This window comes from Homo sapiens, chromosome 5 (assembly GCF_000001405.40).
Source record: "Homo sapiens chromosome 5, GRCh38.p14 Primary Assembly".
Lineage (NCBI taxonomy): Eukaryota > Metazoa > Chordata > Mammalia > Primates > Hominidae > Homo > Homo sapiens.
Window position 1 is genome coordinate 116724518 of NC_000005.10, and position 144179 is coordinate 116868696.

Genomic DNA, 144179 nt, shown 5'->3' on the forward strand with positions numbered 1-144179 from the left:
GAAAGCATGGGCGGAGGCGCTTCCCCTTCTTGCTGCCCCATTTGCTGTGAGCGTCTTAACAGAATGAAGCCTGGGGACCTCTGGGTCACTGCTTAGCCTCCTGACCTGGTTCTTTGAAGCCCTGGTTCTCCTCTCCCCCGTTCCACTTACATCATCTTTTCCCACTGCCACTTACAATCAGAAATAATATAAATATTAACCTGCTCATTGGTGAAAAGGAATAAGATATCAAATATGTTTCGATTTTTATTTTTAAAAATCAGAGGATGGAAGCCATTTTGAGTATTATAAAAAAAAATAAAATTTCTGCATGGGGTTTGAAATATTCCCTCTGCATATATCATTGTCTTTGAGGCATGAGGATTTAAGACCTCAGATACCAACCTAATAAAAACAGCTGGGTTAGAAAGTGAAGGTGAATCAACATCGGTTAACATATTCTGTAATTAAGTAATATTTTTTCTTTTAAAGGATCCCTCTTCCTCATCTGCCTGCAAAAGGGACTGTGGTGGGATGTCACTGGTTCCTGGGGAGGGGCAAGGTCCTTGGTGAGTTCAGGCTCTCCCCTCCTGTCCTGTGCCTAACCTCCGCAGAACCCTCCACCAGCTCATGGTTTTTTCTTCCTCAGGTCTTGGCAGGTAGTTTGTCAAGCTGATCTTAATGAGATCACTATGTAATTACAGAGGGACTGTCAGGATATTTTTGGTTGTCATCTTCTAACAAAATGCAGATTGTGTGGCATGTATACATAGAATTACTCTGTAATTCAAAGTAAATTGACATTTAATTTCAATTTAATTACACAGGAATTACGGGCATGACAAGACACAGTCTAATTAGGAAGCAAAGTATAAGAATCTGTTTATGGAATGAAAATCCATATTATGTCACATTTTAACAGAATCAAAATAATTTCTTTGAATTTTTGTAAAGCATATATAATGACAACAGTAATAATTGAAACTGCTTCTGGGCCATTCATCAGGTGCATACATACTATCTTATTTAATTCTAGCGGTAACTCAGCAAAGCTGGTGTGATCATTCCCATGGTACAGAAGGGAAAACTGACATTTGGAGAAGTTAGTAATGTGCCCTGTGTTACACAGCTCAGGAGTTGTCAAGGGGAAATTTAAGTCCCATGATCAAGAGGCCCATGCTTAGGAATACCGTGCTGCTGCCTCGGGTGCTCCCTAGAACTTGCACTTCTAGGGAGAGGAGGAGGCACAGGATACAGTTCTGGAGGTTGGCCTCAGCAGCCAGCTCTCTCTGGAGCTGTGGCCCAGAGCATCGAGCTTGTTTTCCCCCTTTCCCTTTCCCTATGCTCTCTCCCTTCATCTCTACCTTTCTTCTTTTCACTCACTTAACAAATGTTTACCCAAATGGCATCCACTCTGTCAGTCATTGTACTGGGTGCTGGGTGTTAAGTGCCAAGGGTGGCTGACAGTGCTATGGCCTCATGGGATTTCCTCTGCCCACCCGTCCTTATAGGACATCTCAAGCACCCTGTTCAACAGCTAGGGTGAATAATGAACCCTGGCTAGTCAGCTGCACATGCAAGTATCAGGAGCTATCAGGATCCAACCACAAGGAGACAGATAAAAGCAAGTGGGAAGGGGACCCCCAGAGTCCATTTGGTGGAAGCTTTACCCTCAGGATAGTTTTCCCCACACTCAGGGTTTATGGAGCTTTCACCTCTCTTCTAGTGGAGCTTTCAATCAAAGCAGAATTTTGGAGTGTGTGTGTGTGTGTGTCTGTCTGACCCCTACCCTTGTACAAAACAAATCACAACCTGGGCTGCTTCCTACCTTTCCAAGAACCAGACCTATCTAGTTTCAGTGACTGCAGAATTTTATTTTATTTTATTTACTATTTTATTTTATTTTATTTTATTTTATTTTATTATTTTATTTTATTTTATTTTATTTTATTTTATTTTATTTTATTTTATTTTATTTTATTTTATTTTATTTTATTTTATTTTATTTTTTGAGACCGAGTTTTGCTCTGTTGCCCAGGCTGGAGTGCAGTGGCATGATCTCGGCTCACTGCAACCTCCACCCCCATGTTCAAGCGATTCTCCTGCCTCAACCTCCTGAGTAGCTGGGATTACAGGCATGCGCCACCATGCCTGGCTAATTTTTTTGTATTTTTATTAGAGATGGGGTTTCACCATGTTGGCCAGGCTGGTGTCGAACTCCTGGCCTCAAGTTAGCTGCCTGCTTTGGCCTCCCAAAGTGTTAGGATTACAGGCATGAGCCACCGCACCCAGCCACAGGATTATCTTTCTCACTGATTTTACCAATTTCCTTCAACCTAAATGACTTCTTTAGCTTCCGCTCTCTTATCCCTCCTCTATCCCTCACTTAGTTATAATCTCTTCCATGGGTGTCATACTTTATGCTTGGTAAAAGGCTTTCCCTTAAAATAGCTCATTTGATTCTTAAGCACAAATCTGTGAAGAAGTCAATATTTTAATCATATCCAGCTTATAGATGGGGAAGCCAATAACCAGAGATGTTCAAGACATTCATCACCTTCCACAGCTTGTCAGTGTAGTACTGGTTTCAGACTCAGCTCTTCTGGGGTTAATGCCAGCTTCTGTCTGGGACATCAGCTGCTGGTCTTTCACTGAAGCCCTCTTTCCTCTTTCTTCTTGTTACCTGAAATTTCAGCATTCACATATCGCCTATGTAAATGTTTATTTAATTTTTTCTTTAAACTGATTTAAAAATATTTGAATATATTTATTTTAGAAGATAATTTCATATGACTCCTTCCAATGGACAACTAGCACCATTTAATAGAAAGAGAAGGTAAATATAAATCTAAATATGAAATGAAATGAAAGGTTATCATTAGATCACAGCTAGTCACTGTTGCTTGCTGAAGGTTCTTATCCTGATGCCAGCGCTTTGTTGACAATTGAACTTTGCCAGAGTGAGAGGGCTGTTAAATGTCTACTAACACCAAGCAGACAGTTGCTCCTTAATGTGACAGGCAGCACTGAAAGAGAATCAAAAGAAAAAGACAATTTTTTTACTATGCAGTCAATGTTTTTGGATGCTCTCTCTGTATCCTACTCAAAGCATCTCAAATCACGTACTGTGGTAAATACTGTTCTGGCCTAACCACTCTACATCACACAAACTTAACTCCACTTATCCCTACCAAGAATGCCTAGCAGGTCAAATCTTGACTTCAAGGTTCAGTAGAAAGATATTAACCTGGTGCAGAGTAACCCAGTGCCTGGGCCTGAGTCTTTCCGGGCCTTTCATCAGCCCGTTGGGGTAGGTGACCTTGATTTATTATAGACATTTTGTAGATTCATGTGTCTTACAGAGAAATATACCTTATAGAAGAAGTGGGCTTCTCCTGGGTTTGGGAAACCTTGGTGAGATTACCTAACCTCTCCAGGCTTAGATTTTAGCTTCTCATCAATCAGACTTTCAAGGTTTACATTTTGTTTGCTTATGGAAAATAAAAGTTCTCCATGGTGAAAAATGGAGCATTTTGAGAAGGACATCAAGTGTCTCCTTGAAAACATGTCTTGATGAAATGTAAATGATGATGTAAATGAATCAAACCCAATGGATTAATCAAATCATTAACATATCAATCATTAATAAGTGGATTTTATTTTTTAAAAAATCCAATGAAAGTGCTCCTACAAATAGATCAGACATTCATATATTATGCTGCCTTAAATCTTTTCTGGAACAAAGAAGGATATAAATAAATAAACATAAATTAATAATATAATAATAGCAATCTTGTCCCTCATTGTAATTTTAGATTTTAAAGTGAAGAAAAGACTTAGGAATAGAAAAAGATATTTCTGTCTGGTTGATGTACTCAATCTGAATACAGCCAGGGAGTTCCATATATCTAAAACATGGCCACAATTGTAGCTCTGAAAATCCTCACTCCCTGTTCAATTGCTTTCTTAGCCTCATGAAAATGAAATCTAGGAGGAAGCAACTCACTTCTAAGGATACACTTAGAATTCATCTCTAACGTGCGGGAGATAAAAATCAGAGAACTCATTGCTCTACCTTTGCCATTTCATCAGTTTTAAAAGATTGTATATAAACAACAAATCTGAACATACAAAGGGATTAGTTAATCCAAAAAAGATCAAAAGCAATGAGAATCTCTCCACATGGAACAGGGTGGCATAGGGACAGGAGCTCTATAGAGAAATAATTTGTCATGAACAGGTGAGGACAGAGAAAGCAAGCAAAGGAGAGAGCAATTCTAAAGAGTAGAAAGCTATTCACCAGGTCACACATCCCCTGCCCTTGGAATTAGGAAAGAAACCCACCATTCTGCCCTGTGTCAGAATGAGGGAAAAAGCATCTGCTGCCAACTCTGCCTGCCTTTGTGCAGGGCATGGGAGTAGGAGTGGAGAAAGGGTGATGTCCTCCTCTTTCTGGTAATGCTGAAAGCTCAGTCAGTCTGCAAAGTGGCAGTTGCGGGAACTCAAGAAGCTCAATGTGCTATTCAATTAGAAGCAAAAATGTCAAGTTTATTTTGATCATATCTCAGTAACCCCTGTCACTTGGCAGCCTCCCCTCTTTAATTTCACTCTCTTGCCTGGTTACCTCAATAAGAAGATGCCCCATTCTCTCTGGATCTGAGACTCTTGCCTCCCTCTGTCTCAGCTCTCAACAGAAAATATCCATGCCATGTCCTAGACCTATGAGATCACAAAGGTACGCTGTGTGATACCTGCACAGACAGGCTAGTAAGTGGTGCTTGTTTTGTGGTGAGAGCACTGGGACTTAGAGTGAACAGGGTGGCTCATGCTCTGTGGAGAGCAGGCAAGTTGAAGAAATTGCTAACCTCAGAGTTTGCCCAATAAAACACTTATGTGGGGAGGCTTCCATCAGCTGGAACAGCTCCCATTTCAAAACCTTTGCCTGGTCTGTTAAAGAACCTGATAAAGGCAGTGGAGTTCAGGTCTTAATGAGTATGATTTACACGGTGTGCTACCTCTCCCCTTGAACCTACCCCTCAAAAGGAAAGTAAAAAGGATTTGCATTCTGAAGGGGATCCTAATTACCTGAGATAAAAAGGATGTTCAGAAAAAGTATTTAGGACAGGAAAGCAGGTATGTAAGAAAATGCGCACCCTCAGGTCACATACTAGCCATCTACAGCAAAGCCATAGAATTGACACTCAAGTCACACTTCCATTTCCTGTCCTTGTACCCTGGCCAATACTCATGGCACCTTTGCTCATGGCTTCCAGAATAATCCACTGAACACTCCTCTTCAGCCTGGAACTCCTGGCAGTCCCTGCCCATCATTTGGAATTGGCACGGGAGATAGAAGCTAGAGGCAATTCTTTTATACTCAGAGCAGATGCTATTTGAGGCTGGGTGAGGCAGGAGTGCACTCCAGAAGTCTTCAGAAGGCCTTGTTGACTCTCCACCACCACCATGGAAGTCCCTTGTTAAGCAATCTCTTTACTTACCCAGGAGACCATGTTGCTATTGATCACCAGACCCCAAGGGAAAATTGATTCCGATGGTAAGTATGGTCAAAATTGACTGATCTGAGAGTCTGCGGGTCTGGATTCTAGTCTTAGTTCCTCCATTTCTTTGTTATGGAACCTTGGCCAAGTTATTTAATTTCTCTAGACCTTAGTTCTCTTACTGCTAAATAATCTTTCCAACTCTATCTTTGTGGTGGGGTCAGAAAAGATAGTAATTAGGCCCATATATCAGAGTTGTGTGAGGTTCAAAATGAGATGCAATATGTATGTCTTGGGCAAACTTAACATCACTTCACACATGTACAATCATTCTTCTCTGGGTTTTTCCAGAGTTAATGTCCAATGCTATGGAAAATTGAGGAAGCCTGTTTTTGTGAATTTCTAGTATCCTCCTGAATCCAATGGAAAAAATCAGTCCACTTGTAAATCTGTACATTTCACATAATGGAGGGTTATTTTTGTGCCAAAATAAAAGTTTTCTTATTTGAGAACTTGATGGAAATAAAATGAAGACTGCAAGAACATTAAACGTTTAACCTATGATTTTCTTGCTTTGGGAAAGATTTAAAAAAACAATGCATTGTGTTCTGTTGTCCTTTGTCGATGCATAATTAAAGATTTTTTTTTACCATCCAAGATAATTTCAAGTCCAGTAGGAATAAATATTACCAGTCTGTTACAAATGTGCTAAATTCATGTTTTAATAAACTGAATTTACTCTGCCTGGTTCTTGCAAAATTAGAAATTATAAACATATGCTTTCCAAGAAAAGTAGTCATTTGCCTTGCTTTCATCTGGACTAAAATGTGATCGTTTCCCCAGCAAAGAGGAAAAAAAGCTGGGCTATATTTAGGACTGCTTGATGATCCTGGGGCCAGCTGGCAGCAAAGAACGTAAAAAAGATTTGGATGCCGGGTGTGGAGGTAGCCTCAAGACCGGACTCTTAGGGAAGGCCTCCAGGGCTCCCCACCTTTGGAGATCCGCAAACCACATGTATTTTTCATCCTTGACTTTGCCTTTAGGATTTCTGAATGTCTTTGGAAGTAACTTTTCTTTTTCTTTTATTAAGCAGTTAATTCCACTAAACACATTTTAACTTTTGATTTCAAATCAAGAGTTTCTCTCCTTATATATTTTGTTTATTCAGAACTATTAAGTTTTAATATCTGTGAGTCCAGTAGTGATTGTCTTCCAGAACTTTATGTGAAAATAGTGATCCTGGGAAGCCCAGCAGATAGTTAAATCTTATCGGCGAAGTCATGTTTTGAATGTGTTAAAAGACTTCTTTCAAAACATGGTGAATCCTTTATAAAGGAAATTGTCACTTCCAAGTAATAATTATTCTTCATTTTCATAATTATATATCTAGATTAAAGCTAGTAACATATCTGAAAAAGGTTGCCAATGGATAGAAAAATGTTGCTCAACAAATAAGAATTCTGTTTATGATGTAGAGTCACATCACTGTCATTAATGGAAAGTGACTACAGTCTTTGTTTTAATAAAAAGCACCACGTAAGTCCCTGGGACTGGCTTCCAGCAAAGAGGGGCATATCTGATGGAAGAGGGCAAAGGCAGTTTCCTAGAACAGAAAACCGTCTACCTGGACCATCTGCATTCCAAGAATTTTTCCACCCAGTCAATGAGCCCTAGGGAGTGAGCAAGTTTGTATGTTCATATTTGTATATATGGGCCTGTGTGAATGCATGGGTGAGCATGCCCAGATGTGTGCATGTGTGTGTGTTGATTTGTGTGCAAATGTATATAATTTGTGGGCTTGCCTGTGTGGTTCTGTGCATGTGTATAAGAGTGTGTGTGTGTGTGTGTACCCACGTGTAGATGCCTACATCTGTCTGAAGGTGGTGAGTGGACAGAGGGAAGGAAGGAAGCTCTCTTTTTTCCTTTCTTTCAGTACAGATCAGCTTCTACAGCTGCAAAGTTAATGAGTCTGGCATGGTGCTTTTTCTAAAGTATAACTCAGTTCCCAGACTCACAGAATTAGAGGGAAAGCAAAGGAAGAAAAAAGAAGATTAGTAGGTTTAGTAAAAGGTAAGTTGCTATTACTATATTCCATAAACATAAAATTGTCCCATTAAAATGATTCTGAATTAGTGTGATAGAGTCCTAAGAACAAAGGTTTATGAAGAACCTCCTCAGAGATGACGAGAAAACCTCAAAGAACAGCTAGCATTGATTAGAAAGCCATGGCCTGGAGGGTTGAGGGCAACATTGGCCTTGGAAACACAGTTTATGCTGAGTAATAAGATAGTGAACAGTTCCATATAAGCCAGCTGGCTGGTGCTGGGCTTCACAACATAGCATTTGAAGAGGTTGTATATCTCATACTTTAGACACTGAGTTTTATTTTAGCATCCCAGGATTTGAATTCCTAGCTCCATTATTTACTTGCAGAGAGACTTTGAGCAAGTTACCAAATTTTCTCTGAACCTCAGCTTCTTCATCTATAGAATGGAGATAGTGATACCTTCCTCTCAGGCGTGTTGTGATAAATTAAATGAGATAAATGAAGCCTCATGAAGTGTCTTCCCTCTTCCCTTATGAATTCTATCCTTTGGTGAGTAGTTTTATGAGAAATAGCTGTCAAGAAAGAGGTTCCCTTATATTACCTAGTTATCACTCCCTGCAGGAACCATAAGGAAATTCAGAAGCAACAGTGTCATTTGAGTTATGGCCGTCTTTAATCTAATCAGGATCAATAAAGAATCATTTAGCCCCTGGTGCTGTCTGTGTTGTGTCCCCAGGGGTCTCATCCCCAGTAAACACACATTTAGTCAGTGGTATGTAGATAAGGGGATGTCAAGCAAGAAAGGGCACTGTGGTTCCAGGGTCAGGAGACACCATTGGCCCTTCCACTCCTGATTATTAATCTCTCTAGATTTCTGTGAGCAGAACCGTGCCTTTTACAGAAGACACCAGCTTTCATGTCATGTAGGGGAGAAGAGCATGGCTTTTTGCCTTAGCCTGCCTTGATTCAAATCTTGGCTCTGAAGATTACCAGCTAAATGATCTTACCAAATTATTTAGTCTCTCTGGCTTCAGTTTCCTCATCTGTAAAATTATAATAATAATGCTTAAATTATAAGATTGGATTAAATACATTTATATGTGTAAACTGGCTGGCTCACAGTAATTAACAAACATTTGCTTTGACTATTAGATGATGATGGTTATTGTAAAAAAAAAAAAAAAAATCTCTGCTGCTGGTCTGTGGGCATATCTTTGGTCTGCTGAATGCATTTGAGGAGATATGAAACTATGGAGCCTGAAACATTTTTGGGTAATGTATCCCACAGTCCTAGAGCCAAAAGTGCTTACAGCTACCCAAGCCAACAACCTTAAAAATAATGCCTAGACCAAACTGAAAAGGAAAAAATTACAGGAGATTGTTTCTTTATGGCAGCCTGGCAATATTGGTTTATATTCTCCTATATACTCAGTGGGGGAAAATAAGGAATGTTTTTCTATTACTTTTTTACTTCCCACCAGTCTTAGTCTCCAAACTCACAATCAATCAACACATCCATCAAGAATCTTACTGGCAATGAAATGAAGAACATATTTTCCTTTTATAATCAAGCTGTATGGTCTAGTGGTTAAAACTACATGCTTTGGAGTTAACTACATCTGAGTTTGATTTGAGACAAATTACATGAACTCTCTGAAAGTCCATTTCCTCATCTTTAAAATGGGGTAATGATGATGCCTGCTTTGCAATACTGTTGTGAGAATTACCTGATAAAATGTACATAAAGCTCTCAGAAGAGGGTCTGGAATTTTCTAATCATTCAGTAACTCTTCATTTCTACAATGTTTTGAAAATAGTGCCAAGCGGGGCTTGGGCTTGGGAGCTGGAAGTCCACAAATATGAAAGGCATCAAGTGAAGTTGTGAAGAACCTGGCCAGCCTCCCGACAGGAAAACTTACCACCCTCATCTCAGAAAACAAAGCCCACGCAGAGGTTGTCCTTCCCAGCATGTCTTCCTCTAGGGCAGGATCTGTAAAACGAGGAGCAGGACTGGCTACATAATTTGCAGGGCCCAGTGCAAAATGAAAATGCGGGACTTGTTGTTCAGAAAGTACTAAGGATTTCAAGAAGGCAGCAACAAAGCATTAAACCGAGTGTGGAGCCCTGCTGAGCCCAGGATCCTATGCAACTTCTCAGTTTGCATGCCCCTGGAGCCGGCTCCTAGGAGTGAGAGAGAGTTGGGGGGAAGGAGGATGGGAGAGAAAATCAGTTCCACCTTAGGAAAAAAGTCGAGTTGGTTTTAGAGCACAAGAGCCACGTTCAAGTACACCCACACTGGAGCCCACCTGGGGACACACATTTCATAAACCTGCTTCTTGAGAGGTGTGTCCCTCACTGTGTGGAGGACAGGCAAGCCAGGGGCTGCTCATTTGTTTAGCTTTGCAGTTGCCAAAAGCAAGACCAGCATTTTAGGGCCACAGTGCAAGATAAAATTTATAGGCTCTTTCCAGCAGCCTGTGCTTTACTCAGGGTTAATCCGGCTTATTAGAGGAGTAGCAAGGACGTGTGAAAGACGCCTTGGAAGGGCTCCATGTCACAGCCTTGACTCCTCATAAAACGGGCTGTCCCCACCAGTCCCTGGCACAACTTCTACAATACATCAGCCCAAGGAGGCAGAGGCAGGCTCCCTGCCAGTCTCCCAGCACTCACTTCATTTGCTGTGGTTGAAGGACCAGTGCTGACTCCCCTTAAGACTTTCAGGTTTTCCAGCAAATTCCTGGCCTGGCTTTGTGGGAAAATGTACTGGGAGCAGGGGGAGAGAAGGCCTCTGGGGTTGAGGAGCTGCAGGGTAGGCGCTGCAGGGAAGAGATGTTGAGAGAATGAGACTGGGCAGAGCAAGTTCTTAATCAACACACTGCTAAGTTTCCTTGCCAAGAATACTCACTCCTAAGCTGCCAAAAGACCTGATGGAGGAGTTGCTATCTGAACTCCAAGCAAGTATTCACTTATGTGGTTAGTTAGAGCAATTAAAAACAATATGCAGGTTATGGTTGAGAATAATGCATCCCATGGTCCAAAGTCCTTTCAAATACCAATGATTGATGATGCATCAGTTCATTTGTGTAATATGAGGAATGGTATTTCAGTTCTTCAAAAGAGCGAACAGAGTTCCCTCCCGCATGTTATCTCAAGAGCTGCACCAGTAAAGAAATATCCCTGTGCCTTTTTATGTCATCTTGACACTTGGAATGAATTGACAAGGCCCAGCACAATTCATCTCTTCTTCAAACCTTTGTTGCAATATCCATGGGATTCAACTGTGCAGCTGAGTCAGTGAATGGTGTATGCTAATCCAGGTTTACTGAGATCTGAAATCCAGGTGTGTGCTTCTGAGCTTATATGCGTTGGAAATTTTTCTGCAGAGTTCGTTGCAGTCTGTGTAAGGCAGAATTGGAAAAACTTGGCTATAAATGACACCTGCTATGATAGATAACGTAGGCTTCTTTGTGGAAAGGGCAGCCCATTTTTAAACAAGCACTGGATAGAGGTTTGCTGGAACCGTGCTTACCTCTTCTTTTGGCCATTGTAATTTTGTTTCTGAAGAATATTTAGGACGTTTTTAAGAATATTTTACCCTTGCCAAGAAGAAGCAGGTTTCTGAGCCTTTTGGCTTTGCAAATTATGGTTTCTCTGTTAATTTTTCAGAAATCAGTATCTCGAAAAAAAAATTTTTTTTTTGAGGTGGCGTCTTGCTCTGCTACCCAGGTTAGAGTGCAGTGGCATGATCTCAGCTCACTGCAAGCTCCGCTTCCCAGGTTCATGCCATTCTCCTGCCTCAGCCTCCTGAGTAGCTGGGACTACAGGCGCCCACCACCACACCCGGCTAATTTTTTGTATTTTTAGTAGAGACGGGGTTTCACCGTGTTAGCCAGGATGGTCTTGATCTCCTGACCACGTGATCCGCCCGCCTCGGTCTCCCAAAGTGCTGGGATTACAGGCGTGAGCCACCGCGCCTGGCCTCAAAAAAATATTTAAAGAAGGTTTTGCTTCAAAGATTCTTTCTCCCTTAACACAGTAATTTATGGCTGACATAGATTATAGAAGACCCTTAAAACTCCTCTGAATAAAGATACTAGAGACCATAACAAATAGAATGAACCTATGCAAGATGTGCTTTTTAATCATTCTGTGAATCAAAGCTATTTAATGAACTCTCTACCAAGATTATTCAGAAAAACTTCCTTGCATTGGATGGAACATCCCAAAATTAAATATAATTTATAGTTACATTACAAACAATTGTTTGTTCAAGTGAGAGGCTAATATAAGTCAGAATAATGAACTGCATAACCTGTTAGACTATAAAAGGTGATAAAGTATGTTTTTACATCAACTGTTTATCATAAGAAGCGCAATGAATTGCAAAGATTATTAAATCCAGGCTGCTGCCCAGAGTGATAGTAAGGTTGAGGAAACCTGGGAAAGAAGTTGAGTCCACACGGAAATGCTAGGCCAGGCTCTACCTGTTTTATAGCTTTGACAGCCAGCTCTCCTCTCCTCAGGGTCGTTTTGGCCCTGGAACTTGTCCTTTCCAGGGTGAGCAGAGGAGAGTTAGGCTGAAGAATATTTTATTGATGGATTTACAATAAATGTACTCAATCTGGTAATGATGAACATTTTGATGTTTGTTAATCATTCTAACATTTTGAACATCCTGGTCTTTTGTTACTATAAACAATGCAAAAAGGAACAACCCCATATGTATGCCCTGTACACTTTTTGGATTTATATGTCCTTAGAAGAGCCAAATTCTTGTTGTGTCAATGTGTATGTGCATTTCCTACTGCCAATTTGCCTTCCAAAGAGGTTGTACCAGTTTATACACCTGCCAGAATTTTATGAGAGTATCTATTACTTCACACACATGCCAACACAGCATGCTATTCAACTTTTGGATCTTCATTCATCTGTTAGGTGAAAATGGCATCTCAGGATAGTATTCATTTGCATTTATTTTCTTATGAGTAAGCCAAATATCTTTTTATAGGTGAGAAGGCCATTTTGTAATTTGTTTTTCTGCAAACTCCGTTCATGTTCTTCATTTCACTTTTTGGTTGCTGGTCTTATTAATTTTCAAAAGCTCTTTATATATTAATAAAGTTATCCCTTTGTCTATCATGTATGTTTCAACTACTTTCCTTAATTTTTCACTTGGTACCTTTGTTAAGGTATTAGTGCTTTATTTTGCAATGCAGACATTTTATGCAGTAACATTTTCAATCATGTTAAATGTGCTAATTTTTTAGAATGCAGTAAGGACACTGTGGAATAATAGTGAGAAATGCCACCCATTCAGTATGTGGGGTGCTTTTCCTCAACACGGTGACTTCCAGAAACATCTGGACAGGTGTCACCATGTCTGCCATTTCACACACCATCCATGGCTGTCATAGGTTGCCTCTCCCAAAAAACAGACTCTGAGGCAGCACTGTATGTGTAGGAAGTTTATTGTGAATTGCTTCTGGGAACAGCATTAGTCTGAGGAAAGCAGGGAAGGGGGCCCTCAACTGATCCTATAGGGATCCCTGGAGCTGGGATGGCCCTTCAGAGGTGTCTCAACTAAAGCCAAGGTGGAAGGGGCTTGTACTCCACATAAATCTGTTCTTAAAGGAGGGATGCCCCAGGGAGGGAAGGCACCCTTGGGTGTGGCAGCTCCTTTCAGCTGAGGACAATTCCCCAAGAGGGACTAGGCTGTGAGATGCCAGCTGCAATGCTTCCAGCAACTTTAAACAACCCTTGGTCCTGAAGGGGAGGGCCTGGGTGGCATGCCCAGTACTCACTCTACCGCCTTTTCCGGCTGCCCCCTCTCAATTTAGACTGAGTTCTAGAATCTTTAGGCTTCAGAGCTTTGCCAACTTATGCTCTCTTCAGGTTTACACTGTTTAAATACCTTTTTAGTGCATAGAGAAAGGGCCAGTCACATAGCCGTTGGCCTGACTGAGAGTTTTTTCCTCTCTTCTCTCCCGGGGTCTTTATGGTTCTTTGACACCTTGCACAGAAATGTGAAAATGCTGTAAAAAGCTCCCATGCTTGCAAATAAAGTGAACCAGACACAGTAATTAAAGAGATGAAGATGGCTGCAAATTTAGGGCTTTTAGGAGATTTTGGCTGATGTGTTTCAGCAGTGATGGAAGGAGAAACAGGATTGCACTTAATTAGCCCCAAGTCCCAGGCGGCCTTAGCTTTTCCATGCCTGTTACCCACTGAGCGCCATCACACCGCTGAGCTGGAAGCTCCTTTCTGGATGGTTTGATAGGCATTGCAAATCCTCTCAGAGGGCCCCTTTCAGAACCCACAATAGTGCGCCTAGCAAAACATCACCACATGTGCATAGTACCACTTCCTTTTTAGGGCTGCTGGCTCTTACTGGAATCAGGTTTTCCTGGTGCTTGCTTTGGCTCCTGGCCACCAGCTGCTCCTGTGCCTGGAACAGGGCAGACAATGAAGAGTGGAGACTATAGCTGATGCTGCTGGTGCCCTGCCCACATCCCCTAGGCAGGCCCTGCTCTGTAGGCTCCCACGGCTTTGCTCGGTTCTCAGAGTTAATGACCCTGGAGGCAGCCTCATTCAGTAACTTGGATAAATACCCCAGCTTCCTTGCCTCTAGAGTGGGGCCAGTCTGAGGCTTGCTGTATGGAGTTCCCCAGGCGCTCAGGCAGGATTGCATCCCGCTTGCTCACAGAAAAACCTGCTTATTAGCACACTGTATTTTGGCCTCCTTCCTTTCCCCTACTTCTCTCCCCTACTCCCCTACTGCTATTTCCTGGGATCACTTCCCAACTCAACTACCGGCTCTCAAATCCTTATCTGCCAGAGCCAGACAAGTGTCAAGGTGTAAACCTTGCCAGGCAAAGGGTTCCATCTGGGAAATCATGTTGAAAAGTATATGTCCTGCCTTCTCCCCCATCTTGTCCATCCAAAGCAAAAACATCCAACCAATCCAAAACAAGCAGACAAGAACAACAGCAATAAAAAATCAGCAACATCTGTTACTTTGTCCACAGAGGACATGTCCTAATTGTCTGAACTGGTCTCTGCAAATGTGTTAGTTCTTACATTGCTGGCTTCAAAACTGCTTTCCAGGCAGAATTCCAGCCACCCTTTCTACTGATTCTTAACTTGCGGTTTCCATAATCTTCCTGATTCTTGACATCACTCCCAGCGCATCGTCAGCTTATACCCACCAGGACAGAAGGGAAAGGGGGTATTTGGTGATGAGTCCAGTATTACTTCCAGCCACTCAGAGCCTGGTTTTGATGAAATGCATCTATGAATGTGCACTTATTTTCTCTATGTCCATATCAATACTCTGAGCTGATAGAGATTAAAAGGGGAAAACAGAGCTCGAGAGTTTTACAACTCCTGCTGGAGTTGCAATGTGTGTTCCTATCTGTCTGTTTGATTGGAAATTCAAATCATCTCACATTTTAGGCAATTAGTAGCCTCATAAGATAACAAATCTGACAGTTTATGGCTCAATCTGTGTCTTGCTGTCTTTAAAGGAAAGGTAGTAAAAACTGAAATTATGGAAAACAGATAAATGCCTAAGTCCTGGGACAGTGCATTTTATAACGATCACATCTGCTGCAAAGTGCCTGAAAAATGGCTCTGGAAGGCTGTCGGTGCCGCAGAGCAGCTCACACAGGGAAGCAGAGCTGGACAGGAGAGGACATGAGATGTGAGCATTTCCCACCGCATATTCACCTTGTGTTGATGAGTGTGACTGTTCCTTTCTCCCGTTTGTTTTTTGTTGCAGCTGTTCGGCGTCTTTCAAAGCACATGAGATTCCTGTCTATCTCCGCCCAGCTTAGGAAGGAAAAAGGAAATGGACAGGCTCAACAGTCAGTGGGGCTGGTGTGTGTGCCAGGGGAAGAGGGAGGTGGAGAGAAGATGTGCAAATCGCAGCAGCTGCTCTGATTTTTGTGGTTATCATTTGCTTTGATATTGGATCCTTGTGGCAACTTTGTCTGCCTGGTAGGTCAGGGGGGCAAATTAGAAATTCAAGCCTAATTGTATGATTTGAAAAGGTAATGATAATCATGAGAAAGAATTAATAATAATCGTTAAATTAAGTATGAACCAGGGACTGTGCTTAGTCCACTATGCAGAATATTTTACTTAATTCTAACAACCCTCAGGGGGAGGTATTAATATAGTAGTATTCCCATTTTCAAGATGAGGAAATCAAGGTTCAGACAGAGCACAGGACACAGTCAAATGAAATCGAGGTGATCGGACTTCATGTGCAGTGGGGCTGATTTGAGTTAGAGCTGTGTTCAATCTAGAGCAACTTTTTCCCAGCCAAGAGAGGGAATGGAGTGATGAGCCTCGCCTCTCTCCTTCCTAGGTGTGCTTTTTTCCACCACCCAGACTCCTGGTCTCTTCTTTTTCACTCCTACCTGCCTAGGTGGCTGTCAAGTCCCTTCTGCTCATTAAACTATGAATAGCTCACAATGCTTGACAGGAGGCTTCTTTCAGGGGTTTTGCATTTTCACCTGGAACCCCACTCTCAAACCAATGAGCTCCAAGGACCACTTCATGGTGTTAAGGGATGGCTGGACAGCTGAGCCTTGTATTAATTTGGGTTCCTCCACAAGCCAACTCTGTATCAGGAATGTATTGGGAGGTGAGGGAGACCCTGGCAAGGGATTGAGGGAGTGGAACAGGAAAGGGAAGGCAGCCATCGAAACTTGCTGTAACCTTTGTGGGCTAATGGAGTTTAATCCCCACTGAGAAACCCTGGTAGACATCTGTTCTTATGAGGAAGCATACACCTCAGAATTATCCTGTTCAAGGGGCCAGGAAACTTGCATATTTATATGCATTCCCCTGGTTGTGGTTGAGGGCTTCTGTGTTGGGGAGTGTTAATTCCCTGCAGCTTCTGGCCTGGCATACAGGCGGCAACATAAGCTTCCATGGCTGGAGAAAGCCTCAGGCAGAGAGAAGCAGGTGGTGGCACTGGGAAATCAGGTCAGAAGTTACTAGCACAGAAAGGGCCAGGGGATATGGGCAGGCATTGGGCTGCTGCTTGACCTGCTGCAAGCTTCCTTGGAGTTCTTAAAACCACAGGCCTTGAAGTTAGGAGTTTCAATCTGAATGGGCATCTCCCTTAGCTTCTAGGGGACACCAACATGTTTTTGCCTTCTAGGCAAAAAGATAGTTAAAAGAACAAAGGGTGATTATTGGACACAACTGGACATGGTGTTCAGTGTGTGTGTGATAGTGATGGTTATGTAACTGTCTTCTAAACTTGAAGGAAATAAAAATGGTACCAGTTGGGGCTGGGCGCGGTGGCTCACTCCTGTAATCCCAGCACTTTGGGAGGCAGAGGCGGGAGGATCACGAGGCCAGGCAATCGAGACCATCCTGGCTAACACGGTGAAACCCCGTCTCTACTAAAAATACAAAAAAAAAAAAAAAATTAGCTGGGCATGGTGGCACATGCCTATAGTCCCACCTATGTGGGAGGCTGAGGCAGGGGAATGTCTTCAACCCGGGAGGCGGAGGTTGCAGTGAGCTGTGATCATGCCACTGCACTTCAGCCTAGACAACAGAGTGAGACTCCGTCTTAAAAAAAAAAAAAAATGGTACCAGTTTTGGGTAATTCGAGTATTTTCTACAGCTTCCTTTTTCTTCTTAAGAAGCTTTGATTTAAAGGCCAGAAGATCCTATTATTGCCTCTAAGTCTTTTATAATACAGTTGAAATTGTCTAGACTGCTCTGCATGACAGTAACCAATTCTAGGTACTCTACTTTTTAAAGCATGCATTTATTTAAGTGACAGTAGTACGGGGTCTCTGTGTTTGATTCTATATGACTACTTTAAATGATAGTTACAGCTTTTTTTATCTAGTCATTTTAATGATTCTTTTGTGAAATAAATGGGTAGCAAGCATTCTCTACACAGAAAACTTTGCAGCCTCTATCTGAATCAAAATGATTTTTTAAAGAAGCAAAATAACTAATTCATTCACTAAACAGCTGTTTTTGGAAAGAGTGGTTATTTGGCTGAATTTAAATGCTACCCTCTTCTGCAAATTACTTGTGTGCGTAGGTGTGTGTATATTTGTATAGTCCAGATAGATATTAGCTATTGTTATCCATTAACAAAAAATAGTCCATTAAGAAAATTTCTAAATAGTGTATCTGTACTGGATATCTGTGAGGATTTGGGGGAGGTTGATCTCTCCAACATTCATTCCTGTTTTATTTTGTTGGAATATCCCCAATATGTGTAGATATTTGTAGCTTGGTCTTTCATCTCCACCTTCTAAGAGGCAGACCAAAGGCATTACCTAGGCTGGGGCAATTGAAAGTTCCAGGTAAGATTTCACAGCTTGAGCCAGCAATACAAAGAGAAAGCTTTGGTGCACATCCCCTATAGGAGCCTCAAGTGAGAGGTGATGGTGGATATACAGTGGTGACGATCACAGAAGTAGTGTTTAGCCATAATGGTGTTCTGGTGATTTTGTTTCCTGTTTCTTGTCCCTCTGGAGTTGCCTCTATATATTCACTGAAATAACAATTGAGGAATTGCTCTGAATCAGTTACTATTTAATATTTCAGATGCGTGGGATACAGAAGTAAACAAAACTGATCTAGTTCCTGGAATCATTCCTAAAAATAATAAAAAATCCCTCTCTTTGCACCTAGGACTTTGCAAAGTGATGTTACAGGGTCTCCCAACAAGAGGCAGAATCTAATTTTCTTTTAACCCTTTTGGAGTTGAATTTGGGTTGGCTAATGGAACTGTCACAAATGTGACACACTCAGAGGTACGAAGGGTAATTGCTTACTGCAACCCTGATGTGCCAGGAACGCTGAGCACCATACGAACAAGCCTAAGCAGGCTGGCTAGAGGATAAGGGGTCACATAGAAAAAAATTCAACAGCCCAGCCAAGGGTCAGTCTGCTCTCTGCTGACCCCATTGATAAATTCAGATGAATAAGCTTCAGTCAAGATCAACCAAGCCTGCCCCAGACCAGAGGGACCACCCAGCTATGGGCAGCTCTAATTGCCAAACTATAGAATTATGAACTATAAGGGCTGGGCATGGTGGCTCATGCCTGTAATCCCAGCACTTTGGGAGCCCGACGCAGGTGGATCACCTGAGGTCAGGAGTTCAAGACCAAGATGACCAACGTGGAGAAACCCTGTCTCTACTAAAAATAAAAAAAATTAGCCGGGTGTGGTGGTGCATGCCTGTAATCTCGGCTACTTGGGAGGCTGAGACAGGAGAATCACTTGAATCTGGGAAACGGAGGTTGTGGTGAGCCGAGATCACGCCATTGCACTCCAGCCTGGGCAACAAGAGCAAAAGTCCACCTCAAAAAAAAAAAAAAAAAAAAAGAATTATGAACTATATAAATTGTTGCTGTTTTTAGACACTAGGTTTTGAAATGATTTATTACTCAGCAAGGGTCTAGTGGGTGGGTAGACTAATATATATATATATATATATATATATATATATATCTATATATATATCTTACATATATATAAATCTAAGCTGATGAAAACTGCTATAAACATTTAAGACGAGAAAGGAAAAAGAGCAATCAGGAAAGCTTTTTCTTGAAAACATACTTGAGCCTGTGGATGCCTCCAGAACAGCTATTTCAGAGAGGGGAGGCAGTAAATACAAATATTTTGAGGCAGGAGCATGCTTGGTATATTCAGGGGAAGATGAGCAGGCCAGATGTGAACTAAGAGAAAGCCAGAGAGTGGGGAGGGAAATGCAGTGAGACAGTGATACGGTTTGGCTCAGTGTCCCCACTATAGTCTCATCTTGAATCATAATCTCCATGTGTCAAGGGAGGGACCTGTGATCTCCACGTGTTGAAGGAGGGAGGTGATTGGATCATGGGGCCATTTCCTCTGTGCTGTTCTCATGACAGTGAGTGAGTTCTCAGGAGATCTGATGGTTTCATAAAGGCCTCTTTCCTCTTCACTTTCTCTTCTCTCTCCTGCTGGCTTGTGAAGAAGGTGCCTGTTTCTTCTTCCGCCATGATCGTAAGTTTCCTGAGGCCTCCCCAGACATGTGGAACTGTGAGTCAATTAAACTTCTTTCCTTTATAAATTACCCAGTATTGGGCAGTTCTTTAAAGCAGTGTGAAAGTGGAAAAATACAGAGAAGTAGACAGGGACCAGTAATTACTGCAGAAGATGGAACATCGAATGCATGTTTTCAGAATAAAAGTGTGTGCTGAGACACATCGAGTGCCTGAGCACCACCTGTGCTTGGCCAGACCAATGGGAGAAAATGATCCAGGAAGTCAAAATGAGCAGGTTCAGCCATCTGGAAGGGTGTGAACGTGGTATGGGGGTGATGAGGGGAGGCAATGAAGCAACTGAAAAAAGAACAATTAAAAAATATGATGGACAAATAAATTTATGTATATTCTACTAGCTCTTTGCTTCCCATGTACAAATCAACAACTTTGCAGATATTTTTCTTCCAGGAAACCTTAAAATCACATATTAGGTGTCCCTTGTTGACATGCTTTTACATGCCTTTCCTCACCTCTTATGTAGTGATTAGTGTGTAACTAGGGAAATTATTTTTGATTTTAGGCCAGGCATAAAGTAATTAGGAAGATAAATCTGTTACATGAAAGAATCAATCCTTTTACTCATTCCACAGTCAAATTGAATTTTTTTAATCCAAGTCATTGCACTCTATGAGAGATTATACTGAGTTTTCTGCATTATTTTCAAGTTACAAATTATAAACAGGAAAAATTAGTACAGTATACACAATAGTGAGTTTACATATGGCAGAAATTCAGTTCTGCATGGTTAGCCTCATTCATCAAAGAACACTTCAAGCATGAATCTAGACACCATATAGTTTTGTGACAGTAATTTACTAAGGAATATCCTGGTATTCTAAGAGGGTTGAACCACCTTGACCATTCCCCAGGAGTATAAGACGTTCAGAACCGTGTGGCAAGTGAGGGCCAGGGACTGTGTACAAAATGATTTCAAGAGTCAGATCTGGTAATGTGTTTCCAAGTACGGTGGCAAGGCAGAAAAGACCCAGAATAGTTACCTGAAATTAAATGTTAGAGCCACAAGATTGAGGCTCTCTGAAAAAACCAAAATGGGCAAACAAATAGTGGGTTGTAGGGTAGTCTGAGGATAATGGAGGTCATTAAATAGGTCCCTGTGTGTGTTTCACTTGATGCCTAGGGAAATAATATCTAAAGAAGGAGTTAGAGGGCATATAGGTGACCAGGGATGCTTTTTTAGGGAAGAAAATGTAAATGTGGGTACAGATGAGCTGGGGTCTTTCCTATTGCCTGAGGATGATTCAATGAGAAGACCTAGTATAGAGAGTGAGTGGAGAACATCCAGCCTCGTTGTCCTCAGTGGAGAGAAGGATTGAGACAGCTTCTGGCAGATGGGATAGCTGTGGACACATTGTAATTGTGCCCCAGATGCTGTAGGTCTGCGGTCGTGCACTTGGTTTCAGCTTGCATGGGCTCTAGAGACAGTGCTGTCCAACAGAGCTTTCAGAGATGATGGAAATGTTCCATATCTGCATTGTCCATTAGAGTAGCCACATGTGACTCCTGAGTATTTGAAATGTGGTGTATGTGACTGAAGAGTTGAATTTTGAATTTTATTTTAATTAATTTGAATTTAATTTATTTTAATTCATTAAAATAACAATTCAAATTTGAATAGCCACATGTATTTAATGGCTAACAGCCCTATTGGCCAGCACCACTCTAGAACATTTGCTTTTTAGGGCCTCTGCCCCTGATCTGGTGATGGGGATTTTATGGGAGTTCAGGGCCTCCATAAAAGCTGACTGTCTGCTTTGGTCTCTTTAAGACCTGGAATAAAGCCTAGTGCAGCGTAGATGCTCAGTAAACATTTTTTGAATACATTAATTAATTAATTGAGAGAAGGGCAATCAATCACATATAACACTCCAAGATCCATATTTATTTCCAAAGTTTTACCAAATTGTCATCATCTTGGTAATGGGTCCTTGGTCAGAGTGATCTATACCAAAGCTTGCCTTTGAAAGCTTCTTGCTAAGGACAGGACCATGACAGTGAATCTCCATCCTGGCTGGCTTCAAATGATTCTCCCAACTCAGGCTTAGTCGTTACATATTTTTAAAGGTGCATATTGTTTGCAACATTTGTGGAAAATTATATTGAAAGACTAAGTTAACACATTGTAAATTCTCTCACCCTACAGAGTACCAGGATCTAGTTTTTTACCATGTGAAAATGCCATAATAATTGCCATTGATTATGTGCCAAGCACAAAACTAGACACTTTGTAAGTAGCACTTCCAGTCATTATGACAATCCTGTAAATAAAAATTTCCATCTCCCTATTACTGATGAGGAAAATAAGGCTCAGAGATATTTAGTTTACTTGTCCAAGGTTACACACCTTCCAAGTAGTTGAGCTCTGTGTGCCTTCAAAATCCATGCACCTTTCAGTGTATCCCCTTGACTTAAAACACTGTTATTGCATCCTTCAAGGGACCCAAGAGCCTAGGAATGTAGAAAAGAACTAAAGTTCACTGCAAATTGCTTGTTTTAGGAATATGTAACTAAAGAAACAAACAACCTATTATCTTAACAGGCTTCTTTTTGCCTGGGCCCAAATATAATTATGCATACTATAGAAACGATAGCCACCTAAAGCATAGTACTGCCCAGTGGAAGAAGGTGGTATTTATCCTAGATGACGAATTACCCCCTTAGATAATAAATCTGAGAGAGCTTTGTGAAGGATGACTTAGAAGAAAGACAAGAGTTTCCATTGGGAAGCTAGAGAGCAGTGTAGAAAATTATTGTGGTAAGTTTATTTATGTTACCATTTTGGGCTTTTATGAGAAATCCTAAAAGCCACATCTCTGGAGCTGGAAACTTGGCAGAAAGACAAAATAAAGTGTCCCATTTCTATCCAAGGAGTTACTAACATGATGGCCACGGGAGTCATTCTCTTTCCAGAAATGATTGAGCCAAATGTATTGTGATTAGAAGAGAGAAACAAACCTAGAATCCAGTCAAGATGACTCTCTTGTCTCTCATTTGCTGCCAACTTGCAGCACCTGCTGGGAAGCCCAATGCTTTGCCTCATTTTCATCAGGGCTTGGCTAATAGACCAGCAAGCTATGCAAAGTCAAGCTCTGAATGGCCTTGTTTGAGAAGAATTGAAGACAGGAAAGAAGAAATCTTCAGGTCACGGATTCTATTCTTCCTTTTATATGATCTAGGAAGCAAGTCCAGAGGGGGTAGAATGACTTGTTAAAGGACCTCACGTCAATCTCCAGCATCCAAGTCCAATGCTCGAACAACACCACTCTTCACAGTGAATCTGACCATGACTCTTGCTCCCCATTGCCTTCGTCCTCTCACCCTGGCCATAATTTGTGTTATATTCTTTACTTTTCCCAATACCTTTCTACAGGCATAATTGTTCCTGAATTCCAGTGCTGAGAAAGTGCTTGCCTGCTATTTGGCATCGTCACTGTCATCTTCCTAATCACTACCAACAACTAGCACCTAGCAGATCGCAGTTATTTAGAGACTACAACTGTGTGATGTGCCTGCTGAGATATATTGATAACTCATTTGAAGTAAGCATATGCCGTAGATCTCTAAGAAGCTTCTAGTAGAGAGGGGTAGGAACTATACAATTACAGATGCCCTAACATAGTTATAATGGTTGTTGTAGCTAGTAGTTATTGAGCGTTTACTAGGTACTATATCTAATGTTAAACAATCTGCATGTATGGTCTCCCTTAATTCTCAAATTCTACCTACGAGGTGGCAACTGGTATTATCTGCTTTTTCTGAATAAGGAAACTGAAATGGAGAGAGCTTAATAATTTGTCCAAAGTCATGCTCTGCTGACTCTTAAAGATGAAGTTTTTCCATTACCGCATTCAGGGAGTTGTGTGCCAAGCACAGGAATTCTTTTGCACTTGAAGCTCCCCAGTAATATGAGACTCCCTGCCCTTTCCCCCACATCTCTCCAGAGATGGAACCTTGTGCTAGAGTAAGAAGTCCAAAGTCTATGTTCCTGCCTGGGCCTGAGGGAGTCACTCAGTGGGCCTCCCCTCCCTCCCAAGGCCTCTCCTGACTGTCCCCCAACCCCAAGGAAGCATGTTAATGCATGAATACAGGTCCAGAATGATACATGGGTGGATAGCCATCACCTACCTGGAATGCCAGGGGCTTCAGGGTAGTTATCATGGTCAAAACTATTAGCTCATCATGTCCATAACTGTGCCTTAAATTCTGTCATTAGCTTTACGTCACAAGTTAAGATCTGCTATTTGTAAATACCCTCTTAAAAATGCCAGGATAAGTTCTTAACTCAGAAACCAGCAGGGTCTTAAAAGATCACTTACTGTTTGACATTTGAAGTGCACTTTTCCACAGAAGCCATGTTAAAAACACTGGTTAGATTTCTACACTGGCCCACAAATCCTTTGCTTTTTAGCCCTAATGTACCTGTCATTTGCTACTAGTAGTACTGTGGTACTATTTCAACTCTATCTAACTATGTCTGAAAATTGTTTCAATGGGAAAATGCAACAAGTTTCAACTCAAGATACTAGACACACAACCTTTCCTTTTACTAGTGGGACTGAGAACTGATTGCCTGGTCTTCCCTAAGAGTGATAATAGGCATCCCTTGCCCTGGCCCAGATCATTGGCCCTGGAGTTTCCTGTCTTGGCACAGGTACCAAGCAGAACATGCTGGAGGCTGCTGTGCGTGGAGTTATGGGAATAATCAGAGAGGTGATGTTTTCGGGAAAACTGAACCTAAAGCCAGTCACATTACATAATTAGCAAACCTCATATTATATAATCTGGCAAAACTTAATAAAATTAAATAACAAATATACCTCCCACTTGACCCAGTAGTGCCTGCAGAAATCTAGCCTCAGAAACAAAATAATCTGTATATAAGGAGATACGCACACATGTGCGCACACACACATACACTGTGGTTCTATTTTTTAGTAGCAAAATCTGGAAAACAACATAAGTGTCTATCAACAGGCAAATAAATTATGGTACATATTTAACATGGAATATTATGTACCTATTTAAAATTCTAGTTAGAACTACATCTGTTAGCTTGGAGGATGTCCATGAGGTATTGTCAAAAAGGAAAATAAATCTATAGGATAATATGCATATTAAAAGTCAGATTTTGTAAAATGGGATCAAGAGCAGCTGAAAGCAAATAAACAAAAAAAAATCTGCCCTCTCTATGTGTCTGTGATGTATGGTTGCCATGAGAGTGGAGAACCATTTGGAATAACTTATACCAGGGGGTCAACTCTGGCAGCCTCAAGAAAGTAGGGGCAGGCGGTTTATATACTACACTCTGTGCCATTTTAGTTTGATTTATTTTGGAAGCACTATTGCTTTTGTAAGGCTTAACGTTTTTCTTTTTATTTTTTATTATTTTTTTTTGAGATGGAGTCTTGCTCTGTCACCCAGGCTGGAGTGCAGTGGTGCATCTTGGCTCACTGCAAGCTCCACCTCCCAGGTTCACGCCATTCTCCTGCCTCAGCCTCCCAAGTAGCTGGTAGCTGGGACTACAGGCGCCCGCCACCATGCCTGGCTAATTTTTTCTATTTTTTTTTTTTAGTAGAGACGGGGTTTCACCGTGTTAGCCAGGGTGGGCTCGATCTCCTGACCTCGTGATCCGCCCGCCTCGGCCTCCCAAAGTGCTGGGATTACAGGTGTAAGCCACTGCGCCCGGTCATAACTTTTTTTCTTAAAAAGTTGAAATTAATGCCGGGCATGGTGGCTTATGCCTATAATCCCAGCACTTTGAGAGGCTGAGGCAGGCAGATCACCTGAGGTCAGGAGTTCGAGACCAGCCTGGCCAACATGGTAAAACCCTGTTTCTACAAAAAATACAAAAATTAGCTGGGCGTGTTAGTGGGTGCCTGTAATCCCAGTTACTTGGGAGGCTGAGGCAGGAGAATCGCTTGAACCCAGGAGGTGGAGGTTGCAGTGAGCCGAGATCACGCCATTGCACTCCAGCCTGGGCAACAAGAGCGGAACTCCAAAAAAAAAAAAAAAGAAGAAGTTGAAATAAAAAAAAAAGAGGTTGAAATTTGAAAACACAAAATGAAAGGTGAAAGAAAGTACTGAAAACATTCCAAGCAAGGCTGTTGCAATGTTTCATAGGCTGTGCCTTGGGCATGATTCGGAGGAAACAGTTGGGGTTCCATACCTGGCCTAGGTAGTAGCAGTGGTGGTCCTGGGGTGGATGTGATGGAGATAATAGTAATTCTTAGAGAAGCAGGAGCTCCAAACATACTTCTAAAAGCAGAGGAGTGGGAATGAAATGGGGGAAAGTAAAACATTCCTGAAGAACGATAGTTCTCCACCATATATATTCCTACAGGCAGAAAAATAATCTTATTTTGTGTCCATAGCTCCTGGCATCATACCTAAATCAGATATTGTCAGGATGCTCTGATCTGGGAGAAAAAAAACAACTTCACCCTCCCCCCACCCCAAAACACACACACACACACACACACACACACACACACACACACACACACACAAAATGGTGAGATAGGCAGGTGTCTGGGAGTGCTAGAAGATTTTATTTTTATATGTAAAGCATTGATAAGATAGACAGAGGATCTTAGCTAGGGATGACTCCTTGGAAGAGAGAGTTCAGTAAGTCATTTATACCTTAAATAAGAATGAGCTCATCAGGATATTCTTCTATATTCCTTGCCCAGGATTTGGCAGAGTGACAAAGAAACATGCCAAATAGAGACTGAATAATAGTTCTGCTAGATGACTTATGTCTTGCAGAACAAACATTTCCCAGATCTGTTAGAGTATCAAAGCATCATCTTCCCTTTTCAATATTTTGACAACATAAAAATCATCATCATCATCATCATCATCAATATCATCATCATCATTTTCATCATGACCACTAAGGTGAATTGAGTGCTTGTGTTCCAGGCACTCTGCTAAAAGCTTTATATCCACTATCTCATTTTATGTGTATAACATCCCTATGAGGTAAGGCTCTATTATTATCTTTAATTTACACATAGGGAAATTGAGCCAGGATTCAGACGCACTTTATTTGATTCAATACCCATACTCTTAATAAACTTGGGAGGCAGTTGCTACAACATACTTGTTAGGGCTCAAACCAGCTCCCTGAAATCAAACTTCCATGAGTGTAAAGTGACATATGTGGGTTCCCCAGAAATCAATTTCATTAGTCTGTGATGACATATCCCCAGATTGGAAACAGCCCTCATGAAAAGCTGCTGAGGATTTAGCCGATCATGAGCCTGACCTGAGCCAAGAGTGTGATGTAGCTATTAAAACAACAATCTGACACTGATTCAATAGAAGTACAGGGTTGTAATGTTATTAAGTAACAGGTCTGTCATACTCTATTGTTCAAAAACAAAATATCAGGAATATTTTTTCTTGTGGACAATACATTTTAAAAATAAGCATGTATGAACAACAGTGTGTCGGGAGAAGCATGACAAAGAATTTTCAAGGTACTCAGTGGTACTTACTCTAGGCCAGGCACCTGCTGAGTGCTTTACATGCATTGTCTAATTTAATTTTCACAATGCCTCTAGAAGGTGTGTACTCTGTTTTTCACAAAAGAGAAAATGAGGATTAGGGTACTTAAGAAATGTGTCCTAGGTTGAACAATTGATAAATGCAGAGCTGGGATTTCATACCAGGCTTGCCTGAAACCAGAGCCTAGGGCACTGTCTCTAGCCAGGACCCAAAAAATTGTGACCTGCATGCAACTATGCAGCAAGTTTAGGATGAGCTCAGAGAAAATAAGACTTTGGGGAAAAACCCACTGGTTGTCTTTGGTATCTGGGTAAATGTATAACATAGATATGTTTTATTTAGTCCACATTGTAGTTACTGTTTTTTCTTTTTAAAGAGAACTTTACACAATGATTCTTATTCCTACTTTGCTTAAAAAATTTTGTAGGCAATACCAGACCCTCATTTTTAGCCTTGAGAGCTGCAGAGCATCTTCCCCAATCAAAGGGCATAGATTTGCCAGTTTATTATAGTGCCCACAATGCCTTACAAAATCTTTCACCTAATTCTTTTAAGCCACCCATCTGGCTCCAGGGGGAAAGAGGGAAAACTGTGTTCTGTTGAGCTCCAGCGAGTAGAAGGGAGGCCAATTCCTTTCAGCAGAGAAGCCCTTTCTATAAGGTAGTTCAAGTTAATGGTTTAGACCAAAAACTTCATGAGATTGTGAGGTTCCCATCTGTGGAAATAATCACATGGGGTTTCGACATGTCAGAGATTCTGTGTCAGGTTAAGATACTGGAATAGATGAACTCCATGATCTCACCATTCTGGCTCTCATATAATAGGTCCTTAATATCTGTTTTTAGGTTTCAAAGTCCCCGCTGGAACATTTTCTTGCAGGGATATTTTCTTTCAAGAAAATAATACCTGCAGAATGGGAAAGAAAATTGGTGCTGTTTGCATGTTCTTTACCATGCAGGTATTATCGTCTTAATAAGAAAAGATAAGCTAGAAAGAGCAGATGATTATAGTCAGGTATTTCACTCAGTCAGGATTTTTTCTGCCTATGAGTAGTTGAATGTTGTTTTCTGCCAGTTAATTTTCCTATAAGCTATTGCAAGATTCTTGCTAGTGGACAAATAACATTTGAATTCCTAGGGAAAAGGGGCTTCTTTAACAGATCTAATACTGGCAATTTTGAAGGATGAAGAGAGATACTTTTTAAGTGAGCTCATCAAATAAAAAAGACTGTTGTTGGGACAATAGATAACTTTTTTGCTTATAAAATTTCGATAAATACATGTGATAATGGTTTGAAATAGTGACATGTAATATATTTTTAGTTATGTAACTAAATGTAAACTTTAAATTTGTAATTTTAGTTACTTGTGTGGACAGACAAAATGGAACATGTGTATGATAAAAATAACACTTCACATTTTTATTGTACTTTCCAAAGCCCTATCCTACCATTGAATTTAATTTATGCAACAATTTTGTGTGATGTTTTCTCAGTTAACACATATGATATTTCAGTGTAATTGTGTCATAGCCCTTAAGTTTTGGTAGGAGTGGCAAACCCCAATGCCTGTAGGGGTAAGGCAGGTAATGTAATGAGCAAAACAGAGGCACATGTAAGAAACAACAACGCAAGGACATTGATAAAACACATTTGGCCTCAGTGTTGGGGAGAACAGTGTGATGGATCAGTCTGTGCTTAACACAGTCACTCAGCATATATTTCCATATTCTTCTACGTACGTTTCTGGACTACAGCTAGTGTCCTACAGGTGAATTAGGCTCTGTGAATTAGATGCCTTTGTGTGTGATTTGGACGGCTAGATTGGGGGCTTCTTTCTCCCGCTGTTTTACTTGGCAAATAAGGTTGCAGGTTGTAGAGAGGCAGCTGTAGCCAGAGTACTGGCCTTCTGATCTCAGGATCGCTGACACAATCAGCATTCAGAATCGCTGATATAATCAGCATTCAGAATCGCTGCGTTCTTGAAGAGCTAGAAATCAAGATGTGAAATAAATTGTGAATAAATGTGAAATAAATTGATTTTTAAAATATACTTAATACTTGATTTTTTAAATATACTTACTGTGAACTACATTGGTTTCTTAAAATATACTTTTCAGGAATACTTTTAGATTTACTTGAAGGTTATGAAGATAGTACAGAGAGTTCCCATCTTTTCCACACCAATTTCCTCTATTATTAGTACCTTAAACTCGTATGGTACAAGCTGAGTATCCCTTGCGGAATCGGAAGTGTTTTGGATTTTGAATTGTTTTGGATTTTTGCATTATACTTAGTGGTTGAGCGTCGCTAATTGAAAAATCCAGAATACCAAATGCTTCTCTGAACATTTTCTTTGAGAATCATATCAGTGCTCAAAACATTTCAAATTTTGGAGCACTTCAGATTTTGGGTTTTCTAATTGGGGATGATCAACCTGCATATTTGTTAAAATTATTGCACTAATATTGATACACCATTATTAATGAATATCCATACTTCGTATGGATTTCTTCGGTTTTTACTTTACATCCTTTTTTGACCCAAGATCCCACTGAAGATATAACATTAGATTTAGTTGCCATGTCTCTTTAGGTTCCTCTTGGCTGTGAAAGTTTCTGAGACTCCTTGTTTTTGGTGACCTTGATAGTTTTACAAAATACTGAGAAGGTATTTTGTAGAGGTCCCCTCAATAGGGGTTTGTCTGATGTTTTTCTCATAATTAGACTGGGATTATAGGTTTTTGGAAAGAAGAATTGTCATGCCAGACCCCTAATGATGCCAGTAGGGATGGCACTGTGTCTGCAGGTCTAAGAGGAGACCCAGAGCCAGCAAAGGAGACATAGGGTTTATGGAGGACTTACATACAGCGACTGTGGGCTGGACAGGAGAAGCACTATCATTTGTAAAAAGCATGCAGTTTAAATAGCATTTTTTACTTAGCACTGTCCCTCTAGAAACCTCCATTTAACTCAAAACAGGGTTCTCAATTCCCTGAATAGCTGCATAACAAGGAATGGGTCAGGTGTTCTGATGTCCTTCTTAAATAAGGAGTAAACCTCTGGGTTGGCCACTCCTGGATTCCTTAGTTTGGAATTCTGAGCCAACATTCTTCTTAGACCACAGTGTCATGCTTGGGGTATGCTTAAGTTATTGCTGACAGGTGAGGATACATCTGTCATATAAGAGCACAGAGGCAAAGTGCCATTCTCATCACATCATATCAAGGGTACATATTATAAATATGACTGATTATACTAACCTTGATGACCTGGCTGAGGTAGTGTCTGTCTGCTGTCTCCACTGTAAAGTTACTCTTTCACCCCCTCTCCATACTGTACTCTTTAGAATAAAGTCACTATGCACAGCCTCCTTGGGAGTTGATATGGTTTGGCTGTGTCCCCACCTAAAATCTCATCTTGAATTGTAATCCCCATAATCCCTATAATCCCTACGTGTCAAGGGCGGGACCAGGTGGAGGTAATTGAATCATGGGGGTGGTTTCCCCCATACTGTTCTCATGATGGTGAGTGAGTTTCATGAGATCTGTTGGTTTTATGAGTGTCTGTCATTTCCCCTGCTTGCACTCATTCTCCCTCCTGCTGCCCTGTGAGGAGATGCCATTCACCATGATTGTAAGCTTCCTGAGGCCTTCCAAGCCATGAGGAACAATAAGTCAATTAAACCTTTTCTTTATAAATTACCCAGTCTTTGGTATTTCCTTATAACAATGTGAGAACGAACTAATACAGTAAATTGGTACCAAGGTAGTGGGGTATTGCTATAAGATACCTGAGAATGTGGAAGCAACTTTGGAACCAGGTAATGGGCAGAGGTTGGAACAGTTTGGTAGGGCTTAGAAGAACACAAGAAAATGTGGGAAAGTTTGGAATTATCTAGGGACTTATTGAATGGCTTGGACCAAAATGTTGATCATGATATAGATAATAAAGTTCAGGCTGAGGTGGTCTCAGATGGAGATGAGGAACTTTTTGGGAACTGGAGTAAAGGTGACTCTTGCTATGCTTTAGCAAAGATACTGGAAGCATTTTGCCCCTGCCCTAGAGATCTGCGGAACTTTGAACATAAGAGAGATAATTTGGGGTATCTGGCAGAAGAAATTTCTAAGCATCAAAGTATTCAAGAGGAAGCTTGTTAGGAAGCTTCAAATGTTTGGAAAATCTGCTGCTTGACAATAGAATAAAAAAGAAAAACCCATTTTCTGGGGAGAAATTCAAGTTGCTGCAGAAATTTGCATAAGTAACAAGGAGCCAAATGTTAATCACCAAGACAATGGGGAAAATGTCTCCAGGGCATGTCAGAAGTCTTCACAGCAGCCCCTTTCATCATGGGTCTGGAAGCCTAAGAGGGAAAAATGGTTTGTGGGCTGGGCCTGGGGCTACCTCTCCCCCTGCCAACCCCCCCACCCCCCAACTTCTCTGTGCAGTCTTGGGACGTGGTACCCTGCATCCCAGCTGCTTGTTTCAGCCTTGGCTAAAAAGGGTCAAGGAGGGGCCGGGCACGGTGGCTCACGCCTGTGATCCCAGCACTTTGGGAGGCTGAGGCGGGTGATCACGAGGTCAAGAGATCGAGACCATCCTGGCCAACACGGTGAAACCCCGTCTCTACTAAAAATACAAGAATTAGCTGGGCGTGGTGGCGCATGCCTGTAGTCCTAGCTCCTCGGGAGACTGAGGCAGGAGAATCGCTTGAACCTGGGAGGCGGAGGTTGCAATGAGCTGAAATCACACCCCTGCACTCCAGCCTGGGTGACAGAGGGAGACTCCATCTCAAAAAAAATAATAAATAAAATAAAAAATAAAAAGGCCCAAGGTTCAGCTTGGGCCATTACTTCAGAGGGTACAAGCCCCAAGCCTTGGTGGCTTCCACATGGTGTTGAGCCTGTGAATGCACAGAAATCAAGAATCAGGGTTTGGAAACCTCTGACTAGATTTCAGATGATGTATGGAAATACCTGGATGTCCAGGCAGAAGTTTGCTGCAGGGGCAAAGTCCTCACAGACAACCTCTGCTGGGAAAGTGCAGAAGGGAAATGTGGAGTCAGACACAGTGGGGACAGAGTCCCCACTGGGGCACCACCTAGTGGAGCTATGAGAAGAGGGCCACCACCCTCCAGACCCCATAATGGTAGATCTACTGACAGCTTGCACTGTGAGCCTGGAAAAGCCACAGACACTCAATGAAGAGCAGCCAGGAGGGGAGTTTTACCCGTCAAAGCCACAAAGGCAGAGCTGCCCAAGGCTATGGGAGCCCACTTCTTGCATCAGTGTGACCTGAATGTGAGCCATTGAGTCAAAGGAGATTATTTTGGAACTTTAAGGTTTAATCACTGCCTTGTTGGATTTGAGACTTGCATGGGGCCTGTAGCCCCTTTGTTTTGGCCAATTTCTCCCATTTCGAATGGACCTATTTACCCAATGCCTGTACCCTCATTGTATCTAGGAAGTAACTAATTTGCTTGTGATTTTACAGGCTTTTAAGCAGAAGGGACTTGCCTTGTCTCAGACGAGACTTTGAACTTGGACTTTTGGGTTAATGCTGGAATGCTTTAAGATTTTGGGGCTGGTGGCATAATTGTGTTTTGAAATGTAAGGACATGAGATTTGCAGGGGAACCAGGGGTGGAATGATATGGTTTGGCTGTGCCCCACCCAAAATCTCATCTTGAATTATAATCCCCATAATCCCCACGTGTCAAGGGTGGGACCAGGTGGAGGTAATGGAATCACAGGGGTGGTTTCCTCCATGCTTTTCTTGTGATAGTGAGTGAGTCTCACAAGATCTGATGATGGTTTTATAACCATCTGGCATTTCCCTTGCTTGCAGTCATTCTCTCTCCTGTTACCCTGTGAAGAGATGCCTTCTGCTATGATTGTAAATTTCCTGAGGCCTCCCAGCCATGCAGAACAGTGAGTCAATTAAACCTCTTTCCTTTATAAATTACCCAGTCTCCAGTATTTTCTTTTTTCTTTTACTTTTAGATGGAGTCTTGCTTTGTCACCCAGTCTGGAGTGCAGTGGTGTGATCTTGGCTCATGCAACCTCTGCTTCCCAGGTTTAATCAATTATCCTGCCTCAACTTCCCAAGTAGCTGGGATTACAGGCATGCGCCACCATCCCTGGCTAATTTTTGTATGTTTAGTAGAGATGGGGTTTCACCATGTTGGCCAAGCTGGTCTCAAACTCCAGACCTCAAACAATCCACCCGCCTCAGCCTTACAGACATAAGCCACTGTGCCTGACCTGTCTCAGGTATTTTCTTATAGCAATGTGAGAATGAACTGATACAGGAGTGAAGTAGCTACATAATTTATGTGGAATTCTTCTTTTTGAGATACTTTTCTCCCATTTATTAGTTTATTCAATAATTTCTTTACGTAAGTATGAATGCATGGATATTTATATTTTGAGTTACAATTCAATATTATGTTATTTCCTTTGTTGCTCAAATTGTTGACAATATTGGCCATTGGGAGCTCTTTCAGTTGGCTCCCATGTTCCTCTGTCATCCCCCCACCATTCTGCAAGTTTTTTTGGCTTTGGGGTTTTTTTTGGAGTACTTCCTTACTTTCTAGTACTATAAGATGCTTCAGACTTATCTTGTATATTCCCTGCCTCAAGTCTAGAATCAGCCATTTATCAGTTGATTCTTAAATCTTGCCTTAAAAGAAAAATGTTTTTTTTTCTCTTTTTTTTTTTGAAACAAAGGGCAGAACAAACAAAGCACATCTGTGAGCTAGATCAAGGCTGTGAACCACCAGTTGGTGACTATGGCTAGTGGATTCCATTCCAAACACTGTAGTATCACTCTTTTGTGTCTATTGTTAGCTTATGAGTGCTCTCACCTCACAGCTCATATCAAATTTGCTCTCATTCTCTTCATTCACACAGGTAGAGATGACTGTTCATGGTTCTTTTATTTTAAAAGTGGTCAAGTATTAAGATAAATCAATCACTTAGAAGGCATGGTAGTGAATTCAGGTGAAATACAGTGATCCTGTACACTCTCTTTCCCAAAAAAGGACAGTCTATTTGAGACAGAAAGGATGGATAAAATAAGACTCTACTCACAAAAAAAGCCAAAATGTAGTAAGTGCCACAAGTTGGCAATGTACACATATGAAATCAGGACAGCATAGAATAAGAGAAAGCAGTGGAGACTCTGAGGACCCGAGACGGACCATGAATTAATAGATCATGATTGATTGCTCTCTCATGATTGGTGGCTTCTGTGGAGAGCAAGAGAGCGCCAGCATTGTGTAGGTGGGCTGACCACCACTCAGCTCTAGATGATTGTTATCACACAGAAAAGAGGGCCTTGTGTTGTCCAGTCTTCTGATTTTCAACAGAAAACTGAAGGTTTTCTAAAATCACTCCATTTTTAATTACTGACAGCATATTCCTTCCCTCTCCCTCTCAAAAAACACTAAAACGATTTGAAATTTAACCTCTTTGGGGCCACCAGTTTGAGACCACTGCAGGGAGGATATTGCTGATGTGCTTTCATAGAATTTCAGGCATCAGGCAGGTTCTGGAGGCCTTTTTTAGACTCAGCGTTCTCCGTTTTTAGACCCTAGGTCTAAAAAAGTTGCTCCTGTGTGAGCAACTGCTCCTTCCCTGAGTGGAATGCTGACTCCAGCCCATTCTCCTAGTACTTTGTCAATACCACTACTGGGAAAAGCTGAAACAACAGGACTTAAACAAGAACTTTGCCACAAGATGTGCTGCTTTCTTCTGTTTCTTGCATTTAGAAAAATTTGCTGAAAACATTCTCAACCGTCACAGGCTAGCTGAGGTGCTATGAGACTCAAGGTTTCAGTGACATAATCGTCATTACTAACACAGCAAAGTGAGCACTTAGAAAATGGTTGACTTTGGCTGGGTGCGGTGGCTCACGCCTATAATCCCAGCACTTTGGGAGGCCGAGGCATGTGGATCACCTGAGGTCAGGGGTTCAAGACCAGCCTGGCCAACATGGTGGAACCCTGTCTCTACTAAAAATACAAAAATTAGCCAGGTGGGGTGGCAGGCGCCTGGAATCCCAGCTACCTGGGAGGCTGAGGCAGGAGAATTGCTGAATCTGGGAGGTGGAGGTTGCGGTGAGCTGAGATCGTGCCACTGCAATCCAGCCTGGGTGACAGAATGAGACTCCGTTTCAAAAAAAAAAGAAATAAAAAAGAAAAGAAAATGATCGACTTTATAAGCTTAGTAAATAGAGGCTCAGGGCACAGAACAATTCTCCTTTGCTGATGGATCCAGTGCCTGGGAGCCAGTCCCCCACCAGGCTTGCGTTCCAGCGTCCTCAGCTATGCGTCCCTCCGGAGGCTGAGTCAGGACTGGGAAGTCTCTTATTGGCACAAAGGAAGCCATGCTGAGAAGCTCCGCTGGCTGAGTAATTGTGCTTCCCTCTGCCTCTCTCACCCATGCTGCAAGAGCCTAATGAGCAGCCTGGCTGGAGGACCCCCCTAGAAGCCACCTGCCCTGCTGTCTCAAGATTAATGGAATCAAGTGAGGCAGCAAAAATGCCATGACAGAACCTTATGCTGCCAATCCTCTCGGTGTTATTTAACTAAAGAAACCGTAAACAAAAACGAAGAAGAAGAAAACAGCTGGTGGTATAATCCTGCTCTATTCTTCATGAGAAAGAGAAAGGGGAAGAGAGTTCTGATTTTCATATCTGAGAGGTTTCTCTTGGCTGAAACTTCTAGGGAAGCTTCTACATATGCATAGTTGTAACTCCAACTTTATTGTGAAATGTTAGAGCTGGGATTCAGCTGTAGCCCCTCCCTCTCGAAGGTGGCCTTTTGTGACCTCCAGAGCTCTACTTCAAACAACTCAATTTCAGGGATTTCATAGCTCTTTATAAACCAAGCAGTGAGTAGTAGCACATTCTATTCCTCCTGATTCAAGAGAAGAGAAATCAAGGCACTGAATAAACACAGGCCGTTTGGTGTGGTCAGGGCCTAAAAGTACAGAAGCAGAGTCTGACATTTGAGTTATATCCATTGGCAAACAATACTCACTATTTCTTGACAAATTTCAGGTTTTGCTCTTGAGAGAGGAACTGTAGTTGGCGACTTTGTTTGTTCAAAGACATGGAATCAGGCACTCAAAAGTGCCCTCGATAATGCTGGAGTTTGCAAGAGAGGACACAAAATGGAAAAGTCAAGAATGTTAATGGCTAAGGCAGATGAACAGGTTATTCACTTTCTTTTTGAACTCTGTGCCTACCCACCTTCTGGGGATTATATTCTCCATCCTGAGAAAGCAAATTGGCCATGCTTTATAGCCCAAATACTGGCTGGCAGTCTCATTTGAGGAATTTGTTTGTCTTGCTGTCAAGCTTGCGTTCTGAGCTAAATAGGCCAGAAAGGGTGAAGAATACTGTAGAAACACAGGCTAAACCCAGGGTGAAATTATTACAATGTAAAATATCCCTTTTAAGAAAGGGGCAAATTCTAAAAATTCTGTTCTGGATTTCTGGAATTACAGATCAATGATAAAGGGTGACTGATTCATGATGTGACAAGTTAGCACCCAGCTTCTCCCAATAAATGCCATCCAGACCTTCTTTTTGTGGCGGGGGGTGGGGGGGGGGAAGGCTTTTTCCCCCTTCATACATAATACTTACAATAAAATTATTTAGACATTCAAATACCAGAACTTTTGTGGCTTAATACCAACTGCTTTTTTTAGTTAATAAAAACTATCATTTACAGAATATTTACTATGTGCCAGGAATTACACTGAATTAGGACTTTACATAAATGATCGAATTGAATCTTCATAATCCTATGAAAAAGTAATATCTGTCAGGCCTCTGAGCCCAAGCCAAGCCATCGCATCCCTTGTGACTTGCACGTATACATCCAGATGGCCTAAAGTAACTGAAGATCCACAAAAGAAGTAAAAACAGCCTTAACTGATGACATCCCACCATTGTGATTTGTTCCTGCCCTACCCTAACTGATCAATGTACTTTGTAATCTCCCCCACCCTTAAGAAGGTACTTTGTAATCTCCCCCACCCTTAAGAAGGTTCTTTGTAATTCTCCCCACCCTTGAGAATGTACTTTGTGAGATCCACCCCTGTCCACAAAACATTGCTCTTAACTTCACCGCCCATCCCAAAACCTGTAAGAACTAATGATAATCCATCTCCCTTCGCTGACTCTCTTTTCGGACTCAGCCCACCTGCACCCAGGTGAAATAAACAGCTTTATTGCTCACACAAAGCCTGTTTGGTGGTCTCCTCACATGGACGCGCATGAAACTATCCCTGTTTTACAGATGAGAAAACCGAAGCACGAAGAGGATTAGTAATGTGGCTAAAATGGTGCAGCCAAAGTGTGGCAGAGCTAGGACCCAAACCTAGGGATCTGAGCCAAAGGCTCAGGTTTTGACCTCTTAGCGCCTTAAGGCTCACTGATTGAAGTGTGAACTCTGCAGTGAGTTTCTGTTATTCCATACCTCACTCTGTCTCTGGGCTCCAACTCTACTTCTTTTATTCAGAATTTTAGGTTCTTTATTTAGGAGCCTGTAGAGTTCAGGCAACTTGAATCTGAGCATGTCTTCCTTGCAGTGAGAATTCCCCAGTTCCCACATACCAGGAGCACAAACCTGACTTTGTACTTCCTGTGCCTTCTACATGTCTTTGTTTCCGTTCAGGCCAGCACCAATTAACTGGATTAATTAAGCATAATACAAACTAGACGAGCTGAAGCTCAAAGTAAATTAATGAAGAGCCTATTCTATCAATCTAGGCAAATATTGGAAAAGTACTTATGGGCCTTGTTCTCTCAAATGAGGACTGAGGTCTGGGTGCTAAACAAAGCTCAGGTCCCATAAAATCCCTAGGTGTAACTTTTCCCATTAGTATTCTCACTGATTTAGAATGGTTGTTATTCCAGCCTCACCCCCACCTCTTCTCTCCAGCCCTTAGCAATTTATTTTCCTTTTTAAAGATTTTCTTTTTAACAATCTCCACACTGGCTTTTACCACCAAATGAAAGGAAACTTTTTTCTTGGAACTTTGTTGCTTTTTCAAAATATAGCCCTGAAAGTCTGATACTCGAATCTTATGTTTCTAGTATATTAACTAGATCCTTCCTATGCCATAATTGTGGCCAGGTGCCTGGATTGGGAAGAGGACTGAGAAAGGCACTTACCTATAAGGTTAAGATTACAGGCCCATCAACAGGGTAGTGGCTAAACAAACTGTAGTTTTATATGATAAATATAATAGCATAGTTAAAAATGAGACATAAAGTAAGTTCTAACATGGTGCAGCAAAAATACACAGTGTATTTTTTTACTTCATTTATGTAAGGGGCAATCACCAAGCAATACCATATATATATCTTTTCCCTGTGGGTACACACACATGGGTGTACGTGAATATAACAACATTTGAAAGATGCATTCAAATCCATACCGATACCCCCAGGAGGAAGAGAACATGAAGCTACTAAGAATGTGCAAGAATAAGCAAAACAGAATTTAAGCCTTATACATGTTGTTTTAATGTGAAAAGGAAAATGTATTCATGTATTTCTTATATCATTAAAAAAATAATTTTAAAAAAGGTAAAATAACTTCAGCTTTAGAGAAGGTCACTGCAGCCCCCAAATAGGATACTTCTACTTATTTCTTGGTACATCATAAAATCCCTTACAGCCTTTATATAATTAAAATCAGAATCCAAATGTAAGTGTCTCTAGACTACGTGACAAGGAGAGCTCACCTCCTGGTAGAATGTAAATGAGTGACAGTGTTTCCTTGAGATGAAGTTTTGTTTGGGAGATGTTAGGGCTGCAGGCTCAGAGCTGAGGAAGCCTCAGTTTTGCTGGGGATGTGATACTCTTAGCTAGTTTTGTAAGTTCACCTGGGGATTGCCCTAGTTAAGGGCTCAATCTCTGAGGGGAATTTTTTTTAGTTTTAGAATTTTTTTTTTTTTTTTAAACAGAGTCTTGCTCTGTTGCCCAGGCTGGAGTGCAATGGTGTGATCTCGGCTCACCGCAACCTCCGCCTCCCCGGTTCAAGTGATTCTCCTGCCTCAGTTTCCCGAGTAGCTGGGATTACAGGTGCCTTCACCACGCCTGGCTAATTTTTGTGTTTTTATTAGAGACAGGGTTTCACCATGCTGGCCAGGCTGGTCTCGAACTCCCGACCTCAGGTGATCTGCCCGCCTCGGCCTCCCTAAGTGCTGGGATTACAGGCGTGAGCCACCGCGCCCGGCCCAGTTTTAAATTTTTTTTTTGGCTGGCATCTACATCCAGCACCCTGTCCACACAGCTTACCTCTGTGGTAAGTTTTTAGAGTACAGACAGTTCAGACACTTCTTGGGAAGCCAAAGCAAAACAAAACATCAAGCCAAGAAACAACCCCACTGCAGCGGTGAGAATATGTCTCATTATTGACTTTAACAATTTGTGAATTCTTAGGACCAAGAACATAAGTCATTGCAGTTGAAAATCGAAACCTGCTGTGGCTTGCATTTAGCACCCAGGCTGCCAAAGGACCAGGCCTGTGGGGATTCCCTGTGAAAATGATGTGGCCTGAAGCACGTAGCTCCGCGTGCTCCCTGCTCCGTGTGCTTAAGTGCCTCTGGGCTGGGCTGGCCTGCCGTGGCCATACCACCTGTAGGGGATTTTCTTACGAAATCTAAGCTGTGGGAAATGGGAAATTGCGTAAAAATCTGGGTTGGGTGATTTAAAAAAAAAGCAGGGGCTGGGCATAGGCAGTAATATAAGGCAAGATGGCTAAGGAAGAAGGTGGGCAGCGGAGCCGGTGAAGGAAGCCGCAGGCGCGGATGGAGGCGAAGAGATCAGGAGCAGTAAAGGAACACTCTCTTCCCCAGTCAGCTGGGATACGGATTTTGTAAGGCCTAGGGACTTTGTCTTTGGAGGTCCTGTCTCCATAAGGTAACATTAAAAATGAAAGTTTACGAGTGTGCTGCTATAAAGACAAACTTATGATGTTCTATATTAAAATACACCTAAGAATTCTTTTTTATTTTCTGCTAATCTTAAAGAAATTAGAAGATTTTTGTGGAGCTCCCCTTTTCTGCAAAGGATCGTGGGTCCTAGGCACTATCGTACTGCATCTAATGGAGAAGTCACCCTTGTCCCCAAAAGAATGGCATCTTGTTTGTTTCCTCCTATAAATAAATTTATCCCTGATTTCCAAGAACTCATAACCTAGATCATCTCTGATTTCACATTTCCTGCTGCTCTTATAGCTGCCCCCTGCTCAGGAAGATAAATAAATAAATAAATAAGACATAGGACAATTTCTAAATCAGAGTTTAATGGTCTTTGAATCTTAAAGGATTTATCAAGATAAGGTAGGAAATCAACTACCTTTTATGAGTAACTGCTATGTGCTGGTGTCATTTAATTTACGTAAGTTCCTATGAGTTAGAAATTGTCTCTCTTTTAAAGGGCCTTTCACAAAGGACCTAGGTATGTTGGTAACATGCTTGAAGTCATTCAACCAGAGAGGGTTAGAGCTGAGTCTGGAGCTCAGCCTGTCTGTCACCTCTGCTACACTTGCTGCTCCCTTTGCTTAGAACATTCTCCCCTGTTCCCCCCCTCCCCACCCCGCACCCCTACTTCCTTGTTATGACTGTGGCTGACATAAATAAATAAGACACAGGTCCATTTTAAAATCAGTTTAATGGCGTTTGAATTTCGAAGTGTTTATAAAGATAAGATAGAAAATCAGGGCTTTCCTTCAAGGCTGTTTGTGGCAAGCACCCTCAGATGGCAACCACTAGGTCATTCTCCATCATATCACACCACAGTGGTGCCCAACATTGCCTTTACAGCCATCTGGCATTCCTTGTTTATTTCTCTCTTATCTATGTGTTTATACTGTGTTTCAGTTTGTCTGTTTCTCCCCATTTCTAACCCCAGACTCAAGTGTATGGACCCCATGACAGCAAGGGTCTTTCCTTCCTGCTTTACTGCATGCCTGGCACACAGCCCGTGTTCAATAAGCATTTGTTGACTGAATGACTCAGAATCCAAAGCCTGTATGCACTGTAGGGGAAGAAAAATATATTTTTCTCATCCATCACTAGGTTCATGGATGAGGCCCCTGTAACAAAAGATAAATTAATGAGTGGAAAACATATACACACTTAGTTATTGGAAGTTTAACATGACACAGGAGTCTTTAAAGGAAATGAAGGCCTGAAGAAATGAGAAAGCTGGTGTATTTTTATGGTAGATTTTTGATGAAGAAGTGGATAGTTATGAAGAAGTATGATTGGGTAAAAAAAAAGTATGATTTAATGGTAATAAACTGTGTGTGGGAGGGTACTTAGCATGGACTGTTTGTTCAGATTCTTCTCTGTGACCCTTTTTCTTCAGAAATAAGGATGTTCTTTCCTACCAGTATTGGGAGGGCACAGTTCACATGAGGGTCTTGTGATCTCCTTCAGAGGAGGGTCAGAAAATTCTTCCTAGGTTTTAGGACCTGCTTTAGGGGAGAAGAGCAGGAGAAGGCGAGGGTGACCTTCCTGCTTCTGCTGTTTTCTCAAATGCCAAGGTGCCGTACTTTGGGGCAGCTTGTCCTGAACTCCATCAGCACATTAGCACATTATTACCACTGTGCACTGCTTCTCTGGATGGCTTGCTTTCTTTCTTCTTCTTTTTTTTTAATTTAAATTTTCTTTACTTAAAACGCAGCCAATTTTAAATTGAGATAATGTGACTCAATGAACAGGAAGCACAGGCTCAAAGTTCACAAGCTACATGAATTTGAAGAAATTGCTTAACCTCCTTATGGTTCGATTTCTTAAAATAAAACAAGGATGACAGAACAATGCCTCCCAGTCTAAATATAAGAGATAATAGAAAAACAAAACGTACCCTTATGGTGTACAAATAATAACATTAATCGAGGTTAACACAGCACAGTCAGTGTTGCTGTCATGGAATACTACAGGAGATTGCTCACCACCAGCATTATTACATAAGAAGTATTACAGTAAGCAGTGAGCTCAGAGATTGTCTATTACGAGATACTTTTTGGAGAGAGCATTGAAAAGGCAGATAGAAACAATGACTCAGCCAGTATTACTCATCTCTGAAGCAAAGAGCTGTGGGCTCCCGGTGTTGGGTTTGCATCCAGTGTTGACATCACTAAATGCTGCAGGAGGACTCCTGTGGTCTGAGTCCTGTTCATTTAGGAGATAAGACTCTCCAAAGAACTGGGTAATTTGCTGCGAGGACAAAAAAACCAAACACCGCATGTTCTCACTCATAGGTGGGAGTTGAACAATGAGAACACTTGGACAGAGGAGGGGAACATCACACACCGGGGCCGTTGTGGGGTCGGGGGAGTGGGGAGGGATAGCATTAGGAGATATACCTAATGTAAATGAGAAGTTAATGGGTGCAGCACACCAACATGGCACATGTATACATATGTAACAAACCTGCACGTTGTGCACATGTACCCTAGAACTTGAAGTATATATAAAAAAAAAAGAATTGGGTAATATGGGGGGCTTCTCTAGTTCTGCTGTATAACTTAACCAAGTCTGATAGCCAGACACCAGAATTTGTACTACAAAATTTTTTTCGGTGCCAAAAGGATGATATGAGAACAAGAGTCTAGGCTGACACTTCTGTCCACAGGCTTTTTCTTTAAAGTTGGAACTCTTTTGGCCAGGGCCAGTGGCTCATGCCTGTAATCCCAGCAGTTTGGGAGGCTGAGGCGGGTGGATCACAAGGTCAGGAGTTTGAGACCAGCCTGGCCAATATGGTGAAACCCTGTCTCTACTAAAAATACAAAAAAAAAAAAAAAAAAAAAAAAAAAAAAATTAGCTGGGCGTGGCCGGGGGCAGTGGCTCACACCTGTAATTCCAGCACTTTGGGAGGCCAAGGTGGGCGGATCACCTGAGGTCGGGAGTTCGAAACCAGCCTGACCAACATGGAAAAACCCTGTCTCTACTAAAAATACAAAATTAGCCAGGCATGGTGGCACATGCCTGTAATCCCAGCTACTCGAGAGGCTGAGACAGGAGAATCACTTCAACCCAGGAGGCGGAGGTTGTGGTGAGCTAAGATCGTGCCATGGCACTCCAGCCTGGGCAACAAGAGCAAAACTCTGTCTCAAAAAAAAAAAAAAAAAAAAAAAAAATTAGCTGGCCGTGGTGGTAGGCGCCTGTAGTCCTAGCTACTCAGGAGGCTGAGGCAGGAGAATTGCTTGAACCTGGGAGGTGGAGGTTGCAGTGAGCTAAGATCACGCTACTGCACTCCAGCCTGGGCCACAGAGCAAGACTCCATCTCAAAAAAAAAAAAAAGTTGAAACACTTTTCTGCATGGCTGAGGAGTTCCATGGTGTCCTGACAATGATCCTCTCACAATAGTAACCAGGGTCCAAGGCTGGGCATGTTGACGCTGAGTGCCTAATGGATGCTAAATTCTTACTTGCATAATCAGTTCTCTCCCAAGGTCCAAATCATTATTTTGCAGAGCACTTTGGAACAAATAGGGGCTAATTCTGCTCCAGGGTAACAGTGGCTGATAAATATTTCAGACTGTCCTTTCATCTTGTTTCATAGGGACTTACATGTGTAACTCCTTTGCAATCTTACCAGAGTATACTCAGAGCAGGTATTTTCTAATGAAAAAAATATGCATCTATGTATATCTGGCTCTTCAAAAATAACAGTTCGTAATTGCTGTCTTCAAAGAAGTCAGTCAACATTAGCCAGACAGTAATGTTCATCTCTGAAAGACTACAGAACATGCTGGGGAGGATGAGTGGCTCCTCTTCATTGTTAGATTGGACAGCCCTCCTGACAATGGTCTGGTCCTCCTGTGCTTACCTTGGTCATGGCATAGCCCACACTTCTTATTTTATAAGAGAAGGCTTGTGAAATTGCCTGCATCCGTGGGAATCCCAGTGTTCGTGACTGTATTATCCTTAAGCTTCAGCTTTTTTATTCAGAGTAGTTAGGGCATCAACACACTTGGGAATCCCTGGTATATATTTTGCATAAGAAGTCTTGTATTTTATTAATTAATTCATCATAAGAAAATGTGCTTTGGTGACTGATTTTTTGGGAGGAAATTCAATGTCTCATTAGGGATCATCACTGCAGCTTAATGCAATTATGTATGTCAAACCTAATGACATTTGACATTGTGGCAAGAGAGACTCTCTAAATGGGATGCGACTTAAGAAGATGACAAACCTAGGATTGTTTGTTTCATTTTTTTCCCCTCAAACATAAATTCAGGTTGATTAGACTTTGGGGCTTGCTGTATCTCCTTAGTAGATGACCTAAAATCACAGTTCACTAAGTTCTTTTGTTTAAGGTTATGACTTAATGGTGAAAAAACAAACAAACAAACAAAAAAAACACCTTGGTCCTAAATCATGTCTTTCTCTATTTAGTTGCCTAACAGATGTAGAAAAGTAATATCTTAAGCAAAATCATGTGGCACATTAAGTTTGACCTAAAAATCAGTCCAGTTTCAGGGAACAAGCCGACTTTTATAAACATTTCAAGAAATAGCAAATGACTGGGTTCCACTAAAGGTATACCATTACTTAAAAGTTCCCCCTTCACTCAAAAGAGACCTTACGAATTATTTCATAATTTCACTGAATATTTGCTAGTCTATCCTTTACATCAATGCCTTTACTTACCTCTTAGCAGATATTTAGGCTTCACCTATTTCACTTTTCCTGTGGTTATCACTTAGGTCGAAAGGTTTGCTATGGCTAAAGGCTAACCAAGGACCAGGGTAAAGAAGAATGATGTCAAAATTCAAGAAGTGTTTGACTGGTGATATGGCAGAGTGACTTTGATTTAAAGCCAGACTGTAATTGATTTGCTTCATGATCTTGGGAAAAAATCATTTACTCGGAATCTTCAGTATTATCTTATGTCAAGCAACTGTGAATCACACTTTCTCTCTCTGTAGAGTACACAGTGCCCAGTACAAAGCCCTGCATAGAGCAGGGGTCCAAGTCCATATGACTATGATACTAAATCTATTTCTTTTTTTTTTTTGAGACAGAGTCTCTGTCATCCAGGCTGAAGTGCTGTGGTGCAATCTTGGCTCACCGCAACCTCCGCCTCTCAGGTTTAAGTGATTCTCCTGTCTCAGCCTCCTGAGTAGCTGGGACAGCAGGTGCGTGCGACCACGCCTGGCTAATTTTTTGTATTTTTAGTAGAGACGGGGTTTCAACGTGTAAGCCAGGATGGTCTCCATCTCCTGACCTCGTGATCTGCCCACCTCAGCCTCCCAAGGTGCTGGGATTACAGGCGTGAGGCACCGCACCTGGCCATTTGATACTAATTCTTAAAATTAAGTATTATTCTGTGCTTCAGGCAATCATTTAGCTTTATTTCTCAGCATTAATGAGAGTAGGCCAGGAGCGGTGGCTCACTCCTGTAATCCTAGCACTTTGGAAGGGCAAGGCAGGAGGATCACTTGGGCCCAAGAGTTCAAGACCAGCCTGGGCAACACAGTGAGACCCCATCTCTACAAAAAATTAGCTGGGCATGGTGGCATGTGCCTGTAGTCCCAGCTATAGGTGGCTGAAATGGTAGGATCACTTGAGCCCAGGAGGTCAAGGCTGCAGTAAGCCATAATTGCACCACTGCACTCCAGCCCAAGTGACAGAGTGAGACCTTGTCTCAAAAAAACAAAAAAAACAGAGTAAACATATTTTCTGAAGTAGATAGATCTAACTTAGGACACTAGGTTGGGAAAAATTTGGGCACTTTTGGTTAACCAAGTGAATTTTAAATATAATAAGAAAGACCACACCTTCAGCACTTTTAGAAATGTTGTCGTAAAGCAGTAAAGATTCCTTTGCAAATGAATTAACACGATTTTTCATGTCCACATGTATTTTCATTAATTATGCTTGCTTAAAATAGCGTACATGCATGTAAACTAACATCTTATATTCACCCATTTAAAATTCACTGGGAAGGCCGGGCACAGTGGCTCACGCTTGTAATCCCAGCACTTTAGGAGGCCGAGGCAGGTGGATCACGAGGTCAGGAGTTCGAGACCAGCCTGGCTAACGCGGTGAAACCCTGTCTCTAGTAAAAAATACAAAAATTAGCTGGGCGTGGTGGTGCACACCTCTAGTCCCAGCTACTTGGGAGGCTAAGGCAGGAGAATCGCTTGAACCCGGGAGGCAGAGGTTGCAGTGAGCCAAGATCGTGCCACTGCACTCCAGCCTGGGCAACAGAGCAAGACTCCATCTCAAAAAAAAAAAAATTCACCTAGAGATGTCTGCTGAACATGGAGAAACAAAATAAAACAAAACAGGATATGTCTGACTCAGAAGTTTACTTCCCTGAGATGCCAAGAAAGAAACCCACCTACTTGCCACCCTTTCTAATTTGCATCTCCTTTGTTTCATAGTAGATCAGATTTACCTTAGAAAAAGCCCTTGATGGTAACCAAGCAGAGGCCTTAATGTTCCTGACAAATGTGCTGTAGCATCAGGTACTCAGTGGCTGTGAATGTTTTTGTGAAACCTGCTGTGCACCAACGTTTTTAGCTCTCCAGGAACCAGTAGCTCCTATGCTGACTGTCTGCTCTAGCTTAAAGCCAGATTCCCTCTTCAGGTACAGAGGGGCTGCAGAACATGGCTTTGCTGAAGACACACCTTGGACCTGGAGGTTTATCTCTGAAGGGCTGGATTCTCTTATTGCGTTCTTCAAAAAAAGAGGAAAGCTCTTTTGCTTATAAGATACTATTATTTTAACAAAAACGTTAGGGTTTGCCTAGACTGAAGACCTCTGTGAAAACCTAGCTTTTAAGAAAATACCATAAAACATTTTTTAATGCCACTTTAGCGTGAGAGGGTCCTCTTCAATGTGTGTGGCCAAACTGAGCCCGAAGTACTTTTCCTCCTAGCTCTAAAATGGGGCATATGGAAGTGATTGTCAGGAGAAGGCAGCTGCTGCAGACACAGGGTGAAGATTTCGCAGCAACACCCAAAGCCGGTTCTGGAAGCCGTGGAACAATGTAAGTTCTGTTGTCCAGGAATGCGTTCTCAACACAGCGGTTTCCTGAATGCCCCAAGAGAGTGGGGCAGTGAGAGGCTGAAGGCCAGACAGCAGGGTTACCTTTCCTGTTCTGTGCAGACAAGATTCATTACTCCCTAGTGATGTTTTAAGTGAATGTATAGCATTCATTCATAGACAATGTCTAGTTAGGTAATGTTAGCATGAAGGGTAAATTCTAAATGTGAAGGAATATACACATGACTTTGACTAATCAACATACTATCCCTGGAAAACATGTTGGAACTGCAAAAACAAAACAAAACAGAAAAATAGAGTGAAGTGATTCAGAGGTTGTGAAACCCTAAATTTTTAATTAAAATTGCACAATGCAGTTCTATCGTGAGCACAAACTGGATTGAACGCCTCCTACATCAAAATCATTCTCAAATGTTTGAAGTCTGAATAACTAGTAACAAGATAAAGATGGACAACTAGACTCTTTGGATTAAATGACAAAGTTACCAACTCACCCTACTGTTCTTTTTATTTTTTTTACTTTTAGAATGTTTTGGGTACTGGGCAGACATGTCTGAACTCAGATCATCTACTTGGCTATGCTAATGTTTATTTTTCTCTTCCAAATTATCCCTCCAGCTAAAACTGTACTGGGTCCTAGACAGGGGAAAATGGCTGCTCCCGAGACCTCTCTGGAGAGCTGAATTTGCAGATGGAATCTATTAGTTGCATTTCTAAGCTTGAAAGATCATCTTCCTTTTACCTTGAAGGTAAAACTTTCCTCTCTAATAACCCAGAGTGATTTTCTTATCTGCAATTTAGATTACTGAGGCCATCTGGGGACATTTGCAAAGACTGCTGTGTTATTTTGGAAATAGGTGTCTGGCTGTACATCTGAGTACTCCTTCCCCAACTTTATGGACCATATTTTCCAAGTCCAATTTTAAAACATGGAGTGGGTTAACCCCAGCATAAAGCAGAGACAGACAATCGCTAAAAAGATGCTTTCATTTAGCCACTGATTTTAGTGTGCAATTTAAAATGGAAGGTCTTTAGAAGTATTTTAGGTTGAAGAATAAAAACAGACACACCAGAGGGAGATTTGCCAACCATATACATACACAGGCGTTAAGCCCCCTATACATAAACCAAATATAAATGGAAAGACAATGAGTGAACTGCACATATAAACAGACAAAGCCCCAGTGGATAAGTCATAAAGATCTGACAGCAAGGACCATACGTCTTTAAAACTCTCAGCTTTTCTACTCAAGTAATGTGTTATTTGTCCCAGGTTTGCAGTTCACTCATTCCACTCAACATCTTCCTTGGCACTGTTCAGTTGTCTGCTGTCTACACGTTTGGGCTCTTGGCAAATGTAGATGCTCTCAACGAGAACAGCTTCTGAGTGTTATTCAGACTCCTGATGGGCCTCAGATTGTATAAAACCAGGATTTGTAGCTCTTTAGGGATGTAACTCTGTTTGAAGCAAAATATCTTCTCACTTCTTTCCAGTACTTACATGTGGGGAGCTAATCCCAGAGCAGGAAGAGAAGGTAAGCAGTTTTTTTCTTATAACAACAGCTTACAAGTTTTTCCCAGAGGTTTGGGAAGTAGGTGAGCAAACATTAGAAAGCTGATGGATGGCCTCTGATCATCTACTTGAACAAATCCTGAGCTGTGTTTTTCCAGTATAAAACAGTGTCAAACAAATACAAGTTAGGGCTGTTACAAACCATTTTTTTAGTGTCAAATAAAATGACATATGTGAAACCATTGTAAAACCGTAAATCATTGTGCAAAATTATTATAGCTAGGGTGGAGGGAGAAACTATCCAAATTGACTTGAGAAGTCACTATTTCAGGGTGATTGAAAGTTAGAAACCACTTAGGTTCTTAGAAGATGTGTTTCCATAACACTGAGCAAATCTTCAGTCTTCACTTAACAATCTGGTCACATAATGCCTGGATTTATTCAATTTGGGTAAATATATGTTAAAATATCATTCCACCACTGTAATCTGTGGAATTGTTACCCTTCCCACCTGGTCTTGGAAGGCAGTACTACTTTGAATAGTGCTTATACCTTGAGCTCCTACTCCAGTTTTTCAGACTTTTTTGGTGTGCAAGGGTTACACTGTGACAAGTGTATTATTGGTTTGCATGGAAGGGCTGAGAGTTTAGCAAGGGTCTGTGAACAGTAAGGCCAGTGAATGTTAGGGCAACTCCCAGTACAGCTGGCCATTCGGTGGCCTTGCTGTGAGTGATCACCGCACAAGCCTTCTGAAGTGGTAGCTATTTACAAGAAGAAGGTGAAATATTCTGCCGTAACAAGGACAAGCAACAGCACAATACTTTACAAAAAGGTCGGAAGGCAGGGCACTTTACCTTGCATGGAATTATTCAGGAGGCTCAATAGCTTTGTATAGCAACGGAAGGCTTATTGACAGGAGTTAAAGGCTTCCGGAAGAGGGGACTAATTCTCTGGGACAGCCACACACACAAAGTCATTAACCCCCTGCAGGAAAGTGTGAAATTGTCCTGTATTGGAGGCTGGGTTAACTTGTGTGGCCCTATTGTGGCCATTTCCCCTCCTTGTACAGTAGAGAATCTATCTCCTTCTTCTTTCCATATAATTAGTGAGTTTGGTGCCCCAAATCACCAAAGCAGTTGAGGTCCCAGCATTTTCTTCATTACCATGTGGGCCTCTTACCCCCTCCCTGCATAGTTGCATAGTTAGTGGTTGTGAGAACCAGTCTCCATTCTCTGCTAGTGTGGAAGGAAATGTGGGCTCTTTTTATCCCCTCCACTCTTCCTCACCCAGGGTGGAGGAGAAGAAGTCACATTTCTCCATTGTTCCAAAAGAGAAACTCTCCTATTTAATTGGGTCAATTTTAATTTAATACAGAAAAATGACAGGAGTGTTTCCCAAATAACTTGTTTGTAACTGCTTAGGTCATTCTAACAGTATAACTTTGGACAAATTCCTATGAACACTACAGAGGAAAAAAAAAGAATTCCTAGCTGAGAGGTGTTGATGGAATGACCAAAAAACTCTACTGTCTGATTAGCAGATCAAGTGCTTTGGGTTGTCTGGGTAAATATTTAGAATAAAGGAAAAAATCAAGGACTTAAGACATACAGATGTGAATTTAGTTGGTAGCCCTGGTGCCTTCTTAGCAGAGAAATATCAAGCAATTAATTTGCTTATCCTTGTTGAGCTCTGGTTTCTCTACTTGTAAAATGAGATGAATAATGCTAACCTAATAGAAAAAAACAGAAACAGCCCTCATACTACGAATAGGGGAGTGGTTAAATAAATTAGAGTATATCTGCAGTATGGTGTATTACACAAACTTTTAAGATAGGTAGAGGCATATGTGCTGATGTGGAGAAACATATAAAAATATTAAGTGGATAAAAGCAAGATGTAGAACAATATGTATATCAGATTTCCTTTGGTGTAATAAGTAAAAGAATTTTACATCAGGAGATATGCATCCCCATATGTGCTTAATAATGAGGGGGATAGGAATTATAAAAAACAGTTAGAAGTTAACTTGAGGGAGAGGAATGGAAAGTTGGGCAGGAGGAGGGAAGTTAACATTTTTAATTTATATTTTTCTCTGTTATTTAGGTTTCCTAGCCAGGTCTGTATGTTACTTTTATTTTTAAAATGTCCACATAGTTTATTTGCCTAGTAAGATTATGAACCTTTTTTATATTTTTATAGATTAAAAAGTAAAAACCTTTGAAATTAGTATGGGAATTAAATTAAGGAATATGTGTGAAGTGCCTAGAATAGAATGGGCATAGTCAACATTAGTGCAAATAAAATGAAGAAAAATACCTAAATAGTTTTTAACCTCCAACTTCTTTTTTTGAAACTATATTTTATGCATGAACGATTATCTTTATTATCCCATTTATTATTTTTATTGCTAATTTTTAGAAACTGTTTACTACCTGTTTCTCTGTCATTTTTGGCTTATGGTTATGACTGTCCTGGATGTGGTGAAAGATCACTAGATTGGTAGTAGAACCGGATTTGCCAATAATTACTGTAATTTGTGGCAAGCAGGTCATTTGATCTTTCTGAGCTTTTGTTCCCTCAACTATTTAGCAAGTCATCTGGACGATCTCTAAGGTCTCTCTAAACTCTAAATTTTCATATCCATTTGCCACTGAATTTGGTGCAGCTGAAACCAAGAGTTTGAATTAGTAGGCCGTCAGAGAGTTTGTAGCAGGACAAGCAGGACAAGCTGCAGACAAAACTACTCAGACACCGAGTTAAAGAAGGAAGGGGTTTATTCGGCCGGGGGCATCGGCAAGACTCCTGTCTGAAGAGCCGAGCCCCCGAATGAGCAATTCCTGTCCCTTTTAAGGGCTCACAACTCTAAGGGGGTATGCGTGAGAGGGTCGTGATCGATTGAGCAAGCAGGGGTTACGTGACTAGGGGCTGCATGTACTGGTAATTAGATCGGAACAAAAAAGGATAGGGATTTTCACAGTGCTTTTCTATACAATGTCTGTAATCTATAGATAACATAACCGATTAGGTCAGGGGTGGATCTTTAACTACCAGGCCCAGGGTGTGGCGCCGGGCTGTCTGCTTGTGGATTTCATTTCTGCCTTTTAGTTTTTACTTTTTCTTTCTTTGGAGGCAGAAATTGGGCATAAGACAATGTGAGGTGTGGTCTCCTCCCTTAAGTTCAAAGATAAAAGAGAAAAGGAATATCATAAAGAAAAGTTTGAAGTTAGGAAATAGTTATCTAAAACCAACCCAATCTGTTACAATAGACACAGACACTAAATCACTCACTGCACTTCTCAATCAGTAATTTAAAGCTATTTCTGCCCATGGATACTCTACCATTACATAAAAGACTGCTAAGATAAGCTTTACATTTTTCTTCCAAGTTGAGTTTTGTTGATAAATTATTTTCTTTTTGATTATTTGTTTTCAATCTACAAGCAAGGTAAATGCTTTGGAGTCCACAGTTATTTACTTACACAGGGGTGGAAAGGTGTTACCTTGTCTTCATCCATCTTAAGGATCATAGCCTACACTCCAATAACAAAACAAAAGACAGGTCAACAAGAGAAAAGCTCAAACAATCTATTTAATCAAAGTTGTATGTGACAGGGGTGACTTCAGAAATGAAGAGCCAAAGACCCAGGGAAAACTGCCGATTTTTATGCTCAGGTTGAATGAGAAATGAACAGCTCTGTAGAAATGTGATTGGACAAATGGGTATGATCTAATTAATGGTAATAGACTGAGAGGGGAAACCCAACAATGGCCTATTTAGATTCTTCTTGGCATCTCTGTGTGGCATTCGTTTCCTTCTGGACATAAGACCGGACACCTGTCACATGAGGCTCTTCAAAGGAGAAGGGAGAAAGTCAAAGAATGTCCTTTCTAGGCTTTATGGCTTGCTTTGGGGAAGAGGAGTTCTAGTTTCTGTGACCTGCCTTGGCGAAGAGGAATTCTGGTTTCTACAAATTATTTCGAGGGGAGATAGAGGGGTGAAAGACAGGAGGATGAGAGAAGGTCCGAAAGACTTTGCTTCTGAGGCCCTTCCATTCTCCTCCAGTTCAAAATATTCAGCACACAGGGTACTGTATTTTGAAGTATTGTGTTCTGGAGCCTAACACTTTTTTTCCTGTTTGTTGGAGTTGCAGGGAAAAGATTTCTTTACTCACCTATTTTTAGGTTCATAGTTGAGGTGCCTATAACTAAAGGTAGATTAACAAGAGAAAAGCATAACAAATGTATGTAATGTAAGTTTTATGTGAGGCCAGGCACGATGGATCATGCTTGTAATCTGAGCTCTTTGGGAAGCCAAGGCAGGTGGATCACTTGAGGTCAGAAGTTCGAAACCAGCCTGGCCAACACGAAACCAGCCTGGCCAACATGGTGAAACCCCATCTCTACTGAAAATCCAAAAAGTTAGCTGGGAATGGTGGAGGCACCTGTAATCTCAGCTACTCTGGAGGCTGAGGCAGGAGAATTGCTTGAACCTGGGAGGGGGGCATTGTGACAGAGTGAGAATCCATTTGAAAAAAAAAAAAAAGGAAGTCACGTCCAATCAGGCTCATGATCAGGGGGCTTCAGGTAGAACTTCTCCTTAGCCTTCCAAACTCTTCCCCCAAAGTTATTCTAGGGGCTCTATTTGAGAGAATATGATGATGATTTATTTTAAATCAAGAGTTCTGAGAAGTACACAGAAACCAGAAAATGCACCCAGAAATTAGAGATTATCAAATTATCCTGAATGTAGGGAATTCCAATGACACTGATTCTCATTCTTCATTCCATTTTGAATGGTTCAAGATGAAGGGGAGCTACTGACTGCTGAATAGAGACGAGGAAATCTCCATTTCCATGCTTGCTTCCGGGCTCTGTGACTCGCTGTTGCAGCTGACTGGCTGTAACAGTGTGAGGTCTCAGGCGCTTGGAGGGAGACGTGCATCTGGGTAGAAGCTGTGCCATAAGGACAGAACTCCCACAGCCAGCCGGGTCACTCCTTCCTACCCTCTGGGAGCGTTCCCACCAACTCTTGTGATCTCAGAGGCACTGCCTGCCAGAGTAAGGACCCTCCTCAGAGACCCACAGGCATCGCAGTGCAGTCTGTGAGGCACTTGTTAGCTATGCACAGTGGGCTGTCTGTCACTGCTTGGAGCCTACCTGCTGCTGGGAGAGACGGCTCTCTAAGCACAAAGTAGCCTGTGTGAAACCTCGGGCATGGTTGATAGAATCTATTGCCAATGGTGGGTCTATACATCACAAGGGGTGAAGACAGCCTTAGAATCCTAGGCACAGAGCAAAGAAAACCCCTTTGAGACCAACCCCACCTAATAAAACGGGGCACACCATGTGGCTGGTAAACATGCCTTCATCAGATAGCAAAGGGAAGCAAAGATTGTTGAAAACGTTGACAAAATGTTCAAGTTCAATGGCCCTGGGTCACGTCCAAGTAGAGCAAATGGTAATAGTAAGGGATTCTAATTAAGAATTCCTGTTTTTATTTGAGTCAGCTTGGTGAAAAGCGGGAGAGGTTTCTTGACATTTCTTGATTTGATTGTTCTCAGCTTATAAAACAAATTCTATTTTCCCCTACAATTGTGTTAAATTACTGTCTCCAAAGAAACATTTTGCATATGGATGCCCTCTGGTCTCCCTTCCCCTGATGTGTCTTTTATGCAGCCTGGGAGGGTCATTTGCAGTACAGCAAGGGTTGTTTGGCCCAGGCACACAGACAACTGGAGAGTTTTAAAGAGTATAATCTGACTGTATCCTGTAAGTAGCTACTTTGATCTCTTATACCAATAATTATGCTTCTCAGAAAATAGAGGGTGGGGGGAGGAATCACTGCAAGCCAAAACTTTTGCTGAAAGATAAGATGTTATGATTTTCTGCTAATTATCTTACTGCAATTAAGAAGTTGAGACTGATGGCTTAAAGCTTCCAATACATAAAAATCAGCAGCCATTTTAGTTGAAATGCAACATCCTGCAACCTGTTTTTAATTGACTTCCCTCCTCATCACTCTTCAAAGTATGGCTTTGCCAAAGCCACCAGATTCTGACTTTGAAGCGCTGTTGGAAAAGAGTAAAAACAAAGGCCAGAAGTCAAGGGCTTTCAACTACATATGTTTTAGGCCAAATTTACAAATGTCTTTTTTTTTTTTTTTTTTTTTTTTTTTTAGTTTCTCAAAAGGTTACTTTTAGTGAGCTTTTTGATCTGAAAAAACAAAAACAGAAACCAAGACACCCCATATTGATCATGTTTAAAAAGAAAATGTTATTTAACAATTGGTCTAGTCACAAATGTCTGCTTTCCTAATTTTTTTCTGAAGATTGAAGTTTCACATTTCTGATAGGTACAAAATTGCAGATCAAGTTTTTCCCTTTGAAATGTGTCATATAATGCAACTGTCACATAAGGGCCAATGGCTGGTTTAGGCTACAGAAGACATCATGGAACAAGAACTTGGTGAATCCTATGGACAAGATCTGTGGCTCAGTTATAGGGTCCATGGTCTGTGCTCAGGGAACGCATCCTTATTTATAACCATCTTAAATTATAACATTTGCATTATGAAAATAGAAGTTCAATAATTTGGTATTTAAATGAATTATTTGCCAAGTTCAGACACACATCAAGAATGTTTGCAAATTTATGAAGGAAAACAAAGTATCCCAGCCAATTTCACAAAGAATAGTTTTATAACAGATTCAGATAAATGCGAAAACCTTAAAGAAAAAGTGCTCCTTGAAAGTGCCAACAAGACATGCAAAGTGTTAGTTTTTACAGGGCTAGAATACAATACAGCCCATTTAGTGTGGTGCCCATTCATGACTCTTCAAGTCAAGGCTGATGTGTGTTTCTATCTTGGCATGACCTTCTCATTCCGACAATGTAGAGTGTCTAAGGATCTGTATAGAACAACGGCTCACATTTGGATTGTAAACGAGGAAAAATTTTCTTTTTCTTTTTTTTGAGATGGAATCTCGCTCTGACGCCCAGGCTGGAGTGCAGTGGCACCATCTTGGCTCACTGCCACCTCTGCCTCCCAGGTTCAAGAAATTCTCCTGCCTCAGGCTCCTGAGTAGCTAGGATTACAAGCGTGCACCACCACACCCAGCCAAATTTTTTTTGTATTTTTAGTAGAGATGGGGTTTCACTATGTTGGCCAGGCTGGTCTCGAACTCCTGACCTCAAGTGATCCACCCATCTCAGCCTCACAAAATGTTGGGATTACAGGCATGAGCCACCACGCCCAGCTTCTTCTTCTTTTTTTTTAATTTGAGATAGAGTCTCACGCTGTTGCCCTGGCTGGAGGGCAGTGGTATGATCTTTGCTCACTGCAACCTCCGCCTCCTGGATTCAAGCCATTCTCATGCTTCAGCCACCTGAGTAGCTGAGATTACAAGTGTGTGCCATCATGCCCAGCTAGTTTTTGTATTTTTAGTAGAGACAGGGTTTCACCATGTTGCCCAGGCTGGTCTCAAACTCATGGTCTCAACTGATCTGCCCACCTCAACCTCCCAAAGTGCTGGGATTATGAGCATGAGCCACTGTGCCTGGCACATATATATATATAACTCATCATAGGCTGGGATTCTGTAAACTAGACTGATAAAAGAAAATTAACAGGAGAAACTGCCTGGGCATGGTGGCTCACTCTTATAATCCCAGCACTTTGGGAGGCCGAGGCAGGCAGATCACGAGGTCAGGAGTTCGAGATCAGCCTGACCAACATGGTGAAACCATGTCTTTACTAAAAATACAAAAATTAGCTGGGCATGGTGGCGCACCCCTGTAATCCCAGCTACTCAGGAGGCTGAGGCGGGAGAATTGCTTGAACCTGCCAGTTGGAGGTGAACCTGGGAGCTGGAGGTTGCAGTGAGCCGAGATCACACCATTGCACTCCAGCCTGGGTGACAGAGCTAGACTCCGTCTCAAAAAAAAATTAACAAGAGAACCTGAAGTTTATTAACAAACACATGCATCACATTTGTATATGGGAGAACTCAGTGATGATTAAGTAAAAATGTGACTAGAGGCCAGGCACAGTAGTTCATGCCTGTAATCCCAGCAATTTGGGAAGCCACGGTGGGAGAACTGCTTGAAGCTAGGAGCTCAAAACCAGGTTAGACAACAAAGAGAGACCCTGTCTCTACCAAAAAAAAAAGTGGTTAGAATTTGCACTTATATAGCATCTTTACAAAAGAAAATTATATTTGACAGCAGTAACAAGACAAAGGAAAAAGATTTTGAGCTTCTAGGGAGGCAAATTGTGGGAAGGCAGCCAGGTGCGGTGGCTCATGCCTGTAATCCCAGCACTTTGGGAGGCCGAGGTGGGAGGATCACCTGAGGTCAGGGGTTCGAGCCCAGCCTGGCCAACATAGTGAAACCCCATCTCTACTAAAAATATAAGAATTACCGGGGCATGGTGTTGGGCATCTGTAACCCCAGCTGCTCGGGAGGCTGAGGCAGGAGAATCACTTGAACCTGGGAGGCAGAGGTTGCAGTGAGCTGAGATTGCACCACTGCACTCCAGCCTAGGCAACAGAGCAAGACTCCATCTCAAAAAAAAAAAAAAAAAATTGTGGGAAGGCAAATATGTGGGAAAACTAGTAGTAGATAAGAGCTTTTTAGTAAGGTTTGTCATGTAGATTTCATTGGTTCCATCTGTTTATTTATTTTTTATTTTTTTTGAGACGGAGTCTCGCTCTGTCACCCAGGCTGGAGTGCAGTGACGCAGTCTTGGCTCACTGCAAGCTCCATCTCCGGGTTCACGCCATTCTCCTGCCTCAGCCTCCCGAGTAGCTGAGACTACAGGCGCCCGCCACCTCGCCCAGCTAATTTTTTGTATTTTTAGTAGAGACCGGGCTTCACCATATTAGCCAGGATGGTCTTGATCTCCTGACCTCATGATCCGCCTGCCTCGGCCTCCCTAAAATCTGGGATTACAGGCGTGAGCCACCATGCCCGGCCGGTTCCATCTGTTTAGAGTTGTCACCAGTGATTAACTGATTAACTTCTATCCCTCTTAGTAGAGAGGGGAGGAAGGACACCTTTACAAATTTATAACCTACTTTTAGGCACACCAGGGTACACAGAGAGCTTTTCTTGTATCTCCTTCTTCTCAATTGCCTATGATTCAAAATAATCCTTATGCAAAAGTGGCATATTTTGAAGCAGCATATTCTGCTGTATTAGTCTGTTCTCATGCTGCTAATAAAGACCTACCCAAGACTGGGTCATTTATAAAGGAAAGAGGTTTAATTGGCTCACAGTTCCACATGGTTGGGGAGCCCTCACAATCATGGTGGAAGGTGAATGAGGAACAGAGTTACATCTTACATGGTGGCAGTCAAGAAAAGCTTGTGCAGGGGAACTCCCTTTTATAAAACCATCAGATCCCATGAGACTTATTCACTATCATGAGAACAGCATGGGAAAGACCTGCCCCCATGATTCAATTACTTCCCATCGGGTACCTCCCATGACACGTGGGAATTATGGAAGCTACAATTCAAGATGAGATTTGGGTGGGGACAAATCTATATATAGCCAAACCATATAGAGCTTCTAGGTCGGCAAATTGTGGGAAGGCAGCTGGGTGTGGTGGCTCATGCCTGTAATACCAGCACTTTGGGAGGCCAAGATGGGAGGATCACCTGAGGTCATATATTTATGGTTACATATTTAACCAAATATATAGCCAAACCATATAATCTGCTATCCTTGATGCCCTTGCATTAAGAAACCTCCTTACCCCACTTTTTCTTTTTTGAGGCAGAGTTTTGCTCTTGTTGTCCAGGCTGGAGTGCACTGGCATGATTTCAGCTCACTGCAACCTCCGCCTCCTGGGTTTAAGTGATTCTCCCGCCTCATCCTCCCAAGTAGCTGGGATTACAGGCACCTACCTCCATGCCCAGCTAATTTTTGTGTTTTTAGTAGGTACAAGGTTTCACCCTGTTGACCAGGCTTGTCTCGAACTCCTGACCTCAGGTGACCCACCCACCTTGGCCTCCAAAAGAGCTGGGATTACAAGCGTGAGCCACCGTGCCTGGCCCTCCTCACCCCACTTTTAAGCTATTCCATTCCTGTGAGGTAAGCACTATTGCTTTCTTTTTTTCATATATATATATATATATATATATATATATATATATATATATATATGAAAAATGTTGGCTTGCTGCACCCATTAACTCGTAATTTACATTAGGTGTATCTCCTAATGCTATCCCTCTCCCCTCCGCTGACCCCACAATAGGCCCCGGTGTGTGATGTTCCCCTTCCTGTGGCCAAGTGTTCTCATTATTCAATTCCCACCTATGAGTGAGAACATGCGGTGTTTGGTTTTTTGTCCTTGTGATAGTTTGCTGAGAATGATGGCTTCCAGTTTCATCCATGTCCCTACAAAGGATATGAACTCATCAATTTTTATGGCTGCATAGTATTCCATCGTGTATATGTGCCACATTTTCTTAATCCAGTCTATCATTGTTGGACATTTGGGTTGGTTCCAAGTCTTTGCTATTGTGAATAGTGCCGCAATAAACATAGTGTGCATGTGTCTTTATAGAAGCATGATTCATAATCCTTTGGGTATATACCCAGTAATGGGATGGGGTAAGCACTATTGCTTTCTCTATTTTATGGATGTGCATGCTGAGGTTCACAGGGATTTTGTTACGTTTAGTTAGTAGGTGAGCCAAGATGAGACTTGCACTCTTTATTCCAGGAATAACTATCATTTCTGATAGTTATAAGGGTTCTATAGAAAGTGGAGCAAGGGATTTTGTGGGGAGTGGTGGTGTGGTGGTTGGAAGGAGGATGGCTAGAAGGTGGAGATTTAGGTGGTGTGGGAGGTAGTATTTTTAGTAGAGGGCCACTGTTAACCTGTCTAAAAACATTCAAATTCATGTGTTTTCTTTCTTTCCTTCCTTCTTTCCCTCTCTTTCTTTCTTTCTTTCTTTCTTTCTTTCTTTCTTTCTTTCTTTCTTTCTTTTTCTTTCTTCCTTTCCTTTCCTTTCCTTTCCTTTCCTTTCCTTTCCTTCTTTCTTTCCTTTTTCTTTTTTTTGGAGTTGGAGTCTCACTCTGTTGCCCAGGCTAGAGTGCAATGGTGTGATCTCTGCTCACTGCAAGCTCCACCTCCCGGGTTCATGCCATTCTCCTGCCTCAGCCTCTGGAGTAGCTGGGACTACAGGCACACGCCACCACGCCCAGCTAATTTTTTTTGTATTTTTAGTAGAGATTGGATTTCACCGCGTTAGCCAGGATGGTCTCGATCTCCTGACCTCGTGATCCGCCTGCCTCGGCCTCCCAAAGTGCTGGGCTTACAGGCTTGAGCCACTGTGCCAAGCCTCATGTGTTATATTTCTGCTCTGGTCATCATATAGATTCAGCCTGTGCATTTCATGGGATCTTTTGTTGGAAATATTTTTTATTTTACAGATGGAAAACAAACAAAGACCCTAAAACAAAGAGAGGTCACAGGACTTGGTCAGTGTCACACAGCTCAGCTGATTTGTGCAAAGTTGGGGCCAGGATCTAGGTTTCCTGACTTCCAGAACTGAGCTCCTTCTACCACACTACACAGAGTCTCTACCCATGAGCCAGGCATCCTTGATGTGGCAGCAAGCCGGCCCTTCCTGCCTTATGCCGAAGGCCAGGGAACTCAAGCAGGGAGACAGACATCATGTTCTTGAGAGCTCTGAGCCATGTTCCCTGCCAGCACTCTTACCCTAACCATGCAAATAAGGATGAAGCTTATCACAAACTTACAGATTATTTAGGAGGAATCAAGCAGATTTTAGCCTTTGCTGTAAAAGCAGCACACGTGTGTGTGTGTGTGTGTGTGTGTGTTGCGTGTGTGGCAATTAGGCATGGATTTTCCAGGCCTCTAAGGACCTGTGTGTTGTGATGATTCTTTGTGGAGAATGATATACAAAAGGTTTGGCAAGGCCAGTGGTTCTCGGGCCGCATGTGCCATGCAATTCCAGACAGGTCACCTTAGACCAAAACAGTTCTTTTGTCCAGTTCCCAAAAGTTCATCTCTCGGTCTCTATGACAGAGACCTGGAAACACAAACTGGCTTCAAACAAAGCCACTCTACCATGTGTGCTAAACCCTGGCCATTCACATAAGCTGTTGTTTCAGCTCATTTCATCATCTTTGGCTCAATCCTTGGAAAAGTACTTTCATATAATTGAAAAAGCAAAACATTGTATTTTTTCACTATATAAAGAATCACGTTCATTGCAGAAAGTTTACAAATTACTGATGTACACAAAGGAGAAATTTAAATTGCTCTAATCTGACAATAATTATTGGTAAGTTGTAAGTGTAGCCTGGTCTATTTTTTATGCCTGAAGATACTTTTTTAAAATAAAAAAAATTGGATCATACTATAAATAGCTTTGTGACTGGCTAATTTTTATTTTTTTTCCTCCTAATACAATAATAATATCGGAATTTTTGTTGAGTGCTTCTACATCTCAGCTACAAAAATTTTGTAAAACAGCTACTACAATTGCTAGTTTACAGCTGAAGAGACAGAGGCTCTGAGATTAGTTATTCTTCCTCTTCATTCTCTCATTAGATAATCTCATTCTAGGCCATGCCTCACAGTTAATTTATAAATTCTAGCTCAAAAGTTTACTGTCAGCCCTGACTTCCCTTCTCAGCTTTAGACTTATATATCCAACTGCCTCCCTACTTAGTATCTTAATTTGGATCTCAAAAGTGCCTAGGACTCAACTCATCCAAAATTGTGCGTGAGTATTTTGCAGTGGGCAACACAGGAACCTGCCCTAAGCTCCGATCTTAGTCTCTTGGAATCCACGCTTGACTTTCTTGAATTTATTCTTTTTTTTTTTTTTGAGATGGAATTCTGCTCTTGTTGCCCAGGCTGGAGTGCAATGGTATGATCTCGGCTCACTGCAACCTCCGCCTCCTGGGTTCAAGCGATTCTCCTGCCTCAGCCTCCCGAGTAGCTGGGATTAAATGTGCCCACCACCACGCCAGGCTAATTTTTGTATTTTTAGTAGAGATGGGGTTTCACCATGTTCACCAGTCTAGTCTTGAACTCCTGACCTAGTGATCTGCCCGACTCAGCCTCCCAAAGTGCTGAGATTACAGGCGTGAGCCACCACACCCGGCCTTGAATTTCTTCTTTACACAGCAGCCAAAGGATCTGGTCAAAATACGAATTTGGTTACGCTACCATCAATTTATAACACTTAAGTGACTTTCCTCTGCTTTTCAGGGAAAGACCAGAATCTTTAACATGGTCCACAAAGCCAGTTGTAATTGGTCTGCCTCTCTCGCCTCAGTTCACATGGTCTTCTCATGCTCTTCACCCCAACATCCCTGACATGCTTAGTTTATTTAACTAAACTGCAATAAAATTTTGCACTTGCTGTTCCTTCTAACTGGAACGCCCTTCCTGCCACCCTGTTTGTTCTTTGCCTGGATGACTCCTACTTTCTTTTCAGATGTCAGTTCAGCCACCACGTCTGTAGATAAGGTTTCCCTGTGCCTCTTGACCAGGGCAGTTCCCCTGTATTAGTCACTGTTTTAGCACTGTGGGGGCCAAGGCCCATGGACACCTAAAGTTTTGCTAAAAAAATCACTTACATCAGGCAGATCGATTAATGATTCTGTTACATGGAACACATTTTAGATTTCTGGCTGGCTTTGGGAAAGGATGTTCTGGTTTGCATGACACACCTTGGGGAAGAGGGATTCTAGTTTCTGTGGCCAGCCTTGGGGGAGAATGGGACTGAGAGACAGGAGAACAGGGGAAGGTAGGATGAAAACTTTTGCTTCTGAGGCTGCTGCTGAGGCCTTCATTTGGTGGTATTGTTTTCTGAGCCCTGACAGCACCCTGCTATTCTTTTTTGTAGCACTTATCACAGATGTAAACTTATACCTACTTGTGTGATTCTTTAATTGAAGACTATAATTTCATTTAGACTGCAAGCTCCACAAGGGCGCGAACCACACCTGTTTTTATCTACCATTATATCTTTACTGACTAGAGCATTGGTCAGCACATATTTTTTAATAAATAATATATGTTAGATGAACTAGTTGAATGACTTTCCCCAGATAAAATGGCTGAGCCAAAATGGAAGCTAATGTTCTTTCTATTATATATGATAAAATCAGGCAGGTGTAAAGCAATAAATACATGTATATGAGGTATTTACCTAAGAGTTGACCAGGCGCAGTGGCTCAAGCCTGTAATCACAACACTTTGAAAGCCTGAGATAGAGCTCAGGAGTTTGAGACCAGACTTTGTCTCTAAAATAATAATAATAATAATAAAATTAAGAATATACTTTAGCATTCCTATTTCCCAGATTTTCCCAGATTTCTGTCTGAACCCACCTCTGTGAACTCCAACCCTTTCTACACACATAAAAGCAAGGATTTTCATTGCCTGCTGGGGAGAATTTGCTAATGTATCATGGTTTTGATTCATACTTCTTGCAGTAAATATATCCTTTGACTAACACCTAAGCCTTGGGTCAGACACAAGAGAAAAAATGAAAAAGAAAGCATGGTTCTAGACCGCAACGTGGAGAGGTATGAGATCAGAAGCAAAGTGACAGTGAGAGCAAGGGCAAGTTGGAGGTGGTGTGGACAAACAGTGGATAGAAACCAGAGAATATTTAAACTGTAAGGGACTCTAGAAATTATCTAATTTAAAATTCTTATTTTACAGAGAAATAAAATTCTCATTTTATAAAATTCTCATTTATATCACAGCCGAAGTCACACATTTAGTTATTGAAAGCTCCAGGACTAAACCTTATATACCTCCCTTGCAGAGGGTGAAATTCCCAAATACTTATGTTAGCCCATTGACAAGTTCTAATTGAAATGTGTACTATATAGTCCACAAATATTTAGTATGGAAAGTGTAGGAAAAGTAATTTGAAAGCTAGTAAACTCGTAACAACAACAATAATAACAGCAGCAGTAGTAGCAGCAGCATTTTGTGTTTACACAATGTTTTCTTGTTTGAAAAATATTTTTCGGTACTTCCTGTCATGCAATCCTTACAAAACCATTGAGGTAGACAGGGCAGGATTCTTCCTCATATGCTACATATATAGGAGGAAATATACACCCAAGAAGATAACTTGTCCAAAGCCAGCGGCTACTGAATGGTAGATCTCAGCCTCAGATTCAGATTCCTGGACTCCAAGTTTATTGCTGTCATCATTGCCTCTTGCTGCCTGAAGAGGCTTTGTTAAATGTAAAACCTTACACAGCAATTCTCCAAAATCTCCGTGAACTTTCCCACATAGGTGGAGGCTCACCTTCCAAGTTTAAGAGTATATTATGTGGAACCCATATGTAGTGACCCTGATCTTTCCTAGGCTCAGCCCTTCCCTTTCTCAGTATCAGGAAGCCAAATCTCATGGAGCTGTGATTTTGTGCCAAGTTCATCAGGGAGCACTGGATTAAGATTCTCATGTTGACAGCAACTTTGTCTTGTGAAGGTGCACAAAGCCTGCCTTATGCATTCCCTTCACACCTGGGAAGACTGGAGTATATTTCTATTTGTAAACATATATGCCTCAATACATGTAACAAACAAACAGAAATGTAGTTTCTTTGAAAATAATCTACTGTTACCCTTCCATTTCAATCATATGGTGAGTTTTGAATATATTTTTCTTTCCAGAGCCCATGAAAAGGTGTTTATTCTCCCCTTCTCTTTTAACCAGCTGGGTGCCAACATTTTCTTTCCTTCTCTTGATCTGACGTAAGTTCAGTTTTGGCTTCTGTCTGCTATTCCAGCTGGTAACCTGCAGGTAGTTGGATGAAAGAAGCTTTTTCTCAACTCAGGCAATGCACCAAGTCCCAGACACATACACACATATATACACACACACACACACAAACACTGTGGAGTACAATAGTTTGACGTACAGGATGCTCTGCAGAAAGAGGTCAGTTCGCTTCTACCCACAGTCCTCTGTTGGCCAGCTCAAGGCATTAAAACTGGCTGCTATCAGTGCAAATCAGCATCCTGGAAAAGGAAGGTCTAGGTCAAGAGGAAGGAATATCCCATCCTGAGGAAGATAGATTAGATTTGTTTGGTATGATTGCTTGGGGACAGCTTCAAAATTTACAATGCTCTGCAACTCTTAATTTAGCCTGCTATCGGTTTAAGATTACTAACCTGTATTTAGAAGAAAGACACATTCATTATTGTTATTAAGCAATCTAATTTTAGAATTATTACTAGACTAAAACTCAGGAATATAATAATTTTGAGCTAGAAATGTGACTAATAAAGCTGCCCATGTTTCTACATTTGCATATTAAAGTCTGTAATTAAAAGTAAATAGTGAAACAGGAAAACTTCTTTTGGGTAATATGGTAAAGGATGAATTGCTTTTAGCAAATATTGTTTTGATGAATGAGCTACTCAAATGGCAGATTGCCTTTTCAGATGTAATTATATTTCATTTAGATTAGAGACTGACTGTACAGCATGTTCTTTTTATTTAGGCTGGCTAGAGACCAGGGATCACCCCTAGTTATCACAAAGCATGTGCATGGCTGCTTTGGTACAGGTCAACTAGGGATCACCTCAGACTCTGCAAATGTAGAGTCGGAGACAAATGAGATGTTGAAATTAGGTAGCCTCAGGTGACTTCAGTCTACACAAATCTGGTATATAATCATACAGTTTCTTAACATGGCAAATTCTATACCTCCCTGCTTCTTATATGCATACCTCTTTTTTTTTTTTTATTCGCTGTTGTTTTGTTTTCTTGCCTACTTGCTTTGGCTAATACTTCCAAAACAGTGTTAATTAAGGATCATGATTGTAGTAATTTGTGTCTTATTCTTGACTTTGATGAGGAAACTCCTGATTTGCTTTTACTCATTCTGATGGCTGAATGTTTTAAGTTTGTATACACTATTTCTGAAAGTAGCAGCACTTATTGGTAGTCCCTGAAGTGACTTTTTCAGCATTTTATGCCCTACATGGCTTAAGACCTCTGTGGTTCTCAGTCATTGTGGTCTTACCTTCACCAATGTCTAATTAGCTTCGTCTAAGACTCTAGGGCTAGTTTCTAACTTACGTCTGGAGGAACATTTGGGAGTCTGATGTGTGGATTTCTGCCTTATTTCCAAGCCTTACGTTGTACCAAGTTCTGGTAAGTTAATCTCTGTGCTATGGTGACTGTGAACAAGAGGAATTAGGTTCAAATCCTGTTTATTCTACTCACCAGCTATTTGACCTTGGCAAGTTATTTAATTTCTATGTGCTTCCACAAATTAGGATCATAGCAGTACTTGTCTCATAAGGTTATTATGAGCTTTAAATTAAATTATGCATGTAAAAACCTTAGGAGAAAGCTTACCTGCTATCAGTTTAAGATTAGTAAGATACTCCCTAAAGGTTTGTGGTTATTACTACTATTGGAAAATATAGTAGTAATATTTTTATCATCGTTACTAGGGCGCTGCCACCAGTTATTGGGCTCATTTTAGTGGGACACGCCATTACAACATATTGACCTTTGGGATGAAGAATGTTGTTCTTTTTTTTTTTTTTTTTTGAGATGGTGTCTCGCTCTGTTGCCCAGGCTGGAGTGCAGTGGTGCAATCTCAGCTCACTGCAAGCTCCACCTCCTGGGTTCACACCATTCTCCCACCTCAGCCTCCCGAGTAGCTGGGACTACAGGCACCCGCCACCACACCCGGCTAATTTTTTTTTTTTTTAGTAGAGACAGGGTTTCACTGTGTTAGCCAGGATGGTCTTGATCTCCTGACCTTGTGATCCGCCCACCTCGGCCTCCCAAAGTGCTGGGATTACAGGCGTGAGTGCCCGGCGAAGAGTGTTCTTAAATTATCTATTGCCTGACCTCAGGTATCAGTATTCTATCTGCTGGCTAAAACTTTCTTTAAAGACTCAGTTCAGGGTTAAATTCTACTGACCAACTTCTACTTCACTTCTTGTGAGCCTATTCCCATCTAAAACATTTAACTAGAATATTCATAGCTTTTTTTTGTACTTCTTTTTTTCTTTTACAGCACTAATGCACTTATATATTAGTGCTTTTCCAAAAGTGACACTGATTAGTGATAAGGGATATTATCCCAGCTCTGCAAAATCACTGAAACAGAGTTCAAAAACATAAAATTATGTTAATCAATTTGTTCACTTAGCAAATATTCATTTAACTTAGATTCTAGGATTAACACTGTGCCAAGGCATAAAATAAATATATAATAATGTAAGATTTGATCACTACCCTTGAAGAACTTATAGTTTAGTTGAATAAGACAATGACCGTGGTTGTCCAAGGCAAAGCTGTGGAAGTGAAGGTGTGGATGAACAGCTTAGTAGGGAAGTGAGATTTGAGTTGAATCATGCAACTTTTAAAGAGAGTACAATGAGTTTTGAATGAATTTTTCGAGTCCATGAAAAAGCATTAGCTCCTTTCAATTAGTGAATGTCAACATTTTCTTCATCTTTCTCTTGAACTGAAGAAAGAGAAGGGCATTCCTGTTGGGGTACCAAGACTGGCAGTAGATTCCAATTTGGTGATATTAATTATAATTAATGCAATTAACTCAATTGATTTATTCAGCTACCCTTGCTCTACTTTCATGATTTTCCCGTTTCTGCATATTACCTGCATTATTACTTACTTAATAATTTTCTTTAAATCCCTGTTTTGTGTTTAAGTAAACTTATTTTTTGTTATTATTATCTTAAGTAGAAACATAGTATATCTTGCTAGTAAAAAGAGATAACAACAAAGTATATACATGACTGTTTAATTTAAATTCTAAAACGTTTATCTATAAACCATTTAGAATTGTCTCACATACCACTGGTGGGGAACCCTGACCTTGCCATTCTACTGTCCCTATGGGAAGGAGCACTGAATGGTTGATGGAAGTTTATTTTTTACTTTTTATTTTTATTTTTTTGAGACGGAGTCTTGCTCTGTCGCCCAGGCTGGAGTGCAGTGGCGCGATCTCGGCTCACTGCAAGCTCCGCCTCCCGGGTTCATGCCATTCTCCTGCTTCAGCCTCCCCAGCAGCTGGGACTACAGGTGCCCACCACCACGCCTGGCTAATTTTTTTTTTTGTATTTTTAGTAGAGACGGGGTTTCACTGTGTTAGCCAGGATGATCTTGATCTCCTGACCTCATGATCTGCCTGCCTCAGCCTCCCAAAGTGCTGGGATTACAGGCATGAGCCACCGCACCCGGCCAGAAGTTTGTTTTTTAATACTGCTTGACATTTCCACACTCCTCTAATTCTACTTACCTACCATCACTCTATCTTTTACTTTGTCTTATTTTCTTCATAGCATGTTTCATTTCCTAAAATCATATTATTTATTTATTTCCTTTGCTTATCTGTTTTTTATGACTAGAATATAGATTCCATGTGGGCAAGGATTTTGTCTTGATTACCTCCATTCCCCAGGGCCTGACATATATTAGGCACTCAATTTCAGGAGTTCCATGGCAATATGGTGAGAAACTGCTGTGATGCAAAAATCTGGGTTGGACCAAATAACTCTGTTTGCTAACTTAATACTTTATTACCGGATTTTTTTTTTCTTTCATGTCTTTTATTGTTTACTATGACTTTGGGCTTTGTTTATCCAACTGGGTTCCTGGACCTTTTTACTTCTCTGAGCCTATCGATTTTCAGAACTTTGGGCTCTACTTTCTTGCATTCATTTACTTCTCTATTTATTTATTTATTTTTTGAGATGGAGTCTCGCTCTGCTGCCAGGCTGGAATGCAGTAGCGCAATCTTGGCTCGCTGCAACCCCTGCCTCCCAGGTTCAAGCGATTCTCCTGCCTCAGCCTCCCAAGAAGCTGGGACTACAGGTGTGCACCACCACGCCCAGCTAATTTTTGTATTTTTAGTAGAGAGGGGGTTTCACCATGTTGGCCAGGATGGTCTCAATCTCTTGACCTCATGATCCGCCCACCTCGGCCTCAGAAAGTGCTGGGATTACAGGCATGAGCCACTGCCCATGGCCTACTTCTTCTTTTAGAAGCCAACGACTCTCCCCAAATTTTTTCTATTTAGACTTACTTCATAAGGTACTCACTGGATTCTTCTGTTCAGTAGCCATAGCATTTGTCCAAGAAGGGTGGCTATAACAATTAAATCATCCTGGATGCTGTGCTCTAATATTTAAAAGATAAACAATGGGACAATGGCACATACATTTGTCCGTCTGTACCAAGAGTAGGCTGAGGTAAAAGCTAAGATATAACTCTCAATATTAGTTCTTAAATACTGTTTGTAGTTTTCATTGTTAAGGCAATGGATGTATAATCATTAGGAATGTCCTCTCAATTTTTGCACTTTCCTTAGGCAAATAGGTTAAGAATTTGAATAAATTTATTTTTATCATTGGTTTTCAAATGTTTTATATGATACTCATATATTGTAGACTATATCAGTCTGAATCTTTTCTTTTTCTTTTTTTTGAGACAGAATCTCACTCTGTCACCCAGGCTGGAGTGCAGTGGCATGATCTTGGCTCACTGTCACCTCTGCCTCCCAGGTTCAAGTGATTCTCCTGCCTCTGCCTTCTGAGTAGCTGGGATTACAGGTGCCCACCACCACGCCCAGCTAATTTTTGTATTTTTAGTAGAGACGGGGTTTCTCCATGTTGGCCAGGCTGGTCTCAAACTCCTAATATCAGGCAATCTGCCCACCTTAGCCTCCAAAAGTGCTGGGATTACTAGTGTGAGCCACCGCATCCATCCTCAATCAGAATCATTTAAAGAGACAATATGACCTAAATCTTATATAAAGAAATGTTGCCTAGGCGCGGTGGCTCAAACCTGTAATCCCAGCACTTTGGGAGGCCGAGGCAGGTGGATCACGAGGTCAGGAGATCGAGACCATCCTGGCTAATGCAGTGAAACCCCATGTCTACTAAAAATACAAAAAATTAGCCGGGTGTGGTGGCGGGCGCCTGTAGTCCCAGCTACTTGGGAGGCTGAGGCAGGAGAATGGCGTGAACCCAGGAGGCGGAGCTTGCAGTGAGCCGAAATTGCACTACTGCACTCCAGCCTGGGCGACAGAGCGAGACTGTCTCAAAAAAAAAAAAAAGTTATTTGGAATATTTCTGTCTAGCTTTTTACTTTTTGAAGAATTTGTCTTTTTCCTACCTCATTAGATAATGGTAAGTCAAAGGGAAGAAAGTCCGTACCTACTTCCTGTGATGAATCCAATGCTTATTCAGGCTGGTTGATCACATAAGCCATACTTCTTGGTGATAAATGACTCAGAGTCCACGATAAGGCTTACACATTTCCAATGAAATCTTTCATGTCATGGAAGAGGAAATAAGATTGCAAGTTTGAAAGTAGATGATAATGATTAGTTTGGGATGCTATTTATAATCAGTGACATAGGAAGTTAATTAGTTGTTTTCGATGGAGTGACTAAGCTGATCCCAATAGAAAACTACTGCATACGATTTTCTAAATAAAAAATATTTTTTAAAGGGCTGAGAATTTTCATGATTATGGTAAGGTTGGGAGAAAGGATGCTTAGTGTTTAAAAATGGCACAGATGTAATTACAGACCAGTCCTCTCATTTTTGTTTAGAGCAAACTTTGTATTTATCGAATGTTTTAATTAATTTGATTTGTGTTGCTTAGTTATCGATCTCAAAAGATTCAGCCACATTAATACAAAAAATCTTTTCCGTAAAGTTTGTTTGGCTCAGAAGTTCTCTCTAAACCACCATTATAAATATGTAGTTCTAAGGCGATAGGACACAGTCATTAAACCTACATATTATGGTCTATTGCTAGATTTAAAACCGTTTTTTTATTAGCCAGGCATGATGGTGCCTGTAATCTCAGCTATTTATGAGGCTGAGGCAGGAGGATCCCTTGAGCCAGGAGTTGGAGGCTGGAGTGAGCTATGATTGCACCACTGCGCTCCAGCCTACCCAGGGAGACCCTGTCTCAAAAAAACAAAACAAAACCAAAAAAACCTAAAAACCTAAACAAATCCTGTTTTATAGATTTCTCGTTTCTATCTTCCTTAAAGTGTCCTCCTTTCTGAACCTTATGGGCCTTCCTGCCCTTTGTTCCCCTCCTACTTCAATGAATGTATTCTTCCTATTTCACTAGAGGCAGGAAATCAGTCACATGGATTGTGCAATTAATGGCAATTGTGTGCTTAAGGCTAGGTGTTTCTGAAATCAGGTTTTATTTTTTATTTGAATTTTTCTTTCAGAAATAACAAGTTGTTGATAACTGACAAATTTGATCACAGACAAGGATGATTATTCTGAATTTAATTTATTTTTTATTTTTATTTATTTATTTTTTTGAGACGGAGTCTTGCTCTGTCACCCAGGCTAGAGTGCAGTGGTGCGATCTCAGCTCACTGCAACCTCTGCCTCCTGGGTTCAAGTGATTCCCCTGCCTCAGCCTCCCAAGCAGCTGGGATTACAGGCATGTGCCACCATGCCTGGCTAATTTTTGTATTTTAGTAGAGACGGGGCTTCACGATGTTGGCCAAGATGGTCTCAATCTTCTGAACTTGTGATCCACCCGCCTTGGCCTCCCAAAGTGCTGGGATTACAGGCATGAACCACTGTGCCTGGCCCTGAATTTAAGTTATTTTAATAAAATAAGTAACATACTGTAATGGAAGAAAGCTGGGCATGCATTTGTAGAAAAGGGAACTTTTCTAACTCGGTACTGATTATCAATGGTATAAAATAATGCTGTATTTTCCAAATATACAAATTATTTACTCTGTAGGAATAAGTATGAAATGTGATGGTAACTGACCCAAGCTACAAAGACACTCTTTAGTTCACTGTGGAAATATTTTATTAGTGAATACCAGTGTGGTCTGGAAGAGTTGATGTAGTTTGCAAAAGGACCTAACTTGTTCCCAGCGAGTCATTTACAAACTGGCAGGACTTGGCTGATTATGGAAAGGAATAGTCCTCTTGACAAAAGTGCAAATTGTAAGTGCTGCTGATAAAGAGGCCCAAGGTCAAGAGAATCATCTGATTCTAACAGACAAACTGTCAGGGCAGTAATCAGAAGCATCACCTAGACGGTACCCTGGAGTCAAGATAAAGCAATTTACATAGTACTTTGTGTACTTATTTTCTTTTATTCTTACCTATTAACAGGTTTAAAATGTTTAAGTGATTTGACCAGATAACTAATAATAGTATTTAAATATCGACATCCTATAATGTGCCAGACACTATGCTGCCTGCTTTACATGCATTATCCGACTTGATTCTTACAGAAGCCCTTGAAAAGTGCTTTTATTATTGCCATTTTTAAAAGGAGGAAACTAAATCTGGGAGAGAGGTTCCAAAACATGTCCATGGTAGCACAGCAGGGATGTGATAGAGTCAAGACTAAAGCTTGGGTGTGCCCACTTCAGAGGCTAAGATATTGGTCCCCCAGTACTGCTAAGGCACGTCTTCAAGTTTAGTTCAAGTACACAGTTCTTTCTCTCCACTTGCCCTCCGCTCCTACATTTCCTCCAATAGACAAGTAGGTCTTCAGCATTTTGGGGTTCTGCCTTTTTTTTGAGACCGAGTCTCGCTCTGTCGCCCAGGCTGGAGTGCTGTGGCGCGATCTCAGCTCAAGGCAACCTCCGCCTCCTGGGTTCAAGCAATTCTCCTGCCTCAGCCTCCCAAGTATTACAGGTGTGTGCCACTATGCCCAGTTAATTTTTGTATTTTTAATAGAGATGGGGTTTCCCCACGTTGGCCAGGCTTGTCTCGAACTCCTGACCTCAAGTGATCCACCCACCTCGCCCTCCCAAAGTGCAGGGATTACAGGCGTAAGCCACTGCACCCGGCCTGGGGTTCTGCCATTTTTAAAAATTGTGTGTTTGTGTGTGTTCTGTAATAGACTGCATTATTTAGCACCATTTTATTTGTACAGAAAATTGAGCAGAAGGTGCAATTTTCGTATACATTTCCCCTTTCTCCCCACCCTCAGTTTCCCCTATTATTAACATCTTGCATTAGTGTGGTACACCTGTTACAATGGATGAGCCAGTACTATACATTATTATTAGCTGAAGTCCATAGTTTGCATTAGGGCTCACTAATGTTCTAAACACACAGGAGTTTTGTCAAGTATTTAATGTCGCAGATCCACTATTACAAAATTATACAAAACAGTTTTACTGTCCTAAAAATCCCTTTTACTCCACCTATTATCTCTCCCTCTCTCCTCCCAAGGCCCTGGCAACCACTGATCTTTTTACCATCTCTATAGTTTTGCCTTCTCCAGAATGTTATATTATTAGAATCATACAGGATGTAGCCTTTTCAGACTGGCTTCTTTCACTTAGCAACATGCATCACTTCATGTCTTTTTTGGCTTGCTAGCTCATTAAAAAAAAATAGATGAATGATATTCCTTTGTATGGATGTACTACAGCTTTTTAAAAAAGTCTCTTCATCTACTGAAGGACACTTTGGTTGCCTTAAAAATTGGCAATTATGAATAAAACTAGTATAAACCTTTGTATGTGGGTTTTTGTATGGACATAAGTTTTCAACTACTTTGATTAAATACCCAGGAGCATAATATCTGTATCGTATAGTAAGAATATGTTTAGGTTTGTGAGAAATTGTACCATTTGCATTCCCACCAGCAATGAATGAGAATTCATATTACTCCACATCCTCACCAGATCTTGGTGTCGGTGTATAGTGGTATCTCATTGTTGTTTTAATTTGCAGTTTCTTAATGATACATGAAGTTGAGCATGTTTTCATATGTGTGTCATTTGTATATCACCATTGGTGAGGTGTCTATTTAGATCTTTTGCCCATTTGTGTTGTTCATTTTCTTATTGTTTAGGTTTTTTTTGTTGTTTTTTTTTTTGGTTTTTTTTTTGAGACGGAGTCTTGCTCTTGTCGCCCAGGCTGGAGTGCAATGGCACAATCTTGGTTCACTGCAACCTTTGCCTCCCGGGTTCAAGTGATTCTCCTGCCTCAGCCTCCCGAGTAGCTGGGATTACAGGCACCCGCCACCACACCCAGCAAATTTTTGTATTTTTAGTAGAGACGAGGTTTCACCATGTTGGTCAGGTTGGTCTCGAACTCCTGACCTCGTGATCCACACCCCTTGGCCTCCCAAAGTGCTGGGATTACAGGCGTGAGCCACCACAACTGGCCTCCTATTGTATAGTTTTAAGGGTTTTTTGCATATTTTAAGTAACAGTGCTTATATGTCTTTTGCGAATATTTTCTCCTAGATTTCTGTGTTTTTTAGTAGTCAGTGATTCAACTTACCTGTGTTCTAAATTCTGAGAAAGTAAAAGGACTAATTCATGAGGTCATAACAAATGGAAGCATCAGTTATTAATTCATCATTTTAAGAGAAATGAACAGCCAATATAGATAGCAAAATAATGTTATTTCTAGCACGATGTTTTTCAAAGTAAATTTCACAAAACATTAGTTCTGTGAAGATTTGAAAGTTACCTGGTGTAAAATAAGTTTGTGAAGAGTCAGATTAAAAATAACTGAACCGGCTTCTTTGCTGTGGGTCTTCTTAGAGCCTTCATGCTGATGTTCATTATGATGGGGGAGGGTGAGAGTACACCTCTTTTTCCAAAGTTGTTTAACTACAGAACTCTTATTTAAGGTGTGTCAAAGAGCAATGAACATCTGTTTGGACAAGGCACCTTGAATCTTGTGAGTCCTATCAATAGGCTCCTGAAAAGTAAGATGGCAAAGGTAAAGTGAGTTTATAGGGTCTTGCTCTGAACCCCTCTTTTCCTCCACCCTTCTTGCCCTATACTATTTTTATTCAGCAACTTTTTTTTGAAAGTTTATTATGGAGAAGGCTTGGCATTAAGTCCTTTAAGTGATATAACAATGAAAAATGCTCAGTTTTGCTGTTTCTAGAGATAACCAGATCCAAACTTTTCTTGTACTAGGATTATACCAATTACAATAACATACAAGCAGGATTTGACAAATAGGATTAATCATTCATTTAGTCACCCGTTATTTATTGATTAGCTCCCACATGCCAGACTCTGTATGGGCATTGGAGATAGAACGGTGACCAAGATGTCCATTTTAACATCATAGAGTTTACAGTCTAGGGAAGGCTAAGAGACAATAAACAAGAAAACAAATAAATAAGCAAGATAATCTCATACAGTGTTAGCAGTGAAGAAGGAGGAAGAGGAGAAGACAGATAAACAGGGTGACAGAGATGGCAGTGCTTGGCAATGTTTTTCTATTAAAGCCACATAGTAAATATTTTAGGCTTTACAAGCCATAGAGTCTCTGTCACAACTATTCAACCCATAGTTGCAACATGAATGCAGCCACAGACAGTGTGTAAACAAAAGGGTATGGCTGTGCTCCAATAAAACTTTATTTACACAAAGAGTCCAGGGACAGATTTCACTTGCTGGCTCTAGTTTGCTGACTATGGGGATAGATAATGATTTGATGGGAGTTGGGATTACTTTAGATTGAGTTTCAAGAAAAACTCTTTAAGAGCAGGTACAGGCCGGGTGCGGCGGCTCATGCCTGTAATCCCAGCACTTTGGGAGGCCGAGGCGGGCAGATCACCTGAGATCGGGAGTTCGAGACCAGCCTGACCAACATGGAGAAACCCCGTCTCTACTAAAAATACAAAATTAGCTGGGTGTGGTGGCATATGCTTGTAATCCCAGCTACTAGGGAGGCTGAGGCAGGAGAATCGCTTGAATCTGGGAGGCGGAGGTTGCAGTGAGCGGAGATCACGCCATTGCACTCTAGCCTGGGCAACAAAAGCGAAGCTCCGTCTCAAAAAAAAAAAAAAAAAAAAAAAAAAAAAAAAGCAGGTACCATTTGAGCTGAGATCATAATTATAAGAAGGAAGCAGCCATAGAAATGTTCTGGAGGATGAATTCTATTAGAGAAACTATTAGGTTGGTGCAAACATGATTGTAGTTTTTGAGCGTCTTTTCATATGCTTGTCATTTTGTATATCACCTTTGGTGAGGTGTCTGTTCAGATCTTTTGCCCATTTGTGTTGTTCATTTTCTTATTGTTAATTTTAAGGGGTTTTTTTCGCATATTTTGAGAAACTTTACAGTGCTTTACAGATAAGTCTTTTGCAAATATTTTCTCCTAGAGTTCTGTGTTTTTTAATAGTCAGTGATTCAACTTACCTGTGTTCTAAATTCTGTGAAAATAAAAGGACTAATTCAGGAGGTCATAACAAATGGAAGCACCAGTTATTGAGTCATCATTTCGAGAGTAATGAACGCCAATATAGATAGCAAAATGTTATTTCTTTTTTTTTTTTTTTTTTTTTGAGACGGAGTCTTGCTCCGCCAGGCTGGAGTGCAGTGGCGCGATCTTGACTCACTGCGAGCTCCGCCTCCCAGGTTCACATCATTTTCCTTCCTCAGCCTCCCAAGCAGCTGGGACTACAGGCGCCTGCCACCATGCCTGGCTAATTTTTTGTATTTTTAGTGGAGATGGGGTTTCACCGTGTTAGCCAGAATGGTCTCGATCTCCTGACCTCGTGATCCACCTACCTCGGCCTCCCAAAGTGCTGGGATTACAGGCGTGAGCCACCGCGCCCGGCCCCAGTAATGTTATTTCTACATTACTTTTAAAACCAATGGCATTACTTTTAAATGGCAAACAGCCCAATTACGTTTGCCCCAACCTGATAGCAACTGCAAAAATCTTGTGAGAAGAACAAGCTTGACCTGGTCAAATATCAGCAAGAAAGCCTTGAACCTAGATCACAGTGAGCAAGGTGGCATCTGCAAAATGAGAATGTGAAGAAATAGGCAGGGCCCAACACATGCTAATTTGGATTTTAGTCTAACTTCAATATGAAGCCGTTGCAGGTTTTTATGAAAGGGGCTAAGAAACCTGAATGCCATTTTAAAAAGATGACTGCCTGTTAGGTAAAGAAGGGAAGGAAGAATGGAAGCAGTTAGGACACTGTCGTAATGAACCAGAATAGAGGAACTATGAGCATGGGCTAGGGTTGTTGTTGTGAACATGGGAAGTTGTGAATAGATTCGGAATAGGAAGTGGAAGCAAAACCAGTGGGAGAATGAAAATTAGATGTGAGCAGTGAAGGAAACGTTGAATCAAAGATGACTCTGAGGGACTTGAACAACTGGGTAGATGGAGATGTTATTTAGAGAGATGGCAAATCTTAGGGTGGAGCTTATCTTGGGAGTGAAAAATCAAGAGCTCTATTTTGGAGGGATGTTGAGTTTGAGAGATCTTTTAGACATCTGAGTGGAGATACTATGCAATCAGTCATTTGGTTATATAAGTTTGGAGTTCATTAGAAGGTAAAGTTCAAGAATCAGCTGTAAGGGCCAGGCGCCGTGGCTCACATCTGTAATCCTAGCACTTTGGGAGGCCGAGGTGGGCAGATCACCTGAGGCCAGGAGTTCAAGACCAGCCTGGTCAACAAGGTGAAAGCCATCTCTATTAAAAATACAAAAATTAGCGAGGCATGGTGATGCATGCCTCTAATCCCAGCTACTCGGAAGGCTGAGGCAGCAGAATCTCTTGAGCCCAGGAGGCGGACGTTGCAGTGAGCCGAAATCGTGCCATTGCACTCCAGCCTGGGTAAAAAGAGTGAAACTGCTTCTCACAAAAAAAAAAAAAAAAAAGAAGGAAAGAAAGGAAAGAATCATCTATTTGGAAAGACGCAAGACTGAAAGAGACCAGTTGAGGAGGGAATTTCTTTATTATAACACTTACCATATTCTGGTATAGTTATCTCTTTCTTTACTGATTTACATTGTAGCTTGTGAGTACCTGAGGGGCAGAATAAGGATCTTACTCAGTTTGTTCTTCCTATACCTAGTACAGTGTCTACCAGTTAGGAAGTTTTAAATAAATATCTGTTGAATTTTTTAAGACTACTGACTCCATATTCTTAGCTCTCTTTTACTCCTGTGGCCTCATTATTTATTTCCATTTGACAAATAAAATGGATAAAAACTACAAGGTGAGAAAAAGGACCCCTAGTTAAAGGCACTTGAACATTTTACCTTTTCGCCTTGGCTGAACACAGAGGCTGGAATGGAACATGCACAGTTAGCCAGAGTGTCATAGTCACCTTAATGATCCACACAGCTAGTGGTATAATTTATTAGCCTGCTGGGAACATTATTGATCATGGAGATGACCAAAATAATTGAAGCAGCCAAATTGTGGTTCTGTGCCCATTTGAAAAGTGATCTTGTAATTTGGTGATTTTTCTTTGTTTCCAAATTGCAGTGTTGGAAAAGGTCTTAGAGATTATCTGGCACAATATTATTATTTTATAGTTCAGAGAAGTTAAGTGCCTTGATCCAGGACACATGGCTACTGGTGGAAACACTGGTCCCAAGGCTCCTAATCCCTTATCCTTTCAACAACACTCTAGTGTGGGAGAGTAATGTGAGCAGGAAATAGCTTCTGTTTTTATATATCATTATATGTCACTGAATTTTTTTTTTTTTCTGTAGCAGCAAAGTAACCTAGCTCAGGCTGCTTGATCCTGTGTATGAATAGCTTTATAAATAAAGTTCTGTACACATGTAGATCCCTTTGTAGGAAAGAGGTGACAGTAGCACTCAAACTTCTTTCCATATGATCAGTTGTTGGCTGTCCACTATTTCAGAGATTCCTAGGGTAAGAGTGTGTGTGTGAGTGTGGGTGTATATGTATGTATTATTGTTGTCATTGTGTTATATTTATTTATTTATTTATTTTGAGATGGAGTTTCACTCTCCTTGCCCAGGCTGCAGTGCAATGGCACAATCTCGGCTCACTGCAAACTCCACCTCCCGGGTCCAAGAGATTCCCCTGCCTCAGCCTCCCAAGTAGCTGGGATTACAGGCATGCGCCACCATGCCTGGTTAATTTTGTATTTTAGTAGAGACAGGGTTTCTCTATGTTGGTCAGGCTGGTCTCGAACTCCTGACCTCAGGTGATCCGCCCACCTCGACCTCCCAAAGTGCTGGGATTACAGGCGTGAGCCACCGCACCTGGCCATTGTGTTATATTTAAATTTTATGAATATTATATATCTTTCCTGAGAGTTAGGGCTCTTGTCTGGGGAATTTGTGGTCTGAAAATCTATTTTCTTGGAGAGTAGTTGATATAATCAAGGAAAATAGAGCTAGAAATCTCAATTACAAATTATTTTTTTGTGTGACAGAGTTTTACCCAGGCTGGAGTGGAATGGCATGATCTCTGCTCAACTCTGCCTCCCAGGTTCAAGTGATTCTTGTGCTTCATTCTCCTAGTAGCTGGGACTACTGGCGTGCGCCACCACACCCAGCTAATTTTTGTATTTCTGGTAGAGACAGGGTTTTACCATGTTGGCCAGGCTGGTTTCGAACTCCTGGCCTCAAGTGATCCACCCACCTCGGCCTCCCAAAATGCTGGGATTACAGGCGTGAGCCACCACGCCCGGCTTCAGCTACCAATTCTAAATTATGAACCATATGTTGGGTTAGCAAAAACAGAGTAGATGGAATTATTCAACAACCTTTTATTTCTTCACCTTTTTTTTTTTTTAAGAGTTGGGGTCTTGCTGTATTGGGCAGGCTGGAGCGCAGTGGCTATTCACCAATGTGATTATATGCACAGCCTTAAAATTCTGGGATCAAGAGATCTTTTTGTTTCAGCCTTCCCTGTAACTGGGACTACTGGTGTGCCCACTGTACTCAGATCTCATTTTCCTTTTTGATGATTAAAGGTAATATATATGAATCTTAACCCACTGAAAAAATTTAATTTAAAAACTTAAAGGTGGCTTTCGCAAAATAGAAGGAAAACTGACAGTATTTGAATGGAACTTTCAGCTAGTAAGCTGATCCATCTTATCTACATCCCTTACCTCAAAGCTCTTAGGTGTAGACCTAAGTGTGCAAAGGGCGGCCAGAGAGCTGGCTTATACCATCAAAGTGGTTGAACCTGGATCCAACCAGGGAAAGACCTGTTCTAATTCAGATCCTGTTCTCAAGATGCAATAGAAATGGTGTCTGATGACAGTGGTTGGACCAACATCCAGTGTCCAGCTGGACACCTTTTCTACCAAATCAGGTCTGCAGGAAACAGACACTTGGACAAAAGGTAGGATTTTATTGTTGTATGTTCTTAGGCTTCCCAGAAACAATGGCATTTTCTGAAAAGCTTAGTAACACTTTTGGAAGTTCCAGTAATTATTTCAGACTCTGTAGACTCTGCTAACAATATTGCAGACTTTGGAAATGTCCCAGAAGCTATATGTTAAGCAGAAACCCTCTTTGCACCTTATGATTCATATTAACTATTCCCCTTTCTGAATTCTACAGGCACTTCTCTATCCCCTTCTACTCATCCTCCTCCCATGGGCTGCATGTCCATTATTTTCTTCTCTGTTTCATCCTGCAAATTTGAATTTCAAAATTCTCCTACTTTCATGATTAATTCCCCCTAAAAAAGTTAAATCCATGTTTACCTTATAACACAGCAATTCCACTTTTCGGTATTTACTCAATGGAAATGAACACATATATCTACAAAAAGACTTGTACAAGAATGTTCACAGTAGCTTTGCTCATAATAGCAAGTTTGAAAACTGCAAATAACCGAGATGTCCATCAACATAATCTGGATAAACAGGCTATGGTATATTCATACAATGGAATACTACTCAACAAAAAAAGGGAACCAACAACTGGTCTTCAGAAGACATGGATATATTGTGTTGCATGAAAGATGTCAGAAGCAAGATGCCTATGAAATATATGTATTTATATAAAATTGAAGGACATAGGCAATGCTAATCTGTGGTGACAAATATCAGTAGTACAGTGATGGCCTTTGGCCAGGAGGGGCCATGGAGATTGACTGGAAAGGGCTGGAGGAAGCTCTATGGGATGATGGAAATGTTTTGTGACTTGACAGCAGTGTGTGCTATATGAGTGTTTGCACTCGGGAAAACATCAAACTGTAACATTTAAGATCTGTGCATTTCACTGCATGTAAATTAAAACTCAATTTAAAATAAAAACATGAAAGGAAGCACATTCTTTTTCTAGCCCTCAGTTTTGCTTATTTCCTATCACTTAGGCATTATGCTTTTATAATACAATCACCTCCCCTCAAACTTACTGTCAGAAAGACAATGTAGTATCTGTCCATTACACATCTTTGTGTTTATTTAGATCAATGGTTTACATCTCCCAGTTTTCAAGTCTAGCAGTAGGCTTAAAGTACTGTGTTTGTTTTCAGTTTAAAGTATTCTAGACATTAGACAGAAGACAAGAAGTCTATTTCAAGGAATTGCCGAGCTCCTTCTAGTGCTTCTAATATCACGGCCAGTGCTTTAGTCACCTATGAAAGTTATTCCTGATACGTATGTATTTACTTACTTATTTATTTGAGAGAGTGTCTTGCTCTGTTGCCCAGGCTGGAGTGCAATGGTGTGATCATAGCTCACTACAGCCTCAAACTCCTGGGCTCAAGAGATCCTCCCACCTCAACATCCTGAGTAACTGGGACTAGAGGCGTGCACCACCACACTCGGCTAATTTTTAAATTTTTAATAGAGACGACGTCTCACTATGTTGCTGAGGCTAGTCTCAAGCTCTTAGGCTCAAGCCGTCCTCCTGTCTCAGCCTTCCAAAGTTCTGGGATTACAAGTATGAGCCATTGCGCCCAGCTTGTAGTTATTTTTTTTTTGAGACGGCTTTCTGCCTTTCTTTTCCATCTTCTCTCACTCACTTCTACATGCAGGATTGTGTGGGTGTGTATGTAAACACATATAATCTTTTTTAAAAATTCATCTCAGAAATATCTGAGTCTCTTTCTCTCATGGAATTTTCTTTTTCTTTCTTTTTTTTTTTTTTTTTGAGATGGAGTCTTGCTCTGTCACCCAGGCTGGAGTGCAGTGTGGTGATCTTGGCTCACTGCAAGCTCCGCCTCCCAGGTTCACGTCATTCTCCTGCCTCAGCCTCCCGAGTAGCTGGGACTACAGGTGCCCACCACCACGCCCGGCTAATTTTTTCTTGTATTTTTAGTAGATACGGGGTTTCACTGTTTTAGGCAGGATGGTCTCTAACTCCTGACCTTGTGATCCGCCCACCTATGCCTCCCAAAGTGCTGGGATCACAGGCATGAGCCACCGCACCCAGTGGAATTTTCAAGCTAATTTAATATTTCCCTTGACATGTCTCTCTCCCCCACTAAACTTGGGGCTCTCTTACAGGTGGTAAGTATCTAATTCATTTTGCTTTCCTAGTGCCCAGCACAGAATGTGCACAAATACAGACATGCAATAATGATCATTGAATAAATTAACAAATGACCCTTTTTTTTCTTATGTGTCTGATGAAGTGAAAAAGAACTATACTGAGAGGCAAGAACTTTTGACTAAGTGTTGTTTGCAGTTATAACTGTCCCCTCAAATCCACCACTCTTCTCTGTACTCCTATCTTTACTTCCTTCTATCACTATTTTATAGCAACACCAGGGTAGTATAAGTGTTCCTACAACTTCATACTATAGAAGTCTTTGGGAAAAAAAATGACATTATAATGACATTACAAAATGAAAGCAATTTGTGCCAAAAAAGGGATTACAGAGTTTTGCACCTTGAACTTTTACTTTATTGAAGTCAATGTTTTTTTCAACAGGCTTCCCAAAACAAAGAATGTTCAGATTGGACTGGCCTTAAAATGCAGTATTTAAAACAGCAACATGTCTGACAGATCCGAGAAATGAAATACGTCCATTTCTTTTGGCAAGGAGCAGAAGGCAACATAAAGCAGCTGCAAGAATTAATTCATGGAGATAGTTGACATTTTCGAGCTGACTGCCTCTTAGAGAAAATGATGTCATTCTCCAGCAGCCTAATGACAGTCATCAGCCTGAGAGGACACATGCTAATAAGGTTCATTGCTCACCTAGTTTTCTTCCTTTTTGTCTAGCCAGAGTGTCCTTGGATGCCCATAATTTGGCATTGTGCTCCTAGAATCATTTTTAAGAGAGACTAGAGTATGAAACTTAGGAAATAGTGCTTTTTTTTTTCCTAATCAGAAAATTGGATTAATGTTTCTAACTTCTTCCAGTAACTCAAAGTCATGCTCCCAGTTTATTCATAAGTATCCAAATTATTTATTTTATTTTTTTTTGAGACGGAATTTCACTCTTTTTGCCCAGGCTGGAGTGCAATGACGCGATATCGGCTCACCACAACCTCCGCCTCCCAGGTTCAAGCAATTCTCCTGCCTCAGCCTCCTGAGTAGCTGGGATTACAGGCATATACCACCACCCCGGCTAATTTTGTATTTTTAGTAGAGACGGGGTTTCTCTATGTTGGCTGTCTTGAACTCCCGACCTCAGGTGATCCACCCGCCTCGGCCTCCCAAAGTGCTGGGATTACAGGCATGAGCCACCGTGCCCAGCATAGGTATCCAAATTCTAATTGAACTTTCTAAGGTGTTGGATCCATTGTTTAAATTGTGAAAGACCATTGATTCAAGATGCTGAGACAGCTCCGATGATGAAAAACTATGATGCAGTAAAAATCTAAAATTGCGTTCTCAACCACAAAGAACATTGAGTCTGAAATGTCTAGAATACTCAGTATAGGTATCCTGGAGTTGACTTTACTCCTGGACAAAATTATGACTTTCAAAGGAGTTTTAAGATAAATTTTCATCTTTATCCAAATATGCAAAAGGGAACAAGCAATATCAGCTTAAAGGAAAGAAAGAGCAATATCAGCTCACCCACACCTTTAGACCATGGCTTTTGATGCTACTGTCAGAACTCATCTCAAGAAGCAAAACACCTGTTACATTTCCCAAGCCTTTCTGTTTTTGTCTCTCCCCTAATAGACTATCACCAGCAAAGAATTTTCTGAGCAAATGTGTACTGGAGACCTTCTGAGGAACCCACTAGAGCCTGCACATCCCCTTTTCCTAGCAAGGTCAACTGGAAAACAGGTAAAATGTGTGGGCTAGCAAACAAATAAAGGAGGCGAGCCGTGGATTTTGGAAGAAATTGATATGTTGCAAGCATAGAAGACCTGTAATTCAGAATGGTATTTATGGCTAAGGAGTTTCACCTTGTCCTAGCTTTGGCCACCTACTCTTGATGGAAATGAACTTCTGGAAAAAGAAACTCATACTACTGGATTTGGAGGAAGAGAACTAGAGTTTCAGCTCTGATTTTGATCATCTAATGCTTGATTATTAGATGGTTAGACCCAACTGATAGTAGAAAAACAATTTTCTTTCTTTCTTTCTTTCTTTTTTTTTTGAGATGGAGTCTAGCTCTGTTGCCCAGGCTAGAGTACAGTGGCATGATCTTGGCTGACTGCAACCTCTGCCTCATGGGTTCAAGCTGTTCTCCTGTCTCAGCCTCCCATGTAGCTAGGATTACAGGCACCCAACACCATGCCAATTTTTTCCGTTTAGTAAAGACAGGGTTTCATGGTGTTGGCCAGGCTGCTCTTGAACTTCTGACCTGGTGATCCGCCTGCCTTGGCCTCCCAAAATGCTGGGATTACAAGTATGAGCCACCGCGCTCAGCAGAAAAACAATTTTCTTAGCAGCTCAAGTGCTCTAATTGGTCCAAGGGTTTTCTACACCAGAGGGCAGAGCAGTCAGGTTACCAAATCAAGAATCAATGGTGTTTTGTTGATATTATAATGAAAAAGTAGATACAAGTTGAATCTGCAGAAGGACTGATTTTAAAAAATTAATAAATTAGATCATCTATAACCTTGGGATAAAATGTCTGATGTCCTGATGTATGTGGAATTAATTCAGTTAATGCTTATTTAGCACTGACTCTGTAAAAGTTCTCTTCAAGGCTCTGGGCAAAGGACAAAATAAGAGATACTGCTCTTACCTTCAAGGTCATTCAATCCAAATGGTATATTAGCCTGTGTACACAAATTACTTTCATTTTGTAAGGCACAAGTCACGTACACTTAACCCTCACAATAGTCCTGCTAGTTGGGTATTATTATTATTTATATAATTTTGCCTTTGTGTAAGCCTTTTCTTTTGTCCATGGCTGTTTGTTGTTTATAAAATGAGTATGTTAGATTAATACAAATAATAGTTAACATTTATTAATTACTTACTGTTTGCCAACTGTTTTGAAAGTATTAGCTAATTTAAGCCTTATAACAACCCTGTTATATCTATCTTTCAGAAATTCAGCAAGGTTAAGTGACTTGCCCAAAATCAGAGCTGAAACTCTATTTCTCTTCCTCCAAATCCAGTGTTCTTTCCAAGATAACGTGCAACTTTCCTTTGGAATGATCAGCAGAATGTCAAATAAGGAAAGGACATGTAGAGTTCATGGGAGGAGACATTACTTCTGGCTGCAGAATTATGGAGGCTTTATGGGAGACGCCGTATATTTTATCTGTGCGCCTTGATCACGTGTCTGACCATGGACAGAGAAACCAGCCTAATGAGCCTTCTTTACAGGTGACCCTCTAGCCCTTGGTGAACATCTTGTTTTTATTCTTTCTTAATTCCAACACTTATTCTTGACAACTTTACAAATGAACAAATCTTATTTACTAAATTGTTGATGTAGTTTTTGTCTAACACAGGGCTGATTTTACCCTTGAGAGACGGACACAAGGCTTCATTTAGGGGAGGATTAGGTTTGATGTTTATTCACTGCACGAGGCAGATTGGTTTTAGAGACATGGGTTACAGTCTTGGCTTTTCCTGTTACTGCTTTTGGGTCTTTAGATGAACATTTTGCTTTCTCTAGACTCCTTCTTTATATATAAAACAACTACATCTTTGGACCTATAATAACTGTTGGTGGTCTCCAATGAGACAAGGATATGAGGGTGCTTTGTGAATGGCTACCCAAATGTAAAATATTATTATTATTATTATCATTCAGTATTATAAAATATTGATAAAAATATTGTCTAGATTTTTCAGACATCTTAGAAGTCTTCTTTTTCTTCAGGGAAAAAGAGAACCCTAAATATCAATTATAATCAGAATTTCACAGCAAGTAAAAATACCTGTGTGTTAATGAAATTAATCCTTAATGAACCAGATGACAATGACTATTTGATATCTGACCTTAATTTTTTAAACCAGGCATCAAAACACTTAGAAGTGGGTAGGCAGGGTGAGTACAGAAGAGGAGTGGTGGAATTCCCTTTACTGTAGGTTAGTTGGAAAGAGAGAATCAAGATTCATATGACTCTCAGGCAAAAAGAGTGGGAAGAGATAGACTGAAATCTCCATATTCACAGGTAAGAACAGACATTTCTTGGCCCAAATGATAAAGCAATGTTCAGCTCTTCTAGTCAAGTCGCCCATACTGTGGAATTCCAAGGAAACAGTCTTCACTCCTGTTAAGTGATATTCCTGGCCATTGTCAATGCGCAAGTCCCACAACAAGGCAGAGACATTCATGCTCTTCATTAACATTCCCCTAAGGTCTCAGTTTGCATCTCTCTATCCATCTCCTAGCTCTGAAAGGAAGTTTCCTGGGAAACCTTTTCTATGAATGGAATGGATGAGGTTTGTCCCATGAGGGAAGAATTAAAAAAAAAAAAAACAAAAAACACACAGACACACACAACAACAACACAGTACAACAAAAAAACTTCTTTCCCACTGCAGCCAGGAGCAGATTACGCCTATCTTTTTTCAAGGACAGGTGGAAATTCTGACCATGTGGTATTCAGTCATACTAGGAATGTTGCTCTCTCAATTTAACAGGAGAGCTTCCTTTCTTACTGATTAAAAAAGTCAAAAGGGGTTTAAAATTGCTTAGGTAAAAAGAACTATGGTTGAGTTTTCTCAGCCACAGATAAACATTGGCTCTTTCTGATCTGCTCTGTTGTCAGCTATGTAATGACTCAGTTTGTGCATTGTTCTCCTTGTTCAGAACAGAAGGGAGAGTAAACCTTATCCACAGGCTCCTGTTACAAGTAGACCTTCCCCTTCCATCAGAGGTGGGCTTTGTGCGACACAGTCAGGACATTCACAAATTAAAAGATGAAGAACAGCCCACATTTTCACCAGCTATTGATATTCCCTATCCCAGTAAACCATGGGTTTTCGTCTGAGTATTTTTTTCCAACTTAAAGAGAGAGAGAGAAAGAGAGAATATGTAGGCTAACCAGCTCTATTGCTAACAAAAGAAATAGTTAAGAGAGGAAAACAACCAGGGATGAAAATCAGGCTTTTATTTGAATCTTCTTGCTTCTTTTCAGCACCAGCTTCCTGGCTAACTTGAGCATCCTATTCCTGAGCTGGTTGAAATATGCCTTTTTTAAAAAAACAACTTTAATGAGATATAATTTACATACCATAAAATTCATCTGTTTAAAGTATGGGACTCAATGGACCCAGTGGTTTTTAGTATATTTATAGATTTGTTCAACCATTACCATAATCAATTTTATAACATTTTCATCAATCCAAAAGGAAGCCCAGTACCCATTTGCTGACACTCCCCATTCTCCCCACTCCACCACCAGCCCTAAGCAGCCACGAATCTACCTTCTGTCTCTAGAGATTTGTCTATTGGATCTTTCATACAGAAGCATGCAATAATGTGATTTGTTTGTTTGTTTTGTTTTTCTCATGTTTTTTATTTCTTTATTTTTTTTATTATACTTTAAGTTTTAAGGTACATGTGCACACGTGCAGGTTAGTTACATATGTATACATGTGCCATGTTGGTGTGCTGCACCCATTAACTCGTCATTTAACATTAGGTATATCTCCTAATGCTATCCCTCCCCCCTCCCCCCACCGCACAACAGGCCCCGGTGTGTGATGTTCCCCTTCCTGTGTCCATGTGTTCTCATTGTTCAGTTCCCACCTATGAGTGAGAACATGCGGTGTTTGGTTTTTTGTCCTTTAGATAGTTTGCTAAGAATGATGGTTTCCAGCTTAAATGTGATCTTTTATGACTGGTTTCTTTCACACAGAATAATGTTTTCAAGGTTCATCCAGGCTGTAGCAGCACTTCATTTCTTTGTATTGCCAAATACTATTCCATTGTGTGACTATAACACATTTTATGTACCCTTTCATCTTTTGATTGACATTTGGGTTGTTCCCACTTTTTGACACTTATGAATAATGATGTTGTGAATATTCGTGTATAAACTTTTGTGTGGACATATATTTTCATTTCTCTTTGGTATTGACCTAATAGTGGGATTGCAAGGTTGTGTGTTTAACACTATGTTAAATATTTTTAGGAAGCCCCAAGCTGTTTTCCAAAGTGGTTGTACCATTTTACATTCTCACCAGCAATGTACCAGGGTAAGACTTATTTGCAATTTTCTCCTGCTTATAGAATTCTAAAGCTATGTAAAAGGTTAGAAATGTAACAGGTGGGTCATTTTGATACTTATTTAGAAAGCCTACTTTTTCTTTCCAAACTACAAACATTTCTGTTGTCTAATGAGCAGATGCTACCAGCTAATGAAGCAGGAATACTAATTTCTTATTTGATTCATAATAATATTCAGTAATTACAGAGGAATCTTTACTTATCTAGCTTTCTGTGTATATGTGTTCTACAGTACTAATTTTTCTTTCTTTTCTTTTAAAAATTCACCTTCCTTACTGCTTTGTTATTTAATGATTTGTTCTGATTATAGACCATTAATGCCTGTTTAAAAAAAAAGTCCACATGTGCATTTCAATACCTCTTTTATTTTATACTGATTCAAAGCAATTCAATTCTTCATTCCTAAAAACATTTAGGCTGAGGCATAAAATAGCCAATTTAAACGAAGTAACATTTAGTCTTTGAAATTGCCGTATATGTATTCTTCATTTATGCCTACCTGAAAATGTCAGGTATGAAATGAATTTTAGTGACTCAATTGTTATTCTATAGGCAAATCCTTATCTTATAAACATACTAGATAACTTTATAAGATAAATCTGTTTCTAAGACAAAATTTGTCCATAATTCTGAATTTCTTTCTTTCTTTATTTACTTAATGAAAAGGATGTTTCATGAACCTTCTAATTCTTTCCTACTGTGGATGTTAGTTGGCATTTTGTATTGAATTTCAACATTTGAGAATAAGTCATGGGTCCAGCTAATCTGCATAGACCAATTTGGAGCAGCATCCTTAATGAGTGGTGAACTTTCTCTGTTCTCCAGACAATATCAACTCTGCCACTTGAAACCAAGGCTTCTAATGACATGAACTGAAGGAAAAGTCTTGATTTCAGATTTTTGTTTGGCCTGTTTCATCTCCATTTGCCGACCCTGGATTACGCAGATAGTGCACTGCTTTTAGTAATCTAGGCCCTTGTGCCAGACCTTGACTGTCATACTGCATTATAACTGATGGTTCAAATGCTTCTTTTACATAAGGAGTATTTTCTTCCCAGAGATACCTCTAAGATATTCATGGCTAACTAAAAATACTCCTGAATGCTGTTCTCAAGTAGAGTTTCAAGGTCAACATGAAAATTGTTATCACTCTCTTATGTGACATAAAAAAATCTGTTTTATCTTTGTAACAATGCTTTCATTAAAAAAAAAAAAAAGCTTTGCAATTCCTCTGCTACACTAGTGTTTTCTCAGATACCAAACAGGCTATGCCTTGATGGCAAGAAGAACAAGTTATGATTATTTATATGCCAGTGTGCACTTGTTTCCATCTAGAGTTATAAACAATTAGTTTATGATAATCAATTGTGACAGCAAAAAGGATTTCTACTCCACTAGCTTATATTTCTAATAACAGAGAAACAGAAGTAATTTTGATAATGTCTTACGTGTCCAGTGAAGTAATTTCCCTGTTACTGGCTTTTAGCAAGAATTTATAATTAAATCAGAGAGAAAAAAACACTGGCAGCCAACATTGTGTCACATTTATTTCAAGTGTAATGTCAAAAATTTCATGGATGGTCACTTGGACATTGAAAGAGCAAAAAGATTAGAGAGCAGAATGGGATGATGAGAGGTTCTGTTCATTTTCCTGCCTTCCCAAAGTAAGAAGGGCAAATCAAGTATAAATAAAACTATTGCCTTAATGAGGCTCTTGAGTTTCTGCCTAAACCAACAACGGGAATAATGGAAATCCGCCCCAAAAGTAATTCTTTTATATCTGTTATTTAAAAGAAGTTGTCTACACACACACACACACACACACACACACACACATTCACTCATTAAGAATTTGAAAAAAATATTTATCTACCTCCTTCTTTCCTATGTCTGCATATGCATTTTTCTTTTGAAAAAGGCTGTAGATGAAAAAGAAAAACATTTACAGCGTAACAAGATTAAAACTATGTTTTATGGCAAATGGTTTAAAACTTCAGGAAACCACCTTTAAAGGCCGCAAACGAATGCTTGCTTTTTACTTAGACCTGTGGTGATCTCCCCATCGCCTGGAAATATGGAGCGGTACTGTAGAGTGTGTATACACTAGTGTGTACTCCTGTACTCATTATAATGTGGCCTGGAGCTTGGAGCTAAACATTTCTCTAGAACATAATGAGCTGTGTACTGTAATGAAGGGGTTTGAAATTGATTTGACTGTTATTTAGTATAAAAACTCCCAGATCAAAGGCTCTGGCAAGGCTACAGACACTCAGGCACTCCCAGACAAAGGACACTGTATGATGGCGGGAGGCAAGTGGAGAGGTGTGGTGGCTTATGCAGAGCCAAGGAATTTATCGAGCCATTATCTGTTTGTTTTTATTTCAAGTCACTATACATCACTCACAAACTGCCATCTGGCAGTAGATGATTTTGAGGATTATTTTGAAGAATATTACAAAACCCGATTTAATTTCCCTCTCGATTCCTAGTATTTCCGTATTGCTCCTTCATCACAGTCATGGACGCCCTCCCAAGCTAATTTGTAAAATGAATTTTACTGAATGCCATTTAATCTTATTGCCATAGTTACAAACCAAGAAATCGAAAATTGCTAGGCTGAGCTGAAAATAGCTGACTTGGTACAAGGAAGAGGACTAATTCTTATGCAAAGCTCTACGCTCACATACAATCTCTGATTCAAAGAACAATAGAAAGTTTGATCCTTGAAAACCTGACCTTCTGATGCCTTTTCACTCTCCAACCCAGAACCACCATAGGTTTGAATGAAATGTGTAAAAACTAAAGATAAGGTTTGCTTTGCAACCTGCTGTTTTAGCTTCTGTGTTACTGTTGCAATGAGGTCACAGCCTTGATATTTTCACAGGCAATACTGGGGATTTTATAACTGTGTGAAAATTATAAAAGCAAGAACCCATGTAACGGCTGAAATTTAAGAAAGGTTTAAATAATTCCTGAGCATTATTATTTATAATTGACAACTCTATCTATCTAATCATTCTATAATTCTATTATCATAAAGCATACCCATCATCTGGGTGAACATATGTATTCCATGAGAGACGAATAGGATAGGTTATATGAAAAGAAATTAAGGTGCTGAACATCCAAAGGCCTGTCTTTATAGGTATATATGTACCTAGATTTTACATACCTATATATGTATGTATCTCTCTTAGGGAGAGAGATAAAGAGAATGCAGTGATAAGATGTAATTAGAATAAATATATTTTAAGGAGAGTTGTTTAACCCATATAAGCAATCATTTTAAGATTTTTGCCAAAGTCAATGCCCCTTTAATCTAATATTTAATGTATTGAAAACTCTTTCTATGTGCTAATAATTTGTCGTCATCAAGTTTGCATTATTCTTGGTCCTTAAAAACAATGAAATCAATTTCTTTGGACAGTTATTTCATTTCTTTGGTCCTTCATTGTCTTACCTGTACAAAGAGAGGATTAGAACTTTGAGATCTTTAACAGGCAGAAAAGTATGATTTAATTATTTTTTAATTTTCACTTATTCAACTTGCAATTTATCTGATTTCATTTAGATTATTATGGCTTTGGCATATTTGAATATAATTTTAACATATTTGATTGACAATTCAAAAACAAACAGAGCCACTTAAATATTCAGAGTAAGTAAAATATATGCCATGTATGTAACAACTCAGCACAAAGAGCCCCTCTGTACTCACAGGGCAGGAAGTCAATCAGCTGAGGCTGTATGGCTGCTGCTGTGTAGTGCCCGCCAGCTGCTGCTCAGCTTCTAGACATTTGCTTTTGTATGCGAAAATCTCAGGAGGACTTTGGGAGTTCTAGGGAACTGCTTGTTGAATGTGGGAGGAAAAGAGCATACCGTGGTATTCTCATTCTAAAACAACCCCACAGAGGGGCTGTGTGTACAGACTGGCCTCAAATGAGTAGGATAGGAGATTCTAAGTGTTGTGCAAAGTACGTTTTAAGGATTTTCTTTTATTTTTTAAAATAAATGAGAAATGCTGGGTTAACTAAGGAAAACAAGCTTCCTTATTGCAGGACTTCTCTAGGCCTTTAAAATGCCAGCCTTGCAGGGCGCAGTGGCTCATGCCTGTAATCCCAGCACTTTGGGAGGCAGAGGTGGGCGGATCACCTGAGGTTGGGAGTTCAAGACCAGCCTGACCAACATGGAGAAACCCCGTCTCTACTAAAAATACAAAATTAGCCGGACATGGTGGCTCATGCCTGTAATCCCAGCTACTTGGGAGGCTGAGGCAAGAGAATCGCTTGAACTTGGGAGGCAGAGGTTGCGTTGAGCCGAGATCATGCCATTGCACTTCAGCCAGGGCAACAAGAGCAAAACTCCATCTCAAAATAAATAAATAAATAAAATGCTGGCCTCCAAAAATGTAAGTCCCCAAAAGTGGGATGGAAGACACAACATTGTTCACTTTTCTTTTTTTCTGTTTTTTTTTTTTTTTTCTTTTTTAGACAGGGTCTTGCTCTGGGCTGGAGGGCAGTGGTGCAATAGTAGCTCACTGCAGCCTCGAACTCCTGGGAGCAATCATTCCTGGCATCTCAGCCTCCTGAGTAGCTGGGACTACAGGTGTGCGCCACTACACCTCACCAACTTTTGTATATTTTGTAGACGGGGTTTTGCCATGTTGCCCAGGCTAGTCTCGAATTCCTGAGCTCAAGCCATCTGCCCACCTTGGCCTACTAAATTGTTGGAATTACAGGCATGAGCCACAGCACCTGGCCTGTTTATGTCTCTTGATAACACGACCTTTCCTCTTCTGATCCTCCAGTCTTTTGTGGAATAAGTATGTCATCAAATGCAATTAGGCAGGGTGGCAAATAGGTTTCATTTTGAGTGCCACATTTGGTCAGTTGGTAGAGACTACCTGCAGGCATTTTATAAAGGACTTTGAGTGGTGGTTCTGATTACAAGGAAAGAGAAGGTCTAATGATGATTGGTATACCATGGCTTTGCCATCCCCGCCCTTGTTTTCCACCCATCCTGAGTCTTTCAATCATTACTCGATTATCTTCCACGTACTACCTTATCAGGAAATCTCAGAGATAAAATTACAATTCGCCTGAATCTCAGTTTACTTTTGATTTCACATAAGTTGGAAGTTCAAACACTTGCAACCAAACATGCAAAAACTGGGAATACACCACAATGCACATTTTCTAGGTCTAACATTTTACTTACAGAAGTTCAGTTCGATAAACCATACACACACACAAGAGCATGTTCATCCTTTTATTATGAGAGAGGAATTATGTTTTGGGTTATCTTTTTCTAAAACACCTGTTAGATAAAACCTTATTAGCTATTTACTTGCAGCAAATAACATGTATTATGTACTATGTAAACTATAAAACATTTATTAAACTTCACTGAAAATGCAGTTACCACTACTTGCATTCTTATGAATATACAATATTACATTGTATTCAGACCAATTGAGCTGCAGGCAAATATAACCACCTGTGATCCAACAAAGTTCTGGTTATGGTCTACGGCCATACCACCCTGAACGCGCCCGATCTCGTCTGATTATGTTAAGATCAGACATACTGAGTTATTGTTTAAGCCATTTTCTACAATTCAGCATCAAAAATGTGGTAGTCAGGGCCTGTTAGAGGCAATGTAGACACATTTTAAATGTAAATGACCTACAGTCAGTGACAAATGATAAAAACTGAAGGTTACATTAATCCCAAAATATCTATGAAAAGAACAGAATAGTCCTATTGTAGTGGCTCATATCTGTAATCTCAGCACTTTGGGAGGCCAAAGTGGGAAGATTGCTTGAGCCCAGGAGTTTGAGACCAGCCTGGGCAACATGATGAGACCCCCATCTCTACAAAAAATACAAAAATTAGCCAGGCGTGGTGGCGCGTGCCTGTGGTCCCAATTACTTGGGAGACTGCACAGGAAGGATGGCTTGACCCCAAGAGGTTGAGGCTGCAGTGAGTAATCTTCGTGCCACTGAACTCTAACCTGGGCAACAGAGTAAAATGCTTTCCAATAAACAAACAAACAAATAAATAAATAAATGGCATTTACACATACACTAAAAAAAAAAAAAAAAAAAAAAAGCAGAATATGGTAAGAGCAGACGATTTGAACCAGACTTGGAAGAGCAGACTTGCATGGGACCCAGAGTCTTATAGTCTTCAGAGTAAATCCATACAGGATTTTTGCCTGTTAGTAAATCCATATTGGGCAAAGGCAGAGACATTGTCACTGTTCTAGGATGTTTAGCACAACTAAAAATATAAAGGAGATGCTTGCTTCTCCCTATGAGGTTTTTTTGTTGTTGTAGTTTTTGTTTGTTTTTTTTAAAACCCAGAAGTGTTTTTATGGTTTATGGAAATCAGTTACCAAAATATTGCTAATTTAATTTATTTGATTAACATATTATTATTGGAAGAGTTAAGTAATATGGAAACTTTAATACTTTCAGAAGACCAATTTATTTAGAACTAATGGGAGTCTATGTTACTTATGTTGGAATTCATGTGTTTCGATTTCATACATTATTAGACTGGAGCTTCTCATAAATAAAAACATGTTATATTTTTCTATCTCTATCTCTAATGATCAACTATCTAGCTATTTATCTATTTTCTACCATAGTGGAGCTGATCTACTTCTTCGGCAAAAGAAAAATTGCTTAAGATAAAAGCAAACACTATGCATGCAACACTCAAAATATAAACCAATATTTGAAGGAGAAAAATACATTATACTTAACAAGGTTACCAGCATTTAAGAATATGGAATATGGCCGGGCATGGTGGCTCATGCCTGTAATACCAGCACTTTGGGAGGCCGAGGCGGGCAGATCATGAGGTCAGGCGATCAAGACCATCGTGGCTAACATGGTGAAACACCGTCTCTGCTAAAAATACAAAAAGTTAGCGTGGTGGTGGGCGCCTGTAGTCCCAGCTACTTGGGAGGCTGAGGCAGGAGAATGGGGTGAACCCAGGAGGCAGAGCTTGCAGTGAGTCAATATCGCGCCACTGCACTCCAGCCTGGGCGACAGAGCGAGACTCCGTCTCAAAAAAAAAAAAAAAAAAGAATATGGAATATAAGAAGTCAATCAAAATCATGATTGTGAGCCGGGTGCAGTGGCTCACACCTGTAATCCCAGATCTTTGGAAGGCTGAGGCAGGAGGATCTCTTGAGGCCAGGAGTTTGAGACCAGCCTGGGCAACATAGTGAGACCCCCATCTCTACAAAAAATAAAATAAACTATTTGGACGTAGTGGCACTTGCCTGTAGTCTCAGGTACTAGGACTGGAGTGGGAGGATTGCTTGAACCCAGGAGTTCGGGGTTATAATGAGCTATATGTTTCTGTCACTGCACTCCAGTTTTGGTGACAGAGTGAGATCCTGTCTCAAAAAAAACCAAACCAAACAACAACAACAACATAGCTGTGAAAGAATGTGTGAATAAATATGGCTAAATCAGGCCTTCTCTTTTCAGCCTGCTTTTTGTTTGTTTGTTTGTTTTTGTTTTCTTGATAGAAATTAAGGCAGAGATAGAGCTCAGATATATGATTTTGAGAATCACCATCCAAATGTTTTTGGAAGATGTACTTATAACTCTTAGGCCTGGCTCATAGTAATTATTAATGAAATAGTTTTTGAGCAGTGAATGATTAGAAGAAGGTAGATGGAAGGGAGATACATATTAAGGATCTTTGCAGGCTTTTCTGAACCGTTAACTTCAGGGCCTTTAGCTCAGCTCTGAACATTTATTAGGTATATAATAGATCTCACCGTATTTTGGAAAAAGGCAAACTTCATAATGAGGTAAAAAGCTGATTTTAATGAATTCAGTTATTTAATCTTTATCAAAGCCTTTACTACTGCGTTTTTCTTCCTTTTAGAGCAAACCTTGAAATGGTGCAATTTTACAAACAATTTATATGATGCTATGGCATGGAATTTCCTAAAATATTCCCCATTAAGGAACGTTGAAAGAGTTATTTCTCATAAAAAAAATCAATATAACTATATGGAACATTTTTTAAAAGATGACTAATGAGCAAAACCAAATCTTTACCTCTTACTAAGTAATAAAAATGTTAAAAATATATGATGTGTTACCAAATGCTAGATCCAGACATGCCCTGTATTGATATTTTGGCATGTTTTGATATAAAATGGCTAAAAATTTTTAAAACATCTCTAAATGGCTCAATCTAATGAACAAGTGATTTAAAGTGAGGCCAGGAAAAATAATGCCCCAAGAGGAAGATGACAGTGGAAGAAAATAATATTTGATTTTTGTCCCTTAACATGACGCCACCTGAGAATGGCAAAACCCCTGGATCAGTCATTTGGGAAAAGCAAAGACCATTCCTATTAGCCTTCACTAAGGCTTCTCCTAGCACACTACCATCCCACCACCCTACCTACCCTTCCCCAGAAGCCAAGCAGATTCCAGCATCATGTTTTCTGTATTGTTTGCAGAGCCGTGAGCTAATTAAACCTCTTTTTTAAAAAAGTAAATTACTCAGTCTCTGGTATTTCTTTCTTCCTTTTCTTTTCTGTGGGGAAAAGCAAGAGAGATCAGATTGTTACTGTGTCTGTGTAGAAAGAAGTAGACATAGGAGACTCCATTTTGTTATGTACTAAGAAAAATTCTTCTGCCTTGAGATTCTGTGACCTTACCCCCAACCCCGTGCTCTCTGAAACATGTGCTGTGTCAACTCAGAGTTAAATGGATTAAGGGCGGTGCAAGATGTGCTTTGTTAAACAGATGCTTGAAGGCAGCATGCTCCTTAAGAGTCATCACCACTCCCTAATCTCAAGTACCCAGGGACACAAAAACTGCGGAAGGCCGCAGGGACCTCTGCCTAGGAAAGCCAGGTATTGTCCAAGGCTTCTCCCCATGTGATAGTCTGAAATATGGCCTCGTGGGAAGGGAAAGACCTGACCGTCCCCCAGCCCGACACCCGTAAAGGGTCTGTGCTGAGGAGGATTAGTAAAAGAGGAAGGAATGCCTCTTGCAGTTGAGACAAGAGGAAGGCATCTGTCTCCTGCCCGTCCCTGGGCAATGGAATGTCTCGGTATAAAACCCGATTGTATGCTCCATCTACTGAGATAGGGAAAAACCGCCTTAGGGCTGGAGGTGGGAACTGCGGGCAGCAATACTGCTTTGTAAAGCATTGAGATGTTTATGTGTATGCATATCTAAAAGCACAGCACTTAATCCTTTACATTGTCTATGATGCAAAGACCTTTGTTCACGTGTTTGTCTGCTGACCCTCTCCCCACAATTGTCTTGTGACCCTGACACATCCCCCTCTTTGAGAAACACCCACAAATGATGAATAAATACTAAGGGAACTCAGAGGCTGGCGGGATCCTCCATATGCTGAACGCTTGTTCCCCGGGTCCCCTTATTTCTTTCTCTATACTTTGTCTCTGTGCCTTTTTCTTTCCTAAGTCTCTCGTTCCACCTTACGAGAAACACCCACAGGTGTGGAGGGGCAACCCACCCCTACATTTTCTTTCTTTCTTTCTTTTTTTTTTTTTTTTTGAGATGGAGTCTCACTCTTTTGCCCAGGCTGAAGTGCAATGGCGCTATCTCAGCTCACCACAACCTCCACCTCCCGCGTTTAAGCGATTCTCCTGCCTCAGCCTCCCAAGTAGCTGGTGTCAGGCCTCTGAGCCCAACATAAGCCATCATATCCCCTGTGACCCACATGTATACATCCAGATGGCCTGTTCCTGCCTTAACTGATGACATTACACCACAAAAGAAGTGAAAATGGCCTGTTCCTGCCTTAACTGATGACATTACCTTGTGAAATTCCTTCTCCTTGCTCAGCCTGGCTCAAAAAGCTCCCCCCCTGAGCACCTTGTGACCCCCACGCCTGCCCGCCAGAGAACAACCCCCTTTGACTGTAATTTTCCTTTACCTACCCAAATCAGATAAAACAGCCCCACCCCTATCTCCCTTCACTGACTCCCTTTTCGGACTCAGCCCGCCTGCACCCAGGTGAAATAAAGAGCCTCATTGCTCACTCAAAGCCTGTTTGATGGTCTCTTCACACGGACGGACGCGAGTGAAAGCTGGGATTACAGGTGCCTGCCACTGCGCCTGGCTGATTTGCTATTTTTAGTAGACATGGAGGTTTTGCCGTGTTAGCCAGGCTCGTCTTGAACTCCTGACCTCAGATGATTCACCTGCCTCGGCCTCCCAAACAGTTGGGATTACAGGCGTGAGCGACCGCATCTGGCCTGGTATTTCTTTATAGCAATGCTAGAACAGACTAACATAAAAACCTTGACTTAGTGGCTGCAACTCTTTGATATTTCCAACTATACTATATTTTGCTAGGCTAACCTTGGTTTCAGAATACCTGTTCTGGCAATGGTCTTCATGGTATGTTTGAATTGATTATTTTCTCAATTGACCATTTTAGGCCATAATAATGACTAGTTACAAAGGCAATCAATGGAATGTGGATAGTGCGTTTGATTTAGTAGGATTAGAGTAATTGTATTTGTGACATTTCAAACACTCAGTTGAATTAAACATGTGGCAATTCCATCTGTTGGAAGTAGGATATGTGATATATAGGTGCTATGACCAAAATACCTAAATTGACAAACTAGAAATAGATTTCCTTATACAGGTCAGACATAGTCACTGATAAGCAGATCATGTTAGTAGAAAAAGTTTCACATCAATAACATTAAAATGTAAGGTATTTTGGAGATAGAATATGTTTGTTGAAGAGTGAAAGAAAGTAAAAAAAATGCAACATTTCTTTGGACTTTTGGTAATTTAGAACCTTAAACATGAAGCATTTCATCAATCATTAATCTTAAAGTTTTTTTTTTTTTTTGGTAGATGTTACTGGGAACTTTAAAAAGTAATAATGGAGTCTTCAATAAACAAGAAATTAGAAATTCAAACACTGAAAATATTCACACTTAGGGAAATAGGATGAAATACAGCTTTTATATCATATCAGTGGCAGGAAAAATAATCATTCATTACAATACCTGGTTATTTTATTATGTAAAAATAGTGATAACATCTTTCAAATAATTTGACTTCCCACTGGTCCTCTGAAGGAATCTCTGTCAGTAGGACAAAGATCAACACTTGGTCACAAGTTAAAACAAATGTCTGTGAACATCTTTATAGGTGTCACCTTATGAATTAAAATTTGACCGTATCATTATTGTTGGGGGCTTCAGTTAGTTCATTGTATCTTGGAACAATATAATATGGATCTGCCAGAAGTCAGAGAATTAACATTTTCTATTTGGTGTTGGTGGCACATCTTTATGTTGTAGACATAATTACTTCCACTTTTTACACAGATTCCTTATTGTTGCCAGTTGTAAAGTTTTTTGGTCCTATATTTTGATTGCATGTATAATTAGGAGCATGCCCATTTGGGAATAAGCTTCATTAAGACAGCATAACGCAAGACGCGGGCTGTTGAACCTAAGTTTGCCAGACTAGGAGTCAACATTATTAATAATTTTAAGGGAAGGTCCATTGTGTCCAGATATCTATAGTTAGCAACTCCAACGTGGGATCTTTTATTTGAAGGTATATAAAAATGTAAAAATAATTGGTTGAAAAATTATCAAACTTCTCTTTTGAAATAATAATTGATAACATTCATTGAGTGCTTAATGCATGGTAAGCTTTATAAACACTACTTCATCAAAACTTTAGTTTACCTGAGATAGGTAGTGTTTTTAATCTTGTTAAAAATAATTTTTGAAAAGATTAAATCATGACTATTTTACAGATATAAAAATAAACACATGCTTAAGACTTTATTTATTAATCAAAGAGGGAACCAGACAGAGGTTACAGCTGATTCAAAAACAGTCCAAAGGACAAACCCACTTGTAGATCAGAAATATTAAAATGAATGTACAAATGAAAGCAAAATATTTCTTTGAATAATGTGGTAAAGGAAGTCAATCAAACTTCTACTTAACTGGAAAAAAATGCGTATGTCTACCGACAAGAAATATTTTGTATTGCTTTCAATTATTTACAACTTACAGAGTTGTAAGATGGTTCCCATGGAATCAAAATTAGATAATCTGGGGTGATATCCTCTAGAAAATACATAGTTATTCACTTAAACATAATTTCCACAATTTCCCCCATACCCTCACTTTATAATGATGAAATCAAGGTTCAGAGAGGACAGATTTTTTGAATGGGGATATTAACTAGTAGAAAAGTTCACTGCCTTATGGAAAGGAATGGATACCAGAGTTAGATAATAGAAGTAGGATATGTGAAATGAGTGAATGAAGTCACCAAGGGTATACGTATCTCCAAGGCTTTGTGAAGAAACTCACAAAACAAAGGATGGAGAGGATTCCAACATGTTCACGTGTTTAAAACTTTACTCTGACAATGGGAACCCCTCTACAATGCATGCCATTCTAATGAGAAAAAATATGCACAATCTGTACAAACGGTATTAGAGCCACATTGTATTCCCCTTAGTGTCACCTCATAGGAAAGCCTGGGGAAGAATTTGAAAGGGGTTTGTGATGCAAAGAATGAACTATCAAAGGATTACCTTGAGCCTGTAGGCTAGAGAGATTATTGGTATGGTGCAGGTTTCTACTTGCTCATCTGACTTTAAGGTAAGTCCAGTTAGATAACAAGCTATATGGTAACACCTTGTTATGTCATCACTGCCTGGAAGGAAGCTGGATAGGAGTATGACAGAGGCTCATTTTTCTGGTGTCCTGGTAGGTTGTGTCAAGCATGAGTAGTTTCTTAGATGGCTTTCTCTCATCCCTGCCACTTAGCAGAATCTAGAGAGGTTGAGCCTACTCAGAGTGGGTAGTGAGAATAAAATAGAAAATTAGAATAAATAACATGCTGGTGGATATGTAGCTAAAAAGTGACAGAGCCCATATTCAAAATCAAATTCACCTGATTCCAGATCCAGATGCCTAACTTCTTCACTACATGGTTTATCATGTTTTGTTTGAAAAGCTGGATGCAAGAGGTACATGGGGACTTCCTCACTGTCTCCAGTGTCTCTTCATTGAGTCATTTGGTGGGATTGGCATTGACTCTGATTGGTGGCAGTGTCTGCTGTGTGCTATGACTCTAGGAGAGGAAGCTTCCACACACCTTTAGCAGCAGAGTGACTTGTAGAGTGTAAACTGAAAGCAGATTCCACTGTATGAGGCCTGGAAACATGCAGGATGGTATCATCAGACGCTGTCAGCAGTTTCTTGTTTCCTACTACTTACTCACTTCATCTTTAGCATCCTATGGGAAATGCACAGGATCGAATATAAGCAAGAGCTATGAGTCGAAAGTCTTGGATATTGTCCCAGACCTGAAACATCATTAGCTTTTCTATATGTCCATTTTTCTCATTAATAAAACAAGGATAACTGCATTTGATCTATATAGCATCTGTGCAATTATTTCCATGAGAGAATGTAAAATGGGAAAAATATTTTATATATAAAAACTGATGCAGATCAGGCCAGGCGCGGTGGCTCACGCCTGCAATCCCAGCACTTTGGGAGGCCGAGGCGGGTGGATCACTTGAGGTCAGGAGTTCGAGGCCAGCCTGGCCAACATAGAAAACCCCATCTCTACTAAAAATACAAAAATTAGCTTGGTATGGTGGTGGGTGCCTGTAATCCCAGCTACTCAGGAGGCTGAGGCAGGAGAATCACTTGAACCTGGAAGGCAGAGGTTACAGTGAGCTGATATTGCGCCACTGCACTCCAGCCTGGGAGACAGAGCAAGACTCCATCTCAAAAAAATAAAAATAAAAAGAAGTAATGCAGATCAACCTCATTTCTGCTCAATCCCAGAAATGTGGATTTAGACAATGTCTCTAACAAGCAGAGAAGTAGAATAATTTGGATATTAGATTATTTAGAATCACTCTTCAAAGAGCTCCTATGTCCACATGTGTTAACTGTACATTGTTTCTGATTATTTCTATTGCAAGTGACAAAAAACCAATTCAAATGGATTCAAGCAAAAAGGACCTTTTTTGTGTGTGTTGGAGGGGGTGGATATCTGAAAAATCTAACTGTAGATGTGGCTTCAGGTGTGACTGAATCTGGTGATTTAAATGTCACTATCAGGACCTGGTTCTCTCCTCCCCTGCCCCACTTTCTTTCTCTCTTCATTTCTAGACTTTGCTTTCCTTTTCATTTGTTTCATTCTCAAGCGGGTTTCTCAGACCACATAGCAAAATGGCTGCTACTCACTTTGGACTTATGTTGGAGAGATAATGCCTTTCTATTACTCCTCTGAAATCTCTGTGATTTATATAGTTGGCTCTACTTGGCTACTCAGGCCAGTTTTTGTTTCCTGACCCAACCTTGGGGCCATGGTTGAAGTCAGCCTCATGAATGCCATGTGAATTGAGACAGTGGAAGAGTAGACCCACAAAGTACAGGGTACTTTTACCAGAAGAAGAAGAAATGTTGGTAATGCAGAAGTGAAAACCTTTTGGAGGTATTTGTGATGGAAAAATGATTAAATTATTCTTATTAACTAGCTATGAGATCAAAACTGTAAAATATGAAAAGTGCATCAGTTAAAATGCCATTCTGGGCATGGTGGCTCATACCTGTAATACCAGTGCTTTGGGAGGCTGAGGCAGGAGGATTGCTTGAGGCCAGGAATTTGAGGCCAGCATGAGCACTTTAGTGAGATCCTATCTCTACAAAATGATAAAAATCTTAGCCCAGCATGGTGGCACATGCTTGTAGTTCCAGATACTCAGGAGGCTGAGGTGGGAGGATCACTTGAGCCTAGGAGTTGGAGGTTGAAGTGAGCCAAGATTGCACCACTGCTCTCCAGCCTGGGAAACACAATGAGACCCTGTCTCTAAGAAAACCTTACAAAATATCATTCTTATTTTGCTATGGAGACATTAGGGAGTTTGGGGTCTTAGAGAACAAATTACTTGAAATTAGAATAACAATTCTATCAGAAATATTTCGAGTGGTTATTAAATAAATATTTATTTGTTGAATTTTTTTTTTTTTTTTGAGACTAAGTCTTGCTCTGTTTCCCAGGCTGAAGTGCGGTAGCACGATCTCGGCTCACCGCAACCTCCACCCATTTGGTTCAAGTGATTATCCTTCCTCAGCCTCCTGAATAGCTGGGACTACAGGGGTGTGCCACCATGCCCAGCTAATTTTTGTGTTTTTAGTAGAGACACGGTTTCACCATGTTGACCAGGCTGGTCTCAAACTCCTGACCTTAAGTGATCCACCCGCCTCGGCCTCCCAAAGTGCCGGGATTACAGACGTGAGCCACCGTGCCTGGCCAACATTTATTTAGTTGAATTCTTAAAATTTATTTTTCTAATAGAATAAGGGAGAGCATTAGAAGTAGTTTTCATAAGACACAATAAATATAAACCTGTCATTTACCTGTCTAGCCCTGATATTCTGAAATCTGGAACTTGGGTTTAGAACAAAATGGATTCAGTTAATCCTTTTTTTTTTTTAGAGAGAGAGATTTGTATGATGCTGGCTGGTTTATTCATTCATTCAATAATTATTTATGGATATTAATGTACAAGGCACCCTAATCTTTAAAAAATTCAGTCCTGGTTTTGCTGTATTAGTGTGTGTTTTTCTGATCTTAAAAAATTATATGAATGATATAAATGGTCAATTCGCAAAAGATAAAATTCAGCAGATATATGAAAAGCTGCTTAACCTCAATAGTAATAGGGAGATATAAATTAAAATAAGATTCCTTTTTTGAATCATCAGATTGCCAAAAAAAAAAAAAAAAACTTTGATAATATCAGTGGGAGGCAATGGTGAATATGAATTTTATAGTCATCATAGAGGGAAATTTTACAATCTGTTAAAACTTAAAATATACACAATAACTTACGTAAAAGAATGTTTATTATGGTATTGTTTATAATAGAGGAAAAATTATAAATAACATAAGATTATAGCAAGGGAAGAATGGTCAAATGGGCTACCAAAAAATGCATACTTAGGAATGTCACACAGTTACGAAAAACAATGTGTGTGTGTGTTTGTGAATACAAGCGTATTAGGAACAATAAAATATCCTCTAATCCAAACATGGATACATAGATTATATTACATTTTTATGCAAATATATTTCTAAATACATAAAAAAACTTAACCTATAATAATGTTTTTCCTTCTTTAGGATGTGGGGAATGAGCCTGGCTAATGGGATGTTTATCTGCATTGTTTGAAAGGGTTTACAAGAACGTTCTCACTACTTGTTTAATTAAAAATTCAATTACTTTTTAAATTTGAAACATGCATATGAGTGTAATACATATTGAATTCCTACAACAACCAATATTTACTCTATCTATATAAAGAGCCTTACGTTTTGATATAATGTTATCCTTTTCATAAATGTATTTAATTAAATATAATTTTTATATTTTTGGAAGACTACTTGAAAAACAAAGACCTGTGTCAAATAGGTTTGAAAAAATTCATGCTCTCCAATGCAGTAACTATATGTAACTGTTTAATTTAATTTTACATTAATTAAAATTATATAAAATTAAACATTCTTTGGTTGCAGTAGCCACATTTTAAGTGCTTAATAGCCACATGTGACTAGGATCTTCCACATTGGACAACATAGATATAGAACATTTTTTATCATCACGAAAAGGTAGTTACTGTTAGACAGAGCTGATCAAAATCATTTTATCTTTCAGGTTCTCCTGCCTATCTTTTGAAAATATAAAATGTATTAATTATAACCAATGAAAGGCAAAAAAATCAAACACTTATATCTGTCATCATGTAGCATTTCTACAGTTAACTGGTGCCAAATAAATTTTTTCCTGAGCCCTTGAATAATTTACTGTTTGGAAACATTCAGATTTCCCGTGTTTCAGTAAAACTTTTCCTTGAAGTTTTCCAAGACTTGTACATGAGAGAACTCTGAAGTGTGGGATGTGAGGGATGAGGCATAATATTAGAGTCCACTTTGCACTAGGATAGAGTTAGCTAATTTTCTTAAACATTTATAAATCAGGGAAACAATCAGACCCCGGTGCAAGAGATTTGCCACCTTTGCTCTTATGGCTGAAACCAGGGAGCCTGTGAATTTTCAATGAGTTGATTCACTGCATGCTTTCCCACAGGAGCTGTGGGGTTTGTGGATTTTTATTAAGCATTTTCTAGGAGATTCTGTCTTTTCTGGGTTGTAATTCTCATGGGTTCAGAGTGCAAATGTCTAGGTTAATACCTCCAGCTCCAAGAGGGTCTGCAGGATAATGGTGTAACTGTGACAAATACGGTCATGCCAAAAAACAGAAGCCACTTCACATTCAGGGAGGAAGAGAATTAACACCGAGAAGAGGCTTACACAACCATTGCAAGGATACGAGAGGGAAAGGGGTATAGATTAGAAAGATTGCTTTTGGGAAATCTCAGGAAAGCTACCATCAGAAATCCTTGGTATCTTCAGACTCTGAAAATTGCTGAGAAACCCCCATGTCACCCCTCTGCGCATGTCACATACCTGCCAGAATCTGCTGCTGCTGGAGAAATATGGCTTCTTCTTTTTCTCATCCCTCCAAATTGTACATGACTGCTTGACACTGATGAAATCTAGCTAGAGCCCTGCTGTCATGGAAGCCTGGGAAATGTAGTTTCCAATTTTTCTGCTCTTGAGGGACAGGCAAGAGCTATGGATGCAAGAAAGACACACAGTGGCACAAACCTTAACCCTGTCCAGCAGGCACTGTCCTACCCTCTGTCCTAGAGCATTGCCGCCACATGTCCACGTGTGTGAAAGTGGGAGTGAGGCAGTTTCTTCCGACCTTTGCATTGGAACATGTGCATTTCTAAGATCTGTTCAGTAACTTGGAATAATTAAGATGAGCATTTAGATAACTGACCCTCAAACTTGTTGCCCGTAAGTGTCACTGAGAAGTGATCTAAAAACAGATTCTTGAGCCCCCTTCAGAACTACTGCACCAGAATAGTGGTTGGAGATTGGCCTGGGGAGCGGTAGTCCTGGGAATCACCAGCTGCCTGCAGTGCCGATGAGGCATCACCTCTCAGACCAGTGTTAGAAAGAAGAATGGATTTTCCCCCTGGGTTTCTGGAAGGTCAAGCCAATTTTGCCCTAAATTTATAAATTTAGGTTTTAGAATGAAAAAGCCATATCAGATGCTGGTAAATGGTCATATTTTTGGGGATTGCAATGACTGCGATTCATGATGTCAAATCATTAACCTGATCATAGTCCCTGAGACTATGAAGAAACTCCAGAAGTGAAATGTGGATAAAACCCCAAGTGTTGGCAGAGTTTCATTTTGTAAGGAGAAGAGAAATAAAATATGTTGAAACTGTATATATATTAATGAATATATTTTTTCTCCATTGTTAAAAGGTCCACTGTAGATATATATTTACTGTATTTACTGCTGCCTGTGCAAATAAAAGACACACAAAGCACATACTGGGCTGATTACACTATTTTTTATTATGAAAATATAATTTAAGCTAAGGCCAATTCTGAGACGCAACTGACATCTGTGAAGGTTATTCAGGGAACTTAGGAGCAAGCAGGTACTAGTTGCAATGCTATGACGGGCACATTAAAAATCCTTTTATTTGTGTGATTAATTGGATGTTCTCTGGAAGCATGAAATATGAACTGATTTCTAGTTTTTGTAAGGACGCTAGTTAATTTATAAGGTGCTTAGAATATATGATTTTCAGTATATCATTTTTTTCCCCTATAACTAAATGGGGAGGAGGAGTGACTTCGTAAAGAAAACAAGAGACTGGCTTTGTATATATTATACATACTGTTTTGCAGCCTAAATAAGTTTGCAGAGTATATGTATGCTGGGTGGGATATCTTGTACTCTCACCTTTGCCAAAGTTTATTAAGAAATGAATTTGTGCCAGAAGAATAAAATCATGTGAAAGTTACTCAGTCAGGTAAATTCTGAAAGCAGACTTGCTGGAGCAATAAACTTGATGAATGATGCTGTTTACAATTCAAGAAATTTCCTTTTATGAATCTGTATTAAAAATGGAAAATCTGTGAATTTTAAAATACATAGAAACTTGCTGATTTTTAGCATAGGCTTTGAGCTATTGGACTTTGAGGATTTAAAAATATTCATTTCCGGCTGGGCACGGTGGTTCACGCCTGTAATCCCAGCACTTTGGGAGGCTGAGCCACGTGGATCACCTGAGGTAAGGAGTTCGAGACCAGCCTGAGCAACATGGTGAAACCCTGTCTCTACTAAAAATACAAAAATTAGCCAGGCATAGTGGCGGGCACCTGTAATCCCAGCTACTTGGGAGGCTGAGGCATGAGAATTGCTGGAACCCGGGAAGCAGAAGTTGCAGTGAGCCAAGATGGCGCCACTGCACTCCAGCCTGGTTGACAAAGCAAGACTCTGTCTCAAAAAATAATAATAATAAATAAAAAATTAAAATACTCATTTCCTCTGGTGTCAAATGTAAGAAAATTCTTTGTTGTTGTTGTTGTTGTTTTTGTTTGTTTGTTTTTGTTGTTTGAGACAGGTCTTGCTCTTTCGCCCACGCTGGAGTGCAGTGGCATAATCTTAGCTCACTGCAACCTCCGCCTCCCAGATTCAAGCAATTCTTCTGCCTCAGCCTCCTGAGTAGCTGAGACTACAGGCGCGTGCCATCACGCCTGGCTAATTTTTTGTATTTTTAGTAGAGGCTTGGTTTCACCATGTTGGCCAGACTGGTCTCGAACTCCTGACCTCGTGATCTGCCCACCTTGGCCTCCCAAAGTGCTGAGATTACAGGCGTGAGCCACTGCACCCGGTCAATATAAGAAAATTCTAGATGGTGATATAAACATGGGTACATGAAGGGAAAGAGTCTGAACTCTTGACACCAGGAAGAAACTGTGAGCAGTTAAGTGAAATCTAAGAGGATGAAAAGTACTGGAAGATTAAACTGGCAAATTTATCTGATTCCACTTTCAGATTTCCACATTCAAATCTGCCAAATATCGTATTTTTACTTTCAGGTCTTACTGCCTATTAGAGCAAAGGAAGAGGAAATCTTTGGCTAACCGGTCAGAGAAAACAACTGGATTAAACAAGATACTCTTCATGACTGTGGTTGCAAAAATGCAACACAACTTTTAAAAATCTTAGTACTAATTTTTAAAAATGGCTTTTAATTTGGGGGAGACTCGATAACAGAACCCGAAAATCTGATGAATTGTATGAACATTTTGTTCAGAAAAATAAACATATATTACCAGAAAATTTCATATGTGATTCAAGAAGTCCACAGAAGTTCCATGTTGTAAGTAATTAGAAAATAAGAATTCTGAATTGTTAAAATAAAATTTAATGTTCAACATCATTCATCCAGGAAGTGGAATTTTCCCTCTGTTAATCATAGAAAGAAATGCTCTCAAATTTAGGTGGAAATAAAATATTTGTTGTTGGAAATGTATATACTTCTGCTGCTTTTAAAATTCCAGGCTTCATCCATATTCAAAATGCAAAATATTATTAAAATAATCAGAGCTTTGACTTTGGAAAAGTCTGAAATTGCACCTTGGCAACACTGGATCTACTCCTGTCACTCCCCAAGTGGTGGTCCTTAAGTGTTAGTGTGCTTGAGAATTAACTACAGAGATTGTCTAAAATTACCAGTTTCTAGGATGAGCCCACCAATCTGTGTTTTAACAGGAGCTCCAGAAAATTCTCTGTTCTTCTGACCATATTTTGAATATTGATATGAAACTACTGATGAACCTCTTGGTTCATGGTTTTTTCCTATACTACTCTCTATCTTTTAATTTGCCTCTAGCACTCTATTTATTTCTTTTCTATTTAAACGTGTCTCCAAATCTCTGAGAGTGTAATTTTTCTGTTTTCTTATGCTTTCTTTTCTTTCTTCCTTTTTTTTTTTTTTTGAGACGGAGTCTCGCTCTGTTGCCCAGGCTGGGGTATAGTGGCGCGATCTTGGCTCACTGCAACCTCTGCCTCCCAGGTTCACGCCATTCTCCTGCCTCAGCCTCCCAGGTAGCTGGAACTACAGGCGCCCACCACCACGCCTGGCTAATTTTTTGTATTTTTAGTGGAGACGGGGTTTCACCGTGTTAGCCGGGATGGTCTCGATCTCCTGACCTCGTGATCCGCCTGCCTCAGCATCCCAAAGTGCTGGGATTACAGGGCGTGAGCCACTGCACCCGGCCTCTTATGCTTTATTTTCTATTTCTAGTAATATAATCCTTCTTCCATTGTGTTATTTTCTCTGACTTTCTCCCCTCCCTCTTCTTCCTTTTAAAAGTTCAATGAACTTTTTAAAATTTAAAACACAAATGGGTGAAGAATTTTACATTTCTCTTTCTTTAAAAGTGACAAAAGTTAGGTTACTTTTTCACTGATGCATTCATTTATTTTTTGTTTTTCTACTCTCTTATTTATATATCCCTAGTTCAGGGATTACTGAAAAAAGAAAACAAAGAAGAGTTCAAGATGCCTGTAGATCAGGAAAAAGACAAGGTTATAGTCTTTTATAATTTGCTCCAGAGGAAGCTGTGAACATCTACTGAAAACTGACAGATTTCACTCCTTTTTCTTATCAGAGAAAAATAAAAGCAAAGTAGATTTGTTTCTTTAGGAAGATTTGTAATTTTTATTCTGGGAAATCAGAATGCAGTCTTGCAAAATAATAATAATAATAATAATAATAATAATAATAATAATAATAATAACAACAGTCAGTTGACTCTACTCTGCCTGCAAAAAATTAAAATATAAATTACCTGGCTCTGTATTTGGCATATAACAGACTTCTAATAAATATTGGATGAAAAACTTCTGGTAAATTATTATTTCTGGTGTTTTCAAATGTATGCCAAACATTAGCCATGCCTGGCTAATTTTTATATGTTTTGTAGAGACAGGTTTAACCGTGTTGCCCAGGCAGGTCTCAAACTCCTGGGTTTAAGTGATCTTCCCACCTTGGCCTCCCAAAGTGCTGGGAGAACAGGCATGAACCATCACGCCCAACATAGTTCTTTTTTGTTAAACTAGTTAAACACAATAACGTCATTAAAGCAAGCGCCCGTTAAAGGCTAGTTTTCCTTTCATTTATTGTAAAAGTTTATAAGATCATAATCAGGCTTAAAAGGAATTAGTAACACTATGGCTTCCTCATTATACAGGTATGGAAACTGAGGCACAAACATGATTTGAATGGCATGTCCAGTGTCATTCTTCTAGAAGAAGAGTCAAACTCATGCCCAAGCACTCCACCTACTACGTTTCATGACACAAATAGCTAAGGTCTATGTGTGTCATATGTGTGTGTGGTGGTGATGGTTGTGGGAGAAGACAGTGACTTGCATTTTTAAAACTATTTGGAATTTTGTTTACATGCCTGCCCACATGCATTTCAAGCTTTTGAACACAGATGGAATGCTTCGTTTGGGATTAATTGCCTCTCTATTTTTCTTGGTGAGATTAGCTAGTGGTTTGAGCCTATTATCTTGCAGGGAAATACTCCATGGAAATATGTTTAGTATTTTCTGTATATAAATGGAATCAGTTATGAGCTTTAGAATTTCTGATGACTTAATAAAAATAGGCACCATACATTGAGTAATTTCAGTGATCAGAATCAGGATCAGAAAAATCAAGAAGTTTCTTTTGTCACTATTTCAAGGTTTCCAAACATTGGAGGCAAATTCCATAAGAGAGAATTCTGTTTACCATGAAACCAAAGAATATAAACAAGTTGAGAAGCACACATTCTTTAGGATTAAAGATGCTCAGCTTTCTTGCAGTTTGAAAGTGCTAGGCCTGAAAATTTTTCTGGCTATATAGAACTTCAACATTTGTTTTATTACTTTATTCTCTAGAGTAAAATTGAGGAACAATGGTGACACCCTAATGATAGGGCAACATGGTTCTGCTTTAGTAAGTCTGAGAGCTGCAGCTGTGAAAAGGGTCCTGACTCCATTCAGGTAATGTCCAATTTATTTCAGAAATGCTTTCCTCAGTGACCTCTTCAACTTGCCTTGACCTTTAAAGTTGTATTCTTTTGTTGAATTAAATTGAATTCCAAAAATATTTATTGAACATTTATTAAAGGGACAGTGTCATTAATGATTGGGGATTGGCTAATGTTTTATAGCAATGAATAATATCCATTCTCCACCTTCAAAATATGAACAACCCAAAAGTTCCCTTAATTATGTCAATTATAGTTGCTGATTCAAATTTTTTTATGAAAGTGGTCCTCAAACTTGGGTGCATATTAGAACCACCTGGGGAGCTTTAAAAACTTTATGTCCCAGGCTGTACCTCAGACAAATTAAATCAGGGGGTGATAGCCAAGCATCTTTTTTTTTTTTTTTTTTTTTTAGATGCAGTCTCATTCTATTGCCAGGCTGGAGTGCAGTGGTGCGATCTGCAACCTCCGCCTCCCGGGTTCAAGCGATTCTCCCGCCTCAGCCTCCCAAGTAGCTGGGACGACAGGCACCCGCCATCATGCCCGGCTAATTTTTGTATTTTTAGTAGAGATGGGGTTTCACCATGTTGGCCGGGATGGTCTTGATCTCTTGACCTCGTGATCCGCCCACCTCAGCCTCCTAAAGTGCTGAGATTACAGACGTGAGCCACTGCGCCCAGCCGCAAGCATCAACTTGTAATGCTGTCCATGTGATTTCAATGGGAGCCAATTAGTAAGCTTTGAATGGGTTACAGCTGTGTCCAGTTAAGCCTTGTTAACTCCTCGAGCACTTGGGCAAGACCAAAGCAGGTAAAGCCTGCAGTCTTCACCTCTTGCCACAAGTGGACTCCACCAATGAGCTGCGGAAAGAACATTTCCTACGTACCATGCCATGAAGAAAGTTGGGGAGCACTGAAGTGCCTGATTTCAATCTTATAATAATACTGTAAGGTAAGTATTTGTTTTTCATATTTTATAGATGAAGTATTTGAAGCTTTGAGAATTGATAATTGGCTTTACTCAAATCACACATAATTCAAAGAGCTGATATTTGAACCATGCTTTTCTTACATTGCAATTTTCATACTATAAAGTAGAATGTGAAAAGTACTATAGAATGGAACAAATAAAATATGGGAACTCGGAGATATAGACATTTATCTTGGTCTAGTGTGATTAGGGAAGGCTTCCTAGAGAATTTGTCACTTGAGCTGAACCTTTAAGAATATGTGAATTTCAAGAGGTAAAAATGTGATGTTATTCTAGGTTTATATATTAAATAGTGATCTTTTCTGGCTGTAAGATAAAATATTAGACCTTATCTTATGAAAATTCAGGATTCTTCCAGTGTTAGGTACCTGAATGGAAGGTCACAGCTCTTCTGCTAGGAAGTTTATTTATTCTGGTTGCACAGTAGAGTCATCTGGGAAGCACACTGATGCCAGAGTGCTACCCTAAATCATTACATCAGGATATTGGAATAGAGCCCATGGGGGTAGTGTTGAAGGAAGCAGCAGGAAATAAACTGGTTTGGGTTAGACTGCAACGAACATAGAATGTAAAGGTCACGAGATGTTATTATTCAGGTAATGGTGAGCCAGGGAAGGGTTTTAAGTAGGGCAGCGGTAAAGATCAAGTATTCCCAATGGGAATGGTTTGAAATCCAGGAGCACATCAGGATTCCCTGGGAAGGCTTTTCTTTTATGTCCTCTTTCTCTGGTTCTGGGACTATGCCAGAATCTTGGGGTAGCCTAGATAGTTTCAGAAACTGTATTTAAAGCCAGTGCCTTCTCTGCCCTATCCCAATTTTAATATATCTAATCAGGGGACATAGGATATAAAGTTGGGGAATCATCTATAACATATTGTCTTAGTCTGTTTGGTCTTCTATGACAAACTACCATAAACTGAGTAGCTTACAAATAATAAAAATTGATTTCTCATGGTTCTAAAAGCCTGGAAGGCCAAGATCAAATATTCATTGCCTGGTGAGGGTCCTCTTCCAGGTTTGTAGACTGTTCTCGCTGTAAACTCACATGGTAGAAGTGGCAAGTGAGCTTTCCCACTCATGAGGCCTCCACTCTCTTGACCTAATCACCTACAATGATTCCACATCCTAAAGCATTACACTGGAGGTTAGGATTTAAACATATGAATTTTTAGAAACACAAATATTCAGTCTATACAAACCACCCTCACTTCGAAGATCAATTTCAAATTTGGGGATCCCCAGGACCACCTTTGATTTTGCTAGAAAGACTCACAGAACTGTTGTACTTACAGTTATGGTTTGTTTATTACAGTTAAAGGATATAGATCGTCATCAGCCAAAGTGGGAGATACATGAGACTGAGTCCAGGAGAGTTTCAAACGCAGAGCTTTCAGTTGCTCTTTCCCAGTGGAACTCTTTGGCTTCATTAGGGTGGGGCTAATAACTGTTAATTTTTTTTCTCTGTTTATCTTCTTGCTGCTTGACCCTGGATATGGCACAGTCACAAGAAATGCAGAGCAGAGTAAACAAAGCCCCAGTTTTATTATTGCAAAGATCCAAAAGGGCAGTGAAACAGACTATTGGAGAAATCTCAGAGAGGGATGAGCTTGGAAAACTGACCCCATAGTATTGTTGGTGAACTCCTGGAATCATGGCCAAGCCACACATGCATATATCTCACCCTAAACAGGAAACTGTAGATTTTGATAACTGGATTATAAGGTAGACCTCTGGCCAGATCCCAGACTGGCCACTGGGTAACAGATATGTGAGACAGATCCAAACAAAACAAGCGCTTTTAACGTTTCCCATATAATTTAAGTAAGACTTAGCAACTCATAATATAATAGTCAAAATGTACTGGATACAATTCAAAATTACTTGGCATAGAGACAGCTAGGAAAATTTTAATTCACATGGAAAAAGACAATCAACAGATGCCAATGCCAAGATAACACAGATGTTGGAATTATCTAACACAGACTTTGAAGCAGCTGTTATAAAAGTGTTCCGACAAGTAAGGGCAAATAGCCTCAAAAAGAATGAAAATGTAGAAAGTCTAAGCAATTAAATAAAAGACAGAAATAAGAACCAAATAAAGATTTTAGAACTAAAAATACATTAACCAAAATTGAAAACTTACCTGATGGCACAATAGCAGAATAGAGATGACAGAGAAAGTGAACTTGAAGATAGATACAATTCTTCAATCTGAACAGATAAAAATATTATTAAACACAGAAAAAGAGCAAAGCCTCAGAGAACTGTAGTTGAAAAAAATCATACTACCCAATTTTAAGACTTATTCTAGAGTTTCAGCATAAAGACAATGTAGTATTTATGAAGGAATAGGCCAATTAAACAGAATAGAGAATTTAGAAATAGACACACACACATGAACATAGCTTATTTGTCCTTGACAAAGATGTGAAGGAAAATCATTGGAAAAAGCATGGTCTCTTGGTGTGGGACATCCATATGAAAGAAAGACCTTAGATCTAAAACTCATATATAATTCAAAAATTAACTCAAAATAGATAATACATCTAATAAGTGTAAAACATAAATCAATATAAACTTTTGAAAGAAGTTATGAGAAATCTCTATGTCCTAGGCTTAGGCAAAGCGCTCTTATACATGATACCAAACACAGATCCATTTAAAAAACTGACAAATTAGGATTCATAAAAATTAAAAACCTTTGCTCTGAGAAAAAGTTAAAAGAATAAAAAGACAAGCTACAAACTGGGAGAAAATATTTGCAAATTACATATCCAATAAATGGCTTTTGTCAAGAATATATAAAGAACTCTCAAAACTCAACAGTAAGAAAACAAGGCCAGGTGCAGTGGGTCATGCCTGTAATCCCAGCACTTTGGGAGGCTGAGGTGGGTGGATGGCTTGAGCATAGGAGTTCAAGACCAGCTTGAGCAATGTGGTGAAACCCTGTCTGTACAAAAAATTGCAGGGTGTGGTGGTGTGCACCTGTAGTCCTAGCTACTCAGGAGGCTGAGGTGGGAGGATCACATGAGCCCAGGAGGTCAAGGCTGCACTGAGCCCTGATTGCACCATTGCACTCCTTCCTGGGTGACAGAGTAAGACCCTGCTTAAAACAAAACAAAACAAACAAACAAACAAACAAAATTAAAAGTGGGCCCAAGAATTGAACAGACATTTTGTGAAAGAAAAAAATGTGGATGGTAAATAAGCATATGAAAATATATTTAACATCACTGGCCATCAGGGAGGGAAATGCATATTAAATCATGGCATATCTGTTACAAAGACTAAAATAAAATGAATAAAAACCGACAATATCAAGTGCACTGAGGTTGTAGAGAAACTGGAATACAAAATGGTACAGGTACTCTGGAAAACTGTTTAGTAATTCCTTATTAAGTTAAACTTACAATATGACCCAGCAATCCCACTCTTAGGTAACTGCCCAAGTTAACCGAAAACTTATGTTTACTCAAATACATGTACATGAATATTTATGGAGGTATTGTTTGTAATCAGCAATAACTGGAAACAACCCAAATGTTCTTCAATGAGTGAATGGATAAATAAATCGTGATACATTTATATATATCTCTAAAATGAAAAGGAAAAGAAAATGAATGCACACAACAACGTGGGTGAATTTCAGAGGCATTGTGCTTAGTGAAAAAAAGCCAATCTTAAAAGGCTACATACTGAGTAATTTCATTTATGTGACATTCTCAAAAAGTAAACGGCCGGGTGCAGTGGCTCACATCTGTAATCCCAGCACTTTGAGAGGCTAAGGTGGGCAGTTCACGAGATCAGGAGTTTGAGGCCAGCCTGGCCAACATGGTAAAACCCCATCTCTACTAAAAACACAAAAATTAGCTGGTCGTGGTGGTGGGCACCTGTAATCCCAGCTATGTGGGAGGCTGAGGCAGGAGAATCATTTGAATCTGGGAGGTGGAGATTGCAGTGAGCCGAGATCACGCCATTGCATTCCAGCCTGGGCAACAAGAGCACAAAGCAAAACTCCATCTTAAAAAACAAAAAAAAAAAAGAAAGAAAGAAAGAAAGAAAACAGTACAGTGAGACAGAACATATCAGTGGTTGCTAGGGATTAGAGGCTGCCCCAGCCTCCTGAGTAGCTGGGATTACAGGCACCCGCCACCACGCCCACTACAGTTAGACAGAACGTATCAGTGTTAGAGGTGGGAGGATGTAACTATGTAAGGAAAATATGGAGAGGTTTTTGGGGTTTTGGGATTTTTCTGTATCCTGTAGTCTTTACTTACTTTCAGCAGTCAGGTTAAGTCAGCTTCTGATAATTCCATAATCAGAGCTTATTATAATAGTGGTAAAACAGAGAGTTTATTTTCTTATCTTCCAAAAATTAAATAAAATAGAGAGAGACTCAGGGGCCCCAAGAAAAATAACCTTTATTGAGTGAATACTGTCAATGATAGCTTAGAACAGTGCCAGCAAACTATAGTCCTCAAGCCAAATCTTGCATACCACCTCTTTTTGTATGGCCAATGAGCTAAAAATGGCTTTTATGCATTCAAAAAGTAGACAAAAATCAAAACAAAAACGTTCTATGACACATGGTAAGTATATGACATTCAAATTTCAGTGTCCATAGATAAAGGTTTACTGGAACATAGCTGTGTTCATTTAGTTTTGTATTATCTATGGCTACTTTTAAGCTATTATGGCAGAGTTGAATAGTTGTGACAGAGACTATATGGCCCACAAAGCCTATACTTCTACTATCTGGTCCTTTATGAAAAAGTTCACCAGCCAGGTGTGGTGTCTCACGCCTGTAATCCCAGCACTTTGGGAGGCCGAGGCAGGAGGATCACCTGAAGTCGGGAGTTCGAGACCAGCCTGACCAATATAGAGAAACCCTGTCTCTACTAAAAATACAAAATTAGCCGGGCATGGTGGTGCATGCCTGTAATCCCAGCTACTCGGGAGGCTGAGGCAGGAGAAGCGCTTGAACCCGGGAGGCAGAGGTTGCAGTGAGCCGAGATCCTGCCATTGCACTCCAGCCTGGGCAACAAGAGTGAACTTGGTCTCAAAAAAAAAAAAAAAAAAAAGAAAAAGAAAAAGTTTGCCAACCCCTGTTTTAATGTTCCTTAGATAACTTGCTTATTTTTATTTATTTAATAATATCAGAACACTAAGTAGATTAAGATTTACCTATGCTTTGGCTGGGTGCAGTGGTGCACACCTATAATCCCAGCACTTTTCGTGGATCACCTGATGTCAGGAGTTTGAGACCGGTCTGACCAACATGGTGAAATTCCGTCTCTACTAAATACAAAAAATTACCCGGGGATAGTGGCGCATGCTGTAATCTCAGCTGCTTAGAGGGCTGAGGCAGGACAATCGCTTGACCCCAGGAGGCGGATGTATCAGTGAGCCGAGATCATGCCATTGCACTACAGCCTGGGCAACAGGAGAGAAGCGAAACTCCGTCTCAGAAAAAAAAAAAAAAAAAAAAAAAAGATTTACCTATGCTTTGACTCCATCAATAACTTTTGACAGATTTTTTTGAAAAATATTTTTTCTTTATAAACGAGTTTTACTTTAACATCGATGGTATTTCAGAAAGTGTCTTTCTTTCAACCCTGTTTAAGATATTGAATCTGGCCGGGCGCGGTGGCTCACGCCTGTAATCCCAGCACTTTAGGGAGGCCGAGGCGGGCGGATCACTAGGTCAAGAGATCGAGAACATCCTGGCTAACAGGGTGAAACCCCGTCTCTACTAAAAATACAAAAAATTAGCCGGGCGAGGTGGCGGGGCGCCTGTAGTCCCAGCTACTCCGGAGACTGAGGCAGGAGAATGGCGTGAACCCCGGAGGGCGGAGCCTGCAGTGAGCCGAGATCGCGCCACTGCACTCCAGCCTGGGCGACAGCGAGACTCCGTCTCAAAAAAAAAAAAAAGAAAAAAAAAAAAAGATATTGAATCTGATATTCAATCAAGGAAAGGAAGTTAAAAAGTGTCCTCTCGGTGACACCAAAAAAAATGGAGAATCTATGACCATTTTCATGATCTGTGGACTGCTTGGGAATCTGTGTATTGAGGGTTAATTATAGCATTTCATTCCTGGGTGATGGGTTGTGAAACCAAAAGTTATCAGAGATAAACACTGAAGATTGTGATTTACTTGTTCATGAGCGTACCATAAAATCCTCAGTTAAATAACATTTTATGACTATGGCCTGCAAGTTTTAAAATATAGCCTTTTGATTACTTCATAGTTGTAAAGGCTGACTTTCTTTTTTGCTATGTGGCAGTGAGTAATTTATAACGTCTGTTAAGTGAACGGTGTTTACCAAGTGCTATCAAACAAGATAAAGATATATTTCACTGTGTCTTTATAGCAATGTAGATAGCTAGAGAAAATATATTCACTACCTATGATTTCACTAGGTGACATTAGATTCCATGAAGTGCAAATCTGAAACCATTTTATTAGTGTCCTACCTCTATTTATTTCTGGCTTAGTGTGTATTATAAGGCCATTTTGGACCTCTTCTTTGAAAGAAAAAAAAGCGATGTCTCAAAACGCGGTTTCCTTTAAGTGCAGCTTAAATGACTGTATTTCATGCATTGTGAAACGTATTTGCCAATCACATGTGATGTATTGAATCATGCCATGGCTAATGTTTACAATGTAAAGGATTATATAAAATAATAACTTGCATAATAACATATATTCATTGGTTTATAAGGAAATGTAATAGTAGATAGGGAATGTATTGCAAAATATAAAAATATCAATTATCATTTATAGTTTCCTAAACATGCTTGTACACATCTCACTTGATTACAACAGCACAATATGAAATATACAAGGCAGGTATAATCATCTTAATCTTGGCCGGGCACTGTGGCTTACGTCTGTAATCCCAGCACTTTGGGAGGCCGAGGCGGGTGGATCATGAGGTCAGGAGTTCAAGACCAGCCTGGACAACATGGTGAAACCCTGTCTCTATTAAAAATACAAAAAACAATTAGCCGGGCATGGTGGCGGGTGCCTGTAATCCCAGCTACTCGTGAGGCTGAGGCAGGAGAATGGCTTGATCCCAGGAGGTGGAGGTTGCGCTGATAGTGCCACTGTACTCCAGCCTGGGCAACAGAGTAAGACTCCGTCTCAAAAAAAAAAAAAAAAAAAAAAAAATCTTAATCTTACAAAGGAGGGAATGAGGTTCCAACAGACTCAGAAGCTTCCCCAATGACAGTTTATAAGTGGTGGGTTGAGGATTAGAACGTGTCCTCTAATTCCCAATTCAGAGATAGTTCTGCTACATTATGTGTGCTACCTTATTCCTTATTAAGAAAAAGATTCTTTTGTCCTGTAAATGGTAATCTTCTTTCTAATCCAACACCTGACTTCTATATATTAAAAGTCAGAAGTGTAAATATTTTACCTAAGTGTTGCTATTCTCTTCATCCCTATTCTACTAGATCTCTAGATCTCAGCTACATAATGGAGTTGACGTATATATAATTTCATGTGTCAATTTGATAGAGGTATTAAAAGTGTTCTATGGAGAGTGAATACATGCATCCACCATTGTGGTATTAGAACAAATTGCTTTGGGAGGTTTTGTTCATGCTGTGTGGTTAGAACTGTTTCTATATTGATCTTTTTTTCAGCAGTGCTACACCTCATACAGCCTAAACACCACTAAAGTTTCGTTTAACACCAGAAGCAGATAGGTTTTCACAACTGACTCATCTAATTAACCTCATAGAATTTTGAAGTGGCGAAATCTAATTTATCACCCCAGATCTGCAAATATAAGATAAATTGGTGGCATTTATAACCTCAGATATATATTACTTTAACATTTGTTTTAAAACATACCAGTTGCACTGTTGGTGCATAAAACCAACCATTATCTCCCTCCACTATTTCCACGAGGCCAAATTTATTTTCTTTTTTTTTTTTTTTGAGACAGTCTCGCTGTGTCACCCAGGCTGGAATGCAGTGGTGTGATCTTGGCTCACTGCAAGCTTCACCTCCCGGGTTCAAGCGATTCTCCTGCCTTGGCCTCCCGAGTAGCTGGGATTACAGGCACGCACCACCACACCCTGCTAATTTTTGTATTTTTAGTAGAGGAGGGGTTTCATCATGTTGGTCAGGCTGGTCTTGAACTCCTGACTCTGTGATCGCCCACCTTGGCCTCCCAAAGTGCTAGGATTATAGGCATAAGCCACCACGCCCAGCCCCATGAGGCCAAATTTCTGATCCTGGGCGTGTTCATCAGTGCCTATGGCTATCAGTGCTCACGGGTGAGGTATGCGTGTTACGGAGAATCTTTATACTCAGAATTCTCTAAAACTATGCTTTCCAAATTCTCTCTCTGTTGGCTTTTGTATTTGTGTTTTTTTCTCATTCTTCTTTCATCTATCTTTCTTTGCTCTGTGGCAGCAGTCCCTAACCTTTTTGGTACGAGGGACCGGTTTAGTGGAAGACAAGTTTTCCACAGACAGAGGGGTTGTGGGGGATGATTTTGGGATGAGACTGTCCTACCTCAGATCATCAGGCATTAGTTAGATTCTCATAAGGAGCACACAGCCTAGATCTCTTGCATGCACAATTCTCAATCCGGTTCCTGCTTCTATGAGAATGTAATGCCATCACTGACCTGATGGGAGGCAGGGCTCAGGTAGTAATGCTCACCCACCTGCCACTCACCTCCTGCTGTGCAGCCCACTTCCTTTCCCCCAGGGGTTGGGGACCCCCGATTTATGGGACCCTGACTACTTCAGTGGACACTCCTCTTTTAATCCAGCTTATTATATGCTTGTTACATGAAGCTCCTACCAAGCATTTAGCAAAGTGGAGAACTTTGTTTTTGGATTTCCCTCTCTTTGTCTCACCATGCTCCATATATCTGGTTCCCACTTTGGCCTTCTCCCTATTATTCTTTGATTTAAACATATGTATTGAGCCTTTAACATGTGCCAGGTATTGTTTTGGGTTCTAGGGATGCATCAAAGGACAAAACAGAGAAAAACAAATGCACCCATTAGTGGAACTTGTATTCTAGTCAGGGATGGGTTTGGCAGAGTATGTTGGAAAGAAGGAGACGATAAATATCAAACAAAATCAGCAAATAAATTACGTAGCATATTAAATGAATTGAAGGGGCAGCCAAGAGCGGGGTGAGCATTCCAGACAGTGAAAACAGGTCCAAGGTCAAAACATGCCTGGCATAAGAGCAAAAAGGAAATTCTCATGGATTAGAGGTCAAACCTGAGAAAAAGAGAGATGCCCTTTGCCCTGAGCAGTTGGAAGAATGGAGTTGCCATCAGCTGGGCTGGGAAAAGCTGTGAGCAGAATAACATTGGTGGAGGGATATAAAAAATTCAGTTTTAGAAATGCAAGGTTTGAATGATCTGTTAGATATTCAAGTGGAGATGTTGAGAGAGCATTTGCATACATGAGTTTTCAGTCCAAGAGAAAGGCCAATTCTGAAAATGTCAGCTTATGTGTTGCATTTAAAGCCATAAGAGTGGTTCATGTCTCTTAGGGAGTACAAATGAAAAAGATGACCCAAAACTGAGCCTTCAGGCACTTCATTGCTAGGAGATTTGGAGGAGGGGAAAAATCAGCAAAGAAGACTGAGAAGGAAAGCTGGGTACTGTGGCTCACACCTGTAATCCCAGCATTTGGGAGACAGAGGCGGGCAGATCATCTGAGGTTGGGAGATCAAGATCAGCCTGATCAACATGGAGAAGCCCTGTCTCTACTAAAAATTCAAAATTAGCCGGGTGTGGTGGCACATGCCTGTAATCCCAGCTACTTGGGAGGCTGAGGCAGGAGAATTGCTTGAACCTGGGAGGTGGAGGTTGCAGTGAGCCGAGATCGCTCCACTGCACTCCAGCTTGGGCAACAGAGCAAGACTCCATCTCAAAAAAAAAAAAAAAAATTAATTAATTAAAAGAGAAGACTGAGAAGGAAAAGAAATGATGTAGTTAAGAGTTTGTAGTTCTTAATGCCAAGAGAAGAAAGTGATCAAATGTATCAAATTCTGCTGATAGATCAATCATAGATCTTTCCTTCTTTAATTTCCTATATGCTAAAGTATGAGTTTTTTATTTAAATTTGACTATATATGAATATGAAATAGCTACACAAAATAGACATTCATGTTTTTAAAATCCATGAGCTATTTAATATTTGAAGACTTCTCAATCATATCTCTATCTAAGTTTATTTTTCCTGTTAGTAAAAACAGAGAAAAAAGTAACTTGGTAAGACTATGTCCACCCTCATGGGAGAACATAAACATGATTGCTATTTATTTGTTTACTTATTTTGAGATGGAGTCTTGCTCTGTTGCCCAGGCTGGAGTGCAGTGGAACAATCTCAGCTCACTGCAACCTCCGCCTCCTGGGTTCAAACAATTCTCCTGCCTCAGCCTCCTGAGTAGCTGGGATTGCAGGTGCCCACGACCACGCCCGGCTAATTTTTGTATTTTTAGTAGAGATGGAGTTTCACCATGTTGGCCAGGCTGGTTTCGAACTCCTGACCTCAGGTGACCCACCTGCCTTGGCCTTCCAAAGTGCTAGGATTACAGGCGTGAACCACCGTGCCTGGCCATGATTGCTATTTATAATAAAATAATATTCTAAGAGACCAAGTTTTCCCCTTCAAATTCCAAGTACCTTTGATTCTGAGCTGCCTTCTCCCTTGAGTTCCTCTTCCCCAATTTAGTCATTGGTGCTCATGCCTAAGGGAAAATATAATACAGTTTTTAAGCTGCAAGAACATGTTTTGGAAACTTTGAAACACTCAGTATATAAAGCTTATGCTATAAAAAATAGATTTCAGATTAGCTGAAAATTCTTGTGACTGTCATAGGGATGGGAAAGTGACGGAAGTAAATCGGAAAGCAAAGAAGGGAAGTACAACTATGGTGGGTCTCAGAAAGGAGCCTAAGCTCTGCCCCATTGTTAGAGTCTAAAAAAGGGGAGATGAAAGGTTTGAGTACTGTTGGAGATGTTTGGATATCCAAAGGCAAAGCCTACCCAGGCTATCCTTTCAAAGGTGCAGTATATGAGGCTATTTGTGGGCATCTAGAAAAAAGGGCCATAGATAGCCCCAGCAGCTTTTCTCCAACTCCTGAATTTATCATGTGGATGAGAGAGGGGCAAGCCAACAGCTGAAAGGAAAAGCTAGACCAGAGAAGCCCCTGTGCACAGGTTGAGAAGGCCCCTCATCCCCTTGCCCATCTAAGTTTATGCAATGATATTGTGCATCTTCCTAAACATCAACCCCATTTTTCAAGTTGCACTGGGCAAAAACTATCCAATGCAATGAAAGGGAGAGAGATTTCATTATTGCTCCCTTTCTCTCACACCCCACATCCAATTCTGGGAAATCTAGTACTGCTCCACCTTTGAAAAGTTTTTAGAATTCAGCTACCTCTTACCAGCTCCATGCTACTGCCTCAGAACAAGTCTCTATCCTCATCCTCTTCCATGCCTTATTGCCATGACCTCCGTATTGCTTCCTCTTTTATTGCCCTGCACATAGCACCCAGAGTGATCCTTCTGAATAGCGCTCCTGTACTCTGAACCCTTCCGTCACGTAACAGCCCACAAGGTGCCATGCATCCATGCATTAAGGCCCCGTACTGTCTTTCTTATCTTCTCTCCTTCCAGCCTCTCCTTCAACCTGTCTCCTCCAGTCAGTCCCGCTGGTTTTCTTCCTGCCTCCGGAACGTGCCACATCTGTGGAGACCTTTCACTTATAGTCCCTCTTCTTGGAATGCTTTTTACCTGTATTTATTCATGACAAGTTTTCTCACTTTACTCACTTTTCTGCTCAAATATGACCTTATAAAAGAGGGCCTTTGGACCCACTTGTTTTTTTTGTTTTTTTTTTTCTCTTTTTAAGACAGAGTTTCACTCTTGTTGCCCAGGCTGGAGTACAGTGGCACTATCTCGGCTCACCGCAACCTCTGCCTCCCAGGTTCAAGCGATTCTCCTGCCTCAGCCTCCCAAGTAGCTGGGATTACAGGCATGTGCCACCAGGCCCGGCTAATTTTGTATTTTTAGTAGATACGGGGTTTCTCCATGTTGGTCAGGCTGGTTTCAAACTCCCGACCTCAGGCAATCCACCTGCCTCAGCCTCCCAAAGTGCTGGGATTACAGGCGTAAGCCACTGCGCCCAACCTTGGCCACAGTCTCTCATCTCTCCCTCTTTCTTTTATTTTGCTTTATTTTTCTTCTTAGCATTCACTGTTTGGATAAGATATATGTACTTATTTATTGTCTGTCTTCTCTTACTAGAATGTAAGTTTGACAAAAGCAGTCTGTTTACTACTATGCCAGTGACACAGTAGCCCTTCAATAAATATTTGTTGAATGACTAAATGAATGAATGAATGAATGAATTTGCATACTTGTCAGGGGCTTTGATACTCTGGCCCCTAGTATTACCTATTCTTAAATAAACTGTGAAATAGTCTTAGTCTGCGTCCTCTCCAAAGCAGAGCCTCAGATAAAGACTATGTGTGGATAACTTACTTAGAATGTGATCTTAGGCGTGGGAGTGAGGGTTGAGGGAATTAAGCAGTGAAAGCCAATCTAAAGGCAATTTAACCATTGCTACAGCAGCATATGGTGCAATCACACAGGATCGTCTAAGTAGGATCCTCTTCTTGGCTAGCCAAGGGTGGTCCTCTGGGGCATTAACTCCTCTGCACTCTGGGTTCATTACATATGAGTGTCAAGAGAGTAACCACTAGAGTGTCACATGATGACAACAGAGAAGTGCTAAGGTCAGAAGCCAAAAGTGCATGTGTAGGCCAAGGTGAGGTGCTGTCAAAATAGAGCACAAAAGTTGCTCAAAGCCTGTGCAGAACTATACTAATGGCTGGAATAAGGCCAAGAGGATTTAAAGTGATGCACAAGAGGCATGCAATGCAGTCCATTCTCTCAGATTTACTCAGAGAGTACATTATGTCCTCTTCAATTGGTGGTTGGCCACAATATCTGCAGAAATTTAACATAAGTGAAACAACTATAGTCTCTGCTCCTTCACTCCCATTCTAGATTTTCTTTATTTTTAACCAGTTCTCTGACTGATCTAAGTTGTTCGTTTGTTGGATTAATGCAGAGCCTCACCCCTGAGGTTTTGAGGACTTAGCTGCCTTGGTCTGGTCAGGCTGTGATTACTAAAGTTGCCCAGGCACTATTGTCACGAGATATATGTCCTATAACAGCATCTTTGCTGCCTTCTACTACATCTTAAAACCAATGCCATACAGTTCAGGTTTTGTTTCATCAACACCCTACTTGTAGGTACCACTTATTATATCACCCAAATTTTGTAACATTTACAGACAACTGCAGATTTTCAGTGGCATGCAGCAACTAGCATTTATTTCTCTCTTTTTTTTTTTTTTTGAGACGGAGTCTCACTCTATCACCCAGGCTAGAGTGCATTGGTGCAATCTCGGCTCACTGCAACCTCCGCCTCCTGGGTTCAAGCGATTCTCCTGCCTCAGCCTCCCAAGTAGCTGGGATTACAGGCACCCACCACCACGCCCAGCTAATTTTTGTATTTTTAGTAGAGATGGGGTTTCACCATGTTGGTCAGGCTGGTCTTGAACTCCTGACCTCATGATCCGCCCCCCTTGGCCTCCCAAAATGCTGGGATTACAGGTGTGAGCCACTGCACATGGCCAACTAGCATTTATTTCTCACTTTCACTTCTTTGGATCCACTGGGGGCAATTCTGCTCCATATGTCTTATTCTGGCTCCTGGGTTGAAAGGATAGCAGTTAAGTGGGGTATGTTTTTTTCTTATGAGAATGGCTGAAGCACAAGAAAGCACCTTTCAAATTTCTGTTTGTCTCATGTGTGCTAATATCCCACTGGCCAAATGGAATCATGGTGTCCTAGTTGAAAATCAAGCATGGGAAAGTATAGTCTTCCTGCTCTGAGGAGCGGGATTGGTGTGGATATACAATTCTATAGAAAGAAAGCAAAGAATTGAGACCAATCCACCACAGGAAGTAAAACAGGAAAGGAGAGAAAGCCAGTATAGAACACAGAAAATCATGTGTTCCTAAATTGGCTACTGTTGAAGCAGCGTCATTTGTCTGAGGTAATACATGAGGTTTGTTTTCCCACATACCAGGAGTGAAGTTAAGAGTAGAGGTTTCACGGGTGAAAGAAAGAGAGAAGCTCTCTGCTGCAGAGAGAGGGGTCCTGAGCAGGTCTTCCGGTCCATGGCAAAGAGCAGGAGGTTTTATAAATGAGCTTGAGGAGGCGGTGTCTGATTTCCACAGGGCAGGAAAGATTGTTAGACCAGGTGTACCATTTGCATAGTGCGTGAAGAACTGGTTAGGACTAGATGTCCCCTTTGCATAGTGTGTGAAGAAGCTGGCCACCCCACTCTAATCTTTTATTATGCATATGGGTTTTCTACCTGGCTGGTACCATGTTGTCTGTTCCTTTACTGTACACATGGTGGCAAAGAAAAGGGAAGATGGGGCTGGGCACAGGGATTCACGTCTGTAATCCCAGCACTTTGTGAAGCCAAGGCAGGTGGGTCACCTGAGGTCAGGAGTTCGAGACCAGCCTGGCCAACATGGCAAAACCCCGTCTCTACTAAAAAAAAAAATACAAAAAATAGCCAGGCATGGTGGCGGGCACCTGTAATCCCACCTACTTGGGAGGCTGAGGCAGGAGAATCACTTGAACCTGGGAGGCGGAGATTGCAGTGAACCGAGATAGTGCCATTGCACTCCAGCCTGGGCATCAACAGCAAAGCTCCATCTCAAAAAAAAAAAAAAAAAGGGAAGATGGAACCTCCATGTTGAACATGCCTGGGCCTCAGGTAGTCCTTTTCTATTGCCACAGCTGCCAGCATTCACCCATGCGAGCTTCCAGCTTGCTTAACTATGTCTGCAGCTAAATCTTTTTCAGGCTGCTCTTTGATAGAAAACAAATGATTTTGGGGGCTGCTCTTCCTTAAGCTGGAAGCTCTGCCGGGACTCTCTTACCCTCACTATCTACCTAAATAATTTCTTTCTGTCTCCTGTATCACTGCTACATGTAACCGATATGAAATTCTGAGGGACTTCCTGAGAAGTTTTAGGAAAGTTGCCTTAGAAGTGTTTGTCTAGGGGAAAGAGGAAACGTCCCTCCATAGTTACTTCTATTCAGCAGTACATATGTGAGTGCTGAGTAGGTTCCTGGGGGTGCTCCATGCTGAAATGTCACAGAAGCCATTGGGCAGGCAGAAAGTCAGAGGCTGGCAGCACACTCCTGAAACAATGCACTGTCAGTTTTCACCGGTGCAATGTGGAAGACAGGGTGGAACTACTCAAGCCAAGAGGATTGGAAATGCACAGGGTACAGCTACTATCACATCTCCCACTTTGGTATTTACTTTAATACTTGCATTCATTCTTCCTGAACCTGCAGTGCCACACACCAGTGGACATTTAATTCTGGCTCTCATTTTAGTAAAATCTCACTCTCAATGATGCCTTAATTTAATATATTTAATATTGATTGATTGAGGCTTTGAATGTTATCACACAGACATTTGTTTTTCAAGAAGGGGAACATTGAGATTTGCACTTCTGACCAAGATAGAATAACAGGAATTGGGATTTATCCTCCTGCATGAAACAACTAAAAAACCAGCCAACGGGAGGCTGAGGCAGGAGAATGGTGTGAACCTGGGAGGCAGAGCTTGCACTCCAGCCTGGGCAACAGAGCAAGACTCTGTCTCAAACAAACAAACAAACAAACAACAACAAAAAAAAACAAAAACCAACAACAAACAAAAAACAAAACAAAAAAACACCAGCCAAATATATCAGACCACATTTTGCAGGACGTTGGACATCCAATAACAGAGAAAAGTGATCTGCTAGAGACAGGAAACAAATGAGAGAAACCTTATAATTGCCCCAGCTCACGGCCTAGAGAGTATACAGGACATAGCATAGGACAGAGGAACGCAGATAGAGCCTGGTAGTCTCAGGGATTTGAAGAGACAGAGCTGGGAGCACAGGGAGGTCAAAGCAGGTAAGAGATTGCAGGTCAGAGTACTTGGGAAAAGAGCACTGCACAGAAAAAGATAGCTCTGGAGATCTGCCTAAGGTCAGTCTTGAGTCTTCAGCTGAGTACAAATCTGTGCACACCAGGGAGAGGACCATCTTGAAAGGATTAGAGAGAACAACCTCTGGTGCTCACAAGGGGCAGGGCATATAATTCTTGTTGCCACCAGCCAGAGCAGAAAATCTCATAATTCATGGGGTTCCATGGTTGAGTATTTAGAACAGTTTTGTCTTAGTGGTGGGGCAAAAATTGACCTGATTTATCTGGTTCTGCCCAACAAATCTTAAAAGCAAAACCTGAAAGGATTAAATTGTTTCTAAGTATTTTAACTGAATCCCAGAACAAAGCTCAAAAATATTTATGGGAATATAAATGTTTTCTAACATCTAAAAGAGTAAAATTTACAATTTATGGTGTCCAATAAAAAAAATCACCAGCCAAGCCGGGCACAGTGGCTCACGCCTTTAATCCCAGCACTTTAGGAGGCTGAGGCAGGCAGATCACCTGAGGTCAGGAGTTCGAGACCAGCCTGGCCAACATGGTGAAACCCTGTCTCTACTAAAAATACAAAAATTAGCCAGGCATGGTGGCGTGTGTCTGCAATCCCAGCTACTTGGGAGGCTGAGGCATGAGAATCACTTGAACCTGGGAGGCGGAGGTTGCAGTGAGCCGAGAACACGCCACTGCAGTCCAGCCTGGGCGACAAGAGTGAAACTCCGTCTCAAAAAAAAAAAAAAAAAAAAAAAAAAAGTCACCAGCCAAGCAAAGAAACAGAAAACTAGAACCAATAATGAAGAAAAAAAAAATCAATGAATCAAAACTGACTCAGACATGACACAGATGATAGACTTAATAGATAAGGGCATTAAAACAGTTGTTATAGCCAGGTGCGGTGGCTCACGCCTGTAATCCCAACACTTTGTGTGGCCAAGGAGGGCAGATCACGAGGTCAGGAGTTCGGGACCAGCCTGGCCAATATGGTGAAACCACATCTCTACTAAAAATACAAAAATTAGCCGGGTATGGTGGTGCACATGTAAACCCAGCTACTTGGGAGGGTGAGGCAGGAGAATCGCTTGAACCTGGAGGGCAGAGGTTGCAATGAGCTGAGATCGTGCCATTGCACTCCAGCCTGGGCAATAGAGCAACTCTGTCTCAAAAATAAATAAATAAATAAATAAATAAATATAATATATAAAACAGTTATTATAGCTATGTTCCCTATGTTCAAAAGTTGTCATAAAAAATTCTAAATTGAAATTCTAGAGATGAAAACTAGAATGTATGAGATCAAAAATATACTGAATCAGATTAATGGAAGATAAATATTGCAGAGGGAAATGTTGGTGTATTTGAACAAATAACGATAAAGATGATTGAAAATGAAACAGGGAAAAAATAATTTTTTAAAAAGAGCCAAACATCGGTGAGTTGTGAAACAATTTAAAGCATCTGGCTCCTGCAGGGTGCATAGCTTCCCCAGTGCCCACCTTCTGCAGTGTAGATGGAGCCTCCTGCAGTGACCTCCTGAAGTGTGGCCAGCTTCTCTAATGGTGTATCTGGCTTCTGCAGTGTGTAGCTGTCAACAGCACTCGGGTGCCAGCAGCTTCTTCCAACTCCCCCTCAGCAGTTTTATAGGGGACTACCTCTACCAAGACAGCTCCCCATCAACAGCTTTCCCTAACAACCTGGAAAGGAGATTTTTAGCAAGTTTTGGATGGTAGATTTCTTTTCTTTCTTTTTTCTTTTTTTGAAACAGAGTCTCTCTTTGTCACCTAGGCTGGAGTGCAGTGGCAAAATCTAGGCTCACTGCAGCCTCAACCTCCTGAACTCAAGCTATCCTCCCATCTCAGCCTCTTAAATAGCTGGCATTAAAGGCGTGCACCACCAGGCGTATACCAGCTAATTTTTTTATTTTTTGTAGAAATGAGGTCTCACTGTGTTGCCCAGGCTGGTCTGGAACTCCCAGGCTTAAGCCATCATAATCTCTCAGCCTCCCAAACTGCTGGGATTACAGACCTGAACCACCGTGCCTAGCCTTGGATGGTAGATTTCTATCAACTTTTGTTGGCATGGTACCACAGTGGCTTTTCTGCCATTGGTAAACCACAACCATGCCCTGTCTAACAAGGTCTGGATCTTAGCTCCACAGTAGTTGTGAATCCTTATAGGAAACAGTTCTGCATTTCCTTTTTTTTTTTTTTTTTTTGACTTATTCACCTTGATCTGTCACCCAGGCTGGAGTGCAGTGCCATGATTTCAGCTCACTGAAACCTCTGCCTCCCAGGCTCAAGCGATCCTCCCACCTCAGCCTCCTGAATATCAGGAGTGCACCACCATGCCCGGTTGGTCGGTTGGTTGTATTTTTAGTACAGATGGGGTTTTACTATATCGGCCAGGATGGTTTTGAACTCCTGGCTTCATGTTATCTGCCTGCCTCGGCGGCCTCCTGGTGTGCTGGGATTACTGGCATGAGTCAGCCCACTGGGCCATTAATTATTCTTTGTGTTAAACTTTCCTGTTCAAATTTATTTGTGTCTCATTAAACTCTGACTAATATACTTCCTAACTCATTCTATGAGACTGTTATTACCCTGATATTAAATAAAATGAAGGCAACATAAGAAAAGTACAAAATTATGTCCTTCATAATTATAGATACAAAAATTATAAATAAAATTTTAAGAAATCAAATGCAATCTGTCAAAAAGGTAATATATTATGTCCAGTAGGGCTTATCCAAAGAATGCAAAATTGGTTCAATATTTAAATGTAATTGAACATTATATCAAACTAAAAATGAAAAATCGTATGATAATCTTAATACAGAAAAGACAATTTACTAAATCCACTATCTATTCCTGAAAAATACTCTCAGCAAACTAAAAGAAGCAAAATTCCTAAACCTAATAAAGGTCATCTATAAAACAAACAAATAAATAAAAAATAAATAAATGTAAAACAGTTATTATAGCTATGTTCCCTATGTTCAAAAGTTGTCATAAAAAATTCTAAATTGAAATTCTAGAGATGAAAACTCGAATGTATGAGCTAGTCTGCAGCTAATATCGTGCTTAATGATGAAAGATAATTTACCTCTGAAATCACTAACAAAACAAGAATGGCCACTTCAGCCTCTGGTCCAATATGGATAGAACCTGTGAGAACGGACCTGTGCATACTAGTGCACTCAGACTAGAAAAAGAAGTAAAAGGTATCTAGATGGGAAAGAAACAAATAAAACTGTTTTGTTTCTCAGACAACTTGATAATCTGATGGAATGTATTAAAAAATGACTAAAGCTAATAAGTGAGTTCAAAGGCTGGGTGTGGTGGCTCACTTCTGTGGTGCCAGCTCCAGCTTGAGCCGAGAGGATTGCTTGAACCCAGGTGTTTGAGGTTGCAGTGGGCTCTGATCATACCACTGCACTCCAGCCTGCATAACAGAACTAGACCCTGTCTCAGAAACGAACTACAACAGAAAAATGAGTCCAGCAAGATTGCAAGATACAAGACCGATATACAAAATCAATCATATTTCTACACACTAGTAGTGAATATCCAGAAATTGAAATAAAGAATACCATTTACACTAGCATCAAAGCATGAAATACTCAGGGATAAATCTGACAAAATATGTACAAGACCCAAACCCAGGATGCCACAAAGCATTTCTAAGAGAAATTAAGGAAGACCCACATAATGGAGAGCTCTATCATGTTCATGAGATGGAAGAATCAACATTGTTAAAATGTTAATCTCCCCAGATTAATCTATTGATTCAATGCAATGCCAGTCAAAATCCCAACAGTCTTCTTTGTAGGAATTGACAAACTGATTTAAAATTCATATAAAAATGCAAAGGATCTAGAACAGCCAGAACAGCACTGACAATGTCTTTATAGAAATGTAAATTACTTTCGGGGGTGGGGAGGAATTTCAGAAGGGCAGGAGGAAACTTTTTGGGGTGATGGATATGTTCATTCTCTTAATTGTAGTGATAGTTTCACAGATGTATACCTATGTCAAAACTTACCAGATTGTACACATAAATAGGTATAGTTTTAAAAATGTGTCAATTATACCTCAATAAATCTGTTTTAAAAAGGAAGGAGCACATTAAGAAATCTTTCACTGAGAAAGGTTTACGAGACAGAGGAATTTCTAATGATAGAACTTAGACACTAGGGTATACATATGGGGATATGTGGAGGATGGAGACAGACAGTTATCTCCATGTCTCTGAATTACAGATACCTTTTTATGGTTAACATTGATGCAGCTAGCCCTTTCCTACTATTATTGCTCTTCTCCAACCTTTTTCTTTCCATCTCTTCATTTGCATCCATGAAAGGAAAACATTTCTGAGCAGGCTTGTGATGGGTGAAAGATGTGAAGAATTGTTTTCTTGATAGGGACAACTATACTACTCCTTTCCTGTTCTTGAAAACCCACTGTGTATACACAAGTTATTTGGAACACAAGCCACTTTGGAGATTGACCCCATAAAGGGAAAGGATGAATGGATCATAACTAGGTTTCACAGGGGGCCTCAAACTAACTTATTTTCTTTTTCTTCCATCATCCCTCCATTGCTCTCTTTATTTATTCCATCCTTTTTTTCTTTTCTTTTTTCTTTTAATATGGCTTTGAAGGAAACAAAAACGGTTTACCCCAAAATAAACTTCTTTGACATATTTTGAGATGGCTGTTCAGAGAGCCTGCAAAGCTGTCTTTTGTGGGGGAGATTGGCGTCTGTAGAGAATCTGCAGTGATGCTTCCAGGCTTTCTGCAAGGGCCTCCCTTGTCTGGATCTAGGAAAGACTAACTGAGAGTCTGACCCTTAAAGGTCTGAAAGAAACATTTGCCATCTATTCTCTCTAAAGGCTGCTACCTGTGAGGTTTCATCTGTATAACAAGACCACTTTTGCTAGCCAGGCCTCCTCTTCTCCACCTCCCGTATCTGTCTTGCCACTATAATCTGATTTACCATCATAACCTGTTTTGGGCCATGCTCTGAGTTCCCATTCTTTATGTAACCTCAGGATGGTATATAAGCTTCTGTATCCCTTTGGGGGGCTTGGGATAACCACTCTGTGGTTTTTCTCATGCACGTTAATAAATTTGTGTGCCATGTCTCCTATTAATCTGCTTTTTGTGTATTGATTTTTCAGTGAACAATCTATGGCTTCATCATCTTTTCCTATCTAATCATTGAGAAATTGTTGATAGATTGGGGAATGAGATGGTACGAAGTTGAATATATGTACCTGTTTTCTAAATTACTTTTATATTTAAATGTATGCTTCGTTCATGGATAAAATCTTCTCAGCCAGAGGAAATTTAGAAATGCAGATATTCTTGAGTTGATAATGTTGGAGCTCAGAAATATACCCCAGAATATGGCACTTTGACATGCTGCACTTGTTCTTAGATCTCGTACAAGAATTCAAGGAAAGTCCATAGAGTAAAGTGAAAGCAAGTTTATTAGGAAAGTAAAGAAATAAAAGAATGGCTACTCCATAGACAGAGCAGCCCTGAGGGCTGCTGGTTGCCCATTTTAGTGCTTTTCTTGTCCTGTCTTTTCTTTTCTCTCCCCTTCCCTTTGCCCTTCCCCTTTCCCTTCCCCTTCCCCTTCCCTTCCCTTTCCTTTTCTGACAGAGTTTTGCTCTTGTCGCCCAGGCTGGAGTGTGATGGCATGATCGTGGCTCACTGCAACCTCCGCCTTCCAGGTTCAAGTGATTCTCCTACCTCCACCTCCTGAGTAGCTGGGACTATAGGCCTGCACCACTATGCCTGGCTAATTTTTTCTATTTTTAGTAGAGATGGAGGGGTTTGACCATGTTCGCCAGGCTAGTGTCGAACTCCTCTGAACTCAGGTGATCCACCCTCCTTGGCCTCCCAATGTGTTGGGATTACAGGCATGAGCCACTGCACCTGGTACTTATTTCTTGATTATATGCTAAATAAGGGGTGGATTGTTTATGCCTTTCCTTTTTAGACCATATTGGGTAAATTCCTGACATTGCCATGGCATTTGTTAATTGTCATGGCATTGGTGGGAGTGTAGCAGTGAGGATGACCAGAGGTCAGTCCTGTGGCTGTCTTGGTTTTGGTGGGTTTTAGCTGGCTTCTTTACTGCAATCTGTTTTATTAGCAAGGTCTTTATGATCTGTATCTCATGCTGACCTTTCATCTCATCCCATGACTTAGAATGCCCCAACCATCTAGGAATGCAGCCCATTAGGTCTCAGCCTGATTTTATTCAGCTCTGTTTAAGATGGAGTTGCTCTGTATCACATGCCTCTGACAAACTGAACAAGAAGCCACAAGGTCTCTGTGACCTTTTCTCGCAAACTTCCTGTCTCTCAATCTTCTGTCTGTCCCAAAGAACAGGATGAAGTTGTTCTCTGAAGTTTCTTATCTGCCTAAAATCTGTACCTGCCAAAGAAGAAGACAATTACCTCTAGCCTCTTCCCTACGTTTTCATTAACTGACCTCATATTACAGGAAGGATGACCGAAGTCTGTCAACAAACCTGGACAGACATTTGTCACAAATCATTGCCCTCTCTGTGGCCCCAACAGACTTTGTCACAGGCTGTTGTATCTTCTTCAAGCCTACTGAATTCCCCTAAATATCCTTTACTCTCTCCCTAAAATTATCCGCACTTCCCCTATCTTCCTTTTCCCTCAGAAGTTGGGTATATAAACCTGTGTGACCCATTGGGATTTTATATAATCACTCTGTGATTCTTTCCTGTACATGCTAATAGATTTGTGTGCCTTTTCTCTTATTAACCTACCTTTTGTGTGTTGATTTTTCCATGAACCTTCTGAGGGCTCTTTACTCCTACAATAAACTACAATAAGTACTCAAATAATGTGGAAGGAAGATATCATCTTTGCCTAAAATGACAAAGAATAATTAAAGCAGGCATTTTGAGGTTTCAAGGTCTAGATTTTTGCTTTTCCCATTTGGTTTAAAAGAAATACTCACTGCAACTAAAACCTTTTCTAACTCTTTTCTTTTGCCTAGATAAAAAAGAGAAAGTAAGTTTAGTTAAAAAAAAATTAATCAGAAAATGAATACTGACTTTAGTCTGAACATATTCCAGGGGATTTCAACTTGAAATTAACTTAAAATTCTATTACAGCATTAATATTGAGTATCTGCATAGCACTATATTGCTCAGAGCTTCATAAGCATCTGAGTTATGCCCTTTTATCACTTTTCAAATTCCATTTATTCATTATCAAGTTCCAAGAATCTTGTTTAGTGACTAATATTTCATTCTACCGGATGGTACTCTGGTACTGAGAAGAGAAAAAGTTTAGCTCCTTGAGCTATTTCTCCAGAGGAATATGGACTCTACTTCTATAGTTTACTGTGAAGAAGAAGCTGTATTTTTATGTTCATGTCACAGCTGTGCTAAGGCTTAAAGGAAGAATTTGGCAACATGCTGACTCACCAAAGAGATTTTACAGTAGACACTGGTTCGTAAGGACTATGTGCTCTGGTAAAATTAAATAGTAAACGGATGCTTAGCATTCCCAGTGCTTCTGCCATGGGCCTTCTACTTCATTCTGTATTAAGGGCAGGGAGGGTTGGGAATTATTTTAGGCCCTAAGCAGTTCCGTGAAGATGAAAGACATCATCACTAACATTATTCATGAAAAAATATGAAAGGTCATCTATCTCCCTTAAGGTTCATTTGGTGCACTTTTAATGAGTGATGGATGAACTGCAAAGGGTTTATTGCAGAGGGGCTGTGCCCTGTAAAAGTTTGGATGACTGTTGCTTCTCTGAAACTTATCCACACATTTTCCCCAGTTTCTCCCCGTCATGGATTTTCCAGCTGATGGCCTTCAGACTTTCTCATTTTCTTTCTTCTTTGGCACTTTGGAAATCTTACTTCCTTCAATGTTTTCTCTGCTAAGATATTTGTTTCCATACTTTTTTTTTTGATTGCCTGAGGTAAATGGAGCTTTCCTAGGGTTAAATCGATCCCAGTGACTTATTTCTTAGGCCAAGGTTAACTTTTCTTGATCTAGCCTTTTAACCAGTTTAGCTGAGTACTCTCCCCCATGTTCCATTCCTGCTTTCCTTCATTCCTTCTTCTATCTATGACCTCTACTCTGTTCTACCTAATGTTTCCTGCCTCAGCTCCACCTTCTTTGTTCCTCTACATTTCTAAACAATCTGGATTTACCTTCCTTTTCCAGTTTATTATCTGTTTACTTATGGAGGAAAAGAGATAGGCAGGGTAGAGTCTTACCTGGGACAGCCAAGAATTCTGCAAGGTCAAGTCACTGTAAAAAGAGGAGAATCTAAAAGCATAGAGAAACTCTCTTGGAGATGGGCAGGGCTTTGGCTTAAGGACCAAAAGCATGAGCTGGAACAACACAAGTGGGTGAGAATGGGAAAGGGCCAATCAGAGGAAAGTGTCACAGGCTATCAAACTGTTGAGACTGAAAGAAAGGAATTGGGAATGGGATGCTCATTCAAAATAAATGGCATTTAGGAAAGAACGTGGTTCATCTCAAGCTATGAATGAGGTTAGGCTTGAGAGCGAAGGCAGTCTCATGGATAAAATCCAGACATGGGGATCTGGCTGTCAATCATCTGGGTCCCCAGGAGAGTCACTTAATTCAGGCATGCAGCTAATTGGGCTATATTAAATGACTCACCTGCTCATGGTGGGCAGTTTCTATAAGTTCATACTGGGTCTGGCAATGCCCAAGTGTCTGTAGGCAAGTGGGGCCAAGGCCACAGAATCTCTGGTTTCCCAGCTTTTGCTTAAACTCTTACACGTGTGGTAGGGTGCCAATATAGTAAGACCAAAGTAAACAACGCTCTACATGTTGGCATTTGGCAATGTGTACCATCTAGAAATCAAATACAGAGTCTATGAAACCAAATGAAGGAGGTCAAACTTACCAGGAGAAAGTAGTCATGAAAATATATACTGAGATTAGATATTTCTAGAAGTGATTTAGAACTCAGCTCTTTTTTTTTTGAGTATATGCATAATTTTGTTCTTTTTAAGAAAAAGTGTCAACCAATTGCACACATAGCTACCCTTGCTTAATGCATCACTGTAAATATACACACACGTGTGTGTGCATTCTTGTGAGTATACTCATTTTTGTGTGGGCAGGCTCAGGCGTCATATGTGCAGTGGTGTGTGTATTATAGCAACAGAACAGCTGCTTTTCAGAACTCCCTTTCTTGATCAGTCACACTGGTGACAGATTTCTGTGATCCTTCTTAGGGAAACATTTGAGTTTGCCTGCCTACCCTGCCAGGCTCCCTAAGCTGCTCTAGTTATTCTTGTTGCCAGTCCAGGTTTACCTCCTAGCACTTCACAGTCTAGGTCCTAATTTTCTAGTGCTGATTCAAAGTCAAAGTGAGTACCTAGAAGAGCGGGCACATCTAGTGCAAGACTATCCTCAACAAAACTGTAACAGGGAATCTATCTGTGTTCAGTGTTGCTCCCCTGAACACCGTGCTCTTCACTCAGCCTTCACACCCCTCACATGGTATTCTATTTAAAAAAATAATAATAATGTGAATTTAGAGATGGGGTTTAGCTATGTTGCCCAGGCTAGAGTGCTGAGGTTATTCACAGGTACAATCATCCTGCACTACAGCCTCGAACTCCTAGACTCAAGCAATCCTCCTGCTACTTAGTCTCCTAAGTAGCTGGGATTACAGGCATCTGCTACAGTATTCTTTTTTTTTTTTTTTTTTTTTTTTTTTTTTTTTTTTTTTGAGACAGAATCTCACTCTGTTGCCCAAGCTGGAGTGCAGTGGCATGATCTTGGCTCACTGCAAACTCTGCCTCCTGGATTCAAGTGATTCTCCTGTCTCAGCCTCCCGAGTAGCTGGGACTACAGGCGCGCACCACCACGCCCAGCTAATTTTTGTATTTTTAGTAGAGACTGGGTTTCACCATGTTGGCCAGGATGGTCTCCATCTCTTGACCTCATGATCGGCCTACCTTGGCCTCCCAAAGCGCTGGGATTACAAGTGTGAGCCATGGCGCCCAGCCCAGTCATAGTATTCTTGTTGTTTCTCTTTCTTCTCTTCTTTCTCCCTTCCTCCTTTCCTTCCTACCTTTTTTCCTTCCTTTCTTCTTTCTCCCTTCTCTCTTTCCTTTCTCTCTCTTTCTGTTTTATCTCTCTCTCTGACATACACACACACGTGCATGCACACACACACGCATACACACACACGCGCGCGCACACACACACACACACACACACACCCTTCCCAGTTCAGGGCTCTCAGGGCTTTGATTTCTGCCAGGTGGTCTTAGGAAACTCTTTAGTGTAGGTATTCACTGACCTTGCAAAGGGCATATGGATACCAACAGGTTGATAGATACTAACAGATTAAACATTTTCCTTCCTGGGTAATATATTTGCATAACCATAGATGCCTATCTTAACCAAAGACTGGCTCAAAGATTTCAAAGTTTGTTTCAACTTAGAAACAAACAAACAAACCAAAAAATCTGATGCTTAAGTGTGTAAGGGGTGGGGAGAGCAAATATTTGAGGAAGACAAACCTTTGAGGGCCTACAGCATCCCCCACAAAGGCCCAGTTGTCCATGATTGAAGTCAGCAGTGCAGAGACTCAGCTGATCAAAGAGAAGATGAGGCTGCTTTCGAACTATAAAGGAACCATGGCCCTCATCTGGTAAATCAGCATTGATCTGTCATGGTATCTCCTTGCAGTATAAATTGATAAGGGAGGATCATGCATTAAACCATCTGCTTCAAAAAGTTTAACTTTCTTTCTTAGGGGAGCAGTTCTAGGTTAGGATCATAATGGAGTATTAACTTGTTTTATGGTATATACCAGGATATTTTTCATTCTCCTTGCCAGAATAGGCAGCTGTCTTTACCAATAAATCTTGTGAAGTTTTCCACTTTTGGGAAATCATCTGATTCAAAGCAGAACTGTTCTTATAACTTCAGGAAACAAATTAAAAATCTGCTCTATTTTAAATACCCTTAGAGCAAAACATGTTGAAAAATCTTATTTAGTATTTCATGCCTAACATTATTTGCATTAAGAAGGCTCCTCCTAAAAGCTAACTCAAATCTTTTTGCAATAATTTAAGCCATTTTCTGGGCATGGCTGAAGTGAGAGTTAAAAACTTTCGTAAATCCCTTTTGCGGCTTGAAGGAAGCCAATATGTCTACAGAGAATTTAGGAGGATACAAGATGTCCTTAGAACCTTTCTGGTCCTGACATCTATTCATTTGGAACACTTTTCTTGTGATCTTTTGGGATTCTGGGTCTCCTTATAAATGACTTCTGAAGAAGGGACAGACAGCAATAGGGTAACAGAGAGCAAAGAGGCTCCGTACTATTTTTTGACTTTTCTGACCACTGTGAAATTGAGGATACATTGTTTTGGAAAAGAAATTCCTTGGGTGACTTCAGCTGTGTTAGTGGGGCAGGACTCCAATGAGTTCTCCACTGTAAAATAAGAGGGCTATGCTGGGTGGCTGATAAGATCTGGCCACTAGCTGCCGGTCCCCCAGCCATTTCCTGGCCTCTGCATTAACCTCAGCAATGCTTTTTCTGTAAATGCTTCCTCTACCGGGTTCCCCAGTCGGCTATGAACTCAGGCAGCTCAATTCAGGGGTTGTGTGAGGAGGCAGGCTTGCCTATGGGAGCCCAGCAGCAACCATAGAAGAACTGATTAGCTTTTAATAGCAGACCTCCGCCAGACAGGCAGGAGTCTAAAGAGTAAATAGAGGTGCTGGCCCTGGAATTTTTTTAAAGGCCCCAGAGGGATTTGTTCACCGGCGTTTGAATTTCTACAGAAAGGCTCTGTGAAGCTCTAAATTAAACCAAGCTGACCCCTTTCACAACCCAAGTTATTTACAGTTCACAGGTCTTTGGAGAGCTCTAGTTTGCATGCAGTTGAAAATGGGTCCCTGGTTGGCAAAGGTAGCCTACTGTGGTGCTATTTGCATTACACTACCTTGCTTTCCTTTGGTGTGGGAGAAAGCTCTGGAATGGAAGCCAAAAGATGTGGTCTAGTTGTAAACATGCCTTTGTTTTTCAGCAAAGGAATGGCGCCGGTAGAAATAACCAAAAAAGAGCCCGCTACTAGAAAGCAAATAACTGAGTTCTCTCTGTAATTAAATGCATTCCTCAGAATAATAACTAAGTAGTAGGAAGGAAACCAAGCAACACCCCCTCCCCACCACTGCAACTGATTTCCTTTGCAGCTTTAACAATCAGATCAGTCAAGAAGACTGGCACTGATTATAGCACTCAGTTTCCCCATTTTGCTCCATACTGGGAGAGTAATTAAGTTAAATTGCTTTCAGTGCCTGAGATCTGGTTTGTGTCAAAGTCAAATAAAGTGCTGGTTCAAGTTTGTTCATCAGCACCTTGAACTTACCCCTGGCCCTCACTTGTATAAAACCATGGCAAGGTTTTGTACCATGGCAAGTGTTGGATAGAGAAATCTTGAAACCCCACAATAACCTCATTTCCTATGAGAAATGTGGCATGTGTCTCTCTTTCTCAAGACTGGTAAACTTGGTTTGGTGGATATTTAGGAGAAACTTTTTGTGATCTATCAAATAAAAGAAGACAGCTTGCCAAGACACAAGCCCAAGTTTAGTCACAATTACTGAAAACTGGATTTCGTGGGAAGAAAAGTACAACAAAACTTGTAATCTGGAATTAGGAGAAATGTGAAGGTAAAAAGATTGATACGTTATGTTTAGGAGAAAATGAGGTGATCTCATACTTCCCTCCCTTTCTTCTTTATCTCCAGCTGAGTCTAAAACACATCATTCTCCCTCTTCTGGGTAGGAAAGTATACTAGGCATGGATATTGGTAGTGAAGGAAATAAAAATATTTTACTCCAAAATATACCTGTCTGACTTATTTTGAGATGGTTGTTCAGAAGGCCTGCAAAGCTGTCTTTTGTGGGAGAGATTTGCATCTGTACAGAAAATCTGCATTAATGCAGCCAAGTTTCTCTGAGACCTTCCCTTTTCCAGATCTAAGAAAGATTTAGGAGAGAAAGTGTGACACGTTTAAATATCTGAAAGAAACATTCACTCTCTATTCTCTCTGAGGGCTGCTCCCGGTGAGATTTCATCTGTATAACAAGACCTCCTTTGCTAGCCAGCTCTTCTCCCCAGCCCATAACCTGTGTGGCCACTGGAATCTGATTTGCCACAATACTCTGTTTTTGGCCATGTTCTGTGCTCCCATTCTTTCTGTAGCCTCAAGGTGGTACATAAGCTTCTGTACCCCACTGGGGGGTTGTGATCACTCTGTGATTCTCTCCTATGTGCACATTAGTAACTTTGTATGTATTTTCTCCAGTTAATCTGTCTTTTGTCAGTTTTTTTTTCAACAAACCTGTAGAGGGCAAAGGGGAGGCTTCCCCTTGGCCCCTGTAATCGTGATGGTAGTGTGTGTGCGTGTGCGGAGAATGATTGGAGTGTGAAGGAGGGCTGGCAGGTAAAAGGACTGCAAGAGAGAGAGAGAGAGAAGCCATAATTTGGATCTTTAAGTGATTTGTACTTTATCTGGAAACTATGACAAACACATAGGAAAATGGCATGACAACATATTCATGCAGAAGGATGTATCTTCAGTGTCTGACACGTGGTAGACACTTAACATTCATGGAATGAATGAATGAATGGGTAGAATAGGATGGATGGATGGCGAGAAAGCCAACTATAGGAGAAGAGAGTACAGTCACTAAAGCATTTGCTGGAAATAAAATTAATTGTCCATCTCCCACTGGGAAGAAAACCTTGGGCCATATTCCTTAGCAGTATGGCTAAATTTGGATGAGCATAAGTATTGTGTAAATAGATTATGTAGTGTAGATAAGCAAGCCCTTTTTTTCCCTATGAGTTAAAATTACACTCATTTCAGTTCAAGGCAAAAATAATTTTATGCATATGATACAGAAGTTAAATGACAAAATGTAGAAATTGTAGTGTGCTAGTTTTCCATATGAAGTGTTAAGTTGGGGCATACATGCAGAAAATAAGATAGGTAGGCAGTGGAGAAAGCAGTTACCAAATGGATAGAAACTGAGCCCTAACTATGAGGGGAAAACAAGTCTATATTGTTGTTTAACTCCTACACTGGAGGTATCAACATGGCTATACACAGTTTTTCTGAACCTGTGTAGGACTCTCTTCTCAATCCTTAGCCATCCAGTTCAGATGTTCTCTCTGACTATATAGTCATTCCTTTTTCTCTGGTGCCCCAGGGCTTCTGGTATTGCATTGTGATTATTTGCCTTCTTTTGCAAGAGCAAGAATACAGTACATTATAGCGGTCAGTAAGAGTTTGTTTATTATAGGCCAGGAATTGTGCTAGTTTCCTTTAAATAAACCATCTTTAAAAAAAATTTTTTTTTTTTTTGAGTCGCCAGGCTGGATGGAGTGCAGTGGCACCATCTCGGCTCACTGCAACCTCCAACTCCCTGGTTCAAGCAATTCTCCTGCCTCGGCCTCCAGAGCAGATGGGATTACAGGCATGCGCCACCACACCCAGCTAATTTTTGTATTTTTAGTAGAAATGGGGTTTCACCATGTTGGCCAGGATGTTTCTGGTCTCCTGACCTTGTGATCCACCCGTCTCACCCTCCCAAAATACTGGGATTACAGGCGTGAGCCACCATTCCCTGCCTCAAATAAACCGTCTTATATCATCTTTGCAATGACTTATTTATTCTCATTTTGTATATGAGGGGACCTAGTTTCATGCGCATCAGTGTGAAGAGACCACCAAACAGGCTTTGTGTGAGCAATAAAGCTTTTAATCACCTGGGTGCAGGTGGACTGAGTCCGAAAAGAGATTCAGCGAAGGGAGATAGAGGTGGGGCCATTTTATAAGATTTGGGTAGGTAAAGGAAAATTACAGTCAAAGGGGGGTTGTTCTCTGGTGGGCAGGAGTTGGGGGGTCGCAAGGTGCTCAGTGGGGGTGCTTTTGAGCCAGGATGAGCCAGGAAAAGGACTTTCACAAGGTTATGTCATCACTTAAGGCAAGGACCGGCCATTTTCACTTCTTTTGTGGTGGAATGTCATCAGTTAAGGCAGGAACAGGCCATTTTCATTTCTTTGGTGGTGGAATGTCATCAGTTAAGGCAAGGACCGGCCATTTTCAGTTCTTTTGTGGTGGAATGTCATCAGTTAAGGCAAGGACCGGCCATTTTCAGTTCTTTTGTGGTGGAATGTCATCAGTTAAGGCAGGAACAGGCCATTTCACTTCTTTTGTAGTGGAATGTCATCAGTTAAGGCGGGGCAGGGCATTTTCACTTCTTTTGTGATTCTTCAGTTACTTCAGGCCATCTGGGCATATTCGTGCAAGTCACCGGTGATGCGATGGCTTGGCTTGGGCTCAGAGGCCTGACACCTAGGGCTAGGAGGGTGTGTGATATGTGTGGTAAATGGTAAAGGCAAGCCTCAAACTGAGGTTTCCTGATAGCAGGTTCACTGCTGTTTGCACCATAGCAACTCCATTTGCTAAAGCAGTGCTGAACAATAAAATAATAATGCAAGTTATACGTTTAATTTTAAAATTTAGCCACATTACAAAATGTACCATATTTAAAAAAATAAAAAGAAGCAGGTAAAATTAATTTTTTAAATTAAATTAAATTTGAATTTTAGTCAACATATAATAAATATACATATAATGGGGTACATAGTGATGTTTTGATGCTTATAATGAATATTGATCAGATGAAGATAATTAGCATATCCTTCACCTCAGACGTCGACCATTTTTTTGTGTTGGAAACATTTGTTATCCTCCTCCTAGCTATTTGGAACTATATAATATATTATTGTTAACTTTTGTAGAAACATTTAAAATAGTTTAAGATGTACAGAAAAGTTGCAAAAATGATGCAGAGAGTTCCCATTTACTCCACATCCTATTTCCCCTAGTGTTGGCATCTTACATTTATTTAGTGTGTTTGTTACAATTAATAAAACAATACTGATATTTTTTTTTTTTTTT

At 40.5% G+C, this 144179-nt stretch overlaps 2 long non-coding RNA genes across 2 annotated transcripts, besides 13 other annotated features; one reads left to right on the top strand and one right to left on the bottom strand.

Moving 5' to 3' along the window:
* Positions 1-18784: 18784 nt before the first annotated feature.
* LINC02214 (long intergenic non-protein coding RNA 2214) lies at positions 18785-37692 on the bottom strand. The gene is made up of 4 exons (NR_104678.1): positions 37612-37692; positions 36378-36498; positions 36166-36272; positions 18785-18871 (listed from the first exon to the last, which is right to left on the bottom strand). It is a non-coding gene; the product is annotated as a long intergenic non-protein coding RNA 2214 (long non-coding RNA).
* Positions 39429-39478: an enhancer, noted in NCBI's record as "active region_22950". NCBI's record gives its function as "activates an Ori minimal core promoter by ATAC-STARR-seq in GM12878 lymphoblastoid cells {active_cell/tissue: GM12878}" and the evidence as "EXISTENCE:reporter gene assay evidence [ECO:0000049][PMID:35858748]".
* Positions 39489-39648: an enhancer, noted in NCBI's record as "active region_22951". NCBI's record gives its function as "activates an Ori minimal core promoter by ATAC-STARR-seq in GM12878 lymphoblastoid cells {active_cell/tissue: GM12878}" and the evidence as "EXISTENCE:reporter gene assay evidence [ECO:0000049][PMID:35858748]".
* Positions 39759-40048: an enhancer, noted in NCBI's record as "active region_22952". NCBI's record gives its function as "activates an Ori minimal core promoter by ATAC-STARR-seq in GM12878 lymphoblastoid cells {active_cell/tissue: GM12878}" and the evidence as "EXISTENCE:reporter gene assay evidence [ECO:0000049][PMID:35858748]".
* On the top strand, positions 39917-89866 carry LOC105379133 (uncharacterized). Its single transcript, XR_948689.3, has 4 exons — positions 39917-40064; positions 82374-82630; positions 83580-83687; positions 84977-89866. It is a non-coding gene; the product is annotated as an uncharacterized LOC105379133 (long non-coding RNA).
* Positions 46380-47042: an enhancer, noted in NCBI's record as "OCT4-NANOG-H3K27ac-H3K4me1 hESC enhancer chr5:116106593-116107255 (GRCh37/hg19 assembly coordinates)". NCBI's record gives its function as "activates a minimal SCP1, AML or CMV promoter by ChIP-STARR-seq in naive H9 embryonic stem cells {active_cell/tissue: H9 hESC(naive)}" and the evidence as "EXISTENCE:reporter gene assay evidence [ECO:0000049][PMID:30033119]".
* Positions 60248-60485: a silencer, noted in NCBI's record as "fragment chr5:116120461-116120698 (GRCh37/hg19 assembly coordinates)". NCBI's record gives its function as "represses an EF-1alpha promoter that drives an FKBP-Casp9 reporter gene in an ReSE screen in K562 erythroleukemia cells {active_cell/tissue: K562}" and the evidence as "EXISTENCE:reporter gene assay evidence [ECO:0000049][PMID:32094911]".
* Positions 90362-90978: an enhancer, noted in NCBI's record as "NANOG-H3K27ac hESC enhancer chr5:116150575-116151191 (GRCh37/hg19 assembly coordinates)". NCBI's record gives its function as "activates a minimal SCP1, AML or CMV promoter by ChIP-STARR-seq in naive H9 embryonic stem cells {active_cell/tissue: H9 hESC(naive)}" and the evidence as "EXISTENCE:reporter gene assay evidence [ECO:0000049][PMID:30033119]".
* Positions 96762-97403: an enhancer, noted in NCBI's record as "OCT4-NANOG-H3K27ac hESC enhancer chr5:116156975-116157616 (GRCh37/hg19 assembly coordinates)". NCBI's record gives its function as "activates a minimal SCP1, AML or CMV promoter by ChIP-STARR-seq in primed H9 embryonic stem cells {active_cell/tissue: H9 hESC(primed)}" and the evidence as "EXISTENCE:reporter gene assay evidence [ECO:0000049][PMID:30033119]".
* Positions 97404-98047: an enhancer, noted in NCBI's record as "OCT4-NANOG-H3K27ac hESC enhancer chr5:116157617-116158260 (GRCh37/hg19 assembly coordinates)". NCBI's record gives its function as "activates a minimal SCP1, AML or CMV promoter by ChIP-STARR-seq in naive and primed H9 embryonic stem cells {active_cell/tissue: H9 hESC(naive and primed)}" and the evidence as "EXISTENCE:reporter gene assay evidence [ECO:0000049][PMID:30033119]".
* Positions 98048-98691: an enhancer, noted in NCBI's record as "NANOG-H3K27ac hESC enhancer chr5:116158261-116158904 (GRCh37/hg19 assembly coordinates)". NCBI's record gives its function as "activates a minimal SCP1, AML or CMV promoter by ChIP-STARR-seq in naive H9 embryonic stem cells {active_cell/tissue: H9 hESC(naive)}" and the evidence as "EXISTENCE:reporter gene assay evidence [ECO:0000049][PMID:30033119]".
* Positions 137739-138283: an enhancer, noted in NCBI's record as "H3K27ac-H3K4me1 hESC enhancer chr5:116197952-116198496 (GRCh37/hg19 assembly coordinates)". NCBI's record gives its function as "activates a minimal SCP1, AML or CMV promoter by ChIP-STARR-seq in naive H9 embryonic stem cells {active_cell/tissue: H9 hESC(naive)}" and the evidence as "EXISTENCE:reporter gene assay evidence [ECO:0000049][PMID:30033119]".
* Positions 139916-140460: an enhancer, noted in NCBI's record as "OCT4-NANOG-H3K27ac-H3K4me1 hESC enhancer chr5:116200129-116200673 (GRCh37/hg19 assembly coordinates)". NCBI's record gives its function as "activates a minimal SCP1, AML or CMV promoter by ChIP-STARR-seq in primed H9 embryonic stem cells {active_cell/tissue: H9 hESC(primed)}" and the evidence as "EXISTENCE:reporter gene assay evidence [ECO:0000049][PMID:30033119]".
* Positions 140461-141004: an enhancer, noted in NCBI's record as "OCT4-NANOG-H3K27ac-H3K4me1 hESC enhancer chr5:116200674-116201217 (GRCh37/hg19 assembly coordinates)". NCBI's record gives its function as "activates a minimal SCP1, AML or CMV promoter by ChIP-STARR-seq in primed H9 embryonic stem cells {active_cell/tissue: H9 hESC(primed)}" and the evidence as "EXISTENCE:reporter gene assay evidence [ECO:0000049][PMID:30033119]".
* Positions 142952-143699: an enhancer, noted in NCBI's record as "OCT4-NANOG-H3K27ac-H3K4me1 hESC enhancer chr5:116203165-116203912 (GRCh37/hg19 assembly coordinates)". NCBI's record gives its function as "activates a minimal SCP1, AML or CMV promoter by ChIP-STARR-seq in naive and primed H9 embryonic stem cells {active_cell/tissue: H9 hESC(naive and primed)}" and the evidence as "EXISTENCE:reporter gene assay evidence [ECO:0000049][PMID:30033119]".